General features: G+C 38.0%; 3 protein-coding genes across 16 annotated transcripts in view; 2 read left to right on the top strand and 1 right to left on the bottom strand.

Moving 5' to 3' along the window:
• The window catches only part of LOC106058042 (transforming growth factor beta receptor type 3-like), a 161,537-nt gene extending 120,777 nt beyond the window's left edge, over positions 1-40,760 (top strand). Inside the window, exons 5-17 of the mRNA XM_056040473.1 lie at positions 15,788-15,974; positions 16,257-16,383; positions 17,061-17,265; positions 19,400-19,577; positions 20,150-20,337; positions 20,429-20,581; positions 21,074-21,256; positions 22,457-22,592; positions 23,807-23,903; positions 24,270-24,429; positions 25,080-25,212; positions 26,293-26,478; positions 29,884-40,760. Coding sequence (XP_055896448.1) covers positions 15,788-15,974; positions 16,257-16,383; positions 17,061-17,265; positions 19,400-19,577; positions 20,150-20,337; positions 20,429-20,581; positions 21,074-21,256; positions 22,457-22,592; positions 23,807-23,903; positions 24,270-24,429; positions 25,080-25,212; positions 26,293-26,478; positions 29,884-29,972 — 2,022 coding nt within the window. The 3' untranslated portion in view covers positions 29,973-40,760. The remainder of the gene's footprint in view (positions 1-15,787; positions 15,975-16,256; positions 16,384-17,060; positions 17,266-19,399; positions 19,578-20,149; positions 20,338-20,428; positions 20,582-21,073; positions 21,257-22,456; positions 22,593-23,806; positions 23,904-24,269; positions 24,430-25,079; positions 25,213-26,292; positions 26,479-29,883) is intronic.
• A 4,918-nt stretch (positions 40,761-45,678) lies between these two features.
• LOC106053045 (early estrogen-induced gene 1 protein-like) lies at positions 45,679-122,004 on the top strand. Of its 12 annotated transcripts, none has more exons than XM_056042824.1 (12): positions 45,679-45,867; positions 67,698-67,821; positions 102,358-103,046; positions 104,454-104,560; positions 106,629-106,749; positions 110,399-110,589; positions 110,978-111,138; positions 112,178-112,331; positions 116,738-116,777; positions 117,622-117,669; positions 118,250-118,364; positions 119,652-119,990. In XM_056042824.1, the coding sequence occupies exons 3-12, from the start codon at positions 103,005-103,007 to the stop codon at positions 119,672-119,674; spliced, it is 1,002 nt and encodes a 333-aa protein (XP_055898799.1). In that variant the 5' UTR covers positions 45,679-45,867; positions 67,698-67,821; positions 102,358-103,004; the 3' UTR covers positions 119,675-119,990. The 12 variants fall into 12 exon arrangements, with proteins under 12 accessions (XP_055898799.1, XP_055898801.1, XP_055898793.1 ...); XM_056042826.1 differs by lacking the exon at positions 119,652-119,990 and adding an exon at positions 120,586-122,004 and having other exon boundaries at positions 45,680-45,867; positions 112,178-112,265; XM_056042818.1 differs by lacking the exon at positions 119,652-119,990 and adding an exon at positions 120,586-122,004 and having other exon boundaries at positions 45,680-45,867.
• Positions 122,005-127,453: 5,449 nt separating this feature from the next.
• LOC106053044 (uncharacterized) lies at positions 127,454-136,279 on the bottom strand. Of its 3 annotated transcripts, none has more exons than XM_056042832.1 (4): positions 136,200-136,279; positions 132,810-132,926; positions 131,860-131,990; positions 127,454-130,382 (listed from the first exon to the last, which is right to left on the bottom strand). In XM_056042832.1, exons 2-4 carry the CDS (start codon positions 132,924-132,926, stop codon positions 129,713-129,715), a joined length of 918 nt encoding a protein of 305 aa, XP_055898807.1. In that variant the 5' UTR covers positions 136,200-136,279; the 3' UTR covers positions 127,454-129,712. The 3 variants fall into 3 exon arrangements, with proteins under 3 accessions (XP_055898807.1, XP_055898806.1, XP_055898805.1); XM_056042831.1 differs by lacking the exon at positions 136,200-136,279 and adding an exon at positions 135,855-135,984; XM_056042830.1 differs by lacking the exon at positions 136,200-136,279 and adding an exon at positions 135,845-135,983.
• Between the last annotated feature and the right edge of the window lie 7,900 nt (positions 136,280-144,179).

Genomic DNA, 144,179 nt, shown 5'->3' with positions numbered 1-144,179 from the left:
ACACGTGTCGGCTGAACCAGAATTTGTGGGCGGAGCTTCGTAACGAGATACCGGCATCGCCCAGCTGATGGGGCGTGCTGAGGCTCGCATTTACCGCGGAGTCATTCGAAGACACTACACACACACACAACGTCACACAGTCCTACACGAGCACCACATTCACGCGAGTTTGAGTACATAAAATGAATAAATGTTAAGAAAATGGAGATGGATACATGGATTTTTATCCATAACTACTGAGAATTTCGGTGTATCCGGCGTAAAAGTAATATCCTCGCCCCCCACCCCTTCCGGCATTAGTAAAATCACTAAATTTAGAAAGCCTTCAGGACAGAAGACTCAAAAGTAAAGTAGCAACCATACATAAAACACTGAACCATAATCTTCAAATACAAAAACAAAATTTAATAAAATACTCTGACAGACACAAAGATAAAGGCACATTCCTCGTCCCATATGCTAGGACAAATTTGTACAAATACTCCTTCTTCCCTAGTGCTATTAGAGCATGGAATGGGTTGCCTGAGCTAGCCAGGAAAACCAGTGACTTGGCAGAATTTAGGTCATTGGTTAATATGCATGACTGAATGCATGACGCGTAGGACGTAATCATCTTCTTTTTTGAAGTAACGTCCGTATTATATAAGATAAGATTTAAAAAAAAAAAAAAACAACAAACAACGGGAGCGTAGCTAAGGTGCAGTCGAAGTGAAATAAACCTTGAAGAAAAATAGACACTTTTCAGCACCGTATAATCTAATTCCCAACATTTCTTGTAGCAAGGGAAGTAATTTTATTAATTGGTTGGCAGCAGTGATCTTTTCATTTCGGCGTCCTTGACATTGTTTATCTTAAAATCTCTCTATGACGTAATGGACCTCATTCACCAATCGTAAACAAACAACATTTAGCCACGTGATTCTCTATCTCTTCTTTTAGATCGTAATTTGTATATATAATAAGCAAACATTTTGGAAAACCTGCTGGACTTTCGGGGTGACTTAAAATGTTCGAGGTACAGAACTAAATTACATCTTGATACATTGCGTTTGAAATCCATAGTGTAATAATACTGGCTTCACCTCACACACACACACCCTCACACAGATCGTACGCGCCACTTATCTTTGTGTGGATGGCTGTAAAAGTCCATCTGATACTGCCCTCCCCCCCTTCTCTCTCTCTCTCCCACACACGCAGAGCTGGATTGTTTGGTAACGCCTCCTTAGCCCGCAGTTAGATAAGATAGCACCACCCCGCCACGCGGTGTGTTATTGTGCCGAGATTTGCTCCCAGATAAGACTTGCCTAGTGGGTGGGGCTTAACCTGGATTTCTTTTTTTTTTCCGCCTCAATTTGATTTTTTTGTTTAACTTAAAACACGTTTTCCGTGTAATTAAAACATATATACGCGAGCCCATATCAGAAGTGTGACTTGTTCTGGTTTGCTTAAAATCCCGTATTTTGTACGTATGAAAGATGAACTCAACTAGTTTAATGAATACGAGTGTACAAAGTCTAGGGTGTCGGTTAAATGCATTCCTAGTGTCACGATGGTATGGTGGCGATAATACAACTCCTGTAGATTTCTGTATTTATGTTTAATGACACAAGTACCAAGGATGTTGCTATGATTACTGTTAAGTATCGTGTGGTGGTTTTTTTTGGGGGGTTATAACCATTCTTCGATGTGACCCGGAGTCTCTAGAAATATGGTCTAACTATATGCATGCGTACTGTTGCAAAGTTGGACACTGAACGCTGAGGTAGAATGAAGAATTCAAGCCTTTGAGATTAAATACTACAGAAAAATGCTGGGTGTCAGATACCAGGAAAAGAAAAAAAAGGGGTTTGTACTATTACAAGTCAACACTATGGCTGGCAAACTCCTCAATACTGCCAAAAGATTTCTTCTTCTTCTTCGTTCTCATTGTTATGTTGGAGCGTTCAGACGACTAGACCAATACATGAGATGAACTGCGCAGTGGTTTCCAAATCAGGGAGCTCTCCATATAGTTTTCTTTCTATTGTTTGTGTTTTGGGGCCAAGAGAGGAAAGCTGAGCTGGTTTTGGTCGTATTGTAGGACATGGATCACTGTCAAAAGTCATTCTTCAAGGTACAGTGGTGGGAGCCCAATGAAAATCTGGTGGGACAATGTAAAAGAATGGATCAGCCTCTCTCTGGATATTCTGCTAAGAACAGTCTGCTGCTTGTCACAACACCCCTACGACGAAAGTGAAAGGAAAGATGATGATGATGATGATGATGTCTGTTTGCGATAATACCGAGCTACATGCCGTGTTAATCATTTATGAATAAACGCAATTTAAAACTTAACACTTATAGACACTTGAGTCAAGCATATATTTTTAAAAGATGATCTCAGATATTCATAAAATGATCAGTAATTTGACATCTGAAGACTCGGGTTCGAATCCTAATGACTAATGTTTAGCCTAATTGAAAGCTGCTGTAGAGACTAGTGCTCGAGTACATTTTCAGCACAGTTCCTACTAATTGGTTCTAGCAGTCTAACGATCTCTCTTTAAATACAAAACGGATTGGTCAGTGGACACCCGTCAAGTCCAGAGTTGTGTTGTTTCTCCGTGACCTAAGTCTGGTTTCTGGACATTTAGACACCCGGACATTTAGGCTATATCTACAGTGTTGATAATACAGTTGCATTACTCAAAGTCACTCAGCCATTAACCTTACATGTTCAGCAGGGCGCTAGTGTGCACCGTGAAGAGACCTGCTTATTGTCTGCTGGGTAGGACATTATCTCGATGGGTAGGACATTATCTCGCTGGGTAGGACATTATCTCGCTGGGTAGGACATCTATCCCGTATCCCTTATGCCAGAGGCGAACTTTTTTTTTTGGTGAGCTTAAAGGAAGATGACGTAACATGTGCCCCTCCCTTTCTCCCACGCAATAAAGACCAACTCAAGCGTCAGTACGCACTTAATGGCACAGAGGAAAGCAGCTGACAGCAAATGGGCTCTTTAAAAGAAAAACTCTTACAAAGGTCACACACACACACACACACACACATACATACATACATACATACATTGTCGAAAACATTCGCAGACTGTGAAAAAATAAAAACACGGCTTCGTCTGCATCAGATGTGGCAAAAATATGAAGGTCACAACTAGGTCTATCTCTTCGTAGTACGTGAAATCTAGCACCCTTTAACCGTGGTACTGGAAGACTAGATCCGATTACTTGTGTGTGAATGACAGCAGAGATTCTGTTATGACACATTGTTTGACCCTCGTTCCATGTCAAAGGTCAAAGAGCTGCCGGTGATAGCGGATATTATGTCAACATCTCATATCGTCAGGAGAGATGTCACGTTACCATGGCACCGAGTCACGTGAGTACAATCTCCACAAGACAAGCAGTAAGCATCTATCCTATTGTCATAATAATAATAATAATAAGGCTTGTCTCCGAGTCCGAAGATTAATGAGGGATGCAGTATTTCCCGTGGATACGCAGCCCCAACTGTGACCTACATATTTTGCCACATCCGGGGCAAGCATAAACGTTGTCATAGCGCGAGTTGAAAAGGTTACGAACAAGCGTCTAAAATGAGAAGGCATAGTCTCTGACTAGAACGCAATATATTGCATAGATCTAGATCTAGTTGTGATCTAGTCAAGTGCTTACGTTTTCAGCGCAGAAGATCTTTTTTTGTTGTCTGCTAGATGGCAGGACTGTGGTGGAATAAGTCCGCCGATCGGTTCGTTTGCACTTCCCGATGGGGACGATGGCCTGCGACTCCTAGGGGTAAAGTCTTAGAGCCACAACGTGGTAAATATTGGGTTGATGTTATATAGGCACATAGACAGGCACAAGCAAAACGCAAAGCTTATTGGGTTTGTGGAAGAACAAGTATTTAATAAAGATAAATTGAGAAGAAATACAGTCAGTGAGTGAGGGGAAGGATGTACAGGAAGATTTAGGATTTTATGATAACGTTTAAGATAATATCATCACTGGGATGTTGCTCATAAAGATTCGTGTATGGTTTGCTTATTCGGCTGTCTCTCACTTATCTGTTATGCAAGGTTCTCCTTCGGGGTGGGGTAAGTTGAAGCTCTGTTGTGCTGTAGCCAATTGTTGGTGCCCTGCAGGTAGGCAGGCGCTAGTGCGATGAATATGAGGATGCCACGCGGTGGGCTTACTCCTGCGGTAGTTGCAGACCGGTCCTGGGACGTCAGCCTGGAATGCCTTCGGTTCGGTTCGAGGGTGATGAGTGACTCACCCTCAACGGGAATGTGTGGAGAGCTGCTGAGGTCTGCCTTCAGGCAACAAAACACGCCAGCCCTGGTGTAGGAGGCTATGAAATGAGACATGAGAGGAGCCTGAATTATTAAACCATACGGGCTGGTTGGCGAAGGGCGCATCCTTGATAGGAGCGTCTCCCTCAGGCTAACTAAGATACTTGTCAACAACATTTTACTAGGTCTAGTAATAATTGCTGTACAAATAATACAATAATAATAATACAAATACAAATATAAATGTACAAGGCAGGGGCATAAATGAGGAGGGAAACAGGGGGACCATATTACAGGGTTGTAGCCCCTGTGACCTCATTGACCCACAGGTAAACAAGTCCGCGGTCACTCGTGACCAGAGGACCGTGACAAGAAGAAGGGAGGGGGGGTGCAAAAGGGCACATAACTATGCAGGTCGACAAGCTGAAAATAGTGGGGTAGACACGCGAGACTGATTCTCGGGCCTAAGGATGCGTGGTAACAGCACAGTATGTGCATAACCAAAACAAGCATAATCATAATGTATATATATGTGCACATATACAGGTACATATGCACAGGTAAGAAAATGATCTAGACGCGAGTAGGTCCAGATGAATATGGATATGAATAAATAACAAATGCATAAATAAACATTAGGATTAACTAAATTGTAAGGTGGATGTCCACCGTTGGGAATACAGTCAACATTGACGAGTTATTAAGGAGCACATGTTCATAGAGATTTACAAATATAATATTTGGAAGCAAACAAGTATTAACATGGTAATGATACATGAACCTAAATGTTACAGGCGAAGACACACTAAATAATAATGATAAAGTTTTTCCAACTCACCCGCTTTGCCTTACACAAGTTCCCAAATGAATCGTTGACTTGAGAGTCTTCTGACTTCTCAGTGATTCTGATCTAGAATGGCATTAACCTGAAACTTTCGTCTCCGGCTTTTATAGGTTCCCGAACGGTATGTTAAGAGTAGCGATGATCCAATGGCCAGCGAGTCTTTTGAGTTTAGAATTGTTAAATTGGACCAATCTTTTCATTTGGGGGTCATTCACCTGACTTCTTTAACCCGCGACCCGGGGGGGGGGGGGACGAAGGAGGATGAAAGCGGAACCATACCATAATTATCAGGCTGGACCATCGCTCGATGGTACAGCGGACGGAAACGATTTGAATAGCCCTGGGCGTTAGGAGTGTCGACTCAAAGGGATGTACGTAGACACCAAATTTTAATGTCCCTGGACTTTACGGCTGCGTACGTTTGTTTCGACGTCTGGGTGTAACTTGGGATGTGTGTTTATGGCCTATAATTTGGGGGTTGGATCTAACCTTGGTGTAATAGATTGTTTGTGTTCTACCCTGGTCAGTTTAGTGTAAAAGGGGCTATACAATGCTAACTAATGGTTAAGAGGGGGGGTTAGTTCCGCACTGGTCAGTTCTGTATTGAGAAGGGACGCGTTTCGTCACACACCCCTCCGCCAAAGATAATGCATTGTAAAGGCATTATTAATTTCGAAATTCTGAACTGACCTGTGAGAGGTTGCCTATATGATAGAGGGACATGCGGAGCCTCTACGTAGGAGCGTGCATTCACTGATCACGTCATCAGGTCCAGCGTGAGCTGGGATGCTATGGTGGATATCAAACTCCACTACAGGATCTAGGGCTGATTTATTGGCAAGCACAATTGTGCACCAATCAAGGAAGGCGGGAATTACTCCCTCTTTGTGACTGCCATTACGGGCAGGAGAGTGGCTAAATAGTAGTAGCCGGGACTGGGCATTCAGCTTGTTTTCATTGTGTTGAAACTGCAGAAGGCCCTTCGAGAACTTAGGCGTGGTGAGAAATACCTTACGCCGGCTGCAAAAGTGTGGCCACCGTATTCTAGCAGACAGGTAGCCTAGCAAGAATGTAACGAGCATGAGTGTTACCACCAGTTCTGGTTTGGGAAGCACATGGAGAGTTGAACCATCGTGTGAGGGCCCTTGTGATGCTTTAGGGTTCAAACAGTAGTAATGTGCAAGAAACATCAACGAGACTACTAGACACAGAAACTTTAGAGAGACTTTACGGCCTTCTTGTTTGTTATCCGAGGTAACTTGCAAGTTGGATAGTCGGCTGGGTGGCGGGTCGTTTTCATTCGGAATGACCTCAGCGTAGTTACCGGGTGGATCATCTACGATATTTAAGGGCGGATATGGTTGGGGGCCCTCGGAAATGAGGAGGGGTGCAGAAATGTGTAAAGAGGGGAACAGAGATGCCTTACCAGGCGGCTCGAGGGGGAGACATTGTCTTGTCTCATAACTGTTTGTACAGGCGCTTCCCGTGACGAGTGGCCTGGGGTGGGTTTCGGTGGACCGTGAGTTGAGGGCGGCACCAAGGGGTTTGATGCCTCGCACTATATCAGGTGCAATCATTGTGGCGCTGGATGCGACGTCCGATACGCCGTCGACACCAGTGTCCTGCGGAAGGACGATAGTGGCAGTGCCAGTGCCCTGTGCGTTGACGGCTTCGCTGGCAGAGTGGATGCCTCGCTCGATGGCGATAGCGTTGAGGTTGGCGACCTGCGTAACAACAGGCGCGCCGCTTGAGTCAGCGTTCTTCGTGATAGAACTGCTGATGGGTTTCTCGACCGTTACTCCTCGACTCTGTTTAGAATCCTGGGAGTTGGGTTGGCCAGTTTGCTGGGTTTGAGGGCCGAAGCGCTGGGATCGGGCCGCGTGGCTTCGTGCGCCTCCCTCCCCTGCAAAGTGCTGTGGGAGGCCCGGTTTTCGAGCTATTGGGCGCCTATGGATTCTCGATTTACCCCTTTTCACGGGAACGAAAATCTTTGCAGACGATAGATAGCTTCGTGGGGATTCCTTGTATCCTCTGCGAAGAGAGTTAAGGGTTTCCCTTGCGCCATCCTGTGGAGCCTGGGCTCCAGTATTCACAGGGAATGCGCTGATGTGGTCCGTTTCAGGGACCGAGGGGTTATTTGTATTGGGGTTCACCGGAGTGACCTCTGAGGTAGTGAACCTTGGGCCTGTAGGAGTTCCCAGGAACACGTATTTATCACCAAGCGTTAGATCAAAGCATGGATTGTCCATGACGGCCGCCTCTATCTTACCGTTGACATATCTAGATCTCACCTTTATTCGGGCGATCGGAAGGGTGAATGGGGGAGAGTTCAAGTCTGCGCCTTGTATGGTGACCCATTTGTTGCTAATATAGCGAGGCTTTACCAATGATTTCCTGACGATTGCCGAAAAGGAACACCCGGAATCGTATAGGCAATTAGAGGATATTCCGTTCACTAATACCTTTTCGACTGTAGGGGGATGGTTACTCGGTGATGAGTCTAGGACGGTAGTTGCTTGCGTTATCACCATCAGTGGTTGGGCTGAGTAAGGGCGGCTTCTATTATGACACTCGCTGGAGTCATGGGTAGGAGAGTTATGGAAGCTACACCATTTCTTTTGCTGCCTCGGCGGGTTGGGAGGAATGGGGTGGCGGGGTGCTTGGTTGTTGGGCTGGCGTGTTTGTTTGTTGTTATTGTTATTGCTGCTACTTGGAGGGTCGGGCTGCTTATCTACCTTCGCTATCGATGGGCTTTGGTCTGATGTTTTAGTTTTCTGCTCCCTGTGGGCTGCTAGAAATCTATCAGAGTAACTGACTATTTCTTGTGGTGTAGTGACACCGCTTTCATCTATGAAGATGCGAAGGTCAGGGGTCATACATTCGCGGAGCTGTTCTACCAGAATAAGGTCTTTTAGACCTTCATAATTTTGAGTGAAGGGACTTAAGGATAACCATTTATCCAAGTATTTCTCTAGTCTAGTAAAGAGACTGGAATACATCTCGCGTCTTTCAAGGCGAGAGTTCCTAAATTTCTTGTGGTAGGAGCTGGCGGTCAAATCGAACTGGACTAGCAGTGCGTTCTTGAGCGCTGAGTAGTCGTTTTGACTAGATGAGGGGAGCTTAGCATACACCTCGTAGGCCTTACCCCGAAGAGCTTGTGACACTCTAAATGGCCATTTGCCAATTGGTAGCTGGTTGTTGGTAGCCACGTTTTGAAACCTTTCTAAGAATGTCTCTATACTTTCTTTGGTTTCATCGAAAGGTTCTAAGTTGAAGTAGGGGGTTTGACAGTTAGGGGAGTTTTGATCGGCAGCAATTGTGCGCGATTCGTCGTTAGCTTTTAATTTTTCTAACTCTATCTCCTTTTCTTCCATACGGAACGCCTGAGCTTCCTTTTCCCTCTCTCTATCTAATTTTTCTTTTTCCCTCTCTCTATCTATTTTTTCTTTTTCCCTCTCACGTTTTTCCCACTCCTCGAACTTAGCCAGGACGAACGTTGGTCGATCATCAGGCATGATACCTATGTGGTCTGCTAGCTCGTTGAGCTCGCGAATTTTGATAGATTTAGATGATTCGGCTTTTGATCTAGTGCCTTCAGCCATTTTTGTGGGATAGAAGTGATGGGGAAATATGCTCAGAAGCTGAAGCGGGTGAGAGGCTAACTGAATATTAATTAATTATGTCTTCACCTGTGTTATTATCTAAATATGATACAACAAGTATATAATTAATATAATATACTATACAGCATTGACATAATCAAACCATACTGAGCAATATGTAGTTATGTTATCAATATATATATATATATAGGGTCTAGTGGGTGGAAATTTTTAAACGTTCTGCTTATTGCCTTGTGCCTATACTGAATAAGTTAGGGTTTTGTGATCCCGGACGAGGCGTCACAGTTTACCCCCGTTGTGGTGGAATAAGTCCGCCGATCGGTTCGTTTGCACTTCCCGATGGGGACGATGGCCTGCGACTCCTAGGGGTAAAGTCGAGCCACAACGTGGTAAATATTGGGTTGATGTTATATAGGCACATAGACAGGCACAAGCAAAACGCAAAGCTTATTGGGTTTGTGGAAGAACAATTATGTAATAAAGATAAATTGAAAAGAAATACAGTCAGTGAGTGAGGGGAAGGATGTACAGGAAGATTTAGGACTTTATGATAACGTTTAAGATAATATCATCACTGGGATGTTGCTCATAAAGATTCGTGTATGGTTTGCTTATTCGGCTGTCTCTCACTTATCTGTTATGCAAGGTTCTCCTTCGGGGTGGGGTAAGTTGAAGCTCTGTTGTGCTGTAGCCAATTGTTGGTGCCCTGCAGGTAGGCAGGCGCTAGTGCGATGAATATGAGGATGCCACGCGGTGGGCTTACTCCTGCGGTAGTTGCAGACCGGTCCTGGGACGTCAGCCTGGAATGCCTTCGGTTCGGTTCGAGGGTGATGAGTGACTCACCCTCAACGGGAATGTGTGGAGAGCTGCTGAGGTCTGCCTTCAGGCAACAAAACACGCCAGCCCTGGTGTAGGAGGCTATGAAATGAGACATGAGAGGAGCCTGAATTATTAAACCATACGGGCTGGTTGGCGAAGGGCGCATCCTTGATAGGAGCGTCTCCCTCAGGCTAACTAAGATACTTGTCAACAACATTTTACTAGGTCTAGTAATAATTGCTGTACAAATAATACAATAATAATAATACAAATACAAATATAAATGTACAAGGCAGGGGCATAAATGAGGAGGGAAACAGGGGGACCATATTACAGGGTTGTAGCCCCTGTGACCTCATTGACCCACAGGTAAACAAGTCCGCGGTCACTCGTGACCAGAGGACCGTGACAAGAAGAAGGGAGGGGGGGTGCAAAAGGGCACATAACTATGCAGGTCGACAAGCTGAAAATAGTGGGGTAGACACGCGAGACTGATTCTCGGGCCTAAGGATGCGTGGTAACAGCACAGTATGTGCATAACCAAAACAAGCATAATCATAATGTATATATATGTGCACATATACAGGTACATATGCACAGGTAAGAAAATGATCTAGACGCGAGTAGGTCCAGATGAATATGGATATGAATAAATAACAAATGCATAAATAAACATTAGGATTAACTAAATTGTAAGGTGGATGTCCACCGTTGGGAATACAGTCAACATTGACGAGTTATTAAGGAGCACATGTTCATAGAGATTTACAAATATAATATTTGGAAGCAAACAAGTATTAACATGGTAATGATACATGAACCTAAATGTTACAGGCGAAGACACACTAAATAATAATGATAAAGTTTTTCCAACTCACCCGCTTTGCCTTACACAAGTTCCCAAATGAATCGTTGACTTGAGAGTCTTCTGACTTCTCAGTGATTCTGATCTAGAATGGCATTAACCTGAAACTTTCGTCTCCGGCTTTTATAGGTTCCCGAACGGTATGTTAAGAGTAGTGATGATCCAATGGCCAGCGAGTCTTTTGAGTTTAGAATTGTTAAATTGGACCAATCTTTTCATTTGGGGGTCATTCACCTGACTTCTTTAACCCGCGACCCGGGGGGGGGGGACGAAGGAGGATGAAAGCGGAACCATACCATAATTATCAGGCTGGACCATCGCTCGATGGTACAGCGGACGGAAACGATTTGAATAGCCCTGGGCGTTAGGAGTGTCGACTCAAAGGGATGTACGTGGACACCAAATTTTAATGTCCCTGGACTTTACGGCTGCGTACGTTTGTTTCGACGTCTGGGTGTAACTTGGGATGTGTGTTTATGGCCTATAATTTGGGGGTTGGATCTAACCTTGGTGTAATAGATTGTTTGTGTTCTACCCTGGTCAGTTTAGTGTAAAAGGGGCTATACAATGCTAACTAATGGTTAAGAGGGGGGGGTTAGTTCCGCACTGGTCAGTTCTGTATTGAGAAGGGACGCGTTTCGTCACAAGGACTCATTTATAAGTAGGCCACACATTCGATGTAGATCTAGACTAGGTCTAGACTCAGAGGTCTAAATGTGTTTCATTCGAGCCACACGAAGCTTGTTTAGGTACATGTTATTATTTGTCGTCTTCATTGCTCGGTGCGAGTATCTCCAGCCGTCTGCGCTTATCTTATCTTATAAATTACAGACGTTCTTTCAACACATTGGTTAATGGTGTGGGTCGACTGGTTTTGGGGTCATTGCTGGCATAGATCTACGTCGTCGATGTCATTGGGGATGTAATATCTACGTCTTATCTTATATAATACAGACGTTACTTCAAAAAAGAAGATGATTACGTCCTACGCGTCATGCATTCAGTCATGCATATTAACCTATGATATTAACCAATGACTTAAATTCTGCCAAGTCACTGGTTTTCTTGGCTAGCTCAGGCAACCCATTCCATGCTCTATTAGCACTAGGGAAGAAGGAGCATTTGTACAAATTTGTCCTAGCATATGGGATGAGGAATGTGCCTTTATCTTTGTGTCTTTCTGGGTATTTTATTAAATCTACGTGATTGAGTTTTTACCATCCTTGGCCTTTATACTGTTTGCATGGGTACTCTGTACACACACACACACTAATTGCGTATGTCTAATTTTTTGTTAGTTGTAGTGACTGAAGCAATGATAAATTGTTAGTAACATTGTCTAATACATTTCTTACACGATATAAAAAAGTCCAGTACGGAAACTGAAATTGGAACATGTATGTGATGTGTGTGTGCGCGCGTGTGTGGATCAATATCCATCCCACGTTACTGACGCTCGCCCATCGCGTGCCAGCAATGTGTGTAATGACTCCAGGGTAGATGGACAAACTGAACCAAACGTTGGACAAAAAGAGTGTGTGCGTGTGTTTCTAATAAGTTTCTATGTCGTAACTCAGTGTCAGCTAACTGCGGTGTACAAATCTAGCTAATACTGGGTCAATTTCTCGTGTAATCAGTTTTGTCATGAATATGTACATTGAAGCTTTATTGAGAACTGTCTGCGATTTCCTATTGTTAAATATGAGTACCAGATGATGTGTACATTTTTCCTTTCTTGAATTGTACCTTTTTAAAAAAATGTATAAATGTTTCCTATTTTTAAATAAGATCTAAATCTTTCCGTTCGTACAAGAAATGTACATCTAAGTCTTTCATTTAGTTGAATTCTTTTTAATAATTAAAAAAAATGTTTCGGAATAAATCGGTAGCTAAACATGAGAACTAACTGCAACAAGTACGAACTAAATAGTTATTAAAGCCCTTGTGTTCTGTTACTCTCCTGCGTTGAGAGTTTGCTAAGGTTGACCTACATTCCTTGGCATTGACCCAACTTGACTCGCCCCCCCCCCCCCCCCCCCGTAGTACTAATGTTTTTGTTGGTGTGTTAAAGATCAAAGTGGATGCTGTGTCCTGAAACTAGGACAGTCAATAAACTTTTTTTTTTCACCTTCATATTTTTTACCTTTTTTTCTTCACGTGCAGCATTAGATTGAAACATGTTTACCATTTTGTGGATCAAATATGTTTACCATTTTGTGGATCAAATATGTTTACCATTTTGTGGATCAAATATGTTTACCATTTTGTGGATCTAGTGTTTACTATTATACTGCTATGCCTTTTGTTGGTTGGAGTCCATTTGAACATTATCTACGAATAGGTGTTACCTCTAGACGAGCGCCATTGTCTTGTTTCTAGCTAATTGGATTATTTTAAAGTTCAGTTTGTCTCTAACGGATTATACTCACAACTATGTCACGTGATTTGGGGGGGGGGGGAGAAGCCTTGTTTGTATGTTGACAAACTTGTTCGGCCTACTCCTCAGCCCGTGTTCTTCTTTTACCTCCTCCTTGTTCTCTCTTTCTCTCCTCTCTCTCTCCTTCTCTCTCTCCTCTCTCTCTCCTCTCTCTATTCTCTCTCTCTCTCTCTTTCTCTCTCATAGCTTCTAGTTAACCCAACTTACAGACCAATGAAATTAGGTTTAAAATACCGTAGTGGACCTAGTAACCGTCCTTTCATCTTTCTTGTTGTTTAACATGGCCGCCACCTAGTAGCAAAAGGAAACCCAAAGGCTGCCCACGAGTGTGTGTGAAAGAGAGCTAGTGAGTTTACTACCCCTCCCCCCCAAAAAAAAAAAAAAAACTTTTCCAAACATTGAATGTAGAACGAAAAAAAAAAGTGGGCCAAAAAAAAGAGGTGACCTAATTATCTGACCTAGATCGTCTGAGCAGCTTCCCTCCCTTGTCAATAGCTCTTTCTTCTCTCCGGCTTGTTTAGGCCCCAGCGCCCCGCAGAGATTGGACCAGTCCACTCTGAGCAGGAAGGACAGAGCGGTGGACAATGATGGCCCACACATCAACAGGAATGTGTAGTCTTTGTTAGAGATGGCCTTATTGGTTGCTTTAAAAAAACAAGAGTAGATCCCCCTTTTAAAAAAAAACTCTCTCTAGGGGGTGACATTTTGGTTCCCATGGCAACTGTACTGCTTTGAATGGCTGTCTTATATACGTCTAGTAGATATTCAAGGTTTTTACTTCGGTCTGCAAAAGTGGTTTAATAAATTTACTTTGGGGATCTTTTGTTTTGAAAATCATTAGTCACTCTGTACATACTATCTGTTCATTCAGTCCCTTAAGCTTCACAACAGCTACACTATAGAGCAGTGATGCCCAACCTAATTCAACGAAAAAAAAACGAAAAGAAATTGACATTAAAACAATTTTAAGAAACCGGTTAATCTAGCAGTTACTACTTATTGTACTTACATTAATGGGTCGGATGGAACCTTGTCGCGGGCCGGATCTGGTCCGCGGGCCGTATTTTGGGCATCACTGCTATAGAGAGTATGAGATAAGATAATTTTTATTGATTCCAGTCAAATGGAAATTCAGTTTGACAACCTCAGCGTAACTACTGTACAATAACAATAACTGTATATAACGTCTTTAGTGACACTGGCAGTGGCGTAGCCAAGGAAAGGCACTATCTTCTTATCTTATATATTACAGACGTTACTTCCAAAAAAAAAAAAAAAAAAAAAGATAATTACGTCCTACGCATTTCATGTGTCAATCTAGTCATGCATGTTAATCAGTGACTTAAACGCTGCTAAGTCGTTGGTTTTCCTGGCTGATATGTGAAAATTTGTTTTGTAGTGGAATATTTTTCATTCATCAAATTTAACAAAATAATTACACGCTACATCTGTTGGCTAATAATCTTCAAAAGCACGCTGACATGCTCGTGTCAGCCTCCGTGTTGTGTTTCCTGGTACAAATTGCTTCATCAGGAAGACAAAGGCGGTCCCTGCGGTTCAGCCATTTTTCAGTCTATGTCTCAAACCAATGGAACCATTATCATCTTCCTTGTATAAATGAAATACTTGCGACTTGAGCCTCTAACTTTAGCCTCTAACTTTAGCCTCTAACTTTAGGCTCTAACTTTAGCCTCTAACTTTAGCCTCTAACTTTAGCTTCTAACTTTAGCCTCTAACTTTAGCCTCTAACTTTAGCCTCTAACTTTAGCCTCTAACTTTAGCCTCTAACTTTGGACTGTAGCTTTGAATTTGCATATAGGAAAACTCAAATATTTCAATTAAAATCTCTAAGAAAAAAAAGTGTAAAATAATGAATTCTCCCACAAAGGTCATTGTTAAGTCTCGAGCTAGGGAATGTAGATGTTTTAACTTTGTTGATTTGATTCAAAACTTGACTCAATTTGACTAATTAGAAGATTTGTGTGGACTTTGTCTAGTTGTCTCTGTGAGGTCGTTCTATTCTCACTTTGTCTAGTTGTCTCTGTGAGGGGTCATTCTATCCCCCCCCCCCCTTGGTCTAGTTTTATCTAGTCTTTGAAAGTTAAGATTATACGAACTGATCTTTGTGGCAGCTTGACTTCTGCGAATAATTTTATTTAAATTTTTGTCAAGCAGAGAGTAATGTAAATGATATCTGTAAATTATTGGCATTAATGGTTTTAGAATAAACATCTTTAAATAGGTGCCGCCTTTTTTGAATAAATTCCAAACGTTACATCACAGGTTTCACTATGTAGTGACCTAGTTTAGCTTAGAGAGTATGTTCATCTTTAAATAAATATATTGCGCATTGTTTTTAGTGACGGTAAGAAAGTAGTGACGTAGTCAGACAGGCGAATGACGTTGCAGATTATGGGTACACACGAGACTCGGTACACGATAGGGGAATATGTCTTGGGCTTGAGGCAAGGAGCATGGTGAAGGAATTAGGAAATAACCATCGTTAGGATTCTTCCTAGCTGTTATCGGTGTTCTTATTCTTGTGTCTGCTTCAGTGTGTATCAAGTCGTCGAAGTTAGTCATTAGATCTAGAGATGAAGTCTCTAGATGGCTGCCTGGTCGTGCGGTTTGCGCGCTGGACTGTTGTTCAGGTTTACCGATGGTCAAACCCTGCCCGCTCCCATCCCCCCGTCGTCCTGCGGGAGGTTTGGACTAGGAAGTAATTATCTTCAACTCTGAAGGAACATCCGAAACATGTAAAACATTTGAAAAGTCAAGATCATTGAACAACTATTCAAAAAATGTGGAGTTTTATGTATAGTTAAGTGACAATCAAACTTGTCTCTAGCAGTGAACTGATTAGTTAGTCTTAACTAAGTACAAATTGTCTTTTATTCTTCCTTTTCAGTTGGCTAAAGGTTCCAGCATCAAGTTTTTCAGAAAACGGACTCGCCTGAGCGCCAAGAGTCGAAAGAGGGACTTTAAGTTGGGCATGAGCAGGAGTGACCTTTATCATTGGACCAAGAGTCGTTTTGGGGGAGTGACGTCGTTCAACGTCATAGCTGACGTCAACATCCAGTTTTACGTTGGCAGAGGTAAGAGCGTCACAGTCTAGTTCAAAGGGAAACTGCCGAGTTGATCCTAGAAGACTGTTGTAGGTCGCCTTCTGTCGTAAAACGACTAAAGCTCAACTCGCAGAGTGTTGTATCTTATGAATTATTTATTGAACTTATTCGGGTTTCAATGTCATATGTCAACAAATGTCAATTGTTTGTAAAGTGTAGATTCTCTATGTCATGTATTGCTAGATGTCCATGACTTTTGTGTTTAAATCAACAGATGTCATTGACTTGTGTTTCTGTGTTGTATTTCAACAGATGTCAATGCCAACTCTGTGTGCAATGTCAACTCTCTGAATGACAGTCTGAGGATATTCTACTTCCATGATGTCACCCAGCCAATCAGTGGTTGTGTTTCTAAGCGAAGAAATTACGTCATCGCCAAGTAAGAACTTTAGTACTAAAACACTATCTCCTGTCTCTCTCTCTTTCTTTTTCTCTCTCTCTCTCTTTCTCTCTCTCTTTCCCTTTCTTCCCTCTCATATCTCTTCTCTCTTTCTGTCTGTCTGTTTTTCTCTTTTTGTTTTTCTCGTTCTCTCATTCTTTCTGTCTGTCTCTCTCTAGCTCTCTTTTTCTCTCTCTCTTGTCTCTCTTGCTTCCAATCTCAACATTTAGGCAGGAGCTTAAAGAGTTTTATATAAAACTCACTATTTGAGTTCCTCAATGTTGTGATCAAGAATTGGTGACTTGTCTTATTTGGTCATGCACCACGTGATATATACACACACACACACACACTCTAAGAGACACACACTCTTAAGAAATACACATACGCACTCTTAAGAAACACACACACACTCTTAAGAAACACAGACACTCTCTTAAGAAACACAGACACTCTCTTAAGAAATACACACATGCACTCTTAAGAAACACACATACTCTCTTAAGTAACACACACTCTAAAGACACACACACGCACACTCTCTCTTAAGAAACACACACACACACACACACACTCTTAAGAAACACACACACTTTAAGTAGACTTCTTTGGTTCTAGTTCAAATCACACTTTGCTATTGTCCAACAACAACTGTGAGGATCTCTATCTGTCTCCAGGCCAGTGTATATCATAGAGATGCTGGAGCCCCCTCCTTACTCCCCTGGAGTCACTGGAGTCAGTCTGGAGCTGTTAGTGTACAGGGAGGAAGGGGAAGAGGAGAATCCCAATGAGATCCGAAACTGTCATCTAGTGATCAAGTCTGAGAAGAACATCACCTGGCATGTCCACTCCAAGTACATCAATGGTCAGATAGATATTGTGGTAGGTGGTCAGTACAGCAATGGTCAGATAGATATTGTGGTAGGTGGTCAGTACAGCAATGGTCAGATAGATATTGTGGTAGGTGGTCAGTACAGCAATGGTCAGATAGATATTGTGGTAGGTGGTCAGTACAGCAATGGTCAGATAGATATTGTGGTAGGTGGTCAGTACAGCAATGGTCAGATAGATATTGTGGTTGGTGGTCAGTACAGCAATGGACAGATAGATATTGTGGTTGGTGGTCAGTACAGATGGTCAGATAGATATTGTGGGTGGTGGTCAGTACAGCAATGGTCAGATAGATATTGTGGGTTTGTGGTCAGTACATCAATGGTCAGAACATCAATGGTCAGATAGATATTGTGGTAGGTGGTCAGTATAGCAATGGTCAGATAGATATTGTGGTAGGTGGTCAGTATAGCTATGATCAGATAGATATTGTGGTAGGTGGTCAGTGCAAGAATGATGAGATAGATAATGTGGTAGGTTGTTAGTATATGAATTATCAGATATTGTGATTGGTGGTCAGTACAGAAATGGTCAGATAGATATTGTGGTAGGTGGTCACTACATGAATTGTCAGATAGCTATGTGTTAGCTTGTCAGTATAGGAATTATCAGATTTTGTAGTAGGTTGTCAGTATATGAATACTCAGATAGATATTGTGGTAGGTGGTCAGTATAGCAATGGTCAGATAGATATTGTGGTAGGTGGTCAGTATAGCAATAATCAGATAGATATTGTGGTAGGTGGTCAGTATATCATTGGTCAGATAGATATTGTGGAAGGTGGAACATAGTGAAAATGTTTTTTAAGCTTTGAAGCCGCCTTATAGCAAAGCAGTTGGTGGATTTATAACAGGTCAACAATTTTATTGTTGCATTTACCAGCAACCAGTCATTACTTTGTGCTTCAAATATTGATATAAGATAAGATATTTAGATATTTTTGTTAACTATTGAAATCTTATGTCTGTACACTTTTAAGTCCAGGAGTCAATTTTAAATTTTGACTGGAAATTTTCATGGTGGCAACATTATATCTCTTAATTATTTTTTTCCCTTTTGATTTGTATAAGATCAAATTACTATTTACGGCCCCAAGAGCCTTAATACATATTATCAACCATAGCAGTTGAAACAGACTCTAACGTAAACTTCAGAACATCATTAGTGAAACAACTTTTTGTCACCCATTACAATCCTTGCTTTGAACTAGCGCCTTCAACTTCAAACTTGGGTCCCACAAAAGTTGAGTTTCGATTGTTGATAACAAGATAGTTTAGCCTCTTGTGGTATAAGAAATTCAATCATTTGAAGAAAAGCCCAAGTTCTGACAAATTGAAACCAAACAACAAGTTCAATAGACATTGAAGAAAAACTCAAGTTCTGGTAAATTTAAATCAAACCTAAGTTCAATAGAGATTGAAGAAAAAACTCAAGATCTGACAAATTTTTAAGTTTCAATATCACTGCCTGGTATGGCAATCTGAGCATTAAAAATAAAAATAAACTTAATAGAATCCTAAATGCTGCTGGCAAAATCATTGGCAAAAAACAAACCCCATTTGGTCAGTTGTTTGAGACAAACATCTATAAAAAAGCTAACAAGATCCTCGAAATAAAGAATCACCCTTTGTGTCAGGATTTTGTGATTTTACCATCACAAAAGAGATACAAGACACCGATAGCAAAGACAAACAGACACAAACACTCTTTTGTTCCCCTGGCAATCAAATCATTAAATAAGAACAATCTGGTATAAACTTTGTCACATGTAAATTATGAGTGCGTCTGGTGTGAATGTACACTTTGGTTTCTTATAGTTATAATGTTTTTGTTTGGTGTAATGCACAAATTGTAAGACAAATTTCCTTACGGATAATAAAGATTATTATTATTATTATTATTTAAACCAAACACTAAGTTCAATAGACCGTGAAGAAAAACCTCAATTTTAAATTCTATAGTCTAAAATAAAATCTAAGTTCTATGAAGATAAAAAAAAAGTTTCAGTTTTAAAAACTTTTGAAGCAAAACTCAAGTTTATGTTCTTTGGGTATTGAACAAAACTCCAGAAAGTTCTATAGAGTTCTTAGTAACATTTCTTTATTGACAATTTTGTTATTTTCAGTATGATGCTGATGTCAGGACAACTGGGGTCAGATTCAATACTTTTGGGTCACACTCTGACATCATTTCAGCCACAGGAGGAGCCTTGGTAGAGTGGACCCAGGATCATGTTGCCCCAGTCCAGCTGTATGCTGGGATACGGGGCGCCAATTCCATCAAACTTCTGATTCCTTTACAATGTAAGTGAATTGTTGTTAATTGTGTGTCAATGTGTATGTGTGTCAATGTGTATGTGAGTCAATGCGTATGTGTGTCAATGTGAACTCAATTGACTTGTTCATTTTTGCTGAGAATGTCTTTATCAAAGAAACAACTTTAAAAAAATTAAAAATTTCAAGTATTAGTAGTCGTGGTTTTACTGCTAACAATTTTTTTTGTCAATTGTATACAAAGTTTAACAGCAGTTAAACATGCAGACATGTTTCATTTTAAATTTCATTTCACACCCCCACACACACACACACCCACCCCACACCCCACATGCACACACCTCACACACACCCCATGCACATACACACACCCCACATGCACACACCACACACACACACACACCCCACATGCACACACACACCCCACACCCCCCACACACCTCACACACCACACACACACTCCCCCCCCCCCCCCCACACACACCAATTTAAAACAAAAGAAGAAAAGGAAATACAAATTAGTTCAGAATAAATTCTCTCTCATTTGGTGTCAGAAGTTAAATGTATTCATTCTCAAACTTTTTTTTCACAACCCTCACTAGCAAACTCAAAGGCACCATCCCCAAGAGATAGGACAACTGACCCCAACCACAACAGGAGCCCTTTAGCGGGAGCCCAAGAGCCCAAAATCTCTGACTTTCAGGAGGGTCCTGTTAACCTGAACGATGCCATCAACACGACCTGTCTGGGGGGAGAGATGAGAGTGGCCATCTCCAAGAAATTTATTGAGGTCAGTGAATTTCAACTTTCATTTGTGCCAAATTGGATAATGTCCCTTTCTGTTGACGCGTTCCTAAGTAGTCATATACTCTCAATTACAGGTCACTGGCTTGGATTATTCAAAGATCTCGTTCAAGGATCCCACGTGTGTGCCCGAAGATGAGACTGACGACTTTATCATTCTGCGGACATCTTTTAGCGAGTGTGGCACTCAGTCCATCAACTTTGATAACATGACCAGTTTCACCAATGTGGTCAGTGGTGATCATGACTTAGTCTTATTCTAATTATGACTTAAATTTTGTAGTGTTTATGACTTAATTTGTTGTGGTCATGACTTAGCTTTGTCATGACTTAAATTTGTTGTGGTCATGACTTAGCTTTGTCATGACTTAAATTTGTTGTGGTCATGACTTAGCTTTGTTGTGGTCATGACTTAAATTTGTTGTGGTCATGACTTAGCTTTGTCATGACTTAAATTTGTTGTGGTCATGACTTAGCTTTGTTGTGGCCATGATTTAGCTTTGTTTTGTTTTTTTGGGAAGTATCTTTACAATATCTTGCCGCAGTGAATTATAGGGAGAAAAATCTTAGTTTGTTTATAAAAGACTTGAATGTATTGGGCAGAACTAACATTAAAGAGCAATATAATGCAAGAAAAGAACATAACATCTTTTAAATGATTGGGCGGTGGGGTGTTTTTTTGTTTTCAAAGTGGCCTCAATCTTGGCTTGTGTTCTTACTAGGTACTTATCCAGACACCTCCTGGACTGGTCAGTAGTTTACTAGAAGCAGAACTGGGCAGTGGCTACTTTGAAGGTGAGGCTGGTTCTGGCTCCAACGACCTTGCAGCAGTGACTGATGATGAAGACTTTGGCAGGCAGCCTTTAAATGTTACTGTGGAATGTAAAGTGCCAGCAGTCATAATTGTAAGTCATTTCACCAGCAGTCATAATTGTAAGTCATTTCACCAGCAGTCATAATTGTAAGTCATTTCACCAGCAGTCATAATTGTAAGTCATTTCACCAGCAGTCATAATTGTAAGTCATTTCACCAGCAGTCACAATTGTAAGTCATTTCACCAGCAGTCATAATTATAAGTCATTTTGCCAGCAATCATAATTGTAAGTCATTTCGCCAGCAATCATAATTGTAAGCATTTTTAACCAGCAGTCATAGTTTTATTTCCTCAGTGTTAACTCTTTCTCTCCTAATTGACCATCATTGATTTGACCACATTAAATTATTTTAAAACATTCTTTTGTTCCCCTGGCAATCAAATCATTAAATAGAAACAATGTGATATAAACTTTTCGCATGTAAATTATGAGTGAGTCTGGTGTGAATGTATATTTTGTTTTTTTATATATAGTTATAATGTTTTTTGTTTGGTGTAATGTACAATGTTTAAGACAAATTTCCTTAGGGACAATAAAGATTTTTATTATTATTATTAATTTGTGTTATCAGACAAGAGCATGCATTTCCCTTCATTTCTATACCAAAGTCAAACATTTTCTGATAACAAAGCGATAGAAGTTTGATCTTAACAGGCAAGTGAACTACAAATGAACAAAATAAATAATTCCGTCGGATCATGGACAATAATTACGGAGAGAAAGAGTTCATGACAAAAAAACTTAAATGACAAAGTACATTGTCCCAGTCAAATGTCATAGTAGATTTTTCCAGCCATATGTCGTGGAAGATTTTTCCAGTCATGTGTCATAATAGATTTTTTTTTTCAGTCATATGTCATGGTAGATTTTTCCAGTCATATGTCATAGTAAATTTTTCCAGTCTTGTGTCATGGTAGATTTTTCCTGTCATATGTCATGGTAGATTTTTCCAGTCATGTGTCATGGTAGATTTTCATATCATGTGTCATAGTAGATTTTCCAGTCATGTGTCATAGTAGATTTTTCTTTCCAGTCATGTGTCATAGTAGATTTTTCCAGTCATGTCACACTAAGGTGTCCTGGTAATGTCTAACCAATAGGGCCAAGTAGTAAGTCAAACTAAAGATATTCTAGTCCTACATATCATGTCAAGTTAAACTGTGCAAACCATGTCTAGCTAAAATATAAATATGTTAAAATTGAATATTTTTTATTTGTTTCTGTTCCAGCATCAAGTTGATGTCCAGCCTGACAGTCCGAAGTGTCGTATGACTTTATACAAAGACCACTTTTTCCTGCGTGGTAAAACTGAATACCCAGCACCTATAGGCAAGGACACAACAATCTTTATCAAGTCTGTGACAGGTGAGGAAATGAAACATTCAATGAGTCAAGAACATGAATGTTATAGCTTGATTCTTGAGAGATGTAGCAACCAGGTCAGGTGTACTTCTGGGTGAACAATTAACCATGTTGTGATTCCCTAAGACAAGGGTGTTAACGCCTGGCACCCCGTGTCGACATTTCTTCTGTGTTGATTGCATTAGGTGTTTGTGTTTATTGTGATTAAAGATGTCTTGCTGTTGCTTGAGATGGGACTACTTCTTGTCTCGTATGACTACTGCTGTAACACCACGGTTATTAGTTAACACAGATTGAGAGAGTTGATATTCAGCAGACAATAAGTTTATTACAAGAAAATAGCATAACAATTGACTGGCCAATCCCGCCATCAAGAAATACATGTCAGAAATACATATCGTGTCTAACATAAATCTAATAGATTACTCTTAGGTACACAACTTATATCACTTCTCTGAATCATATTACATTATACGACATTGTACAGCTCCTTACTCTCAGGAGTCCAAAAATCAACTCAGGTTTCACCCCGCGGTCAGTCACCGACCAATAAGTTTTTTCCCGTGAAAAGACAAGAGCTCAATTAGTGACTGTCCATTACTTTCATGTCACAATGGTTCTCAAATGGGGTGTGTGACAAAGGGGCATAACTTTTTTTGCTTTGTTCAGTTGGCACATCGCAATAATGTTTGCATGCAATAACACTTAGAGATTTGACAATCACAATTATTTGCACATTTCATTGTTGAAATATTATGTAGAGACTTCGTATAAAGAGGTTAGGTTATTAGTTGTATGGAAATAATGTGTTCATTAAATGATGGGTGCATTGTAATAATATGTAGGTCATAAAAAAAAATAACCTCAAGTCATAGGTATGAAAGATGGAATACTATTGGCTCCATAATGATTCCTATGGTGCTAGGTTTAAACATAGATTTTATCTGTTCTGATCCACTACTAAGAACTTATGATTATAATAATAAGGCTTCAAGTCCAAAGACTAATGAGGAGCGGAGTATTTGTCTTATTATGGACACAACATTTTTTTTTTTAGAAATTTTATTGTTGTTGTTGTTGTTGTTATTGTTGTTGTGTAGTCTGTCCAGTATGTTAGCATGATCTGAAAAACTTTGAGATTTTGGGTCTGATCAATTGATATTTACGTTTCAAAAAAAATCCTGTCAATAAACTCCTCCATGTTTCTCTGTGTACAGATTCTGAAACTATGATTCAGACAGACTCCTGTTGGTTCTCACCTTCCAGACAGCCTTACCAGCCAGGAGTACAGTCAGAGTACATCATTAAACATGGGTAATAGTATAGACTTGATCAATTACAATACAACATGGGTAATAGTGGACTTTATGTTTTACAATACAACATGGGTAATAGTGGACTTGATCTAAAACATGGGTAATAGTGGACTTGATCTTTTACAATACAACATATGGGTAATAGTGGACTTGATCTAAAACATGGGTAATAGTGGACTTGATCTTTTACAATACAACATATGGGTAATAGTGGACTTTATGTTTTACAATACAACATATTGGTGTACTGGACTTGATCATTTCCAAAATGTACTTGTAAAATATTTTTTTCATCTAAAAATTATAAAATTTTAGTATTTGTATTATTAATCAATTAATTATTTTACAATTTTCTGCTGGTCAGTTGTGAACAAAATTCAGACACAGCATTTTTAGATCCAGTCGGAGCTCTGAGCATAATGGAGGAGACCAGGTTCAAGGTCATTGTCAGAGATAAGTTCAAAGGTCACCATTCAGTCTATCTTCACTGTCAGTTCTACACATGCCAGAAAAATATGCCGAACGTAAGTCAAGAAGTTTGAAAAGCTCTAGAAGGATCAAACATGTCAAATGAAAGTGTAACGATCCTTTTTTTTATTTGAGTGCTAGTTAAGATGTCTTGATGTCTTGAGATTGCATGGATTTCTGATGATATAATTTAGTGTAGATTTCTATTTTTAAACAATTATTGGACACTCAAATAATATCGTTATACCAGAGATTCAAGTGTAAACTATCAATTCAAACAACTAAGTTCCTTCAACAATGCTTTCATTCTGTAACTAGGAATCACTTTGAAAATATACACACTGTACAATACAATTAAACAAGTTAACTCTCTTCGTTCAATCTCTCAAGTACAACTTTCTCTGTCCTTTCAAAAACTTGTAATCGTCTACCTCATACTATAGTTAGAAACAATCAACTTCGCTCCTTTTATGGAATTAACTTGCCCGCTTCTGTTGCAAGGAAAGCACGCTTGCTCCTAGAACCCGTAGACAAATAACCATGACCTCGCTCTCTAGATGCTTGCAGCTGCTTTCTGCTACGTGACGGAAAATAAAAAAAGCTTTAACAAAAAAGAAGTAATGCTGACTTTTTGATGTTTAAAAAATTTTTTTAGAAAAGATAACATATATGTCTCACACGAGATTGTATCGACCCTTTTTTTTAGTGTCAAGTGAACAGACATCAAAGGTGCAGTCAGATGGACCCTAGCGGTCCAGGCAGTCGGCCAAACTGTGGACCCGTGACACTTGGGCCTCTGGAGATCACGGACAAGGAGATTAGTCTGAAGCCTCCACATGGTGAGTTGCTCGAGTATAAACTTGCTGTAGCCTATTGGCGACACATATTCATGTATTGTTTAGTGAAGGGTTAAAGTTGTGTATAGGATTGACTGAGTGTAAAGTCCTTGGCTTCCAAACCGAAGGAGGGGTCCCGGGTTCAAATCCTGGTGAAGAATGGGATTTTTAATTTTGGAATCTTTTGGGCACCTCTGAGTCCACCGAGCTCCAATGGGGAAAAGCAAAGGCAGTTGGTCATTGTGCTGGCCATATGATACCCTTGTTAACATTGGGGCCACAGAAACAGATGATCGCAAGGTCTGAAAGGGGAACTTTACTTTTCTTATATAGTTAAGTGACTGACTTACTTCGATCCTCCCACACTATTTGGCGCATTGAGGGAGGATCTGTTTCCATACAAATTAGTCTTCCTTGCTGGTCTCCTTGTTCCCAGAGTTCCTAGTTAGATGAGGACGTCTCTGTTTGCATTATCCTTGTGTCGGCCTCGATGTTATTGCCGCCCTGGGATGTGCGACTCATTCTGTCAGAGGACATGTCCCGCAAATCTCGTGTGACTGAGGAGTATCTAAATTATTATGAATTAGTAAGGGGTAAAAGTGAACTGTGGGACTGAAGTTTATGAATTAACTCTTTCTCTCCTAACAGACGATACCAGCGTTGATTCCACCAGAATGTGGTAAATAATTACAGAGAGAAAGAGTTAATGTAAGAGACAGGTTGTCAATCAGATTGAATGCAGTGTATCTAGGTCTGTGAGCGGCAGGCTATTACTATTATTCCACTTGGATGAACTTTGACCTAAAAGATTTATTGGATTTCAAATATAATTTTGTTTTGCTGTGCTTGCTGGGAAGTGGGGTTGACCAAGTAACTGAAGTGGATGAAACTGCTGAAGCTGTTTTGAAATCTATTAACGTAGATATAAGATTTTCAATGTTAAAGAAAACACTTACTGTTATATATCGTGAATAGGATTAATACCTTTCTACATATTGCAGTCAGATTTTAACCCAAGAAAACTTATAGCCTTGTGATCTACTGCTCAACTAAACTAATGAACTTCACACATTTTAAACACAGGTTACTACCCTGGCAGCCCCAACACTCTACCAGATTCTACCAAGGAAGACAACATGAACCTCAGTAACCAGCAGAGGGTCATTATTGAAGGTCTCGACTCCGCCACCGTCGTTGGTATCGCCTTTGCAGCTTTCGCCATCGGCATCTTACTAACAGGAGCCTTGTGGTTCATTCACTCCCATACTGGTAAGAGTAAATGGTCTCCCTTGATTTGGTTTGTTACTATATTTGGTTTAAAACAAAGTGTCCTAGGGATGTTGTTGTTGTTGCAATGTCTAAAGAAGGATCTACAACCTGCTACCTGCTGGCAACATACAGCCCCTTTGTTTGGTTCAGTACTGTAGGTAAAGCGAGTGTTAGGGTTTGGAGTATCCAGGCAGAGAAAGAGAAAATTAACCTAAAAAGTTCAAAACATTTCAATAACTTTTGAAAGAACAAAAGTGTAGTACAGATTTGAATGAAGAGTGACTTCATTGTTGAATTTAGGTCACCAGCTTTGCATTTTGGGACACCAGCTTTGAATTTTGGATACCATTTTTTAATTAAGGGCACCAGCTTTACATTTTGGATACCATTTTTCAACTTAGGGCACCAGCTTTACATTTTGGATACCATTTTTCAACTTAGGGCACCATCTTTACATTTTGGATACCATTTTCCAATTTAGGTCACCAGCTTTAAATTTTGGATACCATTTTTTAATTTAGGGCACCAGCTTTGCATTTTTGAACATCTGCTTTGAATTTTTTGGCCCTTAAATCTTTAGGCACCATCAGGATTACTGATTGTAAAGACAATATAATATAATATGAAGCTTCAATCTTATAACAAGTAATGAAGCCTAAGACTTATCACTGCAGATGAATATGAATTCAGCTGATCAACAAGATGTGTCTATTCATTACCTGCTCACTCTCTCCCCCCCCCCCCAAAAAAAAAAAAAAAAAAAAAAGATTTAACCATAGCACACTGAGCCTGTGATAGCATGATGAAAGATGCACTACTTAAAAGTAACTTTGAAAAAAAAAAGATTTAACAAAAACAACCAGTATTGTAATCTTTGATTAGAGCACTAGTTACCAAAGTGATGGTGTTCTACTTGAGGTTATTAATTACCAACAATTAAATAGTGCTACTACATCAAGAGAGCTTTTCTTGTCAACTTACACTCAAGACATTAACAGATGAAGGAAAGTATGATCTTCAAAGAATGATTCTTAAATTTGGATCTTCAAAGTATTATCTTCAAAGTATGATCTTCAAAGTATTATCTTCAAAGTATGATCTTCAAAGTATTATCTTCAAAGTTGATCTTCAAAGTATGATCTTCAAAGTATTATCTTCAAAGTATGATTTTCAAAGTATTATCTTCAAAGTATGATCTTCAAAGTATTTTCTTCAAAGTATTGTCTTCAAAGTATGATCTTCAAAGTATTATTTTCAAAGTATGATCTTCAAAGTATGATCTTCAAAGTATGATCTTCAAAGTATGATCTTCTGAGGCTTCTTAGCATGATAGTTTGGCATATCTTTTATTTCTGAGAAGATTTTTGTGAAGAAGCCAAGGAACTGAACTCTTTTAATAATCAACTGAATCAACAAAGGCTCACACATGGCTCGCAAAAGCTTTTAAGCTAATAAAAAAAGTAAAATAACACACTTGATAACCTCAAAACTGTTATCAAGAGGTCGAACCCACAAAATGTTTTAAAAGAATATTTATTAGCATAAATAAAATGGGGTGGGGTGGCTGAGTGGCTAAGTGCTTGGCTTCTGAACCTGGGGTTCGAATCTCTATGTAGACTAGGATTTTCAATTTGGTGTTTTTGAGGTTGCCCCTGAGTCCACTCAACTCTAATGGGTACATGACTTTAGTCGGGGAAAGTAAAGACAGCTCGTTGTTTTACTGGCCACATGACATCCTGCTCATTAATCATCGGCCAAAGAAACAGATGACCTTAAATTTTATCTGCCCTATTGCTATTGATCACAAAGTCTGAAAGGGGAACTTAACTTAAACATAATTAAAATTGTTTGAGAAATTCTTTGATGTTTTACAGTCTGGAAGCTAAAATACATTTCTAAATATAGAACCCTAAATGACATGTGCTTAGTTTGAAATAAAGAACCCTAAATGAAATATGCTTAGTTCTAAATAAAGGAACCCTAAATGACATGTGCTTAGTTCTAAATAATAATAATAATAATAATAATAATAATCTTTATTATCCGTAAGGAAATTTGTCTTACAATTTGTGCATTACACCAAACAAAAAACATTATAACTATAAGAAACCAAAGTGTACATTCACACCAGACTCACTCATAATTTACATGTGACAAAGTTTATACCAGGTTGTTCTTATTTAATGATTTGATTGCCAGGGGAACAAAAGAGTGTTTGTGTCTGTTTGTCTTTGCTATCGGTGAACTGTTTTCTACATACCAATTACCCTAGCAATCAGTGGATCAGAGTTTACACGGATGGCTCATCCCATAAAGCCACCACAAATGGAGGAGCTGGAATACTTATCGAATGGCCAGATGGAGGAAAACTAGAAAAATCCTTTGCAACTGGAGAGCTCTCTGACAGTCACAGAGCAGAAAGGGAAGCACTAGCACTAGCTGCTACCATGCTAGCAAATCATCCAAGTTCCCCTCACAGTCAGATTGTCTTTCTAACAGATGCAAAAACAACCCTCCAAAGCCTGCAAAACTCTGATTCCCCTTATATTAAAAACCTCAGAACAGCACTCACAAAGCTCAACCACAACAGCAAAAAAACTGTTATTCAATGGATACCAGCTCACATACAACTAGCAGGAAATGAGAAGGCTGACACACTCGCCAAGAGTGGGAGAACAAACTCACAAGTAAACTCTGCACTCTATCCAGAAGAAATGAAGAAATTAATTGTAGATAAAATAAATGAGAAATGGACGAGCTCCCATCCAAATCACAAGAAAGATGATGCTTACTATAAGCTATCCCGACAAGACCAACGTCTAATCTTTCGACTCAGGACCGGACACAACAGAATGCGACAACACATGTTCCGGAAGCTCAAAATTGGAACCAGTGAAATCTGCCCATGTGGAGTATCACCAGAAAATGCCGACCACGTCCTCCAAAACTGCTCTCTCTACCAAGAGGCCCGTATAAGACATTGGCCCCAAATCACCCCAATAGAAAGAAAACTATATGGAGAGCTCCCTGATTTGGAAACCACTGCGCAGTTCATCTCATGTATTGGTTTAGTCATATGAACACTCCAACATAACAATGAGAACGATGAAGAAGAAGAAGAAGGTGTCTTGTATCTCTTTTGTGATGGTAAAATGACACGTGCTTAGTTCTTGCAACCCAAAGCTGAACTCTAATTTCACATTTCACAACAAAAAGTCATCTTCTGAAACGGCAAACTTTAGTATAATTTTCTAGTGTAAAGCCACACAAAAGTGACAATTGACTTCCCAGATAGTCTGGGTTACTTCTAATGTGAGCATGTTTTTCTGGGCTACACATACTATTTATTCTCATGTGAACATATTTTAAAAAGTCCTAACATTTTTTTGTTTTGTCCACCTTCAGGGCCAGTCAAGCGTGGCGTGACGAATCACAGGGAACCCGAAGCAAGTGGGGAGATCACTCCTAACTCCTCCTCCCCAATGACTGCATAAAGAACTAACAAACACGGCAATAACACCCTTGGGACTCTGAAAAACATCGAGCGAGCTACAAGTGTTGTTTGAATGACATCTTAAGACTACATTTTTAATTTGTAGAAATGACAACTTTAAACAATTTCACAAATGTCACAATTTCGAGAACGTCGAAACAGAAGCATATCGGAGGATGGATTATTTTTAAAAGGCACTCCATGATGAGGATGGATTATTTTTAAAAGGCACTCCATGATATTGGAATGTAATTTATGGAAATGTAAAAATAAGTCTTGGGAAAAGATGACAGGGAACTATTGGCCACAAGTACAAAGGAACATGTTTGGGGTACATTTGTTCAAGGTTAATGATTGTGATGCAGGTGTGTGAAACAGGTGTCGCTGGCTTTGTCCAGGTCAAAGTTACGAGTAAAAACTTGCAGAGTTTGGTTCAGAGTTGTGTGGAATTGTGATATACTGTTCAGCTATTGTTTTTTTTTTTATATATCTCTATATATAACCAGGAACGGAATCTGATATTATTTATTTGATATTGACTGAGGGAGAGGTTCATATCACTGTAATATAGTCTGTGAGTCTTCAAGTAAATTATTCATTAATTGTAACTGTCTAAAATCAGAACAAATATTGATTGTTTGAAGAGTATCAAAGGATCTGCAAAGGCTGTGAATGGAGCCAGTGTACTTTTATACACAAGAAAATCTAAACACTAAGTTATTAATGTGCGCCAACTTATAAAAGCTACCACAGGCATTCTTCAAGCTGTAAGCTCAGATTTGTTCACTGTCATGTGATCATTTCCTATCAACGATCAATTCCTTGGATCTTATGACGCTAGGTCGTGGACAGTCTGGGGATAATTCTACGGGTATGAAAATGGACAAAGCTGGTCGCATTATGTGTTTGTTTCATCGGAAGCACAGTGATCAACATCCTAGATCATGTGACCATGTCTTTTCTTCAGACTAGACCAGCGCTTCAATACACAAGTGTCAGTTATAATCTGTTTTAGATTGATTACCTATGGAAGAACTGTGGCTTGTTATAATCTACTCTGCGGTGACATGCTAATTACTTCAACTGTGGATGTATTGAAAATCATTTTTTACAGCTAGTTCACATTATGAAAAGATGGATCATCGGACAAAGTTTCTGATGTTCTAGATATTCTGGTATTTTAAGAATTGAAATGTAATGGCCAGCAAATAATTTGTCCACATTAAACTTACATTAATTATAATTTCTGTAATTAATATAAGAAACTTTTTTTTTTTTAACAGATCATTGTTCTAACTATTTAACACCATCATAAACATTGGCCACAGAAATAAGTTGACATTCGCTTCCACTCCTATAGCCTTAATGTTTCAATCTGCTGGCTGGCAGAAGAATCATGCTTGACTAGATTGACCTAGAAACGAGCATAGGACATAATCATCTTCTTTTTTTGGAAGTAACGTCCGTATTTTATAAGATAAGATAAGACCATTCTCAATTTGCAATTTGTCTCGGGTTGACATAAAACAGCATTATCTAATTGATTACCTCCCTTTGACTGTATTTTTTTTTTTTCCCAGTGAGTACAAATTATATTTTCCTCATTTTGTTGGGTTTTTTTTTTCCTCCCTGTGCTTGATGTTTGCATTATACGGGTCAATGTCAGTTTATTTTTATTTGCCTCTTTACATGTAGAATGTTTTATGTCAGTTTTTTTTTTTGTTGAGTTGAAACACTTGAAATCTATGTTGATTTATTGAAACTTTTGTCAATATTGTATGGCCATTCTGTGTTAGGGTTATAAAGGACTTGGATGCTTTTTGTCTCATTACGTTGTAGAGGTGAGCTCTTTGGTATTCGAAAATTAGTTTCTCAGACTAAAACAAGGTGGTTGAAACACGTGACAAATTGATGAAACGTTTTCCTAAGATTGATCACTAGAGCCCTTTTGGAGTTCAGCCTCCCTTTAATTATTGTTGTGTTTTTTTTTAAAATCATTTCACAAAACTTCTTCTCATGAATATTTGACGAATCTGTCTTGAGGGTAAAACTTGTACAAATATTTAAAGTCAAAAATTTATTTTATTAATCTTATTACACCTTAATTTATTTGACGATGTCTTGTTCTGCTTCAGGTATGGCAAAATATGTAGGACATAGCTGGTTCTGTATGGCCAGGTGAACTAGGGCACTGTTTAGAATTGAAGACAAAGCCTCATTATATATTGATATGTTCATCAAATAAAAATAAAAAAATAAAGGTTCCTAAAAAAAATGACTTCAAAAAAAAAAAAGCTATTAATCATCAATGACATTGTATACGATTAGTGCAATAATGGAATTGTTCTTTAAGTAAGTATTATTAGTCCTACAGTTGGTTTTTGATTATTTCAATGACGACATCCGCTTGAAGTCAAAAGCACATCACTCTTGGCCTGTACCATAGCATAATAATTGAGTTCTTTGTTTAACTGTAAAGTTTGTACAGATTGTTGTTTGATAGATACAGTGAACACTATCACTATTTGTTTGCTTTATCAACTAGTTGTCTAGATGTAGTGAGACCATTAGCCATATAGTGAGATGGTTCGCTACGTGCTAGGTTTGAAAAAAAAACATGGGCCTCAGCTCCAGAAGAAAATCATGACATACGAAAAAATGGCTGGCTCTTCTACCACCAAAGCGAAAGCCACTTGCAGTACATGTGGACGGGATTGTCTTTCCGAAACAGCGGCTCCACAGTCACATGAAAAAAGTATTCGAGATGAGCCGTAGTCATTCTGGGACTGGAAGAGGCCAACTGGAGGCTGGATCACTTCTTGACGATGCAGTCTACTACATAGCGATATGGTTCACTTTTTTTGTGAGATGTTCACTTCATAGTGAGATGATTCACTCTTCTATTCTCAAAAACAGTTTTTACGTTTCATCCAGCAGGTGATTGAGAGAGTAGTTTCCCATGGATTGTAGTTCTTGTGTCTAGTGAAACCTGTTTCTTGGGAACTCACTAACTCACTGGCAGTATCACTTTAAAGGGAGCGAAGAGAGCAGTATTAGTTGCTTCACCTTACGTTTGTTTTATACTCATTATCTCCCCATGTTTTGCATCTCTGTGTCTCATTTGAGAGCTTCGGTCTGCGGCGTTGTCGGCGTGGGAGACCCCTCTCCAATACTTTGGCTCTTTATTCTTGCAGAGTTTTTAGAATAATTGAACTTCGTCCTGGTGACCTAGCCATATTGCAGAATAGATGTTGTTAGTTGAACCTTGGACCATCAGTTAGACATTTCTTCACCTATTCTGCTTCAATCATTAAAAGATTTCTTTTTCCTGTTCTTTTTTCTTTTTTTTTTCTGTAATATTAAATTTGGTTTGAATAATCTTTTACCCTTCAGCATTATCTGCCCTTGGATTCTCTTCTACCTATTAGTTTCTTGAAAACTAAATACATGGTTATGTCCCTTTGACCCAAAGAAAATATATATTTTTTAATTCCAGGAATGTTACAAGGGTTCTCACTATCCCCTCTGTTTGAGTTGCCCCACTAGTTAGATATCTAGCTGCAAACTAGTAGAAAAGAGTACTAGATGAAGTACCACCAGAGAGTACTAGCATAGCACCAGAGTGGAAGAGACAGAGTTACCTTGACGCTAAGAAACTTTTTCAATTCTTCCTCTTGATCAGTTTTCACCTAGAAGTCATCCTGAGGTCATTTGATGAACCGAGTGTCAGCTAATGTGGCCAGAGCTTTCATCAGCTTTCTACTTCATATTTGGATCCTATCATTACTGTGAGATAGTTCTACACAATTTGTTTTCAGTACGGCGAAAATGAATACGGCGTGGTGGCACCGCCGTTCAGTCTTGAATTGAAGCATAATTTTTATTTCTGTTCATATTAAAACATAGTTTTTGTTTTTGTTTTAAAACTTCTAAGAGACACTTTGTCTAATTTGTTCTAAGCAAGAAAACTTTTTTGTTTCTTTCTGTTTTTTTAGATTCCACTTTTTCATTCTTCCTGTCTTCAAAGTGAGCTGTAGGAATATGAGGCTCTAGACATGATATGTAGGGCAGTGGTGTGTACACAATGAGTTGTCTTCCCTTGTTGTTGGTTTGCCCTCTAGTTATTCTTGCGAGAGTTTGTAAATACACTATTCCTCTTTAAAGTCTGTATTTTCTGTTGGTTTTACAAGTCTAGAGACTTTCCCTGCTATGTAAAATTCTCAAACCTAACTAGAGTTTCTTCTCCCGCAAAGTAAAGTTGTTCAAAGCAAATGTATTTGTATTAAGACTTCAAACAATAGGAAATAAGTTCCTCAGACAATAAAATAATCCTTAAATAAGTTAAACCCAAGAATCTATCCTTCACCTCCAAAAGAAATTACTTTAGCTGCTCTATTGTTTAACAGCTTAGCTGTTCATTGGAATACAAAATATCTTAAAATTTCAAATTTGTTAATTTTTTAAAATCAGGAACTGTAAACATTTCAATCCAGCCATTGACTATCCTTCATTTATCTTTTAATGTAATGTTAGTTTTATATATGTCGGTGATGTTGTTTTAACTTTTTTTTTTCCTCTAGATTTCATTCTAGTTTTACATATGTCAGTGATGTTCTGTACCATTAACCTACATAATGTACATACTGAGTGTGAAATATTGACATCTATGTTGCCCCCATTTCCTGCCCCTCCCCTATTGACTTGATCACTGTACATAGGTCATGGTGTGTAAATTAATCTTTTTTTTTTTGTCTCTTTACGGGTATACAGATGTGCGTGACCGTCAGCGATGTGTTAACGCTGCAGTCATTGTCAAGTGTGTGGTTGTAGCCAGTCTTGATGTGTGGTGTAAAGAGTGTTGCCGCATCCAAGCTACTTCTAGCGTTTCTTCGTGTTCTCGGCATAAATATAATGCCGACAAGTCCTATAGACTTTTCTAAAAAGGTTTAACTGTCTACATGTTTGAAAAAAAAATATTTTAGGTTTATATAGAGCTTAATTATTATTTTTCGTTAAAATTTCTTTTGTAACATTTCTAGGTTTAAGTTGGGAGTTGATAAGAAAGTGCTGGGTTGTTTTTTTTCAGTGTATATTAGACCAAAAAAATTTTTTATTCCTGTTAATGCTGTGCAGTAACAGGTTTACTTCTTCTGGCTTCATCTTTTTTTTTTCATCTGGGTTTATTACTTTACTTCACATGGGTTTATCAGTTTACTTTCTTTGGATTACTTGTTTCACTCAAATGTTTGTGCCATATTTGTATTATGACTTTTAATTAACAGGGTTGACTTTATCAGTCATATGACTTCTACCTCCCACAGGATCGACACTTTTCTTCCAGTAGTCAGAAACTTATTTTTGTGTCAAACTTGTTTTTTTTTTTGGTATGAGACAATTCGAATTGCCATGACACTTTACACTCGGACTGCAGTGACTTAGGTCAAGACCAGTCATCATTGTAGACCTGAACGCTGACCTGTGATGTGGCAACCTTTGGTCAGGGGAGACCAATCATTTGTTGCCATATCACAGATAGAAGATACAGACCGGTGACCTGGCAATGAGCTATAGGTCTCCACTACCCACAGGTTGTGATGTCGCAGTGTTGAGGCCTGCTATAAGGACTGGTCTCGCTTGGATACAAGACAGCATAACATTTTTTCTTGATCGTTTAGTTTCTACTAGACATGTTCTGGGTTATTTCAGTTTTTAGATACATATTATTAAATAGTTAAAAATTAATTAAAATTAGCATGTGACTGAGCTAAAGATTAAACATTATTAGCATCAGATTTTATAGACTGACATCCCTTTAGGCTAGCATCAGTTGAAAATATAGACTGACATGAGTTTATGTTTCTCAGGCAGTTTAACGCCAAATAGCAAAAAGAAGGATAGGTCTAGACATCAGATTATTATTACCATAAAGAATTCAATATCTGTGAATTGCACTGTCAACTCATTATTGACTCTAGGTCTGCATCATTCATGTTTCAATAGGCAGTTTAACGCCAAATAGCAAAAAGAAGGATAGGTCTAGACATCAGATTATTATTACCATAAAGAATTCAATATCTGTGAATTGCACTGTCAACTCATTATTGACTCTAGGTCTGCATCATTCATGTTTCAATAGGCAGTTTAACGCCAAATAGCAAAAAGAAGGATAGGTCTAAACATCAGATTATTATTACTATAAAGAATTCAATATCTGTGCATTGCACTGTCAACTCATTATTGACTCTAGGTCTGCATCATTCATGTTTCAATAGAACTTGAGATATTAAAGAATTGTTGCTTGGGCCATGAGATACAATGAAGATAATCGAAGTTTTAGTTTGTTTTTTTATTTCTTATTTAATACAAATCTGTAAGAAGTTTTAAATTTGTCACATAATTTTTGACTGAGTTTTTCAACCTGTTTCACTGATTTGGAAAAGTGAACATTCAGTTCGGTGAAGTTTTAACATCGTAGACTTACAGAAATCATCCAGTCTTGACCTAATTGAGATTTTTTCTAGCCTCGGTCGATATTGTTTGATTCTCTGTTACTAGATTTCTTGTTTGTTGGTATTTAAAACATAAATGGAAAGCAAAAAAACCTGGCCATACTTCTGCTGTCCTGTTTGTCTTGAACATCTTGTTGGTTGTTATCTATTGATTGACATGTCTTGACGCGTTCATCTTATAAGGTCATCACTTTGAATGACTCATCAACTGATTCACTCACTCATGTTCACTAAGGGATCAGTCCGACCTCCCCTACATCTCGTTAGTTCTTTAGTTTAAACTGAACATTCATGCGTTGATCTATTCATAACAAAAACAATATTTAATACTCATTGATTGATCATATGCGGCATCTCAGTTGATTTTTGTTGATTGTCAGATATTTTGTTTTTATTCAAGGTTTAGGCTCACTCTCCTCGAAGACCGATGCCCCCATGGCAAGGATTTTTACTTCTCGATCTAGTTTTGTCTTATGTTAACGGAAGCAAGGGAGATCACCCCCATCAAATTTTTCCTGATGTCACGTTGTCTCTAGCTTTGCATTTCACTAATTTACTTGATGCATTGACCTTGTTATCAGGAGTAGTCTGCCCGTCTTTATTCTCTCCCTGCCAGATTTTGCATTGAGAGTTATCTGACATTATTTTCAAGCCTGTCTATAGAGTTATTTCCTTAAAAACAGCCTGTTACGTTGCTCCCTACTCAGAATGGCAATTAAATGAAGGGCCAAGACTAAAACTAGTGAACAATGTATAACTAAATGTATTACTAAATCTTGAATGCCAGAGAGTTTGTGTTAGCATCTGTAAGGATAGCTTAGAGAAATGTATAACTAGTTTTGAATGCCAGAGATTTTGTTAGCAGCTCTGTTTAGAAATTTTAAACTAGAAATCTCAATTTTATAACTAGGCTACATCTTAAACATATACACAGAGTGCATGTACAGTGTAGCAATGGTTGACTTTAAACTAGCTTCAAAAATACATTTTATTGTATGATCTAGCTGTATCTTCTGAGTGAGCACTGCTGGTCTGTAGCACTAGCCTACATCATACAGTCATTTAGTGACTTTAAGATACAGTAGGTCTTCTAAAATTATGAATGAATTCTTTTGATAAATATTCAATTGAGGGGATCCTTTTGTAATCTTGTCTTCAAATATGAGCCGCCCCCCCCCCCCCCCTTATCAATGGCAGCTCTATGATGTAAGTGTTTGTATGTTTTTCTTGATATTTTACTTTCTCAAGTCGTTCTCTTGTCATCCATTTGAAGAAAGATTTGTTTCATCTCATGCCTCTTTCCACTTTTTGAAGTATTAGAGTTAGTGTTATGTGGGTCAGTGATCAAGCAACAGAATTCTGGGTTCAGTGTAATATGGGTCAGTGATCAACAGAATTCTGGGTTCAGTGTTATATGGGTCAGTGATCAAGCAACAGAATTCTGGGTTCAGCTCATTTGATCCAGTGTAAATACAAGTCTACAGCAACCAGACTTCTCTCTTGTGACAAAGTTTTTTTCAAAATGAAAGCATTTATTTACTTTTGTTTAAAATAATTATTTTGTTAAGTTTTTTTTTTTTTTTTAAAGTTTTTTTATTTGTCAAAATGGTTTGTGATGTCGATGTACATAAAATTTGACAAATTTCTCTAGCAGACAGAAGACAACATCTGACAGATTGGTTTAAAGATGAAAATGACAGACTTTATTTATTGGATAGATCTTTCATTGATTTTTTTCTTGTAATCAATGCCTTCTATAAAACAAAATATGTTTATTCTTTAATCCCATTGACTAGAGTTTAAGCTCAACTCTAGAAGACATTGTTTCATTTCTTTTTTTTTTTTCGCTTCCATATTTTTTTTGGAAAAAAAAATATTTTCATCCCAAAAACTGGACATGCTTTGAAATCCCCGTAGATTTTTTTTTTTCTTCAAGTGCATCTCTAGAGATTTTCTATACAAGTTTTTTTATTTTAATTTTGTTTTTCTGAAATGAAATGTTTGTGTCGAAACTAAATTTCATGCATTTCTGTATTGCGTTTGAAAATGTTTTCATGTTTTATGCATTCAATATCAAGATATGGCCAAAAAAAAAAAACCCATAACGTTGTTCAGATGGCACTAGATTTACACATCCAGTTACACACACTAGAAGTCCCATGAGCACACTATCATATGTCAATGTTGTTGATGAAGCAGTCATCTGGACACAGAAATATTTGTTTGATCAGTTAAGCAGCAGTTTTCTTTTTTGGGTGTGTTAGTGTACAGGCTAGCTTATACCAAGGGCAACTAATTTTGTACAACTGCTGGATCATCGTTTGAGTTGTCTCATCATGTCTTGTTCATACCGTCACAGTTTCTTTTCTTTGATAAGTAACATTCAAGTTAGTTTAAGTTAGAGCCCCAAGATGCTGGTAATATTTAAAGTAATTTAGACCATTAGAGCCTCAAGATGCTGGCAGTATTTAAAGTAATTTAGACCATTAGAGCCTCAAGATGCTGGCACTATTTAAAGTAATTTAGACCATTAGAGCCCTAAGATGCTGGCACAATTTAAAGTAATTTAGACCATTAGAGCCCCAAGATGCTGGCAGTATTTAAAGTAATTTAGACCATTAGAGCCCCAAGATGCTGGCAGTATTTAAAGTAATTTAGACCATTAGAGCCCCAAGATGCTGGCACTATTTAAAGTAATTTAGACCATTAGAGCCCCAAGATGCTGGCACTGTTTAAAGTAATTTAGACCATTAGAGCCCCAAGATGATGGCACTGTTTAAAGTAATTTAGACCATTAGAGCTCCAAGATGCTGGCAGTATTTAAAGTAATTTAGACCAATAGAGCCCCCAAGATGCTGGCACTGTTTAAAGTAATTTAGACCATTAGAGCCCCAAGATGCTGGCACTATTTAAAGTAATTTAGACTATCTTAAGCCCAAGAAAATGATGACATTTAAATTAGTTTTAACTTTCCTTTAGCCCAAAGACCTTGGTCTTCAAGATAATGAGTTTAATTAAAGAATTGTATCCTAAGACCTGGCTTTTAATTACTTTGGTCGCTGTGAATCAGTTTTTAGTCTTCAACAGTGCCACAATTTCATTCAAGTTCCTTTTGTTCCTTTCTAAAATTATCCTAATGTTATATTAATTTGGAATTATAATAATTTTATTTATAAAGCGTTGTTAACAAACAATGAATTAATGTAACAAGTAAGTGTCACCAACCTCAGTGGCTAATTATATGGAGATTTAGTCCAAGGGTTGAAACATTGAAAAAATGTCTTTTGGTTTTCTGAATGTTCAAAGTTTGTCCAATGACTCACCTACTCCAGTTTCTGTTTTCTTTTGGGTTACATTTTCTTGGGCTTACAAGTGAATACAAAACGATTCAATTCAGTGTTTGGTTTGATTCAACTGTGTTGATTCAACTCTTTGTTTCAATTGGGTTACTAAATATTTTATTCTGTGCTATATTTATTTTCTCCAGAGTCTGGTCAATCCTTGGCTTCAATTTATTTATTTTACTTTTTAATCTAATAATACATATGTCAAAGTATAAAACATATTTTTAAATGTATTTTAACTCATAGGGAAAAAAAACTGTATGGCTGTTCATATAGATTAATAATTTTGTATTATAAATTGATCTCCAGCACTTACTAGAAATGAGGCTTTTTCTCTAACTAATTTTTTTTTTTTTACAAACCCAGAAAAACCTAATCCAAACTCAATTTTGTTTCAAATTTTTTTTTTTCAATAGTTGTTTTGTTTTGTTTTATTTATTGGACAATTTATACCACTGATTACCTCATTTTGGTTATTTAATGCATTGACTGTACTCTCTAAACTAGATTTTTAGAATGTACAACACTGCCCCACCCCTAGACAAGGGATTTATATAAGTACCAGAAAATAAAATGCTTATTTAATTATATTGTTATCTTTTTAAAAAAAAATTCTAACTAGTTTTTTTCCCCCCTCATATTTTATTGGATGGCTACTATTGTTAGTTATGTTGTATTATCACTCGTCATGTTGTACTATCATCATGTATGTTGTATTATCATTGGATGACGCAGCATTGATTATTTCGTAGCTGTAGACTCATTCGTTGTTGTTCAGTGTTGTTTCCATGGTAACCACGTTTGTAATGTGCGGTTCTTTTGATTCCCATGTTGCCTGTGCGTGTGGGTGTGTGTGTGTGACACAAGAGAGAAAAAAAAATGACGGATTAATTGGTACATGCCTGAAATGAAATAAATCATCTTTAATTGTTACAACTTTTTCTTCCTTGTTTCTTGTCTTGTTACTACTGGGAAGGGCTGGGAGACCAATGCAGACAAGGAGGAGATAAACAGAACAAGAGGCAAAAACTGCAGGGTGAACATGGATCCACACTAAAGTTTGATAATGGACTAGAGTTTGATGGACATGGACCCAGCTGAGAAGAATTGCCCAGACTAGAGTTTGATGGACATGGACCCAGCTGAGAAGAATTGCCCAGACTAGAGTTTGATGGACATGGACCCAGCTGAGAAGAATTGCCCAGACTAGAGTTTGATGGACATGGACCCAGCTGAGAAGAATTGCCCAGACTAGAGTTTGATGAGTATGGATCCAGACTAGAGTTTGATGGACATGGACCCAGCTGAGAAGAATTGCCCAGACTAGAGTTTGATGGACATGGACCCAGCTGAGAAGAATTGCCCAGACTAGAGTTTGATGGACATGGACCCAGCTGAGAAGAATTGCCCAGACTAGAGTTTGATGAGTATGGATCCAGACTAGAGTTTGATGGACATGGACCCAGACTAGAGTTTGATGGACATGGACCCAGCTGAGAAGAATTGCCCAGACTATAGTTTGATGAGTATGGATCCAGACTAGAGTTTGATGGACATGGACCCAGACTAGAGTTTGATGGACATGGACCCAGACTAGAGTTTGATGGACATGGACCCAGCTGAGAAGAATTGCCCAGACTAGAGTTTGATGGACATGGACCCAGCTGAGAAGAATTGCCCAGACTAGAGTTTGATGAGTATGGATCCAGACTAGAGTTTGATGGACATGGACCCAGACTAGAGTTTGATGGACATGGACCCAAACTAGAGTTTGATGGACATGGACCCAGCTGAGAAGAATTGCCCAGACTAGAGTTTGATGAGTATGAATCCAGACTAGAGTTTGATGGACATGGACCCAGACTAGAGTTTGATGGACATGGACCCAGACTAGAGTTTGATGGACATGGACCCAGCTGAGAAGAATTGCCCAGACTAGAGTTTGATGGACATGGACCCAGCTGAGAAGAATTGCCCAGACTAGAGTTTGATGAGTATGGATCCAGACTAGAGTTTGATGGACATGGATCCAGACTAAAGTTTGATGGACATTGATCCAAACTAAAGTTTGATTGGACATTGATCCAAACTAAAGTTTGATGGACATTGATCCAAACTAAAGTTTGATGGACATTGATCCAAACTAAAGTTTGATTGGACATTGATCCAGACTAAAGTTTGATTGGACATGGACCCAGACTAGAGTTTGATTGGACATTGATCCAAACTAAAGTTTGATTGGACATTGATCCAAACTAAAGTTTGATGGACATTGATCCAAACTAAAGTTTGATGGACATTGATCCAGACTAAAGTTTGATTGGACATGGACCCAGACTAGAGTTTGATGGACATGGATCCAGACTAAAGTTTGATTGGACATGGACCCAGACTAGAGTTTGATGGACATGGACCCAGACTAGAGTTTGATGGACATGGACCCAGACTAAAGTTTGATTGGACATTGATCCAAACTAAAGTTTGATGGACATTGATCCAAACTAAAGTTTGATTGGACATTGATCCAGACTAGAGTTTGATGGACATTGATCCAAACTAAAGTTTGATGGACATTGATCCAAACTAAAGTTTGATTGGACATTGATCCAGACTAGAGTTTGAGTGGATATTGATCCAAACTAAAGTTTGATTGGACATTGATCCAAACTAATTAGATCTTGCTAGATACAAGAGACAAAACTCAGTGAATTAGAGCTTGCTAGATACAAGGGACAAAACTCAGCGAATTAGAGCTTGCTGGATACAAGGGACAAAACTCAGTGAATTAGATCTTGCTGGATACAAGGGACAAAACTCAGTGAATTAGATCTTGCTAGATACAAGGGACAAAACTCAGTGAATTAGATCTTGCTAGATACAAGGGACAAAACTCAGTGAATTAGAGCTTGATGGACACGATAGGAGGAATGTTTTACTATGCCTTAGACCAGTGTTGATAATAAGCTTAAAAATATCAGGACATGTTCTAGTTATACGAGACATGTTCTATTAAAAGCTGGATCATCTGACCGGCAAATACAAGTTACTAAAAGTTGACCGCTGGTAACGTCAATAAAAAAGTCTGATTCTTTGTTTTCCCTTATTTATCATAGTATCGAATTGGTCCATGTGACAGAGGATTAACTATTCGGTAGGTGTCCACCAATACAAGACGGCATCAGGTCGTAATAACCAGAAAGAGGGTTAACCCCTCCCCCCTCTCCAAAAAAAAAATCACCTATTACAAATATTACTTTAAGTCTATACCGGTACATCAATTGAGAGAGTAATTATCATTATTATATTGTAAAACGTGTGACGGGCAGGATTTGGCCTTTCACAGTGCCGTAGCTGGACCGCGGGCCGTGGTTTGCACACCGCTGCTTTAAGACGCGGATGTTGAGACTTTGAATCCCAGTGGAACACTGCGACCTGACACGCATGACGAATGTGATCTACGAGTCTCTCAGGCCCCCCAAAGCTTTTCTGTTCCGGTGTGAAGGAAAACATGACAAAACATGTTATCTTCAATCTCATTCTATTGTTTTTCCTTCTTCAGCTTTGGCTGCCCCTATTGTACCGTCTTACGATAGTGCTGCTGTTTAATTTGGGGGTGGGGGGGGGGGACTTGACGATAGAGCAATGCTAGGTGACCGGATGTTGATAATGAGGAATGATGTTTACATAATCACAACAGACACAAAACAGCGACTGTCAGTCTCAGGTTTGCTTCCGCCACACACAGTCTGGTTCTACCTAGTGGCGTCACTGGGGTTGGTGTCACCTGGTGCGGTAAACTCTAGGTGTCACCATCTCCCCTAAGGAAAATATAAAAACAATAACTTATTTATTGTAGCATACATTGCAGCTATTGATCAATAAAACTGCAAGCTTTTAGTTAATTGATGTTAAACTCGAAAATGGTTTTCGATTGTAATCTAAAATGTTGTTTTTGACATTTTACCAATAGTTATTACAAAGATTAAAAATTAAACATTATTGAGTTAAGAAACATTGAGTTGAACATATTTTTATTACAGATTATTTAAAAGGTCCTAACGGAAACGGGTTTTATATTATACCAGTACTAGTGTTTCTCAGCTGCTTCAGAAAAGGCAAATTAATCAGTGAACAGATTTTCATCCTGCGAAACATTGTCGAGTAAAGCCTGGAACACCAACAAAGGATGTTGATCAGTTTTGTAGATTTTAAAAAAAAAAAAAAAGCTTTTAAAAGCGTCAATTGGAATCATTCTGGAAAACAGCAAAAAAAAAAAAATAAAAAAAAAAATCCTGCAACAATGTGGCCAGATAAAGCGACATCTCTAAAGCAAATCAAGCTGTTGTGTCACAGCAGACGGTGGAGTAACGGAATACTGTAACATCGAGATGGCTGAGATCTGATCCCCATTTCTCTATCTTCTAGCCATCGACGATGTCATAAAAAAAAAAAAAAACACACACACCCCGAGTTGTCCGGGGCGAAGCCCCAGGCGCCAAGCGTTTTCCTGCATTTCTGAGCTTCAGAAACTCTTTCTCCTGGCGCGTACAACGTATTATTTTTCTCATTGTTTTATGCTTTAATGGAGATTTTCACTATAAACTAACCAAGGTCAAGGACGCTAAATTGAATTTCAAATTGCCAACTAAATAAAAGTTGCAAACAGAAGAGCTTTAAAAAAAAATATAGGATTTTGCAGTGCTAAAATATTCACGGAAGTAAAAAAACCCAGCTTATCAACGTTGCATTTATTTTGTACACGGGATACACCCAAATGCTGGCTATTTGTAAGATTTCCGCCATATATATATGGAAAACCCATAGACATAAATAAATATACCCAGGAAAACCTCATTAGAAAATAGATTTAAAAGTTGGAATTTAAATTTTCCGAAAATGTCTCGGAAAACATTTGACACCCCTTCCTCGTCCTGAGTGGCATGACAGAACCCCATTGAATCCCTCTTGCTTTCAAAGTTAACTTTACTTTAAAAATATGTTTATTTGTTTATACCCTTTTTAAGCCCACAGCATGAGAAGAGTGGTCAAACTGTATAGGCCCTGTAGCAGGGGCGGACTGGCTGTATGGGCATTTGAGCAAATGCTCTGTGGGCCGGTACCCAAATTGGTCTGTGGGGCCACCCAAAGGGCCTCATGAATGAACGTATTAAGTTGTTAACGGTTTTGATATTCTCTTGTAAAAGGGGCCCCCTGAGAAAAATCTTTCACAGACTCTACAATGTAATACTGATTTAATCTAAAACATTTTCCAAAATAATGTAATAGCCTATATTCGTAGACAGTGCTACTGGTAGGCTTCATCCTTTTAAGTCCTACACACTTAGCGATTAAAAAGCAACATTAGGCTTATATTTCTTATAAAGATACATAGTTCATTGTATTCGTACTTTCAGTTATCGATACATTTTCAAACTTAACAGAATGATTTTGAGGACAGGTAGACGTAGAAGTGAAAGTTCCTGAAATGATATAAATTTTGATGGCCAGATTTGATAGAAATGCCCGGGCCGATCTTAACCCCCAGTCCGCCTCTGCATTGAAATAAACATGTCATGACGAAGGCTTGATAATATAATACTATTATTGACAGTATTGTAGGACAAATCGAAATTTCCTGCTGGGAATTATCTTGCCATTACCATTACATGTGCGGAAAAAGTAATAGTGATTCTAAACTAGATCTAGATTATTATTAATGAAATAACGAAAAGATTTTGAAATAACATATAATATAGATCTATAATCTATACATCTAGATCTAGTCTAGATCTAGAATTTAGAACTATAGCATAGAGCGGACGCGGAAGCGACTAGCAACACGATGCGCATGCGCCTTTCGTATTGATTGATGTGTTATCGATTGGAATCAAAACACCTACTCTCTGTCTCTAGCTAAGGATTAAATCAGCTTGTGAGTGAGGCTAACCTGTTTTAATCAATTACCTGATCAAGATTCTACTCTGGAATAGTCTAGTGCCTGTAGACAGATCTAGAGTCTATGTCTCAGCGAATTCTTCATTATGTAAATGATAAATCTATAGTAGATCTATCTATTCTTATTCTAGACTAGATAAATACTAGATGTAGATGACTTAGTTTAGTAAGTTAGTTTATAGATCTAGACTCTAGTCTAGTTTAGAGTTTAGACGTCTTAGTAACTCTTAGAATTAGACATCTAGATCTAGATCTATATATTATATAGATCTAGAAAAGTAGAATGTCTGAAGTGAATAGTAGACTTAGAGTGCTTAGACTTAAACTTAAGTAAAATTAAGTACTCTAGTTTAGTTGAGTCAGAGTAGATTAGTCATCATTAGTTAGTAAAGTAGATGATCATGAAGATGATAGATCTAGATTAATCTAGAAATCTAGACTGTCTAGACTCTAGTGATTAGACTCTATTATTATTGTAAGTAATTATAGTCTACACCATCTACTGTCTTAGTGTCTAGTCATCTGGATCAACTCATCTAGAATACTAGATCTAGTAACTAGTTCTAGATTAATCTAGATTTAGATCTATCTATAGATCTATAAATATAATATATTATTTTATATATTATATATAAAATATATTATAATATAGAATCTATCTAGATCTAGAGTATTCTAGTAGAGTAGATGAAGATAATAGATCTAATCTAGTGTCTACTGTAGACTGTAGTAGTACTAGTACTAGACTCTATACTAGATCTATAAGTTAAAATAAATATAAACATATATTCTATAGATCTAGATCTCTATATTTAAGATAATATTAAATATAATATTAATATTAAAATACTAGATCTAGACTCTAGAATCTAGATCTATATAGACAGAGATTAGTCAGTTACATTCACTTCAAGATCAAGAGTCTAGTGCAGGAAACAATGATAAATCAAAATGAGACATTATAAGGAGCTTAGAGAGAACTGACTCTGTTTAGATTTGATATCAAAACACTTGAGACTGTTTCATCCCTGTCAGATATTTTGTACAACATTTAAATCTAAGAAATGAAGAATAATCTGAAATTTTGAATTACAATCTAGAATGGTCACCATTCTAGAATCTAGATTCTAGACCTCAAATGAATCTAGGCATTATAAATCTACTCTTTCGTAACGTTATCTTAATCACTATTAAGTTGATCATCATTTTGTGTAGTCTTACTACATGACTATGTTTAATCTATTACGTATTTAATTACATGACTAATCCAAACTAGATCTAATTGATACAATAACACTTAATATAAGTTGTTTTGTTTTTTTCAAGTATCAATATGCTGTTCTTGGTTTTATTATAATAAACTAAAAAAGACAACAAAATTGTTTATTTACAACACAACATTCTTTTCTATTGATATGATTGATAAAAATATTTACAATACAGCATTCTCTTTTATTGATATGATTGATAAACTATTTAACCAATTTCATTCAGATAAGAAAATCAAAATACATTTTCTTAATTTAAACAAATAGTCCGACACTTCAAATTCTGACTCACTCAGTAATCCGACCAGGTGCTGATGTAAATTTATGTAATTACTGTCTACTATGGTACATTTATAGGCTTAAATTGTAATTAAGTACAGTATGTGAAAGCTGATATGATATATTTTTTATTATTATTTAGACCAGTAAACTGTTCTTTTTCGTCCATTGTTTATTTTATAGCATTGAAGTCTTAAGAGAATATTATTATATTTTTATTGGCACATAGGGAAAAAAAATTCTTTGAAGTACAGCTAACCCAAGGTAACCTGACACCCCTCCACAGCTAACCTATGGTAACCTGACACCCCTCCATCCTGTAGTGGTTGGGCTATCAAGAGTTCACTGTAATTGATCACTTACATGAGCTTTTTTAATATGGTGGAAATTTGCTTTTGAGAATTCTCTCTTCTGAATGGAATTATTTCAACACATTTTTTTCTTCATATTGTTTTTTAAAATTAGCATTAAACCAATGTAGTACATGTTATAGTTCAAATTGTAATGTGGTGGCTGAGTGGTAAATCACAGAAAGAGTTTCAAGTTCAAATCCGGGTGAAATAAAAAAAAATAAAAATTTGAGCTTCAGGTTTATTACAATGTCCCTAAGTCCACCCAACTCTAATGGGTAGCTCATATTTGTAGAAAGTAAAAGCTGATAACCATTGAGATGGAGAGCTTTACTTCATCAGTCCCATGGATTAAAAGTTACCTTACAAATATTGCAAGATGTTCTTGACTGCAATTATAATAAAATTGTGAAAGATAAGTGTGAAGAAGAAGTGCCTCAGTTATAGCACATACCGAAGAGCCTGACCTAGAAATATCTAAAACTTGAGCTACTTTTACTGTTTAGTTTTTTTTTGTTTTTGTTTTTTTTTTAAAGACAAAATCTTGTGTTGTAGTACAGATGAAAGTCATGAAAGAAACTAACAAGCAAAATAAAAAGAAAAATCTTTTTTTTTTTAAAAAAAAGCTTATCTAATTGGAAGAACTCAGCACTAAAAACTTGTATCACTCAGGAATGTAGAAGGTATTTACCTTCTTTGATACTAAACAAAATAATGACTTATAATTAATTGACTAATTGGTTAATTTTTTAATTGATTAATATTTTGTTATGTAAAATAAATAATTGCCTAAAGTTTCATCTTGATCCAAGAAGGGGTATAAATGAATAATGTGTACAATTACTGAAGGGGGCCAAACCCTACATATTTAGCCATAGCTGTGAATACTGAAGGATACACTTCCATTGTTGGTATCAAACAAAATAATTAATTACCAGCAATTAATTGACTAATTGATTATTATTTTAGAAATTGATTATGTCTTGTCTATGCCATTCAACTTGCTCGGAACATGGGTGTGGGAGAAATAATGTGTTCTAACTTTTTACCAGACAGATAGACTGAGTTGATATAAGCTTTTTAACTCTTTCTCTCCATAATTATTTACCACATTCTGGTGGAATCAACATTGGTATCGTCAGTTAGGAGAGAAAGAGTTAAAAAAGACTTTGAATGAATATATTAAGCTGTTGTAGTCTCAGTTTTATTTGCGTAGTAATTATTAATCACAATTAAAAAAATATGTGCTTGGCTTCCTGGCCTTGTTTCGTTACAATGTACACTTCTTGTACTATCTCTTGACTAAATTACCCTTTAGTTTGATGACTGCTGTAGCCAGAATCAATATTGTCCTGGGACCTGCTGTGCAGTCGTATGCCAGTTAACGCAGTTCGAGTTTTATGGGGGGGGGGGGGGGGGGGGGGACGGGGACTTTTCTACTTTCTGTTTGCCCGTGTTAGCAGATGCCAGGATCTAAAAATAGATACAGGCTGTGCAGGGGAGAGCAGAACGTAGAGATTGTACTATCAATATTAAATAGTTTAAAATAAGGTGTTCAATGATACGGTATCCGAACCTCTTTCCATGCAATTACCATTTGTTGTAGCTTTAAAATTAGTGCTACATACTGTACATCTTTTAGGTTTGAAGGAAGAGGTTGCTATTAACTTCAAGTTCATGTATTTAAAAGAGTCTCTCCCAGTCTGCATATTTTCGCATATTTCACACGTTTTGGCCGTGGATACGTGCCAATTCTGATAATCTGCCCCATGGATTGTTGGACTTTGTGTACTCACGCTGTACCAGAATAACAGATTATGGTGTTGCCTATTTTAAAAATTGCAGTGTAATGATTCAGTAACAGTCGGATTGATCTGTAGTCTTGTGTAACTGTTTGGTAGAGTGATAATAACCCCATTCATAAACGGACTTGCATACGGCATTTTTTTTTCCTGCTTTATGTCACAACGACCCAACAACTTGACTCTTCCCCAACGATTGGTCAGTTTGTTCAACGTGAGATTATGAACCAAGTGCTTACCAGTTCTCCCCCCCCCCCTCCCATCCCCCCCCCCGGGACGGACTGGATGTCAAAATCAGCCCAGGTATTTCTTTACGATATGGCCCACAAATAGAAATAATGGCCTTAATTTTCTTGTTTATCGTTTATATATGCTTAGTGTGTATACGGAATAGACTTCTACTAGAAGCACTATATACCGATATGCAATGCTTTAGGTCAGTACCCATTAGACTTACAAGTGTAAAAGTTTGGTTTGTTTTTTAAATCACGATGCTCAAATTTGTCTACTCTTAAAGAGAATATTATAAATCTGCAACAAATTTTCTGGCATTCGTGCGGCCCTTTTGCGGGCATTTGCCCGAATGCCCATATAGCCAGTCCGCCCCTGCTGCCCGCCCCCTTCTCATTAAACTGTGTGTCAGATCTGCGACACTCTCGGCTTGAGTTTGACAGGCTGGCGCTCGGGTCTAGGTTAGATCTGCTCATGAACGTGGGTCAATGGTTTCCCTTTCGGCGGTAAGTCCACTTTGTATTGAACTGAGAAACACCTTTATGCGTCGCGCAGTCTAGTGCAGGGGTTCTCAACCTGTGGGTCGCGACCCCCCCCTTGGGGGTCGATTGACGATTTGCCAGGGGTCGCCAATGACCATCGAAGAAATGGATTGTTTTATTGCTGTGTATGTGAGCAAAAAAGGGGGGGGGGTCGCGGCAGAGTTGGGGATTGTAAAAAGGGTTCGCCGAGCTTAAAAGGTTGAGAACCGCTGGTCTAGTGTTTCCCAAACTGTCTTCTGCGAAACGCTACACACGAACTACTGGAATAATTAACTAGTAGACCCCCACGTGAATTAAATACTCAGAATATGGCAAGTGTTCTGTTTAGGGTAAAAGTTATCGAAACACTGCCTTAGTCTGTTGAATCGTTGGGGCACCACACATGATCTGTCCACCGTCTTGTTCCATTCGTGTCTTTTCCCTTTGTTACAATCTCTTTCTGTGACAGGCCCTCCATTCTTTTATGTTGTCTTCGCTTTTCTCTGTCTGCCTCTTCTTTTACCTGGTTCTGTTCCGTGAAAGAAAAGATCTTTGCGATCCCTGAGGACATTGTCAGTGATATCGAGACCAACCGTTTACAGAAGGCCTCGACACTGACCCGTGACGTCGCATTCTTTGGGCAGTGGAGTCCAACAACCACGTCTCGGGTGTGTACGACGTGGCAACGAGCTATTGGTCTCCACTGCCCACGGGTAGCGACGTTGCAGGCCAGGACTCAGGCCTTCTGTAACGATTTTGTTTCGTTGCTGTGGCCACACATTTTTAGTTTTGCTTTTGATGACGCCATTGAAGCCAAGTCTTTGCATTGCTAATCAAACGAATACATTATTTGTTAGTTCTTGGACATTGGACCTTCAGTTTGTTTTGAAATGACCTCGCTGATGTATCAGGCCATTCTCTGTTATTCCCCGTGTCGCACACACGCTCTCAACTCGTTAGACATTCATCATTTTCCAATTCCAAGTCAGCCCTGTGTTCTCAGTAACGACAGCTTCTCTCTCCTGGCACAATATTGATTATTCCCCTTAGAGTTCCATTCGGTGTTGCTACCTGTAATGTTTGTCTCCCCTTGTCTTGACCTCTCTGTGTGTGTGTGCGCAAACAGGTCATGCCCAGGTCGTGTTGTGTCTGGTCCACACATGTCGAGACTGTGAATGCACATTGGATTGTTTGTATCCAAGACTATTGATTAGTCGGACTTATCAAGGTCTATGTCAGGGGTTCTCAACCTGTGGGTCGCGACCCACTTGCGGGTCGATTGACGATTTGCCAGGGGTCGCCTGAGACCATCAAAAAAATAAGGATTGTTATTGTCTATTCTTCTATTGCTGTGTGTGTCTATGGGGGGGGGGGGGGGGGGGTCGCGTCAGAGTGGTATATTGTAAAAAAGAGGGGTCACCGAGCTTAAAAGGTTGAGAACCGCTGGTCTATGTTTACCCTTTGTCAATATCTCCATTCACAGATCAATTATTTTAAGTTTACTTATTTGTCTGTATGAGACAGGGGGGGGGGTGGGCGAGGCGAGTGGACCCGCGCAGAAATGTAGCCGCGCTTTCAATTTGAATGTAAGCGCTTATTACGCATTGATCGTAACTTACCCACGAGAAGAGGTAGCTAGGATGGGGGGATGTGGGTAATCGATGCTTCAAAACAAAAGACTATATTTATAGCGCTGGCTTCATGTCATTGTGCTAGGATGCGTTCAACTGATAGCGATTGGTTATGTCATATCACGTGACATTGACATCTGCCCCAAGGAAGGCCTATATCAGCGGTTCTCAACCTTTTATGCTCGGCGACCCCTTTTTACAATCCCTCACTTTATGCTCGGCGACCCCTTTTTACAATCCCTCACTCTGCCGCGACATCCCCCCCCCCCGTGCAAACACACACAGCAATAGAAGAATAGACAGAAACAATTAATTTTTTCGATGGTCTTTGGCGACCCCTGGCAAATCGTCAATCGACCCCAAAGGGGGTCGCGACCCACAGGCTGAGAACCCCTGGTCTATATCATGCACACCTCCCTACTTGAATATCTCTTTTAGTCCTGGCTAAAGTTTCTTTTTAGTTCTTTTAGCCGACTAAAGCCATATTTTGAAATCTTTCTCAAGACAGCCCAGGTCACATAAATACTTTGGCTTGAAATATATGTGGCTTTTAGTATCTTGATCTTCACCTGTCATTTAAACCACGACCCATTAGCTTTGCTCAATGTGACATTTTTGTCATAAAAAAATGATTCTGTTCCCTTTGGTAGATCTGTTTTATGTGTCAAGGCGCTAACCTTACCCCTCGCCCTCCCCCCCCCCCTGGCTCGGCTCCATAAAATAGTGTTGCACTTGTCAGGGAAAAGTAATCGATCACCTGCTGGCCCATGTGAACAGTAACACTTGTCTCCCTTGAGTCTTTGTCAACGGGTTCAGGAAATGTGTTGACCTTGCAATATAGACCCGAAACTTCTCTTTCGCCGTGAGTCTTGGCTTCCCAACCTGTCATGTGACTTTGTTCAAGTGCCCGATCGTTAGTTTCAGTTGCCCTTTGAGTCGTCGTTGTTGTTGTAGTTTTTTTTTCTCTTACATAATTGATGGTTTGACTTGTGTTTCTCACAAAGTGTATTGATCTAGTAGCGTCAAGTCAAATTGATCTAACTAGTCGACCTACGGCGTAGCATACGCCGCTATTTGGCCTTAGGCCACTGCAACCTATGCGACCGCAGTGGGCCCTGCAATTTTATAGGTGTAAATTATTAAATTAAACCATTTTAGAACTTATAACAGATTCCCCGCGGCCTCTTAATTTACCAGGAGCTCCTGAAATTGCAAAATCTTCGGAAAGTCCTGGAAATATCCGGAAATTATTAAAATCTTTTGAAAACTCGCGCAAATCTCCTGAAATATATTGACAAAAAATGTCATTTTGGGGTGTCATTCAACATGGAAAAAGCCAATCCTACGCGCGATAAAAAAAAACGACATTATGTAATACCCGTAATTGTGGAATCTAGTGAAAGAAGCTTCTCGCGCCTCAAATTAATGAAGAATTACTTGAGGTCAACAATTCTCGTAGATATATTGAAACTTTTTGGTAATTCTTGCTATTTAGCGTGATCTATGTAGGAAACAATTCTTATGATATACTGTATGACTTCGCTACACGCAAGGCTCGTGTAGTAATTCTGTGCGTAGTAGAATATATTTTCTAATACAAACTCTTAATTTTCACTTATTATCCGTATCCCTACCCAAACTGGGCCCCGCGAAATCCGTTTCGCATTGGGCCCCACAATGGTTATTCCGACCCTGCTATTTAGTGACGAGTGAATACAGAGTAGATTACTTGTTCTCTTTCCATGACTTCTTGGTCACAATGGTTAAGTCCGGCCCTGCTATTTAGTGACGGGTGAATAGTACTTGTTCTCCCCCTCCTCTTTTTTTTTCGCATCTAAAATTACGTGGGGTAACTGTAGTCCGTCTGACTTGCTGAAGTAAAAGAGTGATCTTTCCAATACTTGGTGTTCAAACTCTTGAGCCATGAAGAGAATTATATATAGAGATAGATAGCGTCAAGTCAAATAGATCTAATAGCGTCAAGTGAAATAGATCTAGTATCGTCAAATCAAATAGATAGCGTCAAGTCAAATAGATCTACTAGCGTCAACTAGATCTAGCTCTAGTAGCGTCAACTCCCATTGATCTAAGAGCGTCAGGTCAATTAGATCTAGTACCATGAAATCAAATAGCGTCAATTCAAGCTGTATTTGTTTTTATATTGTTAGCCATATTTTATATCTCCAAACCCGAGGAAATTTTGACAACTAGTCCTCATTTCCTCAACCAATTTTATTTCCAAGATTCTATGTTTATAGGGTAATGTTATTTTCTATCAGGTACAACTGTATACCATGTGTAACCTCTGTTTGGGACTCCCTCAACTCAAGAAAACATCAAGAAACTGGAACAGATACAAAATAGAGCAGTGAGATTCATAACAAACGAATATTCACATTTGACTAGAGTAACACCTTTAGTAAAATCACTAAATTTAGAAAGCCTTCAGGACAGAAGCCTCAAAAGTAAAGTAGCAATTATACATAAAACACTAAACCATAATCTTCAAATACAAAAAAAAAAACAAAATTGAATAAAATACTCAGAAAGACTCAGAGATAAAGGCACATTCCTCGTCCCATATGCTAAGACAAATGTGTACAAATACTCCTTCTTCCCTAGTGCTATTAGAGCATGGAATGGGTTGCCCGAGCTAGCCAGGAAAACCAGTGACTTGGCAGAATTTAAGTCATTGGTTAATATGCATGACTGAATGGATGACGCGTATGACGTAATCATCTTCATTTTTGAAGTAACGTCTGTATAAGATAAGATAAGTACAATGTATAGGCTCGGCGGAGAGAGACTATCCGGTACTTAATGGAAACAATTAATGTAGGTGGTAGTGTCCAACTAACGAAAATGCCCAGGGCAAAAAAAATAAAAAAAATAATAATAGGAAGAAAAACAATTTGAACTGTACAGGATTCCTCCTTCCTGGAACGGACACGCCGACTAGCAGCTGTCCCCGAGTTCCAGGACCGATTTGTCCCTTCCTACCAGTCATCCATCGCTTAGTGCCAATCGGCTACAAAAGTGGATTGCCAGGCCCAATGGGGGCATGAGACAGACCATCACTGTTCATTTCCTCCTTATGAAGTCCACATTGAACCCAGATTAACCCTTTCCGCTTTTATCCAGGATGTTGATGCCATTTGTTCAACATTTCCCCGTGTCCGCTTATAAACTGCGCGCTCTCTGGTCAATTTGTTTTTTAAAGATCAATCCCTTATAAAAACAAATGTTGAGGGCTTCAGTACAAGGTACAGACGCTTCCTCCAAGATGAAGATTATTGCGTCTTATTTCTTTGTCTAAAAATACTCGTCTGTTAAAGAGTGGCTGTTAATGGTACCAGACGTCGTCCTGTCGCCTGAAACACTTGTTGGCAGTCTGGGTGTAGTTCCACTTAAAAGTTACATAATTTCACACCTAGCCCCGTATTTGACACGCTTTCATTTTACCTGTTCGGTCAGGTGGAACAAACGAATTTAGATCCAGTTCGGCCCGCCCCTCCCTGATGGTGTTTCCAATCCTGACCTGTGCCAGCCAAGATTCGCCCCTCCCCCCCTCCCTTCTGAGTTGAGATTTCCTTTCATTCCGTCTTTGCGTTTCCGTGACCTCGTTTTAAAGCGGAGCTCTTAATGCTGTGCAAGGTTTGTGAGGTTTGACAACTTACGGTGCTCCATTTGGGCCACTGCTTATGAAAAGTCTCCCGCGGTGCATTGCGTGTGCTGTGCGTGTAGCTAAACCGAATTTCCGCTCTCTAAGTTTCTCGTCACTTTCGTATTGGCTGACACGGATGTAAACTGGACTTCACCTATTTCATGTTTCGTAAGTTTTGGTCTATCGCTCTGTAGTTGTGATGTCAAAGTTGAACTGTATCAAATTTTATTTACTAGTCTTATGAATGCTAGCGGTGTTCATTTTGATTTGGCCTGACCTAGGTAACAATCTGTAATTTTTTCAGTATGTTCCTGCCTTCATGACTTTTCTTGAGTGAAAACAGCGCTTCCCAGCCATTGCCTATGTTTTATCTCTTATAACCAACTCTTGGATGGCTGCCTGGTCGTGCGGTATGCGCGCTGGGCTGTCGTTCGGCCGTCTCAATGGTCTCGGGTTCATACCTTGCCGCGTCCCGAGACATGACGTTAAACTGCGCTCCTCTTTCCTTAGCACTTTTGGAGCTCAAAAGTGCCCTACTTCTTTTCTATCATTGTGTCTGCCTCCTCTTTTCCTAAGTCTGCCTTCATTGATCATCACACTGTCTCCTTAACTTTAAATTCTCACTACGTCCTAGACCAGTCCGTTTGCCGTGGACTGCGACGGGTAAGGGGGGATAAAGAGATCCTGGTGTTTGAGTGGTGGCTATCTGAGGATAAACCACAACAACACAATACTTTGGCTCCAAGTTCCCCTAGACCTGAGACCCAGATGGCCCGCTCTGGGTCAACCGGCTGGTCATGCCGAGCTACCAGCATAGGTCGTCGACCTATGCTGGAGGGCGGTGACTGGAGGGTCAATCAGGGAGCTGCTGTATCGGACACATGTCCGATGTAGCAGCTGACTGAGTATAGCACCTGTGTAGCCCTGACGGGCTCATTCTGGACATCCGAATGGCCCGTCCCCTTGTTGGACTCGATGGCGGGTGGGGAGCACAGGTGCCGAATTAACCAAAATATATATGGACAAAAAAACACACACAAAACTACTTGCCCCAGACCTATGTCTGGGCAAGAAACGCCGAATCGACGATAAAAAAGAGGAGGTCCCAAAAAGCTGTGCCACCTGGCCATCATTTCTGGTGGTTAGATGCACAGAGGAGGGAAAAAGCCTGACCAAGTTGAGCCCTTTTATTATCTATAAGGGACTCAAGTCAGTAGTGGGAGAGCCCAAGAGTGTGTCTAAGCTACACAAAACAATGGAACTACTTGTAGAAGTAGACAGCAAGACACACTCTGATGGGCTTTTAAGATGCAGAAGACTCTGTGATCTCCAAGTGGAAGTCATGCCACACAAGAGTCTGAACACCAGCAGAGGTGTAATCAGCTCTAGGGACCTACTGGAATGTTCCGAGAAGGAAATAGTGGAGGGCATTGAAGGAGTCACCCATGCCCGGCGCATTACCAGGCGCAGGGAGGGTGAGGAGGTCAAAACCGCCACTATTATCCTCACATTCGGAACTAGGACACCGCCAGAGTATGTGAAGGCAGGATACCTACGAGTTCCAGTGAGGCCCTACATACCTAACCCCATGAGGTGCTTCAAGTGCCAGGGTTATGGACACGGCGCGGCAGTCTGCAAGAGGAACACTGTGTGTGCCAGATGTGCTGGAGAGGGTCATGAGGACAAGGGCTGCACAGCCCAGTTCAAATGCCCAAACTGTCAAGCTGGCCACTCAGCCTACTCCAAGGACTGCCCTGTGTGGAAACAGGAGGTTGCCGTGCAGGAGTACAAGGCAAGAAACGGATGTACCTTTAGCCAGGCGAAATCGGCTGTACTGGCCCTACCCAAGGGCCAATTCGACTTGACAAAGACCTACGCCCAGGCTGTTGCTAAGAAAGGAAGATCCATAGCCACACAGACGGACACATTGACCCCACCACCCCCTCCTCCTCCCCCAACTCAGAAGAAAACACCGCCAAAGAACACACCTCTGAAGAAACAAGAAAGCCCTGTTGTCATGCTAAAGAACAGGTTCTCTGTGCTCGCTGATGAGAGCATGGAGACTGAGCAGCATGTCAAAACCAATACTCCGGGAGAACCCGGAGACATCATGTCTGACACAGGTTCTCCTCAGAGAACCCAGCCAGACACCCAAACCTCTACCGAGTTAGAGGTTGACCAACTCCCTAAGGGGAGAAATCAAAGCGGAGAGGATGCCCGAGGTGAGAGAGGAGGAAATAACTTCCGCTCTAACCAGAGGGATCTCCCCTCTCCAGAGAGAAAGACTTCCCCCAAAAGGGGGTTGTCCTCCTCTCCATCCAAACCCAAGAATAAAAATACCAAGGTCACTGGAATAAAGGGAAACCCCTCCGGAAGCCTCCCAAGGCCAAATAGCTCCAAGTAGGTCATCTAGAATAAGCCATGGATTCCAGAATTGTACAGTGGAATTGTAGAGGCCTCAAGGCCAATTACGAGGAAATGCAGCTACTGATGGACTCTGAGACTCCTGTAGCTGTCTGCTTACAGGAAACATTTCTGAAAGATTGCATCAGCTTCCGAAGCTACCGTGCTTACACCAAGAATGTTGAGGATGCAGAGAGAGCATCAGGTGGAGTCTGTATCCTTGTGAAGGATAGCATCCCCCATGAGAGGGTAGAACTACAGACCACACTACAGGCCGTAGCATCTAGGATAACCCTTCACAAGGTTATCACTTGCTGCAGCCTGTATCTACCACCAGGCGCTCCATTAAACCGAACAGACATGGAGGACCTATTGAAACAACTCCCCCGGCCTTATTTAATCCTTGGGGATTTCAATGCCCATAACACCATGTGGGGATCCAACAATACCGACACAAGAGGTCGTATGCTGGAGGATATCTTCCTCCAACATGATTTATGCATACTTAATGATGCATCACCGACCTACTTGCACCCAGGAACTGGATCATTCACATGCATTGACCTCACCGTATGCGTCCCCGGACTTCTGGACGATTTTAAATGGTCAGTTAGCAATGATCTACGGGGAAGTGATCACTTCCCAATCATCATTACTAACAATCTCCCTTCATTGGGACGACCTCAGCGGTGGAAACTGAATAAGGCCGATTGGGAACAATTCCAAAAAAGATGCTCTGAGGATATCACAGAAAATATCCTCCATGAACAGAACCCAGCTGATACCTTTGCTAGCAAGCTACTAAGTATAGCCAGGAAAGTTGTACCCCTAACCTCTGCAAATCCAAAACGGCCTAGCAAACCATGGTTTGATACAGCTTGCAAAAGTGCTATTGGTGATAGGAAAAAACGACTGGCTGCATTTATAAAGAATCCTTCCCAGGAAAACCTAAAGCTATTCAGGATAGCTAGAGCAAAGGCTAGACAAACCATACGGTCAGCCAAAAGGAATTCCTGGAGAAGTTTTGTCGGCAGTCTGGATGCCAAAACTTCTGCTAGAGCGGTTTGGAAGGCAGTAAGGCGAATCAAAGGGAAAGAATCAAATGCAATAGGGCATTTGAAAAACCAAGGACGAACTGTCACGTCCCCCAGAGAAATAGCTGACTGCCTTGCATCCTCAATAGCAGAAAAATCATCCACTGCACACTACACGCCAGAGTTCCAAAAAGTCAAAACCAGGGAGGAAAGACACCCCATTGATTTCAGGTCAGAGAACAATGAAGACTACAACAAACCGTTCTCGCTTGAGGAACTGAGGGAATCGCTGGACAAGTCACATGACACAGCGCCTGGAGAAGACGAAATCCATTACCAGTTCCTCAAGCACCTTCCCGAACCCTCATTGGCAGTCCTGCTAGGGGTCTATAACTGTGTGTGGCAAACAGGCGCTTTCCCAAACAGCTGGAGGAAAGCCACAGTTATACCGATACCTAAACCGGGAAGAGACGGCTCTGACCCAGCTAACTATCGACCAATAGCACTAACAAGCTGCATCTGCAAAACCATGGAAAGAATGATTAACAGTAGGCTGGTCTGGTACCTGGAAAGGAATAAAGTGATCTCAAACTACCAGTGCGGATTCCGGCAGGGGCGGACAACAACTGACCACCTGGTAAGGCTGGAAGCTTATATTAGAAATGCATTACTCAGAAGAGAACATCTAGTAGCTGTATTCTTCGATATAGAAAAGGCCTATGACACAACCTGGAAAAATGGCATTCTACGTGACCTGGCGCTTATGGGGCTTAAGGGACACCTCCCCCGTTTTGTGGAGGAATTCCTGAAAGATCGAAAATTTCAGGTTCGAGTGGGCAACTCTGCTTCTGACACTCATGACCAGGAAATGGGTGTACCCCAGGGCAGCATTCTGTCAGTCACCCTGTTCAACATTAAAATAAATAGCATCATAAATGCGCTGTCCCCTGGCATAGAGTGCTCTTTGTATGTTGATGACTTTGTCATTCTTACTTATGGGAAAAACATGAACACCTTAGAAAGGAAATTACAGTTATGTTTAAACAAAATTCAGGGTTGGGCAAACTATAATGGTTTCAAATTCTCAGACTCCAAAACAGTTAGTATGCATTTTTGTAATCTAAGGGGACTCCACCCAGACCCTGAACTATTTATACACAAAAAGAAGATCCCTGTCGTGAAAACTACAAAATTTTTAGGCCTCACCTTAGATTCCAAATTTAATTTTCTCCCCCACATTAAGGAACTTAAGAAGAAATGCCAAAAGTCATTAAACATACTAAGAGTACTCAGCCATACGGACTGGGGAGCTGACAGAGATACCTTGCTGCTGCTCTATCGGAGTCTAATTCGATCCAAGCTAGACTACGGATCCATAATATATGGAGCAGCAAGGAAGTCGTACCTAAAAATACTGGAACCAATACAAAATGCTGCCCTGCGTCTCTGTCTCGGCGCGTTTCGTACATCACCTATCCCAAGTCTTCATGTGGAGGCTGGAGAACTCCCCATGGATATAAGAATGAAAAAGCTTGCAATGCAGTATATAGTCAAGCTAAAATCCAACCCCACGAACCCTGCTTTTGACTCCATATTTAACCCCACAGAGGTAGAATTATACAATCGAAGGCCTAACGTCATACAGCCGTTGGGCCTTCGAATGAGAGAACCCATCCAAAATTTAACCCCACCCATTGACCAAATCTCTAAAATAGAAACCCCTCAGAATCCTCCTTGGCTAATGAATAAACCCAAATTAAATTTATCCCTCCTTAATTTCAAAAAAGAAAATACAGACCCAAGCATACTACAAGTCCACTTTAGGGAACTGCAGGAGAGCTACGGAGATTGTGGCACCATCTACACAGACGGATCCAAAATGGAGGGAAAGGTCGCGTGTGCCTGCTCCTTTCGGAACAAAACAATCTCCCGTAGACTCCCCGATGGCTGCTCCATCTTTACGGCCGAATTGCACGCAATATTGCTTGCACTTATGGCCGTAAAAGCATCAGAAAGGAGTAAATTTATAATCTGCTCCGACTCCAAATCTGCATTGCAAGCTTTGGGGCGGATGAAGACTGACATCCCATTGGTACATAAGAGCCTGAAGCTGTTGGACCTAATAACAGCCGACCGTAGGGATGTCACCTTCATCTGGGTCCCCTCCCATGTTGGCATTGAGGGAAACGAAGCCGCAGACAGAGAAGCAAAGAGAGCCCTAAATCATGCGGTGTCAGGAACCCAAATTCCCTACTCGGACCTGAGACAAAGTATTGCCTCTGCCACCTATCGAGAGTGGCAGAACCGATGGGAGGCTGAGACTCACAGTAAACTCAGGCAGATTGTGGCGGATGTCAGGTGGCGGCCCACATCTAAGGGTCTGACAAGGCGTGGTAGCACAACCATGTCCAGACTTAGGATTGGCCACACCTACATCACGCACTCTTTTGTACTGAAGAGAGAGGAGCCCCCATTTTGCGAGTACTGTGACTCTCGCCTCACCGTGGAACATATCCTCGTTGATTGCCCCAGATACCAGGATGTCAGGGCGAAATATTTTAGAGCCACTAATCTAAAAACACTATTTAATAATGTCGACCCTGGGAAGGTACTGGGCTTTATTCGGGAAGTGGGGCTATCTACGAAGATCTGATTTCTGAATTTGTGAACATGCACTATTTACATTAGATTTTTACCAAATATTTAAATTTTTACTACCTTTACTATTTTAACTGTGAATAGACCTTGATTTTAATTATATGACTGTATAGAATCTGGCCCTTGTTGTTTAGAGAGAGAGTGGTCCTTGAGGGACTGCAGGCACGACATGGCCTAAATTGTGCCGATGTGCCTCAAATCAACAAATCAAATCAAATAAATCAAATCATACCTTGCCCGCTGCCATTCCCCGTCGTCCCGCGGAAGATTGGGGCCGGAAGATTGGGGCTAGCGTGTAGATTATCTGTAGGTAACGATGTCTAAATGGACATTGAAAAGTTTTTGATTTCTTGAATGTCAAAGTTGTAACAATAAACAAATGACATTGGACATTTTGTTTCAGTCTAGTTGTTATGGGCGGTCTTTGACTTGTAGCACCAAACTTCTGGTACACAACTAAACCGACGTGGGCGTATTACACCCTGAACTAATAAAACTTCAAATAACCTGATGAGCTTCCTTGTGAACAATTCTAAATATAGCCTTAATTCTAATATAGACAAAAACAAGTTGATACCAGATAAAATAAATGTGCTAGACTTTGTCATATTATTTGTTAACAAAATCTAGCTCACAATGACACAACCTTTCAGTCTCACGTTCTTGATTCGTCTGTCCTAACTAGACCAATGACATCTGTATTACATCATCCAGAACCAATCGCTAACGTCTTGTCACCGTCACCATAGAAACACACACACACACACACACTCCATAACGCTAGTCTTTGTTTTTATGCTTGAAGTTGTCATTGCCACATAGGATCTTCCAAATGCTTGTCCTTTTAAACTTGAGAATGTAAATATGCACATATGTATAAACCATTTTTAAAACAAGTAGAAAGGCAGTTCGGTTTATTTAAAAAAAATACTAGATTGACATGAGCCATGAGGCCAGAAAGATAAAAGTTGATTCACAGTCTCGCCAACCCCCCACAGAGTCTGATAATAGTATTTATGATCTCTGGTGAAATTGTGGTTTTGATAACCTTATGTGTCCTGGGCGCTGAGTGTCCTTAGATGTCTTAGGCTATCTCAGGGGATATTGTAATAAACCTTTCTAATAGCCGTTCTTAGACATTCTCAGATCGCAACAGCTTGTTAGTGGAATAGCGCGGCGTGCTTAAGTCTTGGAAACATTAAAGTGTTACATAGGTCGGGTTATGTTGTAAGTACATGCCAACAAACACTCACGTCGACCCGACACATCCACCCGACACATCTACCTTCCACATCCACCATCTATATTCACCCGACACATCCACCATCTATATACACTCAACACGTCCACCCGACACATCCACCATCTACATCCTCCCGACACATCTACCTTCCACATCCACCATCTACATTCACCGGACACATCCACCCGACACATCTACCTTCCACATCCACCATCTATATTCACCCGACACATCCACCCGACACATCTAACTTCCACATCCATCATATACATTCACCCGACACATCCACCCGACACATCTACCTTCCACATCCATCATCTACAATTACCCGAAACATCTACCTTCCACATCCATCATCTACATTTACCCGACACATCTACCTTCCACATCCATCCTCTACATTCACCCGAAACATCTACCTTCCACATCCACCATATACATTCACCCGACACATCTACCTTCCACATCCACCCGACACATCTACCTTCCACATCCACCATCTATATTCACCCGACACATCTACCTTCCACATCCACCCGACACATCTACCTTCCACATCCACCCGACACATCTACCTTCCACATCCACCCGACACATCTACCTTCCACATCCACCCGACACATCTACCTTCCACATCCACCCGACACATCTACCTTCCACATCCACCATCTATATTCACCCGACACATCTACCTTCCACATCCACCCGACACATCTACCTTCCACATCCACCCGACACATCTACCTTCCACATCCACCCGACACATCTACCTTCCACATCCACCCGACACATCTACCTTCCACATCCACCCGACACATCCAACATCTACATCCACCATCTACATCCACCCGACACATCTACCTTCCACATCCACTCGACACATCTACCTTCCACATCCAACATCTACATCCACCATCTACATCCACCCGACACATCCACTCATCCAGAGCAATTGTTTTATTGTCACTAGTTTTTGTTTTTTCTATTTAAATTGCCTTGTCTAAACTGTAGACCTTTTGGAAACGGATTTCTTGATGACGTCATTATTGTCTTAGAAATGCGGCGGTTTATAAATAGATGTAGGTGTTTTCCTCAGAGTACCATCCCCTTGGTTTTTATTGCTATAGTCATGTAATATTTAAAGTAACAACTCATGTCATAAGAGAACTTAGTTTGTGTTTCGCCATGCTGCCCCCCGCCCCCCCAACTCCCCAATGACTAACTACAGGTTGTGGTACCAGGCTGCTGTTGGAAGTCATCGATCGCGTGACTAGTCTCTGGTTACGTCTTGGGTTCAGCTGACGTGATGTCTTGACTATCGAAGATGCCATTCATGTACCCTATTTGGACTGTGTGGTATAACTACTACCTGCGGGCTGAAATTAACTGATACATATCATTAATTAATAAATATTGATTATTATTTAAATGATGAAATTTTTGTGTTGTACTTGCATCGTGGTCCTCTTCTTTGTTATCTATTTGTATTGTTGTCCTCTACTTTGTTATCTAATTCTTCTTCTATGTCTCGTCTAGCATAACCGTCTTCTCTGTATTGCCTCTGTTGTTTTTTTCTGTCATCATTTTGTCTTCTTGTAATGATGGTTGTAATTTAGTTGCCAGTACACTTGCCTGTTTGGCTGTCTTGTAATTTAGTTGCCAGTACACTTGCCTGTTTGGCTGTCTTGTAATTTAGTTGCCAGTACACTTGCCTGTTTGGCTGTCTTGTAATTTAGTTGCCAGTACACTTGGCTGTCTTGTAATTTAGTTGCCATTACACTTGCCTGTTTGGCTGTCTTGTAATTTAGCTGCCAGTACACTTGCCTGTTTGGCTGTCTTGTAATTTAGTTACCAGTACACTTGCCTGTTTGGCTGTCTTGTAATTTAGTTGCCAGTACACTTACCTATTTGGCTGTCTTGTAATTTAGCTGCCAGTACACTTGCCTGTTTGGCTGTCTTGTAATTTAGTTGCCAGTACACTTACCTATTTGGCTGTCTTGTAATTTAGCTGCCAGTACACTTGCCTGTTTGGCTGTCTTGTATTTTAGCTGCCAGTACACTTGCCTGTTTGGCTGTCTTGTACTTTAGTTGCTAGATAGCAGACGCCTTCCATAACGTTACTTTGACTCTTCCTCTCTTTTCAGTTGTAGCCACACTGCTACCTGCTCTTTCCCCCCAGCCCTCAACATGACACAATGAAAAGAGAATGTGAGTTTGGTTGAATTAAAGAGTTGAGCTCCTGTTAGCTCTGATTTAGTCTTTTAGATCGGATCCACCGTTGATGAGGACTCATTGCCATCAAAGTCTTTCACCTATTGGTGTGCTAGTAGAGCAGTATCACACGTGTCCACATCTCTTTGTCTCTCTCTGTGTCTGTCTCTCTTTCTCTCTCTTCCCCCCCCCTCCCTCTCTCTCTCTCTCCCTCGCAGTCAAGACTTGAAGAGAGTAATTGTTCTGTTCCACTGTGTATTATGGAAAGTCTAAGTCATTTCTTCTCTATTCCAACTACCGATAGATGTAGAAGCCTCAGACAGTATCCTCAGGTCTAAATCTCAATAGTTTGTGCAACTCTGTATTCTGTGCGTTTATTTCATAAAGTTTTACTTTCAAAAAATAGGAAAAAAACAGATTTTCTTTCAACCAAAATCTCTCTTAAAAGCAGAAAGTATTTAGCGTGTAGACCTGTATTGTGCATGCCCTTTATTAAAAAAAAAATATGTTTGTTTTTTTTTTCATTTTATCTTGCGTCATGATTTTTTTTTTTTTTTGGTTCGATATTTGGACTGACATCTTATATTTGTCTTTGTTCCAATGTTTCGGTGTTTAGACTTAACATTTGTCAGTCTTTCCAAATTTTGGTTCTCTAATTTGCTTTGAAGTCTTCACGCTTGCGACCTAGTCACTTAGTAATTGCTCTAGACTCTAGACACGACACAGTGCCTCCATTTCTTTCTACTGTGTACCAATGACCTTGTGTGTTTAGGACACCGAGTCCCCCCCTTGACTAATGACCAAATACCACCAACTGGCCCATGGGACAGAGAGGACTAGTGAGAAAGCAATGTGTCGACTATACAATGATTTGAAATCTTCCCTTAGGGTTAATTGAAGAATAGTTAGTTACCTTAGAATAATAATGTTTGAGACAAGCATCTATAAAAAAAGCTAACAAGATCCTAGAAATAAAGAATCACCCTCTGTGTCAGGATTTTGTGATTTTACCATCACAAAAGAGATACAAGACACCGTTAGTAAAGACAAACAGACACAAACACTCTTTTGTTCCCCTGGCAATTAAATCATTAAATAAGAACAATCTGATATAAACCTTGTCACATGTAAATTATGAGTGCGTCTGATGTGAATGTAGACTTTGGTTTCTTATAGTTATAATGTTTTTTTGTTTGGTGTAATGCACAAATTGTAAGACAAATTTCCATACGGACAATAAAGATTATTATTATTATTATTGTTATTATTTAGTTACCTTAGGATTAATTGAAGAGTAATTAGTTACTTTAGAATTACGCATAAGTAGTTATGTACCTTAGAATTACTTGAAGAATATTTAATAACTTAAGAATGAGAATGTCAGAATACAAGAAAACCGCTTGGGGGTCATGCCAGGGCGATCAGATACCAATCATTTTCGAGCTGTTTCTAGGAGTTAGCACTAGGCCTTAAGATCACTCGAGCTTATCAGTTTGGCGCATTCCCCACTCTATCTCCATCTCCATCTCTCTCTCACTAGTATTAAGTGTTTTTTGGTTTTATTATTACCTAAAATGTATCATCAAAGTCATTGTACCAGCTAAACATCAGGTTCCGGACACTTTGGGATGAGATCTCCTCATTCAAGTCAAAGAGTGCATGTTTCAGGAGGAGGGGAGATGGCCACTTGTCCCTCCTGGATTGAAAGTTTGATAAGTTGTAAAAAAGGGGGGCGGATAGATCTTTGGATTGATAAGTTGTAGGGGGAAGTTTATCTTTGGATTATAAGATGTTTCGTTTGAATTCAGATTCAGTTGGACTTGAGATTTGATCGTTTACGCTTGGGTAGGAATAGTGATTGGGATGAACTTTTGTGCAGATTTTCTTTGGGAATCTAAGCCTCGGGTATGTACACCAGTCAGTTTATTCAACTCCTGGATAGTGTTCACCCAACCTGTAGGATAGAGATCTATGGACCTCGTGAGATTTACATTTTTTTTAGCGTTTTCCGCTTCGTGTATTCATTAGACCAAGCTTGACAAAACAAGAATCAGTTAAACAATGTTACGAATTAATTAATTAACTATTGGTCATTAATTTTTCTGTTTGGTATCAAACCAGGGAAAGATCTTAATTGACATGTGTGATTGAATTAATCCCTTAGAGGAGGCTTGAGCCCTGAGTTCCAATTCAAGTCGCATTACAACTTTGTTTTTTAAATGCTTTTAAAATGCGATTACGGTAACATTAACGCGGATGCTCCATTCTTTTTCCCCTCCGCCTTCTCAACTGGTTCAGACGAGTGATAGGGTCATAGAGCACTGAGAAAGCCAAAAGTATGAAATTTCGCTAATAAAAAAACAATTGGTAAAAATATTTCAAATCGCACAGATTTATTGTTGTTAGTCTAAATCTAGTACAAATTGAATTAATTAAATGACTGGTGAACAAACTAATTGATACAGTTACACCTAGTAAAAGCTTTCTTTTAAAGTAGTGTTTATGTTTTGCTTGTTAATTGAAAGACTTTTTCTCTTTGTTCGCTAGTCTCTCGATATATATTTGTGTCTATTCGGAACCTAATTCCATTCTAATGACCAACAATTTTGATGCTCATCCGCAGGAGACTTGAAAGTATCGGAAATTTCCGTGTCTCTCGGCTGTAAACACCAGGAGTGGCGCGGCTTCTCTCATCGGCTGCCAAGTCTCAAGGATTGATTCCGGATCGTTGGACTATATTCTCTATGGTGAGTGGACAACTCTTACACTGTGCCAAGACTCACTTAGCTCCCTTGATTTCACACACTTGCTATTCACACCCATGTGGTTAACTTTCAATTTACAACAAGGTCTTATGGTGTCTGTAGCACTAGAGGTCATATCTTAGCAAGCAACGTTACGCAATGGTACGTGGCATTTCAGTGAAATATGTCTGCCTCTAGATTCTTATTTTTATTTCATACTTTTTTTTTATTCCCAAGAAAACTCGAATATTTAATGTTCAGTCACGGTTGGCTGGTTTTATGTCGTCTGTTAAAAATATGATCCCCAAAGTAAACTTTCTGTTATAAGAGCTTCCAATGTTACATAAGCTCTTAAGTAAAAAACAAATAATCAGGGACCTATCTCTTGGGACAGTCAACTAAAGAATTAGCTGTACACTCATAAATAAGCACCTTTATGGTCCCGCTTAGCACTTTGACAAAAAATATTTTATTGTCTTATATTAGCTGAGATAATTTGTTGGGCCCTAAGGAACAACACGTTTTTTTTCATTCTAATTAATAGATTTCAAGGTGAGACATGCTAAATATAAACAACAAAATAACGCAGGGCTTGTCTAAAAAAAAAAAGGGAAGAACCACACAATTTAAATGACTTCCATTTTCAATAATTGCATGTGTTCGGTAAAATAAATACTTGCCTAATATTACAACTTTTAATGATTTAGAATGGGTGTGGGAGAAGAGTGTTCAAAATTTATACCAGACAGACAGAATGAGTTAATATAAGCTTTGTAATAATTGATTTATTTTTAATTATGATATTTTTTTGGTAACATTTGAAGAGCAAAGCGATTTTTCTCTCTTTTAAAACTAATTTCTGAAATGACTTTAAACTTGGCTCTGTGTAAAACGCTGTACTCTTGTGATATTTAGAAAAAAGAATAAGTCGCAGTTTTTCCTTTATAATGTGTGCGAGTGTTCTCCCTTTGATTTCCATCTCCTAGCAAAGAGTTAACATTCCACGGCTAGGACAACACACATCAGCGACAAACATTTGAATTCGTAAACAAAACTTTGCACCAACTTTCACGCGATGAAGGATGTGTGTGTGTGTGTGTGTGTGATTGTTTATTTGGTGTGAGTAGAGAGGGGTCTCTGATGTCATTGTCCACTTGACATTGCCTCCTCTTGATCTAGTGGTCGACCAGAAATGGACCTTCTGATGTCCATAAGTCAAAAGTGAGTTACAGTCCTACTTGTTACACTTAGTGACAAGATTTACGGAAAGAGGGAAATGCAGGGGAAGTCACTAGGTTTTAATAGAATTAAAAAAAAAAAGATTGTATAATAACATTTTCTGCGTGGGTTATCTCGATCTAGAGCACACTGTTTTTGATTTCTTTGAATGTATGCTTTGCTGTGTTTTTATAAGTCAACCGTTCAGAATTGGACCTCATTCACCAATCGTACACAAACAACAGTTAGCCACGTGATAATATTGATAAAACAATGAAAAAAAAAACGTATCACGTGTCAGCCTTTATGGGTTGCGTAATTTGTATAGAAGAGAGATAGAGAATCACGTGGCTAAATGTTGTTTGTTAACGATTGGTGAATGAGCAACTTTGGACTCTAAAGTAATGTAAAACAATTAAACTTCTAGAGTTGAAAGGGTTTATTTTTTTTTCAAACAATTTACCCAGATTTTGACTCCATTCATTCAATGCTATCTACAACAGTACGACCTCTGACCTCTGATGTAGACCAGGGTCTTCTATTTTATTTTGTGGGTATCACAAGAATGGGGGGCACCAGGCGTTTAATTTGGGGGAAAAGGGGGGGGGGCTTTAAATACACTTTGAAATGTGTTCATACTTTGATGAATCGAGACCAATCGTTATATTAGGCCTCAGCACTGTCCTGTGACGTGGCAACACGTGGGCAGTGGAGCAGTAGCTCGTTGAACAGGCATGTGACGTGGCAACACGTGGGCAGTGGAGCAGTAGCTCGTTGAACTGTCCTGTGACGTGGCAACACGTGGGCAGTGGAGCAGTAGCTCGTTGAACAGACCTGTGACGTGGCAACACGTGGGCTGTGGAGCAGTAGCTCGTTGAACAGACCTGTGACGTGGCAACACGTGGGCAGTGGAGCAGTAGCTCGTTGAACAGACCTGTGACGTGGCAACACGTGGGCAGTGGAGCAGTAGCTCGTTGAACAGACCTGTGACGTGGCAACACGTGGGCTGTGGAGCAGTAGCTCGTTGAACAGACCTGTGACGTGGCAACACGTGGGCTGTGGAGCAGTAGCTCGTTGAACAGACCTGTGACGTGGCAACACGTGGGCAGTGGAGCAGTAGCTCGTTGAACAGACCTGTGACGTGGCAACACGTGGGCTGTGGAGCAGTAGCTCGTTGAACAGACCTGTGACGTGGCAACACGTGGGCTGTGGAGCAGTAGCTCGTTGAACAGACCTGTGACGTGGCAACACGTGGGCAGTGGAGCAGTAGCTCGTTGAACAGACCTGTGACGTGGCAACACGTGGGCTGTGGAGCAGTAGCTCGTTGAACAGACCTGTGACGTGGCAACACGTGGGCTGTGGAGCAGTAGCTCGTTGAACAGACCTGTGACGTGGCAACACGTGGGCAGTGGAGCAGTAGCTCGTTGAACAGACCTGTGACGTGGCAACACGTGGGCAGTGGAGCAGTAGCTCGTTGAACAGACCTGTGACGTGTCAACACGTGGGCAGTGGAGCAGTAGCTCGTTGAACAGACCTGTGACGTGGCAACACGTGGGCAGTGGAGCAGTAGCTCGTTGCCACGTTGAACACGCCTGTGAGGTGGCAGCACGCTATTAGTTTCTACTCCCTGCCATGTTTTGACGTCACAGGTCAGTGTCAAGGCCTTTTATGACGATTGGTCTCGGATAGATCCCAGTCAGCTGTATTTTAGACACAAAGTCAAAAGTAGTGCCCCCACTCGTTGCGGGAGATGCGGAAGGGGGGAGGGTGTCCTTGACTTGTAGCACCAAACTGCTGGCAGACAACTAAACCGCTGTAGGCGTAGTAGATCTTAACTTGTAAAACTTGAAAATAAATTCTTTGTGACCCCCCCCCTAAATATTACTTAATAATAATAATAATAATAATAATTGATCGGTAAGGACACTCCCCCTTATTATAAATACTCTCCGCAAGAGGTTCTCGAGTCTACTGAACATGTACTGGGATAGGCCTATTCTGACCGACAAAACGGTAGATTTCAATCGCCCGGATCTGCTGTTCATCGATAAAAAAGAAAAAACCGCTACCATTATCGATATCGCCGTACCACTGTCTCATAATTTAAGAAAAACTGAGATAGAAAAACAAAGAAAATATGGGAACCTAGGCTTGGAGATTAAGCGTCCATGGAAATTGTCCAAAATAACAATATACCCCATTGTTATATCAACCGAGGGGATAATAACAACTGACCTCACAAGACACCTTCAAGGCCCTTAACATTCCTAGGAACATCTTCGTTGCCTGTCAGAGGGCGGTACTGCTGCAGACCTGCCACATCACCAGAAAATTCCTCAGTGGAAACTGTTAAAGGGACTACGATGAATTTTGTTTCTCTTTAGCGAAACTCGACCCTGGCAGCGCCAGAGAATGACTACTCGTTCATTTCTAACAAATAATAATAATGTTTATTAATATAAACAAATTTAACTTGAGATGAAATGAAATAATGTAGTAGACTTAAGTAATAATATTAAATGGTATTTTGAACAAAATCTCTCTGAAAAAAAAAAAACACGTCTTTTCACTCTGGCATTCTGGACTCGTCTGCCCTACCAGCTTACCACAGTTTCGCTTATCTTGTATCATTCACCCTGCATAGCCACCAGCCAATCGCTAACTTCTTCTCGCCGTCACCATAGGAACACACACACACACACACACGCGCGCTCTATAACAGGGGGTGTTACTCTGGAGGTTAAGAAATAGACGCTTTCTCTGGGAAACGTGGTAGATTTATTTTTTGTGTTTGAAATCTCGCGAGAACAAAGAGATGTACACACCAGAGCGCAGGTCCATAAAGAACCACGTCATAAGACCTACGTACAACGTCAGCATTAAGTGTGCCGGGCAGAAGAGCTGACCTGGCCCAGACCTTGACAGCGCCGCTAATTAAAACGTCACCCGGACCAGGGGGCTGGCTATCGGGAATGACTCCGGGGACCCGAGGGTGTGACACCTGGTAACACCAAGTGACCTCCCTTGGATGACACATCCGCGCCCGCCAGCTGCGACCACACTCTGTTACCCGACTCAGCCGACACCCAGCTATCGTCAGCCTCCACCCCCCACCCCCCATTTTCTTTCCCTCAGTGCTCGCAAGATGTCGGTTACTCCTGCCCACCCCCAACCTACGTTGAATTCCACATGTTGACTATGATGACTGTGTCTTTCTGTTGAATTCTGCAGGTGTATCGATGAAGACTTGAGGCTTTGTACGCTGAATTCAATATATGTTTAATTATTATGCCCTTAAATCTGATTAAACATGTTCATGTCTCTATTCATGCCAAACTTTTCCCCCATTATATGTAAGAATTATATTAACTTGTTAGCAGTGGACTTGTTTATGAATCTGTTATACGAGAACAGACATAATCATCTGGATATTTACTTGATAACGTCATAATTCGAATCGATCCAGTTTATGTCGCTTCATATAAATCTAGTTTATGTCGCTACATATAGATATAGTTTATGTCGCTACATATAGATTTAGTTTATGTCGCTTTATATAGATCTAGTTTATGTCGCTTTGTTTAGATCTAGTTTATATCGCTTTGTATAGATCTCTATTATGTCGTTTCATATAGTGTGTAGTTTATGTCGGTTCATAATAGATCTCTATTATGTCGCTTTGTATAGATCTCGTTTATATCGCTTCATATAGATGTAGTTTATGTCGCTATGTATAGATTCAGTGTATGTCATTATATATAGATCTAGTTTATGTCGCTATATATAGATCTAGTTTATGTCGCTATATATAGATCTAGTTTATGTAATTGATTATAGTTTCCTTTGTTGAGAATTCGCCTGTCTAGATGTATTATAATTGGTACAAAGGACATTAACTGTGTGAAGGTTGAATGGTCTTCGTACTAGACGCCTGACTTAATGGTTGACTGAAATAACTAAATGACCTTCACATTGCTTTAGCGTTCTCTACATAAATTAGGCCGAAGCTTGTGCTGTCTTGTTTGGACCTTGTCATATATTGTGTGTGTGTGTTTACATAACTTACAGTATTTGTTCGCCGTACGAATTCATGCTTGATGCAGGCGTTGGCCCGTGATGACGTCATTGTTTACATCTTACCGTGAGCCGGTTACTCGAACTTGTCTGACTCTTCTTTGAAAAAAAAAAAAAGTAGGCCATCAGATCTATTTAAAGATTTGTCTCAGAGAGTAAAGGCTGTGTGCGAGACACTGATGTGACGTTCCGTATTGCGTCATCGCCATCTGCGTACTACCTATCTCGCATTCATCAGCCTGCTCGGTTGATTACACCGTGATCCGTGATAGCGCGTTTCTCTGCGCTGGGTTTTTTTTATATCAGCCTGTCGTCTGCTGTCAGTGTAACTGTTCTTCTAAACGGATATAGTCGTTGCGCACAATTTCAATTGCTAGAAGCTCGTGTTCAGCTGAAAGGAGCACAATTTAAAATACAGGTAGGGTTAGTTTTCATGTAAGCATCTTTGTCAGTACCCACCGGATACGCCCGTTGCTTTGATTCTGATAAACAGGGCCAGCCACTAGTAATAAGGTTGTAAGATTGTTTTCACCGAGTGCCAAAATCAGTTGTTGTTTTTTTCTACCCTCTAGAGTCTCTCTAATTATCCAAACCAAATCTGGATACGATTTAGACTTTTAGAATGATTCTAGATCTGTATACCACAATCTATTTTGCACTATCTAGATTTACATGTTACCTTTTTTAAAAAAAAAAAAATATGAAAGTCACTAGGTTTAATACCCATCTCGATTCGCGTTTTTACAAAGCTTATATCAACTCACTCTCTCTGTCTGGCAAAACGTCTGTACACGTTATTTCTCCCACACCCAATCTCGGATCAAGCTAAAATTTCGCACAATTATATTATTTTACCCGACAACACAAGAATCAATGACAAAAAAAAAAATTAACCCATTGTTTAATTAATTATTGGTAATTAATTGTACTTGACTGAAGTGGGGGTGTAAGCTGACCCTAACCCTAGTCCCCGTTGTAGATCGTCGTCTGAGTCTTAGTGAACACAAAATGGGCCGAGACGATAGAAACAAAGGATAACTCTACAATTATGAGCTCTTCACTAGCAGAGTGGTTTCCCCTAACCCCTCCTTACTGTCTACCTAGGGACTTAGGGAAGTAGCTGTCCGATGATAATCCAACCTAGATATTGATGGCTGTAGGTAGGCGTTGTAGAAAACGGGTTAGGTTTGTAGTCTCACGGTCGTTTGGTTTGTAGCTCCAAACATCCAGTACAACTAACCGATATAGGCGTCTATCGAGCGACTTACGAAAGTATATAGCTGTCTAATGATAGTCTAAACAAGATATTGTTAGATTCTGTTCTAGGTCAGCGTTGTAAAAACAACAGTTAGTTGGTCTGTTGCTCCAGGGAATGTAGGCGTATTGAATTCTGAAAGGAATAAACTTGAACAGACTTAAAACAAACATCAATAACTTTTATTTAAGGTATACAAACCTTCAACAAAACGATAATTTAAACAAATTATTAACTCACTACGAATACACGTCTTTACTGCCTCATGTCTTGACTGCCTCACGTCTTGACACTGCCTGACGTCTCTATTGCCTCACGTCTGCTGCTTATCTCCCCTTTAACTCTCACACCAGCTCACTTGGGTGACGCCAGACCAGCTCGTGGTTTCATCTTCGGCCTACACAACCAAAACCATCCGCTCTAATTTCTTCATGGTTGCATCAGAAACACGCGCATAGACCCTTCAACAACGTTGAATAGGAATAGACTGTTCACATGTCATATTCAATGTCATCCTGTTGGACATATCGCTAGATGTCATTTCTCAGTATCTGGTGGAAAACGTGGTTGAGAGACTTCTTTTTGTCAATGTACTATCAATGTACTATCAAACTATATTTTAGAAAATGGTCCTGAACATTCTTTAGGCAGATGTGTGTGTCCAAGTGTGTTTGTACGTCTGTGTGTGTGTGTCCAAGTGTGTTTGTACGTCTGTGTGTGTGTGTCCAAGTGTGTTTGTACGTATATGTGTGTGTCCAAGTGTGTTTGTACGTCTGTGTGTGTGTCCAAGTGTGTTTGTACGTCTGTGTGTGTCCAAGTGTGTTTGTACGTCTGTGTGTGTCCAAGTGTGTTTGTACGTCTGTGTGTGTGTGTCCAAGTGTGTTTGTACGTATGTGTGTGTCCGTCCAAGTGTGTTTGTACGTCTGTGTGTGTGTGTCCAAGTGTGTTTGTACGTCTCTGTGTGTCCAAGTGTGTTTGTACGTCTGTGTGTGTGTGTCCAAGTGTGTTTGTACGTCTGTGTGTGTGTCCAAGTGTGTTTGTACGTCTGTGTGTGTCCAAGTGTGTTTGTACGTCTGTGTGTGTCCAAGTGTGTTTGTACGTCTGTGTGTGTTGATTGAAGTCGCACAGAAAAAGCCACTATGCTAATGTCTCTCCCGTGTGTCCCCTTTAAACCCTTTCCCCACTTGAGCGTGATCGAATGTTAATAGGCCCCTTAGATGACGCCGTTACAGCCAATGGCCGACGCTTCTCATGTAGGCAACACATTCTATGCAATAGAGACGGTAATAGAAGCTCAGGACGTCTAACTTCTCATTTACCCTGCTTCTGGTAGACTCGATGTATACAGCAGAGAGCATTTAATGAGGCAGAGCCCGGTAGTTCAACTTGCCGTCTAAACGTCCATACTTTCTAATGTCAGTGAACAACGCGCGACAGTGGCGGCGTGAAGGGCTCAATGTGTGTCCAGGCAGGAGGGCTGGGTGGATGGGGCGTGGGCCGTTACGATGTCATCAATAACTCATTAAGCACATTTCTTTCCAGACATGTAGGTCTGGGGTCTATGGCTAGAATAATGTTGAGTGTGTATGTTGTGGTCTGATCTGTTCAATCATACGATTGTGGACTACGTTGCTGTGATGTGTCTGCTTGCTGACTACGTTGTTGTGATGTGTCTGCTTGTGGACTACGTTGCTGTGATGTGTCTACTTGTGGACTACGTTGCTGTGATGTGTCTACTTGTGGACTACGTTGCTGTGACGTGTCTGCTTGTGGACTACGTTGCTGTGACGTGTCTGCTTGTGGACTACGTTGCTGTGACGTGTCTGCTTGGGGACTACGTTGCTGTGACGTGTCTGCTGGAAGTGTAGACTTCTCTGTCTCTATACGTGAACTATTTGCTTGTCAAGGTTGTCTTAGGATGGAGTCTCGTGACAGTCTATTGTGTGGTCAACAGATCCGATTCTTATTCACAATGTATCATACATATTACAACGCCTGTTAATCTAGTTAGTCTTTTAGTCCTACAATATTGAGATACCCAAACACGCTAACCCTTCATTATCTTATACTTAGTTTCACAGAAATCATAGCGTCTTCCCAAGTAACAGTACAACACATTTTTATATTCACCTTAATCACACACACATTACATGTGCATGAACAAAGTGGTGACATTACGAAACAGACGATTGACACATTTCTAACATGCATTCTGAGGCATCTTGGGAAACTGGTTCGTCTCCAACAGAATGTTTAGAAAAAAATTCTTAACCGTGGAAATGCCTTGGGTCAAAGGTTTGACATGTTAATATTCTGTACGTTAGAGAATGTCTGCACATTCTACTTTTTTTTTTTTTTTGTAGATTGTCTGGAAAATAGTTTCAAATAATATTTGGTCACCTAAACCCAAACTGATGAGAATTTGAATCTTGTGGGCAACTGTGTGGCTGAGTTTATGCACCCACGCAAAGTGAACGGAGAGTATGTATCGAGATTGGACTTGTCTGGTCAAGCTATTTGATCCCTTTATCGCCTGAAATACTGACCAACATCAAACATTGGACTTTGTTCCCAAACTTTTTTCTTGATTTTATTTTTCTGACCCTTTTTTTTATTCCTGGCGTCATTTTAAAACTTATTTTTTGATTTACGCAATATTTATACATTTCAAACTGGGATACAAATTGTTTGTTTAAACATTGCGTTTATTTTTTTTTTCTCTGTCTTGATGGTTGCCCTTAGGATAGTAAAGTTAAGATGTCTGTCTGATAATTCAATCAGCCCCGTGACGGAAATGGATTGAAAATCCCTTTTGACATTTACTGGTTAGTTTTGACTTCAATCTTGTTTTGACTTGTGACAGTTTGAATGCTACATTTCTAGTTTAAGCTCGTAGTCATCTTTTAAAGTGTGTCCTAAATATCAAGCAGTTCCTCCTCTTGAAATACTGACTCTTTGGTTATAGTTACGAAATGAAGTTACAGTCTAGCATTTTATACGTTGTTTTAAAGTTTTAATTACTAAATAATCTGGGGTTTTAATTGAGTATATAATCTGGGGTTTAAAATTTGTAAATAATCTTGGGTTTAAAGGGAGTAGATAATCTGGGGTTTAAAGTTTGTAAATAATCTGGGGTTTAAATTGAGTATATAATCTGTGTATAAAGTTTGTAAATAATCTAGGGTTTAAATTGAGTATATAATCTGTGGTATAAAGTTTGTAAACCTATGGTTTAAAAGACGAGCCAACAGATGGACTTGACACATTTGATAAAGTTCCTTACATCCTACGAGACCTTGTCTGGCGATGGGGACATTTTCTTAGTGTTTTGCGAGTATGATGCGTTCTCCCAAATACAGGAAGAGTACCTTTATATATATTTATATATTTCTTTTCGTCTTATTTTAAATTAAAGAAACAGAAATTATTATCATCATTCACACACACACACACACACTGAAACACATTCTCATACATACGCACTGGTGTCAAACTATTTGACACACTTTGTCTGTCTGTCTGTCTGTTTGTTTGTGTTGCCACCTTGCTCCCAGCCCTCTCCCCTGTGTGCTCCACTTTATGCTGCTACCTGACGGTGATGCGAGGTGGGGGTAGAGCAGGTTTGACCTCCAGGGAAACATGTACATCTACAGGCGGGTCTTACCTAGCTACCAGCATTAGCAGCGTGACCTACTTGTTTGACTTGAAACTTAGTTTTTACCTCGCTTAACATTCTTTGTACCGAGGAGAAACTACATCTGGTTGTCTACAGTGTCCTATAGAGGACAAATACAATCTATTAATAGAGGACATAGTCTATAATAGAGTAGCACAATCTATTAATAGAGGACATAGTCTATAATAGAGTAGCACAATCTATTAATAGAGGACAAATACTGTATTTTGGAAATCTTTTGTGTATGTCAAAACAGCTTGTGATCAAATTACATTTTTGTTTCAATAGATACTAGACTATAATCATGCTACTGGCAACATGTTAACAGTTCTGTTGACTTGACTGGTCGCTCTGACCTTTCACTGATTTACTTTCATAAGATCTTTGTTGACTGTACCATCAGGTCTTGATGTCTGCGTGCATATCCTGCTCTAACAGTGCACTGGTCTGAACCATTCTGTCACGTGATCTCTGATCATAAACTATGGTGTACATCCTGCCAGTACACTAAACCGACTACCAACAGTACAATTCTTTTGTGCCATTGTCGGTATGTCCGCTTCATTCTTTGACCTGGTGTAATGTCAGCGTAAACAACAAGTCTCTTCCCCAGTTTATCATTCTGTTGGAGAACTATATGGTCACTCAAACAAAGAATGACCTGACCACACAGCGCCTGTCTTGTCTGGTCAAATAGTTGAGTGAACCAATGCAAGGAAACAATCTGTTTACCCACAATGCATTTTTTACCCATAATGCACTTTTTACCCATAATGCACTTTTTACCCATAATGCACTTTTTTTTTTACCCATAATGCATGGTTCGCACTATGTGTATTACCATTACTATTTTTTGTTTTTGATTTACAATGCACATCGCCTTTGTCAGTTGGAAAGTATACAAGAAAATACAGAGACCAGGCCAATGCTTGTCACTAAAGTATGTACACTATAAAGGTAATTAACTCATAGCGTCACTCAATGGAAATATTTTAATTTGTATACATCTGTTACCAAACACAATGTTGGCTCAAGCAACTGTGAGAACATACGAGACACGAACGCCAGAGTTCAAATGACAAACTTATTTTTCAAAAGTTTGAAACAGACACAGGTCTTAATGTTTTTCTTGAATGTACTGAAGCATGTTCTCTGAGATCAATGGGGGTCGAGTTCTAAACTTTGAGTCCATGTACTGAAAAAAAAAAAACAACAACATCAAACCATAACTTTTAAGTGGAAAACGCGGCACCGATAGATGCGTTGAGTAGGGCACAGGGACTGTTGGAGTGGTTGTATTTCAGTCTGGGGTGGGGGGGGGAGGGACATAAAACTGTTTTATACGGATGGCTCTTGCTTTTTTACATTCATGATGACCCGCGTGTCTCCATTCAGTGTGCCAACACTTCTAATCGCCACGCCTCTGATTACTGACCTCTGACCTCAGCTAAACTCTTGATCGTCGTCGATAACGCATGCCATTTTGACCCGTGGATTTCTAGACCTTTGTTTTGACATCTGACTTAAAACGTTTCCTGGTGCTTGGAGGAAGTGTTCTGGGCACGATGATACAAGATAGAATCACAGGAAGAAATAGATGAAGATATAGACTAAAGTAGAGGGAGAGATGGATTGAAATAGATGGACAGATGGATTGAATTAGATGGACTGAAATAGATGGACAGATGGATTGAATTAGATGGACTGAAATAGATATAGAGATGGATTGAATTAGATGGACGGAAGCAATGGTCACGTGAACAAAAAAGAAACGGCAAGAAGATTGTTGACTAGCAGAGTGTAGGTGGGGCGTTGGATCAATACTATCGACTAGGCTTGCCTGGAAGCTGGAGTTAGATTTCTACAAAAAGAGAGAGAGAGGGGTGTGGGAGGGCTAATTGGATGCAGATGTTTCATTGGACGATGTGGAGGTTTAAAATGTTAGTACAACTTCTCCACGACTTTGTGTGTGGATGTAGGTCTGTCTCCCTTACTTCAACTCTTAACCAAATCTATTTCTATAGCTGTGCGTGGCATCAGTTCGTATGTACCGTAGTATTGTTGTTTTCAAAGGCTCAACCTGCTATCCTTGTTTTATTCAACTTCAAGATATCAACAATAGATTCTATTTTTTATTTAATTCATTATACAGCTGGCGCTAGACCGGTTGGTTTCATGTTATGTAAATGATATTCATGTCTTTGAATTCCTTCCCCCTTTTCCAATTGTTTCAGTAATCAAGTTTTATATTATATGACAGTGATGAAGTTCTATCCTTTCTTTTGTTCTTCCTTTTCTCTATTTCTCTTTCTTTTTTTACTATTTATTTCTCACTTTCTCTTTCTCTCTCTTATGCTGTTCGTCCCTATTTTTCTCTCTCTTTCTCTCTTTTTGCCCCTGCTGATGGAGTTACAAACCTTTCATAAAGGAATTTATTTGAAAATTTTACTGCGCGCTTCTCGCTGGAATGTTTTAAGTCACGTTAGACGTGATTTGAACGAGACTGAGAAAGTAGTCACTTTTATAACGTAGTTGTTTTTGTTTTTCTTTCCGGTGTCGAGTGTTTTTGTTGCACATTACAATCTACCTCCATTTCATTGACCATCATCACACTACAAGTTTCTAGACTCACCCTACACGACGAGTTTTGATTGCAAAGTCTCATTCAACTACTTGGCGCGTCTGCTCTTTGACCTTTGTCCCACTTCCTGTCAAACTCTCGTCTGCTGTCTCGTACTTTCACTTGCTTTGTTTTACTGGAAATCTGAATACTTTCGGCTTGTCTTGTTGTTTGGTGGAAGCAGCTTGAACAGAGGTGTATGTCCTTTGATTGCTTGACCTACTCTATTAAAAAACAAGAGTACCGGTAACATAGTTGTATCATTTTCATAGAGAAATACTATAAGGTCACCATTAAAAAAACAACATCATTAATAATTAATAATGATTGTTTGTTAATAAACTCTGCACTCTATCCAGAAGAATTGAAGAAATTAATAATTCTAAGTAAAATAAATGAAAAATGGACGAGCTCTCACCCAAATCACAAGAAAGATGACGCTTACTATAAGCTATCCCGACAAGACCAACGTCTAATCTTTCGACTCAGGACCGGACACAACAGAATGCGACAACACATGTACCGGAAGCTCAAAATTGGAACCAGTGAAATCTGCCCATGTGGAGTATCACCAGAGAATGCGGACCTCGTCCTCCAAAACTGCCCTCTTTAACAAGAGGCCCGTATAAGACATTCGCCCCAAAACACCCCACTAGAAAGAAAACTATATGGAGATCTCCCTGATTTGGAAACCACTGTGCAGTGCATCTCATGTATTGGTCTAGTCATCTGAACGCTCCAACATAACAATGAGAACGATGAAGAAAAAGAAGAATTGTTTGTTAATTTATTGAATGCAAATTACAAATAAATAAAAACGACAATCTCCAGTGAAAAAAAACGACAATCTCCAGTAAAAAAAACGACAATCTCCAGTAAAAAAACCGACAATCTCCAGTGAAAAAAAACGTCCTTTATTATTGCATTGTCTTTATTCAAGTCAGAACTTCACGGAACCTTCAGGAACCTGGACGCGTACCGCGGATCTCAAAAACGGCTTTACCGATTTTCCTAGAAATTTAACAGGTGATGTCTATTGCTGAGAAATTAATTACTAGCTCGTTGGTCACACGTGGGAAAACTCTAGTTTGACAGTTATAATTTTTTAAAGTAAAAAAAAAAAGTAAATGTAACTTTGGCTTCAGAACTAGACTTAGAATAGAGCCAACATCGGTTTTGAAAGGACTATCGCGGCCGGGAGGTTCCGAATATAAGGCATTGTTGATTTTTTTTAAATTAATTTTCTATTATATTTAATAATATGATAATATTTTTTATTATATTTTAAGTTGTATAATGAAGGTATTGTCTTTTTTTTTTTTAAGTTGACTTTAATTTGATCAACCACGTGATAGATCATATAATAATTGAAAAAAAAATACGGTAGTGTTGAGTCATGCGTTTCCTCCTTGAACCAATTGACCGTGTTGGTGAGGGAGGGATGAACTTTTGTCACTTTTATCTCATGAACAAATCTGTTGATGACTCGAGGCCAAAGTACTGACACTGCGGCTACGTATCTGGCACAACAGACTTCAGTAGACTACATTGGACACTCGTTAATAAAACAGTGACTGTATTTTCTATTTCAAATCAGACCCAAGTCCCCTTGTCCATTTGTTTGTTACCAGAGCAGCAGTGAAACAGTAGAAGCGGGACTTTTTCTTTTGTTCCCTTACAAATTTGAAGTCACGTGGAAGAGAACTTTCTGATATAAGAACAAGAGACGATGGTCTTTTAAATCGCTTTCAGAAAGGTGGACGAAAGAAGGCGGGCAGTAGAGGATGAAGTCACGTGATTAAGAAGCTCGGTTCTTCTCAGAAGCGACCAAAAGGTTAAGATAAGATAGAACGGCGATCCTCACTTGGGGCTAATTAACAGGTCTCCCCCGACCTTCCTGCTGCTGAAACATCTCAGCTCGTCTTGACCCACTTAACCTGACCTTTGACCCGGCCCTAAGTATCGGTACTACTGAAGAAACTCACGCAGATGGGCGCGTTCCACCCCAGCGCCCTCTTCCTTTCAACTCTGCCGTACCAAGTGTGTACTCAAACTGATTGGACTGGCCTATGCTGTGTGTGTTGGTATACTTCACAAGTAGAATTTAGTCAATGGACTTGGTCAGTTGGTCTCGGCTGACTTAAAGACCAACTGAAGAGGTTTTGGGGTCAGACGCGGAAACCGGTGTTATACTTTTTTTTAGATTCATAATGCTTAAAAAAACATACATACGAAATTTTAGACATATATTCTTTGTAATTATTTAGATATAAGCAATTTAATGTGAGTTTTAGGGACTATTAAATTTCACAATCTCGAAGCCATTCGAGATCAGTATTTCCCAGACAACCAAGGTCGATGACGTAGTTTAAGGGAAATTAGGTCAAATTTTTCAGTTTATGGCTTAACGTATTTCCCTATTCCTTTTTACAGGAATGCTAGTTTCTAAAAACAAAGGCGACTAAAACACGCAAATTTATAAAAAGTGGATGTTAGAGTTGGGGAAATTAGGTCAAATCACGCAATTTATGGCTTTGCATGTTATTAGATCTACTGTTTGTCGGCTTATTCTTGATCTAGTCAAGCGAACAGCGTTTCACCCCACGCAGTACCGCGAGCCTCAGTTCACATGTTTCGTTTTAGTCAAGTTACGCAATTTATTGCTTATGTTACTGCTTTAGGCTTATTCTTACTTAGACTTACTTAGACTTAGGTCCTCCCGCGCCGTTCGGCGCATTGGGCGGCAAGCTGTCTCCATAATGATCTGTCACTGGCAATGTCTGAAGCCTCCTCCCATCTGGTGTCCACTGTTCTGAGGTCCTCCATGAAGGTGTGTCACCAGGTAATACGAGGACGTCCCTGTTTGCGCTTTCCTCGTTTTGGCTTCCAGGTTATCGCAACTCTTGGTGTGCGTAATTCATTTTGACGTAGAACATGTCCCGCAAACCTCATGCGACGCTCAGTCACAACCTCACTAAGTGTTCGACTGCCAGTTCGGCATAGGATTTCCTTGTTTGAGATCCGGTCTGTGTAACTGACTCCCAAAATCCGTCTCAGCCATCTCTGTTGAGCCACATTTAGTCTTTTCTCAATTTTGACAGATGACTTCCACGTCTCACATGCATATGTAGCAGTTGGAATGACGATTGTGTTGAGAAGGTGTATTTTTGTCTCGAGTCCAATGGCTTGGCTAGTCCAAATAGGCTGCAGCCTTTGGAAAATGCTCCCTGCCTTTCCTATTCGACATGCTACATCATGGTAAGCATCTCCATCATTTGTTATGATGCTGCCAAGGTACGTGAACTTGTCCAGCTCTTCAAGCTTTGACTCGCCAAGTCTGATGGGGACACCCTTTGCCTTATATCCCACTCGCATAATTTTAGTCTTATCCAAGTTTATGCGGAGGCCAATTTTGGGTGCCTCTCTGTCTAGGCTCTCCGTCATTTCTTGAATGCATTTATTTGTAGCCCCGAGTAGTGCAACATCATCAGCAAAGTCCAAGTCCATCAATCGGAGTTGTTCATGCCATGGAATACCAAAGGCAGTCTGGTTCATTGCTCTCCTCATTATGTAGTCGATGGCTAGGAGGAAAAGGAAGGGAGATAAGATGCACCCCTGTCTCACACCTGTCTCGATTGTAAAAAACTCTGTTGTTCCCTCTTCTGTTTTAATGCAGCAACTAGACTGACTGTAAAGGCGTCGTAGGATCTGGACGAATTTTTCTGGGATACCGTATTCTCTAACTATTTTCCATAGTGATTCTCGGTGGACACTATCAAACGCTTTTTTGAAGTCCACAAAACTGATCATTAGCCGTTGTTGGTACTCAAGACTTTGTTCTATGATATTTCGTAAAACGAAAATCTGCTCTGTACATGATCTACCTCTTCGGAAACCTGCTTGTTCTTCTCTGAGCCTTTCATCTACAGACTGTTGAAGCCGTCTCAACAAAACAGTGCTGAAAACTTTGCCTGGGACAGAGAGGAGAGTAATGCCCCTCCAGTTGTTGCAATCTGCCAAGTTGCCCTTTTTTGGAAGCTTTACAATCACTCCCTTTTGCCAGTCCTCTGGGACTTTTGAAGTTCGCCAACAGAGATTTAAGAGATCAGTCATTCTGTTAACAATGCACTGTCCCCCATATTTTAGCATTTCTGCTGATATCATGTCTAGTCCTGGTGCTTTGTTATTCTTTAGCACTGCTATGGCCATGGTAACCTCCTCAGCAGTTATTGGGTCTGTCTTGACCTTGAGATCATTGTCTGGAGAGGGGTCCTTGAATATGTAAGTTAGGTCTGGCGACAGTTGGTTAAGGGTCTCTTTAAAGTGCTCTACCCATCTTGCATCCTGTTCTTCTTTGGTTAACAAAGTTTTGCCTTGCTTGTCTTTTATTGGTGCCCCATGTCCACTCTTTGCTCCAGTGAGATCTCGGACAATACGATGGAGGGTTTTTGTGTCATTTCTGCTTGCAGCTGCTTGTGCCTCTTGTCCCTTCTGCTCAATCCAGTCCCGTTTATCTTGCCGACAGCTTCTCTTTACTTTCAGATCTGCTTCCCTATAAGCTTCTTCCGCTAGGCTACGATCCTGTGTTTCATTTTTCTGATCTCGTCTACGTTTGGCCTCTTTCCTCTCATCTATCAATTTCCATGTTCTGTTCTGCGGTGTAGGAATCATCATGTCTAAAATAGCAGCTTCAGCGCTAATTGCTTGGAAGCCGGTCAGTGACCGCATCATTACAGCTCGACTCCAAACAAAGCAAATTAAAGTCACTACCATCCAAGCTTATGCCCCTACAGAGGATGCAGAAGATACCATCAAAGATCATTTCTATAATCAACTACAAACCACTCTTGATGAAACACCTACTCACGACCTAATTCTACTGATGGGAGACTTTAACGCCAAAATCAATCCCAACCGAACTGGCTTTGAATATGTAATGGGACCATATGGCTCTGCAGAAAACATCAGTGATAATGGCGAGCGCTTGATTTCTCTCTGCGCATCCAACAGCCTTTCAATTGGAAACACATATTTTAAGCACAAACAAATACACAAAAAAACATGGCGATCACCAAATGGAGAAACCTTCAACGAGATAGATTACATTTGCATCTCCAAACGATGGAGGTCATCTCTGTTAGACGTGCGGACCCGCAGAGGAGCTGATATCGGCTCAGACCACTACCTTGTCAGTGGCAAATGTAAGCTCCGATTGAAACGCCAACCAAAACAAACCACACGACCCCGCCCATTTAATGTAGAGAAGCTTAAAGACGGCAATACTGCAGCACAGTTCCAATTGAAACTAACGAACCGCTTTGAGGCTCTTGCAGATATATTGACCCTTGAAGAAGAGTGGGCCAACTTCAAAGATACCACTATTGGGTGCGCGGAAGAAGTTATCGGAAGGAGGCGAGGTTCATACAAGGAACGGTGGATACAAGACAGACAGAAGGCTTATTCTAGTTCTAGATCTACTGCTTTTGATCAAGAGCAGAGTTCTTTTCTCAGATCATTAATGATGTACGAAGTAGACCTAAATTTAGATCTAAATCCAATTAGATGAAGTCTAGATCTAGTAGTAGTATTGGATATTTAGAGATAAGACCTATCTATTTAGACTGATCCGATCGAGGTGCTGGGCCTAGATCTAGAAAAACAAAGTTTAAAATTATATACTCTATCTATACACTTAGTGATTATTAACCTATAGTCGTCCCTAAATAGGCCCAATATGGGAAAACAATTATTACAATGTGAATGTTGAGCTCATTCAATGTAGTCATTGTAGTATACGATTATATTTAGTTTGAATCTAGAGTCACAACCCCGTACAACACTAGGCAAATAGCTTTAACTTAAACCTTAACTTAGACTTAAAAGTAGTCTGATTTAGATCTACTAGTAAAAAAAGTACTAGATCTAAATTTCTAAAAACTAATCTATAAGGCAAAAATTAGACCTAGATCTACCAATTCTATAATATTATTAATATACGAAATATGGATTTTATTACACTCTTATTTAAATATATTCGTACCGTATATTCGGGCCTATATACTTACATAGTTCTATAAATATATATCTAAAAATTTAAGTTTTCATTTATCTCACGCTTGACTCATTTGTTGATTGGAATAGAATCATTAGATTATTAGATAGTTAAGTTAGCAAGTTAATCTGTAACTGTAGGTAACAAAGTTTTAAATTGTGTTTAGACTATAAATGAAAGAGATTATCCTACTGGAGAAGGAGTTGTCGTTTTTTTCTTTTCTCTGGGAAGTCAGGGAAGTGGAAAATAAATTATAGTATCAATATAATGTTAAGTAATGCATATAGGCTACTGTTGATGTAATTATGCAACTCATTTTATTAAATTTTAGTAACCCAATTATTGCCAGTTAATCACTGAATATATATTTTTTTTAATTGTTATTAAAAAATGCAGAGCTATTCATAATTTAAAGTGTTTAATAAATAAGGCTGGCAGTCGAGCCGAAAGATTAATGAGAAATGCAGTATTTTCCATGGCTACGCAGCCCCAGCTGCTAACTAGATATTTTGCCGCGTCCAGCGAAGACATAACCATATTCAGCTGGTGGTCAATTTAAATGTTCTTTACGACGTCTACGTCTTCCCTCATCAGTGGATTTTCTTTTGGCCTCTAATATGTATTCCACGTTGCAATTTCTAATAAATAGCATCATTCGAAGAATGAGATCCAATTTATTTTAAAAAAATGTAACCCCTTTACAGATCAAGTCATCATTGCAATGGACATTCAGATCTGCATTAACATAAAAATGATCAAAATTTGAATAGGTTTCGAAACGCAGAAAGTTGTGTGGTTTGCATTCCGAACTGTCTTCTCTGTGGTCTCAGGTTCAAACATTGACCACTGCCATTAACTAACATCCTGCTGGAGTTTTGGGCTATGACTTAATAATATTAAATCCTGATTCGAAACTTTGTCTAAACCTAGCAAGTGAAAAGGAACATACTAAAATAATGTTGTGTGTATAATGAAGAACTCTATTAAAATGTGATTTTGTATTTACATTTATTGGTATTTATTATATACAATAAAATTGTAGAATGTTTCTGTGATTTGTTTCACAGGGAATATTGTATTTCCAAAATGATGAAAGATCCATCTAGTAAACTTGTCTGTATGCCACATGTCATATATGTTTTCTGTAAAATAGATTTTAAAAAATTTATTTATTAACATTTATACTTAATTATGTATACATATATAGAACTAGTGGTTATATATATATATATATATTATATATGTTATACTGATTATCTGATCTAACATCAACATCTAACTCTTATTGTTCTTAATAATAATAAATTACTCTACTCTAGGTCTAGGCAATCTAATATATATAAGACCAGGGCCGGTCTTAAGCCACTGCAACCTATGCGGTCGCAGTGGGCCCTGCACTTTCATAGGCTTCGTGCTAATTCTAGGTGTAATAGTTAAATTGCAATATATATATATATATATCGGTATATATAAAACCTGGAAATCTCATAAAAATCTCCTGAAAAATAGACAAAATTGTGGGTGTCATTCATTCCGAAAACGCTAATCCTACGCGCGATAATATAAACGAAATAAGACATTGTCAGCTTTCATGTACTAAAATGTAATAATCAGGCAAATTTTCACTTTAATCAGAAGTTTCCATACTTTATTTACTTTAATAGAGTGACTGGCATTTTAATATGCCATAGGTTACAAAGTTCGTAAAGTAAAGTTAATTTGATCGTAATCTTGTACTTAGTAAAGATTTAATAAAATTTAAAGTCGATTTTTTTTTAAATACGAAATCTTAATTTTCACTTATTATCCTTATTCCCACTCAGACTAGGCCCCGCGCAATCAGTTTCACATAGGGCCCCGCAATCGTTAGGACCGGCCCTGTTTAAGTTTAAGACTTAAAGAAATGTCACATGTGTTTAGTAAAAATCTGTATTTTATATTACCAATATAAATGATGACTTATTATTTTTTTAGATCTAAAGTTTAGCCTTATTAATAAGTATAGTAAGGGCTAGTAAAGAGTATAAATATATTCTATGTATAGATTTAGCTTAGGCTTTAGGTTTTGTCCTTGACTATTATAATATTATATTTATATCTATGAATAATCTTTATGCTATTGCTAGGACACTACTCACTAGGTCTTACTATTACAAACTATTACCAAAAAATGTTGGCGACTGGGCTTAGGCTTAACATAGAGGCTAGTCTAGATTACTCTAGATCTACTTAATTAGTTAAATCTACTAGTTTATAAACTATTAGTATTACTAGTACTACTAGTAAGTAGTATTACTACAATTAGTACAATAATACAAGTCAAGTATTTATAAACTCTAGATCTAGTGAGTGACTAGTAAAAGTGTTAGAAGGCCTAGCTAGAATTAGAGATATTGAAAATAATATAGATAGATCTAACCATTTAGTTTTGTTATAACTATTAGACTTAGTATAGTCTAAGTATAGTATACCTAGACCTAGTCCTTATAGATGATCTACTAGTACTTGATGATACTAGAGACTACTACTAGAGTAGACTAGGTCTAGAGTCACTCTAGAGTCTAGATCTGAGTAGTAGTCAAGTAGATCTAGTGCTAGTGATCTAGATAATCTAGTGACTAGTCCTATTATTATAATCTATCTATAATTATATTAATTCAATAGTCTGCTCTAGAATATATTTTGAAAAAGTAGAAGAGTTCTCTTCATGGCATTTTGGTGCATCCCATGATAAGTATCATTTAAAATTGTTGGACAGCTAGATTTAGATAAATTTATTATCTGAATCGCTATCAATAACGTATCCAGCCATGTCTATTTTTATTTACATTTTCTCAGTCCATTACAATACGTCACTTCCGGTTTCGGCCATTGAAGCTGATTTTCAAATCCCGTTATTTTTTACACTTTCAAATTACTTTTTCTAATATAAATACGCTTTTCTAAAATCTCAAATTTTTAGGAACTAACTTTGATGCTATCTACTATCTAAATCAATCGCTATCTCAATTTCGAAAAAAACCTCTTCAGTTGGTCTTTAAGTAGCCTATACATGAATTAGAAGGCGTTTGTTCTGACCAAGTCACAGCAAACTTTACATAGGTACGTGTTGCATGGTTCTCCTTACATTAGTGCGTGTGTGTGTGTGTGTGTTGGTATTATTCACAAGTAGAATTTAATCAATGGACTTGGTCAGTTGGTCTCGGCTATACATGTATTAGAAGACGTTTGTTCTGACCAAGTCACAGCAAACTTTACATAGGTACGTGTTGCATGGTTCTCCTTACATTAGTGTGTGTGTGTAATCTTCTCACTGTGTGTGTGCCTGTAATGTGGAGTAATAAGTTATGGCTCTATATTTACTTTTGTTCTAAGCAGACGACATTGTCTTTTCCGTGGACAAGTTTTTGGTGACATTTCCAATGGAACAAAACTGTTGGGGAAAAAATGGAAACACATCAGAGTAGTTAGGACAATGGTGTTTGAAATCAATGTTACACAAACTTTTGTAATAAGTTGTTACTTGTAGATTGGGTGTCTATTGGACGGTAGTTTGCTGGGTTTTTTTTTAAATGGACCTCATTCACCAATCTTAAACAAACAACATTTAGTCACGTGATCATATTGAGAAAGCAACGGTAAAAAAAAATGTCACGTGATAGCCATTGTGTATTACAAATGAGATCGTAATAGAAGAGATAGAGAATCACGTGGCTAAATGTTGTTTTGTTTTAAATAATAAAATTAAGATTCGGTTTCAGGAATATTTCATCGATTGTTTCCCTCATTTTGTCTTTTATTGAAAGTCTTGTTTTGATTTTCTCTAAGCTCTAGAACTGCATTTATTGGCAGCTAGGAGTGAACAAACTTCACTCTCGATTTCTTGTCTTTATGATGTTACAAAGGGGCGTCGCAAGGGTCGTGGCCGCCTGCGTGCGAAATTTTAAAATGCTGCCACTCCCCTTTCTTTTTCTAGAAAAAACAAAAAAATCATTAAGACTGAACTGGACGCTGTACCGAAAGAGCCCTTTGATTTGAAACCATTTTTTTATAGACAGACCATTAGTTTTTGGGGTTTTTGTTTCCTATTCCCACCGTTGTCGTATCCCTTATGTCGTCTTAGATGTTTTATTTCCTTTTTTAAAACTTTGTATATGTGTTTATTACGTGTACAAATCCTTTGTTCTTGTAGTAAGATTGCCAAAAAGGCCACAATATAGATGGGGTGTTTTTCAGAACGCACTATTCATATCAGTATTAAAAAAAAAATCAAGGGTCATATTAGGTCTAATAATAAAGAGGCAGCGCTGGTCAGTAGTATCATGCGAGGGACATTCAAGGTACATATAGCGCGCAGACGTCTGTAATGGGCGTGATCTTTTTAAAGATCATCTTCTTGTTAAGAACATCTCTGTCGTGGACCTTAGTTTTCCCACACAAAATTCGTCAGCGTAATGAAGTGCAATAGTCCTTAATAGAACAAGAAAATCCGAAAGAATCGCACTAGCGGAGACGTTTTGAAATGTAATCTTCAAAAAGTTTTGACCCATATTGTTGCATACGCCTATCGCAAATAAAGGTCTGCTTTTGAAGATGAAACGACGTATCTAAATTAAGATATTTTAATTTAATTTTTTTAAACATTGGTAATTATGTAATTTTAATAATATTCAGACATGGAATAATGACTACAATGAAAATAAACTTTTGTTTTCACCGCCCTCCCCCCCACCCCCCCCCCCCCTCGTTGTTGGTCATTGGTCAGTAGTTGGTTTGTGGCTCCTAACAGCTAGTACAACCGAACCGATGTAGGCGTTCTATATTGTTAATAAATACACTTTAAAAAAAGTTGAACAAACATCTGCCGTGAACTGTAAAACTGTTATTACAATAAACACAGATTTTAACTTGCAATAATCCACAGCCTTTTAAAATGAATCTTAAAAATGCTTCGAACATTGATTTTTTTTTATTACTAGTTCTACTTACAGGGCGAGCTTTTCCACTAAACAATACTAGTTCGAAGTAGTAAGTAGATACTTATGAGAAAAAAATGTGTTGACTGATCTGCTTCTGTGATTGTTATTTAGAACAAATAGGCCTGCTACAAACAACCGTAAAAGTTCCAGAAATGAGTAGGAGCCTATGAAAAAAGCCCGGGGAATCTATTTTTTTTGTATAATAAGGTTTCTAAAATGACTTCCTATGTACGAATGCCGTTTTTTTTTTTTTTAAGTTTTAAAATGAATATGGAATAATTAGAATTCATATAAAATATTTAAAATATTTAAATTTTTTAAAATTAAAGTAATTTTTTTTTTAAAGTTAACCTTGGAATAATGATTTGGCCGCCCCCTTACATTCGGCCGCCTGCGTGCATTGCACAATAGGTAGCGGCGGCCCTGATGTCACATGTAGACATTCAAGTGGCTTGGGTTTGTGTCCAGACCTAACAAGGGAAAGAAATGCTACGAGAAATACATTTTTGTTTTGTTTTTCTTTCCACCATAAGAACGGAGCTGGTTGACCAACATCGTAGGACTCTTTTTGTCTTTTATGTCAAGGTACATGGATTGTAAAGTAACCAGCTGACCACAGTGGACAATAACGCTGTCAGGTGGGCACCCAATCCGCTGATCTGACATTGCTCTGCACGACTGACCTCGGGTCGAACATGGACTTGCTGCTGTGCCGACATCTACAGGACACCTGGTCTATTTGCTTACCAGAGCTAGATACTTTCGAACTCTTGGTTTAGTTGTCTTTTGATCTAAAACAGTTTGTTAACTAGTATGTTTATTAATTGGAGGCGCGGTGGCTGAGCGGTAAAGCGCTTGGCTTCCAAACCGGGGACAGGGGTTCGAATCCTGGTGAAGACTGGGATTTTTAATTTCAGGATCTTCGGGCGCCCCTGAGTCCACCCAGCTCCAATGGGTACCTGACATTAGTTAGGGAAAAGTAAAGGCGTTTGGTCGTTGTGCTGGCCACATGACACCCTCGTTAACCGTAGGTCACAGAAACAGAAGACCTTTACATCATCTGCCTATAGACCACAAGGTCTGAAAGGGAAACTTTACTTTACTTTTATGCTTATTATTTAGAGGTTTTAATGTTTTCAAGTTACATAGACCTTACGCGAACTATCACTTACAAACCTATGGCAAAAACAAATGTATTTATAAATAGTGAGATTTTGGTTTAAGCTTGTGGCTTTTTTTAATGGGTCTTGGGTTTTTAAAAAGTTTTCCCTTCGATACGGAGCAATGGGGTGAGATTCTAGTGTATCAGTGACCATCCATTGACTATGCGGTCACTATAGAAACCAACTCCTTTCATTGGACTACATCACCAGGGTCTCGAAGTCTCTTGGTTGAAAAGTTTGATAGTTGGACCATCACAATGGCTAAGCTCAAAATTACCAAACACGGCTCTACCCTCCTCCTATTGTTTTCCCCATTGTCTCTGCAGACGTGATTTAGACTCAACACTTGACATGTCAGAGGAGTGGGGGGGGGGGGCAAAGAAACTGTTTCGTATTAGATTCTACCGTGTGGTGGACGTGCCAGGCTGTTGTAACAATGGGGGGGGGGGGGGGACTATTGTTTGGCCAGTGACAGACCACGGTCACAAGACTGGACACGGTCCAACAGTTTGGGTTTCAGTTTATGTCGCTGACTAAACAGTGTATAGAAAATACGAAAAACATGCTTATATCTAATCCTGCCGGACCAAGTAAAAAAAAAGGACGTTTGGGCCACGAGGCCTTCATCAGCTACAAAACAAACAAAAAAAATAATTAAAAAAAAAAACAATGAACACAAAATAGTCTTAAGTGAACTTATCTGTCCGATGTTGTTCTCTATCGAAACTAAACAAGTGACACCAAAAGTTTGATAACTTTTGAAATAGTCTTATAACTAGCTATATAGCGTTATGTTCATAGCTCATCATGTCTGACTGTCTCTGTCTCTGTATCTATCTATCTATCTATCTATCTATCTATCTATCTATCTATCTATCTATCTATCTATCTCTCATATACATACAGGATGTTAATGTGTAAGTAAGAGTCAGTTTTTGTTTAGCGTCTGTAGATCTCCATGACCCAGTGTATTTGGCACGTCATGTCCACATGCAGAACTGAAGTCACGCTGTACACAAGTGAGTATATCGGTCACCTTATCTAGTTGATTGATCGGCCACTTGTGATATCACCAGTTCACCTGGGTTCCAACACTCCGGTGGCGGCTTATTTAATTTCCATGCATAATTTAGCCAGGCTCGGGGATCTCGTGGCACAGATCTCAGGCCATCAAGGGTTGACATTCACTGGCTGTGATCTTGGTGTCTTGTTCTCCCCTTTTGTTGCTTCTGTTTAATTTTGGGTCTGTTATTGACAACTGGGATATTGATTAGTCCCCTACCGTAGGTACACTGTAATGTAGGTCCTTATCGGTGGCGTATCTAGAGTGGGAGTCCAAATGTGGAAATGTCCTCCCCCCTCTTTTAAATGGGGGCCCAAAAGAGTGGCCGAAATTTGTTTTTACATTAAACATTACGCCATTATCTCATGTCATGATGTCAAATGCAGGGTCTCCTAAAGAGGTAAAGCCCCCCCCCACCGGGCCCCCCAAATCCTTAGCTTCGCCACTGGTCCTTATCTAATAGAGACATTTCTAAGTCCTGTTTCAGTTTGCGGGTAAACGTGTTACATTGTTAGTTTTTCGTATTGATTTGTTAGAGTCGGTGACCTTTGAACCCTACAGTTTTGAATATTTTGTTGACTCCCTGGACTAAGATGTTATGTATATCGAAGGCAACATTTTGGAGCAAGGGATGTGTTCGTATTCAAGACCGCATGCCAGAAAAGAGATTAGAGACAGGGTTCCTGCAGCCATGGGATCCCATGATGCTAACTAGTGGGAACAAAATATAGGAAACTAAAACTCTATGGTATATTACAAGTGTTCGGGGCTTGCTAAGACCTCCTTCAGGGAACAGTACCAGGAAAAAGAAAAAGAGGCAGAGAAAGCTATGGGAGGAGAACATAAAAGAATGGTCGGGCCTGCCATTGAAAGAGGTTCTATCCAAGGCAAAAGACAGGAATGGAGAAAGACGGTTGACGACTCTTGCAAGGTGCGGTCCAACAGACTAACGGATAGGTGAGGGTCATATTGTTGTAAATTAACGACAAAACGTTCATGCGTTTTTTGTCTTCTGAAAACAATTTCATTATCTCCTCCTTATCTCCTCACCTCCTCCTTGCCTCCTCCCTACCTCATTACCTTCTTCCTACCTCCGCCTAAACTGTCCAAGTAGACTTGGGATGAAGCAATCATTTGTTGATGTTATTCAAGTCTGCGATAAGTTGTCCCAGCGGCGTGACGTCAAGCAAGATGTCAGGGAGTGACGGGTGATAAGCTGCTGTGGTTATCTCGCTCAGTTTTTATCCAACGGCTCAGCCAGGCCGTGGTTGTCTCTCTTGGCCCGTGTTAAAAACACCAGCATAAATCCGTGGTAGCCAGAATTGGCAGAGTTTAAAGAACGTAGACATAAGATTATCCAGAAACTCAAGAATTATCTTTTAGGATTGGTGACATACTAAAACCTGTCATTCTATGAGATACTCAAACTAAACCATAACTTGTTGGGTTTCTTTTGTGTCCTCTTTTATTCAAAATTTTTTGACACCATTTTTGTTACATTCTACTTTGTCTCAATATTTCTTCACTACTCGCTACACTTTTTTTTGTAGGAACATAGATCGGGATTGAATTTCGACAAGCAAGTGAATGACTTTTTGACTGATCATATTTTTGTTTGTGCAATTGTTTTGTACAAGTGTTTTGTACAAGTGTTGTGTACTAGTGTTGTGTACAGGTTAAGTGTTGTGTACAAGTTGAGTGTTGTGTACAAGTAAAGTGTTGACACCTACACTCTCTTTTAAGTTTCACTCTTTTCTTTTTTTGTTGCTCATATTTTAAAAACAATTTTTGTTGTTATAGCCAATAAAGTCAAGTGAATGTCTCATAGTAACGGTTGCTATGGAGATAACTATACAAAACAAATCTCTCCGAAGCGAGAATTGGAGTTAAGCCTATGATGACGCAGACACTGGGGAAATGTTTCCTCCCATGTGTTAGGGAGTGTGTGTGTTTGTTTGTTTGTGTGTGTGTGTCTAGGTGAGGATGACGAAAGGGAGCATTCATTGTAGGTCTTGGAGAATGATGACATCACAACAGGGTCCCATCAATATATATGTAAAGAATGACAGACGATCTAGAGACATGACAGGGTGAAGACGTGTTTTTGTGGTGAGTTAGATTTGGTTAAATATCAGTTTGTTTCATTATTATTAGATCTAGATCTCATCTCAATTGAAATCTGTGACTATTGTCATAAAAGGTTATGTAGTTCAGAAGAGACGTAACTTCAAGTTATTTAAAGTTGATCTATTACACAAATAATATACTAACGCCTGCATCGGTTCATCTGTACCAGGAAGTTGTGGCTACAATCCAACGACCTGCTTACTACAGCATGTTAACGATAGGGCTTGGTCCAATCTCACCTTGACATTAGCATGTTTTTGAAAAAAAATAATTAAATGCTGACGACTAGATTAGGCCCTCACCGACTAGATTAGGCCCTCATCGACTAGAATAAGCCATCACCGTGCAGTGAAATGCTTTATAGTTGCGCTCGGACCCGTGGAGTGACCTCGAGTCTCCATGTGACTTATATTCTAGAATTGTTCATCCTTAATATTTGGGTCACGACAAATGGTGTCCATAGGCGATTTAAAAAGAGTGTCCATGTTTGTGTGTCTATGTGTTTGTGCTGTGTCTAAGACCTTTTATAACAACAACGGCAGGACTTTCACAGACCTAAGGTTTTAAAACTTGAAGCTTAGTGCCAACGTTCTCTGAACTAGATAAGTCTGTGTGGCGAACTCTCGGTCTGACGTTCAACATACAGAGATACTAGTCTTGGGGTTTCGCTGGGTAAGCGATAAATAAGATAGACCGACGATAAGCCGCCTTTATTGCTCCACAATGTTTCGATTCCGAGTATTTCATTGGGACTCTCTTAGTTGGGTTTTAAAACTTAGATCTAGTTGGTTTGAACTTTGTTGCTTGACTGTGTCTCTGATTCAGGAAAACTTTACAATTTGGCGGGGAAAGAAAAGTAAAAAAGTACAGCGTGTTCCAAGTAAGAACTAAAACGACGTCTGCTCATTGTTTCTACTTCCGGAACTTGTGGCACGTCGGTGCGGTGCGGGAGAAATATCGGCGCTGTCAATGAAGTATTGTGTATGTAGTGTGTGTGTGTGTATTTGGTGTATGTGATGTGTGTGTATATGACGTGGGTGTTGTGTGTGTATGTGATGTGTGTGTGTGTGTGTTTGTCCCCCTGGTGGATGACGTTGGTGCTGAACTACCAACCAATGGCTGGAGTCACGGACATCGCCTTGGAGTTCAACTGGACCAGCGGGTTTTGAACTCCTCACCCAACAGGAACTCACTCAAGTGGTTGGCTGAACTCAGTGGCGTAGCTAGGAAATTTGTCATCGTTTGGGGGCCCGGGGGGCCGCTCTTACATTTTGACATTCGACATCATGACATGAGAAAAAAATCGTAATATTTAATATTTTATGTAAAAATAAAATTTTAGCCATCCATTTGTGGGACCCCCCTCAAGTGGGGACAGGGGGGAATTTCAAATTCTCCCCCCCCCCATCATAGCTACGCCAGTGGGTGAACAAAAAAAGTCAAGGCTGCATGCATTAAGGTTGTCAAGTCATAAGTTACATGCATTAAGGTTGTCAAGTCATAAGTTACATGCATTAAGATTGTCAAGTCATAAGTTACATGCATTAAGATTGTCAAGTCATAAGTTACATGCATTAAGATTGTCAAGTCTAAGTTACATGCATTAAGATTGTCAAGTCATAAGTTACATGCATTAAGATTGTCAAGTCATAAGTTACATGCATTAAGATTGTCAAGTCATAAGTTACATGCATTAAGGTTGTCAAGTCATAAGTTACATGCATTAAGGTTGTCAAGTCATAAGTTACATGCATTAAGATTGTCAAGTCTAAGTTACATGCATTAAGATTGTCAAGTCATAAGTTACATGCATTAAGGTTGTCAAGTCTAAGTTACATGCATTAAGATTGTCAAGTCTAAGTTACATGCATTAAGATTGTCAAGTCATAAGTTACATGCATTAAGATTGTCAAGTCTAAGTTACATGCATTAAGGTTGTCAAGTCTAAGTTACATGCATTAAGATTGTCAAGTCATAAGTTACATGCATTAAGATTGTCAAGTCATAAGTTACATGCATTAAGATTGTCAAGTCATAAGTTACATGCATTAAGATTGTCAAGTCTAAGTTACATGCATTAAGATTGTCAAGTCATAAGTTACATGCATTAAGATTGTCAAGTCTAAGTTACATGCATTAAGGTTGTCAAGTCTAAGTTACATGCATTAAGATTGTCAAGTCTAAGTTACATGCATTAAGATTGTCAAGTCATAAGTTACATGCATTAAGGTTGTCAAGTCTAAGTTACATGCATTAAGATTGTCAAGTCTAAGTTACATGCATTAAGGTTGTCAAGTCTAAGTTACATGCATTAAGATTGTCAAGTCTAAGTTACATGCATTAAGATTGTCAAGTCATAAGTTACATGCATTAAGATTGTCAAGTCATAAGTTACATGCATTAAGATTGTCAAGTCATAAGTTACATGCATTAAGATTGTCAAGTCTAAGTTACATGCATTAAGATTGTCAAGTCATAAGTTACATGCATTAAGATTGTCAAGTCTAAGTTACATGCATTAAGGTTGTCAAGTCTAAGTTACATGCATTAAGGTTGTCAAGTCTACGTTACATGCATTAAGGTTGTCAAGTCTAAGTTACATGCATTAAGGTTGTCAAGTCATAAGTTACATGCATTAAGGTTGTCAAGTCTAAGTTACATGCATTAAGGTTGTCAAGTCTAAGTTACATGCATTAAGGTTGTCAAGTCTAAGTTACATGCATTAAGGTTGTCAAGTCTAAGTTATCAAGTAATGGTTGTCAAGTCTAAGTTATCAAGTAATGGTTGTCAAGTCTAAGTTATCAAGTAATGGTTGTCAAGTCTAAGTTATCAAGTAATGGTTGTCAAGTCTAAGTTATCAAGTAATGGTTGTCAAGTCAACGTTAGGAACTAGTTGAGATGTGCTTTAAAAACCTACACAAACACCTTGCTAAGTAAGAGTTAGGTTGTCTATGTCCAGGCAGAATGTCAAGGTTTCAAACGTGCTTCTGTATGTCTAAATGAAATGTACATCAGGACGTTCTTACTTCAGCTTTATACGTCTGTCACGTTGGATTCTTATGTCCTACGAGTGTTCACCTCGTCGTGGGTGTTAGAGATTGAAACCTCCACCAAGTCTTTGGCTTTCTTGGCTGTTTCTGTTGAAACAATCCGTGGGCTTGCGATTCAAAAAAAAAAATATTTAAATCTTACGTAAAGAGATTGATACTTTCGTTTTGGCACTTTGCTTGAAAGAATCATTAAAAAAATATTTATGATAAAAAAGAGGTTCCTAGTCAAATATGAAATACATTATCGACGCTCCATAGTTCCATAGGGGCTGAACCTCAGGCCTTGATTTCTCTGGTGAGTTAATCCTCTACTTAGAAGATGGACGCGTACAGTGACTGACCTAGTAGTGGTATTGAGCGGTGTGGCTGGGGAAGGGAGAGTAGGGTGGTCACAGTGCAGGTCAACTCCGCTGGACAAGTGCTCATGACGTTTGATAACGGCACTACAATCATGGTAGTGGATTCTACAATCATGGTAGTGGAGTCTTCAATCATGTTAGTGGACGGTCGTTGACTTGTGGCACCAAACTACAGGTAGTCAACTAAACCTCTGTAGGCGTATTGTATATTAACTTGTAAAACTTGAACAAACTTGAAGTAACTTCTTTGTGAACAAACTACTAAATTGAACTTTTATTACAATATAGACAAATCTTAACTTTAGATGACATGAAATAAAATGTAGTAGACTTTAGTAATAATATAAAAATGGTATTTTGAACAAAATCTAACTCACTACAAAAAAACACGTCTTTTCACTCTGGCAATCTGGACTCGTCTGTTCTACCTAAGACAGCTGACGTCAATGCCGCTTACCTTGCGTCATTCACACTGCATAGCTAGCCTCTTCCCACCGTCTCCATAGAAACACCCACAAACTCCATAACATTCTAGAATCATGTTAGTTGACTCTACAATCATGGCAGACAACTCTACAATCATGCATATTTCAGTGTACAATCATGCTGGTTTAGTCTACAATCGTGTTAGTGGACTCTACAATCATGTATTTAGATCTTTGTTGTTATTAAAATTCTCTGTTATGACGGCAAGCACTTCCAGCATAAGACATAGTGCAGCTTACAACGAGCTGGCTTTGTTTACTCTTTGATTGTAAAATAGCCTCTGTCTCCCAATCACCGCTAAAAATGTTGTCTTCGACTGCTAAGATTTAGATATATCTTTTTTTTTATGCGCCTGAACATAGATTTAAACTAAAAGACGCTTTCAGCCGATAGAAGCCGCCATTGTCTTCAGTTCATGTAACCGGATCTACTTTGTATCAAGGCCTTGGTATCAATCCGCTTTATCATTCAGTTCGATTACATTATTCCCTTCATTGACAGTGTGGGTAACTCGGGTTAAGGCTATATAATGTCAAGGTCGGTAGATTACTAGATGGTGGAGTGTCACACATCACGTGATAACATTCACAACGACAAAAAGCATATCAATAAATACACTGTACAGTACGATTATTTTGACTTGTAAAAAAAAAAAAGACTTAAAAGTATCAACTAACCAAGGCGAGTGTGTCTCGTTAGCGTGGTTTTGGTCTCACAATCGTAGCAGGAAGTTGACTGTCAAACCGCAGTTCTTGTCCTGAAGGGGGAAATGGAGGACTTTCATTATTAATAAATGTCCTTACGTAGGCAGTAAGCTCACAATAGAGGATGTTTCTGGAGTCACTTTCTAGGGACTTGTTAAGAATTACAAAACTTTGAGATACTTAACAGAGGTGGAATGATACCAAATTTACAGTAGCACATCTAGAGGAACCAAACAGTACAGGAACTTATCTTTAGTTTCAGCTTGATCTGGACATCAGTTTTGAGTTGTGTATACATGCGTTCCATTCTGTGTACAATGTTTGTGTGTACATATCACGCAATCAAAGTTTGATCACTCTCGTACGATGTCAGGTTTTGTTTTTTTCTAAATCCTTCTTGTTATCAGCAGATCGATTTATTTTTTTCTTTGTCCTAGTGATAACTTTCCTTGTGATCACGCCATAGGGTAACCCAAACCAGCAAACTGTTGAATAACTGGATATATTATGTATTACTTCCTCTAAGGAACGGTGAATAGCTCTCACAAGGGCCGACAACCAAAAGTTGATCAGGTCTCTTTCTGCGATGCTATGAATTATCTTTCTTTGGTGACAAGTACGGGCCTACTTGGATTACTTGCTTGGCCTAGTTAACTGTTAGGTCTATATGACGTCATTTGCCATTGTGAAAGTGTGGATCACGTGACTAATGTAGGGTTAGTTATGAATACAGAGTTTTGTGTGAGTAAAATGTCTAAGATGTGTTTGCGTGAGTAGACTATTTGAGTTGCATGTTAGTGGGAGTAGACCGAGGTGTGTTTTTTTTTTTGAGGGGTGGGGGGAGGATATCTATCTCATTAAGTGTAAGTGCCAAGTTAAATTCAATTATTCTTGTTTTTTAAAGATTTTTAGACATGTTTCTGTGTTGAATGTAGTTTAATCATTGAGCTATTATGTTCTTCCAGCTATTCAATTGTCGTTCTTATTTCATCCATTAGAATAGAGTTATTCTCATGATGCGATCCTTAAGTGGTTAGCTTCCTTCCTGATCTAAGATTTTATTGAAAAGAAACAGATTTGTCTTGGTTTATGTACGTTTGTAAAGGGAGCTAATTGATACAAGTGAGCAGAAGTCTGAGACTCCTACGCACTGCCATGTTTCAGTCATAGTTACAAAAAGAAAATGAACATTTAGTGTCATTACTAGCCAGCACACTACAGAGACTTGTCACTGGCATATAAAAGTAAGGGGTCTCTAAACTCGTGCATCTGTCTGTGTAGGTAACGTAAGCTAATAATCTGGAGAGGTCAGAACTCGCCAGCACATCAACCACATAGTCTTTTGAGTTGTTTCAATCAGTTCATTGCTGAGTGCAATCTGTCAGTGGTCATCATTTGGATTGTTTATTGACCAGGTCAATTAAGTGACCAAAGGGAGATAGAGAAGAAACAGAACTATTTCAAACATCCTCTTATAGGAGCTAATTCTAAACAATGAATGTTGTCTGTCCACGTACCTCCCTCCCTCCTGTACACAGTTTTATGTTAACAAATCTTACAACACACTTTTTTGTTTTCCACAGCATTCTGTTATGACCATGAATTATGTGAATAGAATGAGATGTAATTCTAGTCACTGCATAAGCTTGATTTATGATTCATTTTTGTCTTCTGACATGGCTTGAAATACAGGTTTTATTGTTTTTGTTGCAGGAGTCACAGCAATGAGACCACAACCGACTCTGAAGTGAATGTTCTTGTGGATGACTTCATAACTTATTTTAACTTGAGCCAAGAACAAGCCTGGCATCAACAAATCTTCCAGGAAACAGTTTTTTTGCTTGGATTTAATTAAATATCTTCTCGTCGTTTCTATCAAACAGCTTGAACTTTGGATATTGGATCATTCTGTTTCTTTCTGTGATTGATTCTGTGTGGATATTTAATATACAAGTTAATTTCAAAGAGCTTGGATTACTTTATTTCCTGTGTATAAAGCAAGATGTGAGACAGTATTGAGTTTGATTTGTAAACATTTGACTGAGCTAGTTCGTCAGCCTTGAAAGACAATCCCCAGAACATAGTATATGGACACGCCTTGTCCTAAGTGACCTCTCAAGACTTGGACAGCACTGGCTGACACTCTTGGACATATTGAAAGCAGTATTTGATTCCCCTGAGAATTCACTGCCAGACGTCTGGTTTAGGGGGAACAAATCAAGGGAGACCAGCGTTGGCCAAGACCAACTCATTGTAGATTCTCCGTATCTGCTAGTAGTTTTTGTGAAGCCTTCCAGTTAAAGATTGACGGGGACGGGTCTGCAGAAGACGATGTCCAGAAAGGTCAAGGGGTTACAGCTATGATACCCTTCATGTCCAAAAAGAAGAAATTCAAGTTCCAGGTTGGTCTAAATGTTATCTTATCTTATCTAATGCAGACGTTATTTAAAAAAAAGAAGATGATTACGTCCTAGGCGTCATTCATTTAGTCATGCATATTAACCAAATGACCTAAATTCTGCCAAGTCACTGGTTATCCTGGCTGGACTTGTTGTTTTAGCCCTCTGACTTAGTAGTGGACGAAAGGGAGAGTTGGAATGAGACCGATCGTCATAGCAGGCCTGAACACTGACCTGTGGTCAGTGGAAACTGACCTGTGGTCAGTGGAAACCAACAGCTCATTGCCACGACACTGGTCAGTGTTCAGGCCTGCTATGACCATTGGTCTTGGTTTGAGCATGATGGTTTGTAGGCAGTAAAGTTTCCTTTATGTCAGGTTCAGTACTGATCTCAAGAAAATTTGGTGGGATGGGGGGTGGGGAGAGGTAGTGTGGATAAATTGAAATAATTATTTAAAAAAATAAAAAAAGAAATAAGTTAATTAGTACCAAGACTATTTCATTGAAGGGTTTATGATGACATTTCTTTTCTCAGCAATAATTTGTCTCTAAACTGATTTGTTTTGTCAATTGTTGCTTCTGATTTGTTTTGTCAATTGTTGCTTCTGATTTGTTTTTCAATTGTTGCTTCTGATTTGTTTTGTCAATTGTTGCTTCTGATTTGTTTTGTCAATTGTTGCTTCTGATTTGTTTTGTCAATTGTTGCTTCTGATTTGTTTTGTCAATTGCTGCTTCTGATTTGTTTTTCAATTGTTGCTTCTGATTTGTTTTGTCAATTGTTGCTTCTGATTTGTTTTGTCAATTGTTGCTTCTGATTTGTTTTGTCAATTGTTGCTTCTGATTTGTTTTTTCAATTGCTGCTTCTGATTTGTTTTTCAATTGTTGCTTCTGATTTGTTTTGTCAATTGTTGCTTCTGATTTGTTTTGTCAATTGCTGCTTCTGATTTGTTTTTCAATTGTTGCTTCTGATTTGTTTTGTCAATTGTTGCTTCTGATTTGTTTTGTCAATTGCTGCTTCTGATTTGTTTTTCAATTGTTGCTTCTGATTTGTTTTGTCAATTGTTGCTTCTGATTTGTTTTGTCAATTGTTGCTTCTGATTTGTTTTGTCAATTGTTGCTTCTGATTTGTTTTGTCAATTGTTGCTTCTGATTTGTTTTGTCAATTGTTGCTTCTGATTTGTTTTTTCAATTGCTGCTTCTGATTTGTTTTTCAATTGTTGCTTCTGATTTGTTTTGTCAATTGTTGCTTCTGATTTGTTTTGTCAATTGCTGCTTCTGATTTGTTTTTCAATTGTTGCTTCTGATTTGTTTTGTCAATTGTTGCTTCTGATTTGTTTTGTCAATTGCTGCTTCTGATTTGTTTTTCAATTGTTGCTTCTGATTTAAGATACAATCTTGTTGTTTTCTCAGGTACAGCTTGGACTAGAAGAGCTCGCGTCTGTTCCATTTGTTACTGGTGTCCTGTTTGCTAAAGTCAGGCTTCAAGAGGGCGGCAGCTTCACAGATGTATCTTCAAGGTAATGTTAGTCTTGAGTGGAGACACAGACACCCACACCCAGGAAACACCTTCACCAACACAATATTACCGTCCATCCTTTCATAACACTAAGACACCTTGACTTTGGTACACTCACAGAGTCATTATTCCTGTCAGTAGCATGTATGGTGACACTGACTGCCTTGTTTGTTTTGTGTTATATATGCATGGGAGAGAGTTATGTCCCTGTGTTGGTGTGTTCCCTGGCTAGGAATGTAAACATTTTACAGTTTATGTAATCACAATGTTTTGGTAATGAGGAGAGTTTTGTAAATGGTTAGGATTAGTTGGTGTAATTAAAATACTGCTTGTAGAATCTGATAAAACAAAATGCAGGATGATATATTTTGTAGGCAGGTCATTCATGCACAGTATTACTGTACTAACAACTTGACTAGCAACAATAACTATCATGATGATATTAGATGAATATTCTAACTTTCTAGCTTCCACTTATAATGCGTTAGTTAGTAGGTCCAATACTTGACTTCACATCAACTTGTTTCATTAATATAACTACTTGCTATAACTTCTCAAATTCAAATTATTACAACTTGCTAGAATAAAACTAACAATCTCAACTGGACTACTTCACTCTTCTAATGATTTCAACTGACTTCTTCAACTAACTACTGTTGACTTACTTCTTCTACTGACTTAGATCCACTTACTAAGCTCAGCTCCACTCACTAAGCTCTCAATCTTTCATATGAATAATGCTTTCAGTCATACCTAACCTTGTTGATGTCCAAGGGCTGAGCCGAAGGCTCTTCGAGCCCTAAGTTTGAAAAAAAACCTGTTTGGATGCCAAACAGTAAGTGTGAACACAGTTCTGTTTGAGAGAGACCCGAGTCAATGCCTATGTAAAGCATTGCTGTTTCCAATGCCTTTGGCCCCCGACGCATGCTTGGCTGCACATGGCCGAAGGCCGAGGACACCGGGAGCCTCCGCCATTTTCCTTCGTTATACCAAGCTAACCGTAACGGTCCCTTTGAGGATGTGTGACAGGTTTGTGGGGACTTTTTTACAACCTCGCCCGTGTAAGAGGTGGACTCTCGTCTACCCGTGGGCATCCACACGGGAGTTATGTTTCGCCATTCATTTAGCCTAGCTACCCCCTCAAGTAGCCGTTTCCACCCAGGTGCCACGATGAAGCAGAACAGCGTACCCAGGGTCATACCTAACCCGTGTGTTCACTAGTTACATTTTCACGCTCTGTATTCACCAAATTCACTAAAGTACAATTAATATTATACCTTTGTCACCACCTCAAAATAGGATGTCCTACTGTATGGCACCAGCTTTGAGGTGGTGACAGAGGTACAACATGTTAACTATTTCGTCTGTGACAGTTGGTTTCATAGAGGGAATGAGGACGAGTGCCATTCTTGTCATTGTTATAGCTTCATTAGTGGTTTGTTGTTTGTTTGTTTTTTATTACTCTGGACCATTAACAATATTTGGTCATTATTATATGGTTGTTAAAGCTTTTATGTTTATGCAGATTTTATTTATTATTTATTTATTTTGAATTGAATTAACTGTTGTCTACATTTGTCTAAATCATAATGTTATCTGAACAGCACTGTCAGGCTGACCTAACTTCCTTCTCTGAGACACAGTGCTGTGTGGAGACTGATAAATAGCTAATTTGTTTTTTGTTAGGGGGGGGGGGCGGTGTGATCAGCATAAAACTGTTTGACTGCCTATCTAGAGGGCTTAAGTCGGAATCCAGACTTGGTCTGACCTGTGTTTGCTGAGCCCCCTAAAGGGGGGAACAGAATTCTTCCCTAATACTCTTCCCCCCCCCCCCTCTACCCACATGTCTACTAAAGAGATTGGACCAGAGCATGAGAAAGCATGAAAGAAGAGCAATCAACAGTCACGGAGTGTTCAGATAAAGATTTTGTGTGTGTGTATAATTTGTAACTTTTGTTGCCTTATGTTTCACATCTAAATTTTAAATACAATTCATGTTTCTACATCTGTATGGTGTGTGGTCTAAAAGGATCTAGATGTTTACACAATTTTTGTTGTCATATCCACAGGGAAGAAGTACACAACAATTGTGTCCAATGGAAAAGTAAATTTGAATTTCCCTGCAAGATGACAGCAAGCTTAACAAATGGTGTCCTTGACCCTTGTATAGTTAGAATCTCAGTTAGAAAGGTGGGTCACTCTAGAAACTAATACATTTTTATAGAGTTATATATATATATATATATGTGTGTGCCTATAGTGTATTGATGGATGTCTGTGAATAGTGCACGTCCAAGGGTAGAACTTAATCACTGCTGAATTGACTGCAGTCTGACTAGTACAATGACTTTGGTCTGTGATGTCCTACCAAATCTTTTCTGTGATACAATCTGGACCCTGGTCTGCTTACACTGCAGCATGAAGGCCATTAGAATTGGTCTCATCTGAGATTATTCAGAAATGGATATGGACCCTAGGTGGAGAAGGTTGAGCATCCTTGATTTCACTGAAAGTTCTTGCTGACTTAGTTAAACCTATTAGTTTGGAGAAGACTTGAACTTTGTACCTCAAGAGCTTCTGATAGTCACAAAACGTCAGAACTATTTTTTACTTTATTTATTTGTTGAAATATTTTAATTGTGTACCGTCATAGTAACAACTTTTGATTGTGTACAGATAGTCAGTCATAGTATCAACCTTTGATTGTGTACAGATAGTCAGTCATAGTATCAACTTTTGATTGTGTATAGATAGTCAGTCATAGTATCAACTTTTGATTGTGTATAGATAGTCAGTCATAGTATCAACTTTTGATTGTGTATAGATAGTCAGTCATAGTATCAACTTTTGATTGTGTATAGATAGTCAGTCATAGTATCAACTTTTGATTGTGTATAGATAGTCAGTCATAGTATCAACTTTTGATAGTGTACAGAAAGTCAGTCATAGTATCAACTTTTGATTGTGTACAGATAGTCAGTCATAGTATCAACCTTTGATTGTGTACAGATAGTCAGTCATAGTATCAACCTTTGATTGTGTACAGATAGTCAGTCATAGTATCAACTTTTGATTGTGTACAGATAGTCAGTCATAGTATCAACCTTTGATTGTGTACAGATAGTCAGTCATAGTATCAACCTTTGATTGTGTACAGATAGTCAGTCATAGTATCAACCTTTGATTGTGTACAGATAGTCAATCATAGTATCAACTTTTGATTGTGTACAGAAAGTCAATCATAGTATCAACTTTTGATTGTGTACAGATAGTCAGTCATAGTATCAACCTTTGATTGTGTACAGATAGTCAGTCATAGTATCAACCTTTGATTGTGTACAGATAGTCAGTCATAGTATCAACCTTTGATTGTGTACAGATAGTCAGTCATAGTATCAACCTTTGATTGTGTACAGATAGTCAATCATAGTATCAACTTTTGATTGTGTACAGAAAGTCAGTCATAGTATCAACTTTTGATTGTGTACAGATAGTCAGTCATAGTATCAACATTTGCTTGTGTACAGATAGTCAGTCATAGTATCATCATGTTTTTGTTTGTGATATATACATTATCTAAGTCTCTCTCTGAAGTCTTCTTTGCCTGAAAACAAAATGAATCCCATTCACTGGTTTATAGTTTCTCTTTCTTCTGTTCTGTTGTCAGTTTTATTTCTTTGGATTCTTTCCAATTGTCTCAAAGATTTGTTTCTTATCTTTAATTTTAGATTTTTGATTGCTTTAAAAAAAACTAAATCCTTTATTTTTAAATTGCTGATAACATATTTAACACAAGTACTTTTTTTTTTTCTTGAAATTTTATGATTGTTTTGAAAAAGACAAATGTTTGTGCAAGTTATTATTATGGCTGATTGAATCCTTGACAAATTGAATGAACACAACTGAACTTCACACTTGAACATTTCATCTAGAAACAAATGTCAAGCTTGATTTTTGTATTGGCCAATGGCAACTTGGTAGAAACAAAATGATGGATGAAGCAAGCATAAAAAGTTATGGACTCTGAATTATGTGACAAGGATCATTCCCAAACACTACAGCGATGGCCGGCTGCCTGGTCGTGCGGTTTGCGCGCTCGTCTGTTATTCTGACTTGTCGACAGTCCTGGGTTCAAATCCAGCCCGCTCCCATCCCCCTGCTGTACTGCGGGAGGTTTGGACAAGGAAGTCAATTATCTTCAACTCTGAAGGAACATCCAAAACATGAACAACATTTTACAAACAAAAAGAATTTTCTTCAAAGTTGATTCCTGCATAAACACATTCAAATTGACATACTCTCACACATAAATGTACACATACACACACATTGAACTAAAATAAGAATTAATTCTCTGGAGAGTTGTAATGTCATGATTTTATTTCACACTTCAACGAACTGGACATGGCGTGTGTTTCTCTTGACTTTCTTCTCTCGTGGTTTTGCTTTTAAACTAAAACTTTTTTTCCCCCAAATTTAAAGATTGTTTCAGTACATCACCTTATTACTACTAACGCTCTAGCTTTGTGCTGAGTACACTGCTCTAGGGCAGAAAACCACCAACTCTTGGGAGGACAAGAAACTCAACACCTCTTCATCTCCGATGCTTTAAGGCAAATTCTGAAAATAAGGTGACAAGATCAGATCTTTCAAACAGCAGGGAGCCAGGACCTCTGCAGTTACCAGCGGTAGAGATGTACACCAAAAGCCACTGGGTGGAATTCCGCAGGATAAATTGTTTTTATATGGCTCCTTTTGTCTCGAAAGGCAATAGATGAGCCCAGATAAGTCACTGGTTTTGGTTTAATCAGCAGCACCAGAGTTTCCTCTCCGGGGCACATTCCCGGGCCTGGGTGGTCCATGCGTCATGATCCCTCTCTCGACCTTGCTGATGTGGTCCAAAGGAACGCATCGCGTTACATTTGGCACCAACTCAGTTGCTGAAGCTGCTGGAGGGAATTTCATAGCTGATACTCCCAACGCCTAATGGGCTTCACTCCTGATTTCTCCTTGAGGTTGTCTCCTGAAGCCTCAGTACCGCTAGGCAGCGGGGGTTTGAAGTCAGAGTACCCCTCTCCTAGATGAACTGCTTTACTAGGCTCCATCTGCCCGAAGCTCCCAGTTATGTGTCGCCAGGTATCCGACTGTTAGTAAGAGCAGTTTCGCCGGGATTAATATCTAAGCCACACGAGCAGGCCAGGTGCTGGACTTAGTTGTCAGAGGCTATTTGAGAAGCATGCCATTAGGAGTATTTTATAGACAATGGGAGCTTATCCCCATTGACACCCCTGGCCATGACAACCGTTGTATATTGTATAGTGATCCATAAGTGGGCAGGGGAGATGCAGGTTGTCCACTCTTTAAGTTTCACTCATGTCTGTGAAACATGAAACTTTTTAAGTTGGACACCAACAGTTGGGAGAACAAACAAAAAGGTAGAGGATGGACCTAGGTGGAGGACAAGCATGATGGAGTGGGCCTAGGTGGAGGACAAGCATGATGGAGTGGGCCTAGGTGGAGGACAAGCATGATGGAGTGGGCCTAGGTGGAGGACAAGCATGATGGAGTGGGCCTAGGTGGAGGACAAGCATGATGGAGGGGGCCTAGATTAAAAATAGTGATAGCACCAGAAAAGGGAAAAAAAGATTGAAATTTCAGCAGTGTCTGTTGATTGTAAAAACCTTACTTTTGACCAGGCATAGATATTAAAGCCACTTGAGTCACATTCTGGAGACATAAAATCCCATAGAAAAGTGTCACATTCAAAGATGTTTAGAACAAACTTTGTTTAGTGTTTATATCAAACCTTGAAACTTTATTCCTACAAATGTTGTTTCAGGAGCTCAAAGGAGGCAGGTCCCATCAAAAACTGGGCTACGTCGACCTCAACCTTGCCCACTTTGCTGGAGGAGGCAAGCTATCAAAGCGCTACCTACTAGAAGGCTATGACACCAAGCACAGGCAAGACAACTCCAACATTAAGATCAGCGTAGAGTTGTCTCTCATCTCTGGGGACCCGGTTTTCAAAGTGTATGTCTTGTAACATTATTGTTTTATGGATAATTAATTTTAATTTGTTTCATGATTTTTTAAAATCTTTAGAGTTTTTGAAATTTTCACTTTAAATCTTATTTGAAAAAGAAACTTGTATAAAGATTTATTCAAAATGATTCACAGATGATTATTTATAATGATTAAACTTTTAAAATATTGATCTTCACATCTCTAAGACACAAGTCATCTTCTTGCAACTTAAGATAGGTCTGTGGAGACTTACAGACACTATAAAAAATCAATGATTTGTAATTTATATTTTTAAACTTCATATACAAAATTCAACAGACTGAAGTAAACTTTCTTTATTATAGAAGAATTATCGACTGACTTTCAGTTTGTTTTTATACATCTCTATCTTCAGGCCTTCCAACCATTCAGTGTCTCAGAGTTCATCCGTGACAGGTCACACTGACCCCATTGACCTGAGACCGTGTGACAATCACAGCGAGGATAGCCTGGCGTCTAGTAGTAGTGGATTTAGTAGTTTGACCCGCAGGGGGAAAATGGGATCTCAGATGTCAGGTTTGTTTTCTCTTTGTTTTCTACACAATCTCTTTGTTTTCTACACAATCTCTTTGTTTTCTACACAATCTCTTTGTTTGCAGTTCAACTTTGTCAGTTATCACCAGCAATGTGCTTCTATTTTAAAATTATTGCAGAAAGAACTTACAACTAAAAGCATTTTGAACATTGATATGAACATAATAAAATAAAGTTAGTCTTCATTCCTTGTCCAGTACCAGCATATGTTAGGTTCTCCTCACAAAAAACTAATGTAATATATAAAGTGAAATGTAAGGAGTATGTATGTCCTGCATAGGAATCAACACCGTTTGACCAATCCTGATAAAATTTGGCATAAATGTTCCTTTGATCATGGCGAAGATCGTAGTATATGTTTAATGTCCCTCCTATGACCAGAAAGCCCTAAAATAGTAATATAGAAAAAAAAAGTATCTTGATTAAAGAATGAAACTTTTTAACAATCAAGTCAACCTGATTTCATAGTATTTTATATTAGATATGAATATGTTGGCTAAACTTGTAAACCCATTTTAACACTCAACTTTCATTTAAGTGGCAAAATATTTTTAAAAATGTTATTGGCCATGCTTGACATAGATCTAAATCAAATCCACTAGATCAGTAATGCGCCAACTAAGGCCTGCAGGCTGGGGTCATATTTAGCTAGTATAGACTAAAGTTTAAAAAAAAGGACAGTGATGTTAATCCCAAGTAGAAAACTGGCACAAAAAATGCAAAGAAAACAGAGCTGGCAGAAGAAAAATGCTATAGTAAAAAATCAGGGCAACTGACAAAAGCTCCAGCTGGAATAACCTACCTGCCCAGTGTGCAGGCAAACATTCTGGGCTCACATAGGTCTCACCAGCAGGAAGCACAAAACTGCAGTGCAAAGCCCTCAGCCACCTGGATGATAGAAGAATTTAAATTGGAATATTTAAAAGAGAGTCTTGTTTTCTTTTTGTAGTATTTACTGAGAATGTTATAATCATTATGCATTAGAGTTATGTTTCCTTATGCTGTATTGATTTGATTTCAGATGGAGTTGATCTAGAAGTAAACCCAGTTGATGGTCTGGGTCACTCCCGCAGTGCTAGCTACGCTTCCCAGCATTCCAGAGGCTCAGGGTATGGTTCATTCAGTCACAGCCGTCAGTCCAGCACTGGCAGTGAATTTTCTCTTGGTCACACTAGGTGATTGTTTGCTTGCTTTGCTTGAACACTCTTAGTTTAACATTAACTCCCTTTTGTTTTGTTTTTATTGCCCCTGACAAATTTAAATTGATTTTTTGAATCACTTTATTTTGACCATGTTTTCCTACACACTGTCATGATAATTAAAGAAAATGAATTACAAGCTTTTTGGACAGTTGAACTGTAGAACATTTTGTTGTTACTGTTCATTAACCCATTTATGCCGAGTGACCTGTTATTGTAACACAAACCCCCATGGTAATTAATTATATCCTACTGTTAAAGGCCACCGCGGAAATGTGATTTTTGTACTCATGTAAGCTTTCTGGGGATAGGCTACTCCTTATCATCACAAAGCACACAGTTAATCAAAGCATTGGAGAGATTGGTGACTGCAGCCTCCTCCAATAGTCATGTAGTAAATTTTCTGCAGCATTTTTGAAGATCCTTCTGAAGGCATAGGAATATGTAGGAATAGAACTTTCCTGAACTGTGTCATGCACTAACAATTTTTCTACTATTACGTCTGTAAGAGTCATGCTATCCTGATGTGGAAGAGAAACTATCATTGTCCCATTAGTAATACACTTCTAATTTTGCATGTTCCAGTTTTGAAACACTAGGCAAATCCAGCACCACTAATAATAGCTTTTACTTTTAAAATCTGTAGAATCTCTCTGAAAATGCTCTGGTGCAGAGAACAGATTCACTTGATGCTCTTGTTAGTGCTGTCATGAGACTTGATCGCTTTGAAAACCATATTTTGAAACTTGCACGTCACTGACAATGCAAATTTAGGCTGCAAACAATGCAATTTTGATCCAATGGATAAGCTTTCCTAGCTGAGACCTCCCAGAAAATAACTCAATGATAGATGCATAATTTGTATTTCAAATAAAACAAATTTCAGCCTTGATCAATCAATCCTTATTTCCGTATTTTAGTCGTCATTGGTGCAAGCAATTTTTTTGCAGCAAGGCCATTCGTTTCGGCTTTAAGTTATCACTTGTCTTTTGCTGGCCATTTTCAACCATATCTTGGCCAAGCCAAGCTAATAATTATGAGGATTACAGTGTCTGAGCATTTTTTATCTTGCAGTTTAGTGAGACACTCGTACAGGCACTCCCTGGACAATAACTGTTTGTGTTTACTTTTTTTTTTTATTTAGCATTGCACTTTTGGTTACGCCCAGTTTAATGGGACAACAGGTACAGTGAGATAGATCACAAATGAAGTCTTCAAGAAAATAGATGGAGGCACATTCCATTCTCTAATTGATGACCAAAAGCAGTATTGTTTGCAGATAACAGTATTGTCCTTGTCGCTTCATCTGGTGGCCGTGTTTGTTCCCATGAGTCCTGTCTCTCATTATTTGAAAACAAAAATCCAAGTAGTGCAGCCAAACATAATCAGAGTCTACAACCATTTCAGTGGGAGCTGTAGACAGAGCGGATGAAAACACTTGATATGTTGCAGGCATCAATCCCTGGAAAGAAATGGTATTCCTCTGTTCTTCTGTTTGGAAATGGATTTTAAAAAAATGCATGGTAACTGCATAAAATACATTTTCAGAAGCCAATGATGAGATGACCGGGGGATGAAATGAATGTGATAGTCAAACAGGAAAACCAAACATTGTGTGTTCAATGTCATAAGAATACATTTACATATTGAAAACTGTTGTCTGAGAAGCAGGTGATACTATGACTGGTTGTACTACTGAATTTGCCTAGTGTTCCAATTTAGCAACTCCTCATTACTCAGCAATGGGATGTAATACTTTGCCTAGTGTTCCAATTTAGGAACTCCTTATTACTCAGCAATGGGATGTAATACTTTTTTATTTCTCTTCAAATTCCTGTTTCTTATATTTTTCTACGTGCAAAAAGTTAAAAAAATCCCAACCCTCAGCATAAATGGGTTAAAATCTATTTTTGAAGTGTACCTTCACCAAGGGGCATAATGCTGAATAATATGACTGTTTTTTCAACACTTAATTGTCTACCTTGAAAGTTCTTCATGTTTTAAAGATTTACAACTTGACTTTCATTTAAAATAAAATGAACTTTTGAAGATGAAGACTTCAAGTAACCTCAGGTAGATTTTGCTTTCCCAAGAATTATTTTGTCACGCTTGCCAATATTTTAACAATATACTTGTAGAGTTGTGTACCTTCAATGTATGCATCTGACATGTACTATTTATTGGCGTAGTCTAATACAAAATATCTAGTCATAAGAAGTAGGGGTAACGTCCTCTTCAAATAAGAAGTGGGGGTAACGTCCTCTTCAAATAAGAAGTAGGGGTAACGGCCTCTTTAAATAAGAAGTAGGGGTAACGGCCTCTTCAAATAAGAAGTAGGGGTAACGTCCTCTTCAAATAAGAAGTAGGGGTAACGCCCTCTTCAAATAAGAAGTAGGGGTAACGCCCTCTTCAAATAAGAAGTAGGGGTAACGCCCTCTTCAAATAAGTAGTAGGGGTAACGCCCTCTTCAAATAAGAAGTAGGGGTAACGCCCTCTTCAATTTTTGATTTTGGCTTTTATATTATAGCAACCTTTGTATATTTCAATTTCATAACAATAAAAATGGAATAAAAAGGGAGAATACTGAAGATATTTTAGGTATGGGATGACATCCTTTAGAATGATACAAAACTTGGATGTAAACTTTCTTCATCTTTTAATTGAGTGAAGACAAAACTAAAAATTGCACATTAATCTGGAAGTTTTTATTGAGGTCAAGGTTAGGTTTGAGACTTCTGCTCAGCAGAAAAAAATTAAAGACGAGAAGAAAACTATTTGGCCGTAACCAATGGTTTTGAAACAAAAAAAAAGAAATGGTAATTAAAAAAGAAAAGTTGTTGTAATGTTGAATTATAAAAAGAAATTGTGTAGCAGTATAATTGGTGGTGGTGTTTTTTTTTGTATTCGTAAAACATACAACCAAAAAAGAAACATATTTTCACCTCATTTTTCTAATAGGTAGAAACTCCTTCACCTATGTAACAATGGATTGATCACCATTCTTAATTAGATCATACATTAGGTTCTCTTTCATGACTACTATAGCACTACATTAATTGGTTAGCAGGTAATTAGTACGTCTAGTAGATCATACTTACAGTCCAACAGTTCTCAACAGTTTACTGAATAGTATATGTCAGTGCTTAGCTGCTGCTAGAGTGTTGTCTCACCACATAATCTTAGAGTATCATTTGTTACCTAACTCTCAACCTGATACATAAACTTTTATTTCAGTATTTTTATTTTTATTTTAGATGTGAAAAACTTATTGTTACCTAGTCCAGAATATTTTCTTTTCTTTAATGTGTACATTTCTTAATATACCCAGGAGATATTCAAATTACTTCTTTATTATCTCCCTTACATTTATTAAGTTAACAATTGGAAAGAAAAACTATTGTTATGAACTAACAATAACAATAACAGTTTATTTCTAACAAGTGTCACACATAATAAAGTCAACCATCACTTACACTGCACTGCTGAAATAATGTCCTAATATCTTGAAGCCACTGAAGTTTTAAAAATTTAATTTAATGAAAAGTAAATGAATAACTCTTGTGTAGATCTTGTAGAGAAAAAAAAATGTAATGTGAAATTGTTGCTTTGTAGTAATCAGGAAGTCTATCCTTCAGCCACCATTAGCCTCTTAGATCCACTCAGTAATTCTTTATGTTCATATTCTAGTGTTGTCTTTATAGATCGATGTGTGCTAGCAGTTAGTGTAGAGGTCTTACATCAGTGTAGATGCCCTACATTGGGGTAGAGGTCTTACATCAGTGTAAATGTTCTACATTGGTGTAGAGGTCTTACATCATTGTAGAGGTCTTACATCAGTGTAGATGCCCTACATCGGTGTATAGGTCCTACATCATTGTAGATGCCCTACATCGGTGTAGAGGTCTTACTTCAGTGTAGATGCCCTACATTGGTGTATAGATCCTACATCAGTGTAGATGCCCTACATTGGTGTATAGGTCCTACATCAGTGTAGATGTCCTACATTGGTGTATAGGTCCTACATCAGTGTAGAGGTCCTACTTCAGTGTATCTGTCTTACATCAGTGTAGATGTCCTACACTGATGTAGAGATTCATTATTACCCTTGCAGCTGTTATATGGAGTTGTTTTTTTTTTCTGCTAATTTGAAAAGTAAACTGAGCTTTAAAAAACAAAAGATTTTTTTTTTCATTCACTTAAACATTGGAATGTTTCATGTTTTATTAGCAAACTAAAATTTAACCAAAAAAAAAAATGTATTGCTCTCTATGCATGACATTAAATGTGTAACTTCAATGAGATTCTATTCTATGTGGATTCATGCCATGAAGCAACAGTTGTGTAGATGTTGTTTTTATCATGTATAACATTTCTCTCTTCAGAACTCCTAGCAGTGTTGGATCAACATTGGAGAGGAGACGTGTAAGTGAATTAATCTTTTTAAAATTCAGAAGTTTTCCCTTTTCCTGAGACCTTTTAGCTCAGCATCTTCAGTGAAGTGCAGTAGGGAATCGGCGCCTACGTTGGTCATTAGAAAGGCTTTTATCAAACAACCAGGCCTGGACAAGGGATTCCCCATCCCAAGTCCTGTCTGAGGACTCCCAGCGATAGACAGCCATGTTGGTTGAATGGGCTAAAACCGGGCCATGCCGCATACACAGCGCACCATCCACGTTCCTGGGCCCCACTCTCTACAAGTGGAGTTTGTCTCATATTCCTATAATGTAACCGCCACTGTTCCGTGCAGGGACCACCACTCCAGTTAATGGGATACTGATGACGGCCCTCTTTGTGGAACGGCATGGCAGACTTTTTGGACTGGAGTGCTGGCTACTTGTTCCATCCCTACCCTGAGTGAGAAAAAAAAACAAAAGCTCACCCAGGGGGTCCTGCAAGGGCCTGGTTCGCTACTCGTACTTAGCCTATCTAGTTCCACTACTAGACGTTTCCACCGGAGGCGCCATGATGAGGCGACGGGTAGCTGGAATCCTCCGGCTCAGCATCTTCAGGTTTCTATCTCTTCTCAGACTTGTGAAATCATCTCCCATTATTTTTCGATAACATTTTCCTTTTAACTTGCATATCCTCTAGGTGAGATTATCTTTGTGAATCTTGTTCTTGTCAGACATCCAAGGTTTTATACAAGACCTACATATTTCACTATCATCAAATTCAGTCAAAGTAATTTTTATTTGCTACGTGTCAGCATGAAACTATTTTAGAGTTACTCCTTCATCAGGCCGCAATCTTTTGTTCCACCTTTCAGGTCTATTGTCCAGCAGTTCCGCCTCATACTGTCCCAGTGGAGGATCTAGTATTTAGTATTTACTGTTCACTTTATTTCTCATCTTTTTTTGGCTGTTTGCTATGTTTTATTTTTTTTTAATTCTGGGTTTCAATTTCAGTGAACTGTTAGAGACCTGTTCTTTCTCAAACATTTTTAAAATGTGAACATTTTTGAGTTTGTGGATTACCTTTTGGATTTTTGCTAAGGATATTTAAAATTCTTTTTTTTTTTATGTTTATTTATTGTTGTTTTGTTTTCATTATTATTTAGTGCAGTTTAACATTATTAAATGTTTACATTGTAATAGCTTTTAATAAGCATTAATCATTTCTGAAGGAAACTATTGTACCAGTAGTGTTGATACTAACTTCAAAAAAAAATACTTTTTTTTTTATGTTAGGCCATGATGTTTATAAGAAGATAAATAGACGGCCTTGTAGAAAATATTACTTTCAATGTAAACCTTTTATAAACTTTCTAAGCCTAAGATTCGAAAGGGTTTTATACGTTGATACAATTACATGAATTGACAATTAGAAACATATTCATAGATTGTTACAATAAATTATGCAAATTTTCATACTAATTTCATAACATCTTGTTTCAGAAAATTGAAGAATCGGGTAAAGAGGTTGTGGTCGGGGCCACGAGAGTGGATGCTGAAGCTTTAGTACAGGAGTTGATAGAAAGTACAGACTTGAACCCTACCAGCGTAGAAGAAGGTAACTTCTATTTTTTTGTTTATGAGTTGACTCCCCTGGAACTATTAGCTGTGTCATAGTCAGTCATTGGATTATAGCACCAGAAAGCTAATACAACTATACGAATGTAGTGGGTGTGTGTGGGTGGATGTGTGTGCAGAAGATGAAACCATGAGCTGATCTGTCATCATTGATGGTAATACGTCCTGTGAGTAGAGAATAAGGAAGTGTTTTTGTTGTGACTTTGTTTCAATATTATTTACATTTATTTCGACTAGATTCTATCTCCAGTTGAATCTGTGCATGTAGTAATAAAAAGTTTAAAGTTATATGTTTTGTTTGAAGGTTCAAGTCATTTCAAGCTCTACAATCAATACTATAATATGCCTACATTGGTTCAGTTGTATTAGTTATCTAGTGCTATAATCTAACGACTATCACAAGGTGTCTCATCAAAATATTTAATAACAAAGGAAACCATTAAAAATGTTTCTCATACTTATCTACATTTCAAGCAACCTGATTCCATTCACTGTACAGAAGTTTCCATTTCATTTTTATCTGTAATGGAGAACAAATTAACCAGGCTGGGCCCACATCAGCAATATAAATCTTTACATAGTGAAAGGTAATCTTGGATTTGATATGGTCAACAATAATATAACGTTATGACCTAGATTCTTTGTTATTGAGAATATTGTTTGAAATCAAGAAATGTCGAACATGGAAACTTCTATTTTTTTATCATTGTAGATGTTCTTAAGTCAAAGTACTCAGGAGAAAAAATCTTATCACAGAAGGGAAGATAATTACGTCCTACTCATATTCCTGTGTTAATCTAGACATGTATGTTAATTAAAGACTCAATAAAGTCATTGGTTTTCCTGGCTTATTGAGGCATACCTATTCCATAGTCTTATGGCACAAGAGAAGAATGAGCACTTTGATGAATTTATCCCTGCATGAGGAATAAGTAATGTGCCTCTTGATTTTGGCAAAACCATTTATTCTCTTCTTCTGTTATCTCTACATAGTTTCATTTCACTAAACAAACTCCACGGCTCTATGCTTTCATTTTTCAAAATGGTTTATTTTAAAATTTTCAATAATAATAATAATTTTTTATGTATATCTTTGTATCATTAGACTTTGTCCCTCACTGTTTGAATAGTGTCCAAAGTTCCATGCTGTTAAAACATCTCAGAAACTTTGATGTCACCATGTTTTCCCCATTCATGAGTTCTCCATCCCACAATCCTACATCTATGTAACTCTCCATGACACTCTATCACTTTGTGTCTCTTGCAGGAAGTGAGGTTTCTGTAAGCTAAGGGAAGACAACTCCTTCGCATTTTGTCCTGTCCAAAGCAACATTCCTTCCCCTAGCTAGCATGTTCTTTGGTGTAGAGAGTATAATATTGTTTGACCAGTTTAGAGAGTAGATTTGAAGTTTGGAGAATCTTATTTGTGAAAGTTGATATCAAATTTATGTTGGACTGACGGATGTTAAGATTATACAATTCTGTGACCTGACCTTGAACTCAATAAAAAAATATATATACACATCTGCTCGACATCCATTAATTTGTTTTCTTATTTGAGCACTTTTTCTTTGTTTTTCTGTTGTTTTTTTTTTATTGCACACAAAACAAAAAGACAAGAATCTTTGTCATGTTATATATTTAATTTTTTTTTTTAGTTTGTATGAGTTACTAAACCAGCAGGACAATAAAAAAAAAACATATCCAATGGGAGGGGGACTTCTAATTTTTTTTGACTGAAGACATTTGTCTTGTTACACAGTAAGAAACCTTCCCTTATCAAACATTTTGATTCAAATACATTTTTTTTTTAAACACCAACAACGTCTTTTGATAGTCACAATTTTTTAATATACAATTTATATGTTATAATATTTGTATGGGCTTGGGTAATGTCACGTTAATCAGCAAATGGTAGAACTTAAGAAGGATGAACAAAAACAAACGAACGAGGAAGTTTTTGAATAGAAAATAGATTTGATGAAGAATAGGTTTCATGGAAAACATAATTCAGACTTTTTTATATATATATATATATATATATGTTTGTCCATTTAAAAACAAAATTTTTTTAAGTTAAGTTTCCTGTCAAGTTTGGTAACTCTACAATATTTTGGTTTTGAGTTACCTTTTCTTCATTTGTTTTCTTTCTATTTTTAGTTTACACTTTTTTTTGTTTATTCCAATTTTTTTTTCTTTAGCATCAGGGCTGCAGCTTTTAGTTCAAAAAGATGGCACAATGGCACTTAGGTAGTGGTCACATGAGTGCACTGACCTAAAGACATTTTGTATTACACAAGCAGAGGTTTATTTATAGTTCTTGGCGTTGGGAAGGTCAGCTGGACACAAGGTCATGTTTGGACAAGTTGTCAATCAATGTCCAGTAGACAAAGTGTGCATATAGAGAGTAATGTGTGGAAGAAGATTGGTCTCTGTAAATGTGTCTTAGCCCCCACACTGACCATGTCATCTGTTGAATAGCATGATTCTGTGTGACATCTATTGTGTGTGTGTGTGAAACAAGTAGAATTGTCCTAAACATCGCCATGAGGTTGAATGTCAGTCTGGTCACCCCTAAATTTGTTACTTTGAGGAAACATTGAATTAAAACATAAAGTAGAATAAGATACCAAGCAGAAAACTAATTAAAAATAATTTTTTTTTTGGCTAATGTTTATCTTTAAAACAACCTGCTTTGAACATTAAAAACAAGCATGTTCTCATTTATTTGTCAAAGTATTGGCCAACAGATCAGAAGAAAGCATATATGCATCATAACACTACTACTAGGATCTGTACTTGTTACTAGCTGCACTTACCTATATACTAAAGAAATCAGACATAAAGATCCAGTTGTTTTAAATATTTTATACATGAACTCATGCAAATGTTATTTGTCAAAATATACTTTTACTTAAATAGAAATTACAATTTTTAACCTAAATCTTTTTCATTAATTATTAAAGAATCAGCAAAAGTATTCATTTTAGCTTGACTTGTTTAAAAACTTTAAGCCAAAAAAAGTACATGAAACAAAGTATTTGTATAAGTAGAGAGCAGGGCTATGGAGATATTCAAAACTATCTCATGTGAAAGTAAGCATTTTTTAAAAAGCTTTTTTATTTAGTTCATTGTTCACATTTCCAGTAGAGTCTGTTCAAAGATCAGTTTTCAGTACTACTTTCTCAGTATTATTTTAGATGAGTTCTATAAGAATTAAAGTATTCAATTTGACTTCAATAATGTTTCTGAGAGCTTTGGTTTAAAATCTTGACATCTATCAATACATTTAAAAGTTTTTGTGTTTTTATTCAAGCTTGATAACCCCCCCCCCTCCCCTATTCATAGTAATGATAAAAAGAATTAAATCAAACATGAGCTTATTTCAAGTGTACATACAATTAGAATGCACATATGACAGAAATTGTGAAGAACTAGATTCAAAGCATGTTCATTAAAAAAAAAATAGATTTACGAGTTAAGCCTATTTAGTTTCCCATGTCTATAAAATAAATTAACTCCTTCCCTTTGAGTGTATGTCATGGTTAAAACAATGTCTAGTAATTACCAACCAAGTGTTTCTTCTGAACATCAAATGGATTTATCAAAAAAAACAACAACATTCCGTTGTATAAATCACTTAAAAGAACAAAACCACATCTTTTTCAGTTCTTTGCGTCTGCTTTACTTTCATTAGGCCATCATCAAAGATGTGTTTTTGTTGAATGTGTAGCCTGGCTGAATTGAGTTTGCCTGGTGAAAGTCATCAGAAATGAAGAGATGGCCTTAACCTTGACACATGTTCTTAAAAACCACACAAAGTGTATGTGGTGGGAATGCTTAAGTTTTGTCCCACTAATTGGTATGAAGAACAAGTTTTGTCCAAACTTTCTGATGACATTGTTGTATGTTGTTTTATAGGATGTCAGGAAGGAGCTGTTTTGTTCTTCGTGAAGATTAAAATTGTGTCATTATGTACATACAAAATAGAACAAAAAGAAATTTTATAGCATTTTAGAAAGATTTGATTTGTTAATCTTTTAGTGTTTTTACTGTACAAACTATCATGAAACACTCTGTTTGATTGGTCAATTTTGCTCTGTCATTGTTTTACATACCATATTTTACTGGTTTGAATGTAAATATTGTTTTTTTAACTTTTTGTTAAATATTAAGTTTTAATAAAAAATTATATTCAACATTCTGAGTGACATGTTACATTTTAATTGACCATGGACTGACAGTGGACATCCCCGACAGTGAGGATACAAACACTTGGCATTATCTTATTAAGTCAATCAATCAGCCAATCAAAAATGAAATTAATTAATTGATGAAGTAGATAACTGTTTTAATACAAAATTCATAATACTTGATTTAAAGTCTTGCTATCCATTTGGCTTTTATTCAATGTGAGTCTTGCTTGACAAAAGCCTGCACCTTTGTCCATAGACTCGTGCTTCACTTTAGGTCATAGGTCAACAAATGATTCCAGTCTTATCTTTATTGTTTGTGTTCCATGACGACATTTTGTGCTGTACATACAAAGAATAGGTTGTGAACAAAGAGGAATTCATAGAGTCTGTACTTGACTTGATACTTGGCTTTTGAGGACTTGACTTAGTCTGTACTTGACTTTATGGGACTTGATTTAGTCTGTATTTAACTTGCTACTTGACTTAGTTCCATATATTGTCTTGATATTTATTGCTGTGCAACTGACAACTGGAAATGTCGAGAGTTCACTCATTTCTCTGTTTTTTCACATGCTATTTTTACAGAATATCTAATAGAAAGAATTTAAATGAGGTTTTCCTTTATCTCAGTTACTCTCATTGGATAATTAAGGTCATATATTTAGTATCACTGATTTTGAGTTGAACAAGACAGTTTTAAACTACAGACCAGAAACTAATATTGCCTCCTCAAAATTTTTCTGTTCTCTCTTTATAGAAAAAACTTTCTTTTTGACATTGTGCCTTATTTAATTTGGTCCATTAGTCAGACACTCACAATGCAATTCAAACCTTGATGGCAGGAATCTTTTAAAAAATCATATTACACCTGGGGGAGAAATCTGGCTAATGGCTTAATGATTAAGAGATTGGTGTCAGAAAATACAGTATTGTATAGATTTTCTAAATCATGCTGGTGTGTATAGGTTAGTTTATATTTTGCATGGTTTTAAATGGCTATTGCTCTATGTTTTTGAAAGAAGTTTCCTTGTACAGCAGTTTAAAGTTTAGGAAGGATACTTGAAGTTCAGCAGGCTTAGATTGTAGCAGTTTCTTGTATCCACTTACAAATATTACTCTATGAAAAAAAATCAATGCATTGTGATCATGATAAGTCACGTTCATCCTGATAAGTCATTGTTGACTTTCATCCTGATAAGTCATTGTTGATTTTCGCAGTCCAATGTTTTTCTCAAATGAGGTCACCATAATCATTCGAAACGATACATGCGTAATTTAACGATTTAATTTAAACTATCCAATTTTATGTACAAGCAATTACATCCTATGCTCTTCCTTGTTATATAGTTCAGTAGCTCAATAACTTAAGCCAGTTGGACAGTTTCTGACATACAATAAGACTTCAAGGTTTCAATGAATAAAAGACAAGACTTAAATAGGTAGAGCTCCTTGTCAACTTCTAGTTGTCAATAGTTGACTTCTCTGGTTGACAGTTGACTCTGAGAGATGTCTCGTATATTAAATAACATGTAAACTTCATGCAAAAAGCTCAGAAATCATAAAACTCTGCCTAAGTGGGTTAAACCTAAGGGGCGTAATCCTTTTTAATGTGACTGTGAAAGTTCTTTAAAGATCTACAACTTGACTTTTGGTTAAAAATAAGATGAACTTTTGAAGATGGAGAGTTCTAGTAACCTCAGGTAGATTAATAAAAGCTGTCAGGAGAAGATCAAGCTAGACAAATAAAATCTTGCTAGAAGAGGATTAAATGTTGAAACCAATGTTCCTATTCATTGGATGCTCTGCCACTTACAAACTTGCTTCTTGTGATTTTGTACAGGCTGACGACAAAGAAAAACTTAACGCTAAGGGCATATTTTGATTTCTTTTTATTTTCTATGCAAAAGTAAAGTGTATATGTGTGTCTGCCAGTGTGTGTGTGTATTGGCAGTACAGAGCAAATGTTTGAGTGGAAGCGATTGCATGTATCAAGATGTGCAAGTGTTGGACAGATGTTTATGTTATTGGTCTCATGTGACTAGTGGCTATTACTTGGTTGTCATCATAGCAATGTTACAAAGTCTTGAGCTCAAAGAATTTTTAATATTTTTTTTTAAAGTTTAATAAGTGAGGAAAGAAAATATAAAATTGAGAACTTCAGAATGAATTTTTTTATAAAAGAATAAAAGTCTCTCGTTTCTTTCTGGCGGTAATCTAAAAAAATTATTTTTTTTGGTTGTTTTCCAAAGGTATTAGCGAGCTCAGAAGTGTTGGAATTGTGTGATGCTTTAAATAAAACTATTGACCTTTTAGTTGAATCAATATGATGTCTGTGTGTGTGTGTAAGTGGACACCATTCTTACATTAATTAAAAATGTTTATATTTTTTTGTTCATTTCTACTAAATGTCATCTGTTTGTTGTCAATAGTGAACATATTTTTTACTGTAAAAAAAAATAAACAAAAAACAAGTTTCACTATTCTCCATTTTGTTAATATGTTGTTTTATTCATTGTTCTAAAATATCTAATGTAACATACCAGTAAAACAAAAGGACTCAAATTCATTTGGCCAGATTTTTTCTTTTCTTGGACTCGAGGACAATATCTAATCATTAGAGGATTATTTCAGAACAAAAAGTGAACAAAACCCGCTACTGTAAAGCAAAGAATATCCTTGACTATATGTTGTATGCAGTTGAGGAAACATATTGTATGATGAAAAAAAAAAAGAATTAGCCAATCAGAATAATAAACCAAATTGTTTGTTAAATATAAGCCTTAAGAACATCACTTACAAAGGCTGCGGACACACATTTGAGACCAAAAGAAAATCAGCTGTGTAGACGCCGAAAAGAAAATCTAAATCAACAATAGTTATACTTGCGCTGGATGTGGCTAAATATGTAGGTTGCAGCTGGGGAAATACTGCATTCCTCTTTAACCTTTCAACTCAAAGACAAGCCGTAGTATTATTATTTAATACACTTTAATATTTATGTTTAAGTCCTCTGACATTCGTTTGTACACCATTCAGAAGGAGCTTATTGGAGTTAAAAAATAGCCTGAGTCAATGTAATCAAACAAGTGTCTTTAATATAACAAGGCTGTCATGCTCAGTCTATCGTAGTATGCATACCTCAATAAGTTCCATCCATAATAAGTCAACCTAAATTACCAGTAATCTGACTGGTGATTACCACTGTTGGGGAACACAAAGTAATTTATTTTTAGTACATCAAGATATTACTCAAGCCATCTTGATATGCTGTGAGCAAAAATGATCATACAGGTTTTGTATTAAGTCCAAAAATCTAACTTCTTGAACAAAGCTGGATGGCTGCCTGGTCGTGCGGCTTGCTCGCTGGACTGTCGTTCGGATTTATCGATGGTGGAGGGTTCAAACCCTGCCCGCTCCCATCCCCCGTCGTCCTGCGGGAGGTTTGGACTAGGAAATAAACTATCTTCAACTCTGAAGGAACATCCGAAAACATGTCAAACATTTTTACAAAACATTTCAGACCAATGCACAGGAGGATGCTTTTCCTGAAGCAATACCCAAAGGTCATTGTACTGGCCACTCATATGTAAAGCACCATCATATCATTGGCCTCGCAATTTATTTCAAAATAAATGGTGAATTCTTTATTTTTTAGAGTATCTTTTCATCCTATTCTGCAGACTTCTGGTTCTCACAAAAATGAAAATATTGGCAATGTCAGAAAAGTTAAGGATAAGTACTGTGTTTCACATGACCATGCAAACCAGGTTGCCACAGATGTCAGAAGTGATTTGGAGATTTGGCTACAATGTTAAAAAAAAAATTGCCTAATTTTCTTTTCGCCAATAAAGAAAAATTTAGTTCAATTTTTTAACAATATTTTTTTTTGCTATGTAGTAATAGTACTAGTAGTTTAAATTTAAAATATGTTTGGAAATTTAGCTAAATTTTGTTTTTTTAAAGCAAATAAAGTTCATATTCAGACCTTGCGCTCTATCGGACATATAATGTACAGGTCCTCTGTTTCTATGGCGGATGTTAACAAGGCTGTCATGGAATGTCATGTGACACATCTCCAACCTTTACTCTCCCCAACTAATGTCAGGTAACCAATAGAGTTGAGTGGACTCAGGGCTAACCAAAAAATTCCAAAATTGAAAATCCCACAGACCTTCCTATGAAAGAGAAACTATATGGAGGACTGCCTGATCTGGAAACCACTGCGCAGTTCATCTCAGATATAGAATTACTGATCTGAACCCTGTGACATGAAAAAAATGGGAATGATGAAAAAGAAGAAAATCTCAAATTTTCCATTGGGATTAGTACCCCCTCAGCTCAGAAGCTAGGTGTTTTATTACTCAGCCATCTTGCCCTATGGGTTTACAAATGAATCTGCTAATAAATTTGATAATATTTAATTTTACCATTGTTAATGTTGACTATTATGGTTATGGGTGATCACTGCAATGCAATTAATATTCAGAAAGACAAGATCTACCTTAGGCATGGCAAAATAAGTAGGTCAAGGATGGTTCTGCATAAAACACAGCAATCATTCTTTATCTTCTGGCTTTGATAATGCCTTTCGGCCTCATTAGGTTTTAAATTTTATGGCACATTGGCACAATTCAGGCCATGTCATGCCCTCTTTTTAGATGTAACCCTGAAAGAAAACTTTAATACACTGCTGACAATGGCTTTGTCTGCTTGAGATGCTGGAAAATTTGCAGGTCACAACTGGATTTGGGTAGTTATGTGAAACACTGCACTCATCCTTGATCATGAAAATCGATGACATTAGCATATTACAAGTAACCCTAACTTGTCATTTAAAATGTGTCATCATTAAAGTATGTAATAAACAAAGAGATATTTATTAAAATGTTTAATTCTGATTAAAAATTTTATAAACCCACTACGTACACACACAGACCTAATAATATAATGCAACCAAAACTATTTCACAAATTTCTTATTTATAATAAACACAACAGAATTAAGTGTATCATAGCACCATCAATAATACAAAACAAAGCACACACAAACATGTCTCCAAGCATTCATCATATCATTTGGCATTACATTAGCTTGTACTTTGATCTTGACATCAACTCTTTCCAAGTGTGAATGAAAAACCAATAGACTACACAAGCAGATCTGGGACCACAACAGAAAAGTGGAAGTAAGTGAGACCAGAAAGAAGAATGAAAATTTCTAGACAGTTTTATTGTATTTTTAGTTTTTAAATTGCTTTTGTATTTTGCTCAGAGCGCTATGGTCCAATCTCTGTTGAATAGCACAACTTTCATGCTTCTCAGAGCGCTATTGTCCCGAGTGGTTTCAATGCCGCCTTTAGGTGCTCAGCAAACACAGATGGCTGCCTGGTCGTGCGATTTGCACGCTGGACTGTCGTTCGGACTTATCAATGGTACCGGGTTCAAACTCTGCCTGCTCCCATCCACCGTTGTCCTGGGGGAGGTTTGGACTAGGAAGTAATTATCTTCAACTCTGACGGAACATCCGAAACATCCCTAACCCAAACAACTCTGCTCAAGTCAGGATTCAAACTCAAGCCCCTTTTGATAAGAAGCCAAGTGGTTTATGCCACTTGATTACACACCCCAGTATTAGTTTGAATTACAGAATCACTTCATCCTGTGGATTATATTTTCTGCAACCTAGAATTACTAAACTATAATCTACCACCTAAAATTACTAAACTATAGCCTACCCCCTAGAATTACTAAACTATAGTCTACCAACTAGGATTACTAAACTATAGTCTACCACCTAAAATTACTAAACTATAGCCTACCATTTAGAATTACTAAACTATAGCCTACCACCTTCAATTACTAAACTATAGCCTACCACCTAGAATTACTAAACTGAATTTTTTTTTAACAGGTTCAAAGAAACTAAAAATTGAAATTTAATAAATCAAATGTAAATTAATATTCATGTTTCGGTTCCCCAATTATGAGTAGAACACTAGAAAACATTAATCATTGTTTTATTTTGATTGATAGATTGTCTACGAGTCTTCAGAACACAAGATCATTATATTTTATCTTATCTTATAAAATACAGACGTTACTTCAATTCAAAAAAGCAGATGATTACGTCCTAGGCATACACTTAGCTCAAGCCTCCTGCAGTACACCAGGGAATGGAAGAGGGCAGGTTTGAACTCTGAACTATCCTGGTGACAGTCCAAAGCGTATACCACATACCATCTAAAATCATGAGATGAACCTGCCAAGCATTATAATTAACTAATGATTTTTTTTTCTGAATTTATTTCAACCTTTGATATGATATCAGGATCAAATTGCTGTACACGGCTAGTCGCAATAAGACTAGTATCCAACAGAGCATTAGTTCCAAAGACATTATGAATAGCTAAAGAAATAAGACACCACAATTGAATAATTAAATACCGGTACTAAAAATATTTACATCAAATTTTGGCCAAAATTTAACAGCAAAGAATTTTTAGCATGACTTATTGCTGATTAATGTCTTAATCATTGATTGATTAATGCATCTCTGGTTGATTAATGCATTTCTGGTTGATAAATGAAACTGAGCTTTTATTGCTGTTAAATGAAAACACCTAATAAAAAAAAGTTACCAAGCTAGTTTTTTTTTTTTAAAAACATTTCACACAATTTTCAAATAGTCTGTACCGTTACTTAGTATATTTAGTACATTTATTATCAGGGTCTTTGTGTTCCAAGAGAGTTTCATATCTTGGAGATGTTTATTTTATCAAGAATTGTTTTTTTTTATTATGACAAGTGGACACTCTTAATAAATTTATTTTGCAAGGATCAAAGTGGCTAAAGAATTCGTCATTTTAATAAATTATCACAAGAATGAAGAAAATTTTTAAAAATAGCTGTTTTAAGCGTGGCATATTTTTGAAAAATGATTGTACTTCGTTGTATGTATTAGACAAAGTTATTCAGTTACAATCAACAAGATTGTATTTTTTTAATCTTTAAGGCATGTTCACACTACATAAGCCACATTATAAATATTTTCACTTTCACACATGCTGGAAATGAATTTGTGAACTAACATTTAGAATTATGTGTCACTTTAAAGAATAGACTAACTTCATTGTTCATAATTTTTGATGGTATCGAATATAAATGTCTTTAAACTTATCAAAGCCTACTAGAACCCCTGCTCCGGCAATGTTGCGGAGAATGTTAGCTCCAGCGCCTTTCATTAGTGACAGGGCTCCTTCGTTTCTTATAATCTGGAGAGCACAATCCACCGAGCCTTTGTATTGAACTTTCTCAGCGGAGCGCAGCATCATCCTCCTGCGAATAGTGTCCAGGGGGTAAGCAATGAGGTTGGAGCTGACAGTCACACCGTAACTTAGAACAAAGGATGAGAAGAACCCTGGGTTTTCTCTGAGCAAGATGGGTTTGAGGCTATCGTAAAATCCAAAGTAACAGCCCCTATACACCATAATGGATATCACAGACACAACAAAACCTCTATAAAGTCCTTGAATCCCGTCTGCAGCCCATGTCTTCTTATAGACATCTATGACTCCAGTAAACTGTCTATTTGCTAAGGGATTGTCAGCATTTTTGGCATCCATAGCCAGCCTGGTCCTGGCATAGTCCAGTGAATACACAAAACAATTGGACAAAGCGCCAGCTATGCTGCCACTAAAAATATTTTTGGCTAACTTTCTTCCATGGGATTCACCGGGAACAGTTTTAAAAGCTGCTTTGATGTGATCTTTGAAGGCAAAGTTCATTGCCTGTGTTGGGAAATACCTAGAAATAAATGAATACAAATGAAATAAAAGTGAATCAATTAGGAATATTTGATCTTTAAAGTTAGTGAATGTCTATTTTTATAGACAGCTAGATGCAAGGAATGAGACAAATATACCAGGACATCAGAATACTGTATAAGTTTGCAGCCTAGATCCACTCCTGTATAAGATATTTTACAAAGAGAATTAGATGAATTACAGAAATGGGAATCAAATTAGAGCATGTCTTTCCACCCAGAAAAATGTCAGTTGTTAAGAGTAACAAAAAAACTAAAACAAATTAATTCCACTTATCTTATTCATGGCAAACCAGTAACACAGACTAAAAACGCAAAATACCTAGGTGTTATAATAAATGAAAAACTATCATGGAATCCACATATTGATGAAACTACAAAAAAATCAAACAAAGCATTAGGATTTATTAAAAGAAATTTCTATAAATCAAATAAGAACATAAAACTAAAATGTTATTTAACCTTGGTTAGGCCAATAATAGAATATGCATCCTCCGTTTGGGACCCCTCAACTCAAGAAAACATTAAGAAACTGGAACAGACACAAAATAGAGCAGTGAGATTCATAACAAACGAATATTCACATTTGACTAGAGTAACACCTTTAGTAAAATCACTAAATTTAGAAAGCCTTCAGGACAGAAGGCTCAAAAGTCTGTAGCAATCATACATAAAACACTGAACCATAATCTTCAAATACAAAAACAAAATTTAATAAAATACTCTGAAAGACACAAAGATAAAGGCACATTCCTCGTCCCATATGCTAGGACAAATTTGTACAAATACTCCTTCTTCCCTAGTGCTATTAGAGCATGGAATGGGTTGCCTGAGCTAGCCAGGAAAACCAGTGACTTGGCAGAATTTAAGTCATTGGTTAATATGCATGACGCGTAGGACGTAATCATCTTTTTTGAAGTAACGTCTGTATTATATAAGATAAGATAAAGATAAGTATATCTAGATCTAGATCCAGCTATATTAATATGTTTTGAATCGATAGCGCGTCAATATTTTTTTATTAAAATGAATGCAGGAATCTGGGATTCTTTTTTTGAATTCGACTTTTTTTAAGCTCCAAAATAATGAACTTCGAGCCGCTACTCACGCGTTCTTCATTTCTAGACTAGATTTAATTGCTATCAAGAACAAATCAACGTATAGATCTGGGTGCAATGTGTTCACCCCAACATTTGTTTTTTTTCCCCATTGGACGGCTTAGTGTGACCTCCGTGACCACTCATAAGCTAATTTAGAGGGGAAAAAAATGATAAGAAATGCGTAACCTGATGGGTTAAATTAGTATTTGCATACTGTCATTTTTTTAGAGATTTTGCGTAACGAATACGCACTTTGCATAACAATAGGCAGGTCTGCTATAAGTTGTTAGTTGAAACAGTTCTTACCAACATACAGTCTTTAGCTGACTGAGTTGATTACAAACACTTTCATCCTTACCTGACACAGTTCACAAAATTACTTCTCCAAAATGCCAAAAGTCCTTCTGACTGAAACGTTTTGACAGCACAGTCAAGGATTCCTCTGTAAGGTTTATTCAGTCTCCCACATTTAATGAGTTCGTCTTGATTCTTAAATGTCAAGGGAAAAAACAATATTGAAAAATAATACACACAAAAAAATTATTTCTTAAAACAAAAAAATTTATAAATTTAAAGTTATTTCTTTTTTTATATCTCTATGAGAATGATCCATGCCAAGTCAAGATAAATAAATCTAGAAGTAATTTCAGTTAACTATTAGACATCTTAAGTAATTTATTGAAATCAGATGATTGACATGCCTTTCCTTCTAGTTGGGATGGCTGCCTGGTCATGCGGTTTGCGCGCTGGACTGTCATTCAGATTTATCGACGGTCGAGGGTTCAAACCCTGCCCGCTCCCATCCCCCGTTGTCCTGCGGGAGGTTTGGACTAGGAAGTACACTATCTTCAACTCTGAAGGAACATCCGAAACATGTAAAACAAACAGTTAAGCCATACAAAAGTTGAAGTAAAACAAATCTCCAGGACCTGATACAATAACAAAAGAAATTCTCTGAGGACTGGGATCACAAGCCAAGAATTTCACACTTAACTTTATCAAATGTATTTGGAGAACTGGAGCCCTACCGTTACCAAAAGAATGGAGAACCCTATTTAAAGATAAATAAACTACCAGAGGACCCCAATGTGGAACAGCAGAAAAAAAGACTCACACTACTTTAGTACTTATCCATGACACAAGACTGCAAAAAAGCCTACAGCTCGGCAGCAAAAAGCTAGCTAGAAGGAAAAAAAAAGGGCTTCATAGTACAACTGAACATCAAGCCTACATTTAGTCGTTTGAATTTGCTTTTTATTTTAATTGTTCCTGTTGTCGTATATCTAAAAATCTCTGTATTGTGTTTACCTGTATCAGTAATTTGATTCTCTCTAGGGGAGCTATAGATGTCTTTGAAATGACAGCAGCTGAACCAGATAGAAGAAAGTTCTCTAAGAATCCTAATGTCATCTTTTTGTCTGTCATCTGCCATAAATAAAAAAAATAAATATATATAACAAAAAAAAATCCGTTTAAGATCATATTTTTTAAATTTACTTATCAATTTTCAACAATTCCATTCTATTCAAATGTGAAATAAATAATTTGATCTAATGTCTCTGGTAGCATTTTAGGATTTTATTTGTACCAGTATGTTTAATGCCTCTGATATGAAGAAGCAATATCTCCAGTAACGTTTATAGTCATGTCTTCTCCCATGCCCACATAGTATACTGGTATATAGATGTTATGTCTGTGGTAGGATTTATATTTAAGTGTAGTGTATACTGTAACTATTTATATCAAAAGATTTTAAGATTCTAGCTTATAGTAGATCTAGTACCTTGTAGTTACTTCGATAAACTGACCTAGATCCATTTTTTTTTCTCCCGAAAAATGGCTGAAAAGTGTGTCAGCACATTTTACCCTTTTTTTAGGGGTGGTCATTTCCATCAAAGTTTTAGCATATTGTATTTGAGTTGAGGACTAATTATGATTACTTTTTGTAAACATAAGATATCAGAGATAATTTTTATTTGCTTTTGAAGCCAATCTGGTAAATTTTTCTTAACAAAAGTTTATGTGAAAGTTGACATTTTTACAACTTTTTTCCTATAAAAGTTACAACAATGCTGTTTGCTACAATAATTTATCATATTATGAAATGTGTATATTTTAAATTTCATTAGATTCTCTTGGCGCACTTTAAAGATATTTGATATTAAAATTAACAAAGACAAAGAAGGGTAAAATTTAATTTTTAAATAAAATAAAAGTCTTTATAGTTACAACAATCTCACTAATTCTATTGAATTTAGCATGTTAATATATATCTGTGTGCTAAGTTTGAACGTTGTAGCTTGGCGCACTCTTTAGATATTAATTTTCAAAGTTGATGGTTAAAATCTATTTTTAGTAACAACCAACACAGTGATTTACTGGAAATGGTCAATTTCTGTCTATCACGAGCTATTTTTAGAAGCACACATACTGTCACATAGGAATTTTTCATTTAGATTAACTTTTATAATGTTTAAATGCTAGATTATGGAGAGGGAATGTATCTTTATTATAATGACTTTGTAATGTGCAAATTTTAAAGTAAAAATAAATATTTTAAAATAATAATTAATATTAAATAATTTTTTTTCATATTTTTAGCTCAGCGAACTATTAATTAATTATTTTTTTCCGTGTGTTGTTTTTCTCTATAAGTATACATGTAAATTAATAGTTAATAAATGAGTACATTATATTTTTAAAATGATGAGCTATTACTGCACAAAATTTTAAGTAAAAAATCTTATAATAGCTTCTAAATAAATCGCAAGGTTTCTTTTTTATTTTATTGTCCGATGCAAGAAATTTTTCATTTACGATCTAATTTTTAAAGCATTAAAATTCAGGCATTTTAAAATGATTAATTGCCAGTGCACTACAAAAAGGTTTAAACTGTTTTTATGAAATTTATTAAACTTATAGTGATTAAATTTTAGCAAATATTTTTCTGCGCAGCGCTGTTTTCATTTATAATTTATAAAAATTATCTATATGATGCATATAAATAGCTATTTAAATACAGTAGAATTATAATTAAACAAAATAAAACACACTACAGATCTCTGATTTGTTTTATTAGTGAATTTTGGGCTCATATGATGACGAAATCACATTTTTTTTTTTATATATTAATTCACTTTTTTTCAAAGATTTTATTGCTTGGTCTTATTTTTTAAATTTGTTTTAACAGAATAAAGGTTAATGAAAAAGAGTGTTAAGTTTCAAACCCATATCTTTAAGACTTTTTATAATACAGTTAATTTAAGTTCAACTGTCAGTTGTTTCGGTCACAGATTTTTTTTTTGCTTTACAAAGGCTAAAGAAGGCTAATTTTTGGCCACTAAAAATTTAATAACTTCCCTCATAATTAACTCAGCAATATAAAATTGGTATCATTGGAAAGCATTTCTCAAGTTTTATCTAAACAAATAGGTTCCACTGCATTGTGATCATTTTGAAATTTTTATCGAAGTACCTATACCTTGTAATATAAATAGGGCCTAATATTTAATCAATTAGTGCAAGTAGTGGACTGGTTTAATAGTCTAGATTTTAGATCTATCTACTAGATCTAGAATCTAGATCTTCTAAATCTAGTCTACAATATCTCTATGTCTACTAGATCTAGATTATAGATTTTATTTACTAGTTACTAGACCTAGATCTACTAAATAATATAGATCTTCTATAATATTATATTTTATTATTATATCTATCTATATCTGTAGATTAGATTTAGCTAAGATTTTAATTCTAAATTTATTGTACTATTACTAGAAATTAACTAGAATTTAGAGTCTAGAAACTACTGTGTCATTGTGTGTCTCAAACACTTCAAACAGTCTTACATTACATGATAGATCTAGCTAGTATTTAAATTTAAGCATACTATATATATATATATATCATACTCTTAGATCTAACTTCTAGATCTAGTCCTAGATCAAATCTAGACTCTATAGATCTTCCCTAGTGGCATGGTGCCATTTAATGATTAGAGTTAGACTAGTTAGAGCATGCCAGCAAGGAATGGGTTGCCTGAATCAGCAAGGAAAACCAATGACTTACTACTTAGTCTTAGCAGAGTTTAAAGTTTAAGTCATTGATTAACATGTAGACTCTATGACTAGACAGTAAATTGATGCTTAGGATGAAATTTTTTTTTTCTAATCTTCTCATTTAGTCTAAGTTATATGGACTATTGACTATAATAATTATAATACTAACTAATTTAACTAATACCGGTATATCTGTCTAGACTCTAGTGTCTCTAGACTAAATTCTAGATTCAGTAGTTTTTTTAAGTTCAAAATTACTTAGAAGTACTGTATGGCAAATATTACATTTTCATACTTTATTTGTAGTTGTTGAAGAATAACAATCTATCTGAGGTAGAACACATCAAAGATGATGACATTGATAGAGCAAGAGATCATATCTTGTTAGGCACCATGTGCATTCCGTTCCTTTGCGCTGAGTTTTTAATAAATTAATAAGTCTAAAAGTTTGCAGGAGAAGTGTACGAATAAATAAATGTAGTGATCTAGTGATTCTAGTATTTCAAAGATTTCTATTTCTAGTATTAACAAAGATGGAAAACCTGTGATGTCGAAGTTTTAGATTGAAGTCTGTGATTAAATAAAAAATTACATAATTCTACATCTAGACTTTAATTATACACACAGTTTTACATCTAACCTTGCCCGACTTTATGTTTTGAAATAATAACTATGAGGTTCGCTTCAGTTAAATGATTGGTTTAAGTTGAAAATGCAATTGCTCATAATGTTACATCATTGTAAAAAACAAGGACTACAATTTTTAAAAGGTCTATGTTTAATCTCATGCGTTTGGTTAAAATTTAATCATTAAGAGTTAGTTCTCTTGCTTTCTTTGACGCACCCGGAAGGAATGGGGGAGTTTTATTTTTTAAATAATAATAATAAGGTTTGTCTTTGAGTCCGAAGATTAATGAGGAATGCAGTATTTCCCGTGGCTACACATCCTTAGCTATGACCTACATATTTTGCCATTCCAGCGCAGACATAACCATTGTCTGCTGGTGGTCGATTTAGATTTTCTTTTCGCCGTCTGCTTGTGTCATCGGAGGCGGATTTTCTTTTGGCCTCAACAAGTTGAGTATACAGCATTACGTAACTTTATAATGACCGTCAACCACATCACAATGATCATAACCACAGGCCAACCACGCCACAGACCAAATCTTCATGTCAACCACATCACAAACTCCGTAAACATGAACAAGTCATGGTGTCGAAATGTCTCCCTTTAGCTCTGCCTTTCTTCCTGACTTGCTCTTAGCAGAACTGAAATAAAAGTGATAATTGAATTAATATAAATACTGATGCTTGTCATAGCATCGAAGCTTAGATAAATAGATGAGGATGAAGGGGCGATGCCGATCTGGAATAGCCTACACTAAAAGAATTAACATTTCGTAGAACTGATTAGGATTTAAAACATAAATATAAATACTAGTATGAGTGGCTCATGTCATATATTCACAAACACGCAATCAAGTCAAAGAAAAAGAGTGAAATTAAAAGCAACACAGAAAATATTTTGGCCAGTAGCGTAGCTAGGGTATAGGATGCCCGGTGCGGCTGATTTTCAATTAATGAAACAAAACTTCCTAAAGTTTTTCTTTTTAAATTACACAATAATGTGTTTCCATTGTTAAAGTATTTGCTAATTTAAAAAAAAAATCTATTGTACAAAAAGATAGCAAATAAATCTGTAAGAGCTTAGACAAAACTTTCAATAATTTTGTCGAACTTTTACCTGCTTTAGTTCAATTTAAAAAAATTACCAACTTAGTGAATACTAAATTTGTCATCGTCGATCGCAAGTATTTCTTGATCAACTTTACGTTGGAAAAACATCGCATGTTGGCAGCATCATTACCGCAATTAGTGTTAGAGATATGCCAGTCTAGATGTTGATAACTGGGAGTTATCTAGGTTTTTTTTTACTAGCCCCTATGTTTTTATTTCATAATATACAAGATCTCAACTGGTCCTTGTTTAGTTTGGATGCTTCTAAAGAACCTGCAACCAACGGTTGAATCCTTTTTCGCACGGTTGAATCCTTTTTCACACGGTTGAATCCTTTTTCGCACGGTTGAATCCTTTTTCGCTCCAGGTGAAATTCGTTTTCGTCAGTGTCGTTAGTAAAATCACTAAACTTAGAGACTCTCCAGGACAGAAGAATCAAAAGTAAAGTAGCTATCATACATACAACACTGAACCATATATTTACAAATAAAAAAAACAACAACAACAAACTAATGAAATACCCAGAAAGACGCAAAGCTAGAGGCACATTTCTTATTCCGTATGCTAGAACAAATTCGTACAAGTGCTCCTTCTTCACAAAAGTCATTAGAAAATGGAAAGGGTTGCCTGAATCAGCCAGGAAAACCAACGACTTAGCAGAATTTAAGTCATTGTAACATGCATGACTAGATTGACACATGAAATGCGTAGGACGTAATTATCTTTTTTTTAAAGTAAAGTCTGTAATATATAAAATAAGATAAGGGGCACTATCGAGGTTGATTTAGATCTGAAAATTCAATAGTTTGGAAGGTGACTAAAATTCATATGGTAATTTCACTAACTCAAAACGTTACATTGATTTTATCCTTTACATTCTTCTTCATCCCGTTCTCGAGGTTCACACCAGTGTGGATCATTCTTTGAATGATGTTCAAGATTCTCTTCATAAATTCCTTCCACCTTTTCCCCTTCCCCTGTCAATACAGTTCCATACTCGCAGGCAAACTTCAAGCTCTATGCAAGCTAGCCATGACTGAATGTGAGCTCTGCTGGTCTTATGGTTTTTATTCATGATAGCCTCCACCACTCATGAGTCAATCTTTAGATGTAAAAGCGAAAGTAGTACTTGATCTTTTTGAGGAGAGATTACATTAAAACAGTACCATGAGTCTGTTCATGTATGTACAATGTGTAGTGTTTACTGAAAAGTTCAGTAGAATAGTAACTTCACGCATAATAACGAAAGTTTGATGCCCCTCACCTCTTGATGTCCTCCACCTCTTGATGCCCCTCACCTCTTGATGTCCCCCACCTCTTGATGCCCCTCACCTCTTGATGTCCCCCACCTCTTGATGCCCCTGGCGGCCCGCTTCATCCACACATTGCTAGCTACGCCACTGAGTTTGGTCCCTTTTCCATTAAAAATCTAAAACATTCTTTTTATTATCTTTTAAAACCTCAGATTGCATGTTTCTTAGAACATTTCTTCACTGATTACAACGTCCGGAACGCGTACACTCGTACGCAATCGGTGAAAAACTTATTTTACCAGTTGCGAATGAGTTAATACGTATCTTGTTGCACAAAATAGATTTCGGCATTATAAAAAAAATTATTCCGAACACTAATTCACTAATACAGTACAAATAAAGATTGACGCAATGTCTCCGTGCGTAAACAATTCTTTATGCGTCTACTTTTAAAACATCGAAATTTTTTATTCAGCTTGATCAGCTCAATTCTTCTTCTTAATCTTATATAATTCAGACGTTACATCATAAAAGAAGATGATTACGTCCTACGCGTCATGCATTCAGTCATGCATATAAACCAATGACTTAAATTCTGCCAAGTCACTGGTTTTCCTGGCTAGCTTAGGCAGCTCATTCTATGCTCTAATAGCACTAGGGAAGAAGGAGTATTTGTACAAATTTGTCCTATCATATGGGACGAGGAATGTGCCTTTATCTTTGTGTCTTTCAGAGTATTTTATTAAATTTTGTTTTTGTACAGGAAAATTAAGCATTAGGGGACTACTATTAACCTATGTAAGATTCTCTAAAGAAGAAAAATTGTACCAAAAATGTTTCATTTACAAATCTTTTTTTTGAAACCGACATGAAATATGAAAAGTCATTTACTGAATTGATGCTTCGATGTAAAAGCTTGACTAACTTCCTCCCTGTCGCTACTAGTAATGCTCTAGCAATGGTAGGAGGACATAAAGGCATCATGGGATACTTCAAACAAGCTGCACCAAAAGTAAAAGGAAAGTTTCCCTTGCAATCTAAAGGTCATCTGCTTCTATGGCTCACGGTTAACGAGGGTGTCATGTGGCCACCTCAACGACCAACCACCTTTACTTTTCCTCAACTAATATTAGGAACCCTTTAGAGTTGGGGGGACTCAGGGTCGCCCTAAAAATCCAGAAATTCAAAATCCCAGTTTTCATCGATATTCGAACCCGGGATTCCGGCTCGGAAGGCAAGCACTTTACCACTCAGCCATCGCGCCTCCCAGTATTTTTTAGTACATTGTGTCATTCGTCCTAATAAATTAGTCACAAAAATTCTTAGTTTGTACGGATCAATAGTTTATGTCATTAGAACAGTTAATAAAATCAGAAGGAATGCCTTCAATGAGAGATTATTTGCTTTGGAAAATGATTAAGACTTTCATCGTCTACTGCTTCAAAGAGAAGTATGTTGGTGGTTTAAAAGTGCATATTGAAATCGATTTTATACTCTCTTTGATTCAGTATTACAATTTCTTTAAGAAAAAAAGACAAAACCTTGTAATTTTCATTTAACAATCGATCTAATTTAATTTGAAAGTACAAGGTGCCCCTTTTAAGTTAAACTTTTTCAGATAAACAATCAAACCCTTGAACAAGTCCAAGAATATAAATATCTAGGAACAACCATCAACAACAAACTGAAATGGAGTGAACATTGTCAAAACCTTTACACAAAAATTCACCAGTGACTCTTCTATCTCAGAAAGCTAAGAAAATTCAACATAGATAAAACAATAATCAAACTTTTCTACACAGCAACCATCAGCAGTCTAACTTTGCCATCACCTGCTGGTATGGTAATACTTCACTGGCACAAAGACTTAGACTAAATAGACTAATTAAAAAAGCATCGTATATAACTCGAACACAGCTACCATCTCTTGAAGAGCTTTTTCATATGCCTTTCCAAAACACTCACTATTCTTAAAGACAACATGCACCTATTAAACCACTGTTACATAAGATCTGAACGAAGTGGTTGTCTCCTTTCCATTAGGACTAAAACAGAAAGATTTAAAAATTCCTTTATCCCACTATCGGTCAGAGTGTTACAGGATCAGCTGTCGTCAACGAGAAGTACATAAAAGTCAAACTCATAAAACGCTGGTTGTGTGTCGTGTGTGAATGTTGTTCGAATTTTTCATCTATACTGTTATTGTACAGTAGTTACGCTGATGTTGTCAATTGTAGTCAAACTGAATTTCCATTTGATTGGATCAATAAAAATTATCTTATCTTATCTTAAACTAGAAATACAAAACTTTATGTTTGTAAAAAATTTCTGCCCAAACAAAGCCTGGGAAGAGGAAAATGTTTTAAGTTTCGAAATGGCCATAAACTAGCTGAAGATTTGTTAGCTGTCAACACTTAGTGGCTCTTCTTGCAGACCTCAACCAAAGATTTCAAAACATTCTTCACTTGGGTATATCAGACTGGGTGTTAGGACAAACTCTGATCTACAGTCCACATCAACACAGTAGCAGCTTATTGAAATACTCACAAGTGAGAAACTAAGGGACCACAAATTCTGGTTACATCATAGGCTAAGTATAGAACTTGTTGACGACATTTCCGTTTCCTGTTTGGTAGAAAGTGGTTATAAACCTCTTAAAAAAAAAAGAGTAAAAACGAGTGCTTATGGGATTGCTAGTTGCTACTCACAAACTTCGAACCGGACATAAATTAGACTCATAAAATCTCATCACGTTTATTCAGGACGTTATTTTTTTTAAATTTTATTTCATTGGAAACAAAATTAGAATGTCCCTAATTACTTCCTAACCTGCATGTTTAAGTTGTTGCTTTTTTTTTAGATTAGTAATTTTTTAAACTACGCTTTTATGTAGCATTTTTACTTGGGGGACTGTAAAGTTGGTCCACTGGTCCATGGATCATGGATTAAAATATTTTTAGAACCACTTATCTAGATGTTAATGTCGATTTATTTAAATGCAGACCTTTCTTGGTCTATTTGTATAATTTATTATATGGTTGATCAAATTATTTGGTTTCCTTTCAGACATTGAGATCTAAAGGGCAGATGAGGTACAGGTCAACTATTTGTGTGGCCAACGGTTTAACAAGGGTGTCATGTTTGCACAAGACCAACCGCCTTTATTTTTGTCAGGTACCCATTAGACCTGGGTGGACTCAGAGGCACCTCAAAGATTCCTAAATTCAAAATCCCAGTCTGAGATTTGAACCCAGGACCTCCGGTTCGGAAGCCATGCGCTTTACCACTCAGCCACCGTGCGTCATCAAACCATTTTATAACAGCTAAAATAGCTCGATCTATAGCGGAAGTTAGACGATCAACAAGAAAAGAAGTTTACGTCTGCAAGCTTGTTGCCTCGTTTTGGCTTCTCCCGCCTTTTTGTCGTTACCTAAAGCAAGTCCTACATTTATCTAGTGTTATTATAAAGTAAAGGCTTATTATTAATTTTGTTTATTGTCTTGCAGTTTTTATTTTCTTTCTAAATAAATTGTATTTCTTGGGAAAATATGGCTGACGTTAAAACTAAAATAAATAGATAACTCTTTAAGGCCTTACAGCCAGGGTCGACAACCTAGTACCGCACTTACCTATTGAGTACTCGCCCTTTAGTAAATTCCCAAAGCACGTAAACTTTAGCATAGGCGTGTGTGTGTTTAGGGATGGGGCGGACATGGTGGGTGTACTAAACAAAGAAAAAGTTGCTACTCACTGGTATTTACTATCGGAGAGTGTGTGAGTCGAGAGAGAAAGAGATTGAGACGGACTGACAACAGGAGATGACCTATTTACTAAATAGCTAGTGAGAGTACAACCAGATGGTCAAGATACTGGTTCCAGAGTCTCTGCGTGTTATACGTATGTCTGAATGTATGACTGTATTGGTAGTTAAGAAACATCACATTTTTTTTTTTTTTTTTTTAATATTTTAAAATGTTAATAAAACGGTGGAGGGGTATTCACATATATAGAGTCAAGGTTGTAAATATATGCATTTTTATGTGTTTCCCTTCCACATTATATATGATCTTACGCGTGCTATGTATGTAATAAGAAAAAAAAAATTTAAAAAGACAATACTTCCTTTATATAGGTTATAGAGCGATTGAATATTAGATTTTAAAATATGTACAATTTTTACTTCCCCGAGAAAGAATGAATAGATATGATTAGATATACTACACTTTATAATTTTAATTTAATAAACTCTTGAATCAATAATGTCTTACATTGAAAAACTCCGTACTCGATAGATAAATGAAAAAAAAATAAATGAAAAACTGTCATGGAATCCACATATTGATGAAACTACAAAAAAAAATCAAACAAAGCATTAGGATTTATTAAAAGAAATTTCTATAAATCAAATAAGAACATAAAACTAAAATGTTATTTAACCTTGGTTAGGCCAGTAATAGAATATACATCCTCCGTTTGGGACCCCTCAACTCAAGAAACTGGAACAGACACAAAACAGAGCAGTGAGATTCATAACAAACGAATATTCACATTTGACTAGAGTAACACCTTTAGTAAAATCACTAAATTTAGAAAGCCTTCAGGACTGAAGACTCAAAAGTAAAGTAGCAATCATACATAAAACACTGAACCATAATCTTCAAATACGAAAACAAAATTTAATAAAATACTCAGAAAGACACAAAGATAAAGGCACATTCCTCGTCCCATATGCTAGGACAAATTCTTCCTTCTTCCCTAGTGCTATTAAAGCATGGAATGGGTTGCCTGAGCTAGCCAGGAAAACCAGTGACTTGGCAGAATTTAAGTCATTGGTTAATATGCATGACTAAATGCATGACGCGTAGGACGTAATCATCTTCTTTTTTGAAGTAACGTCTGTATAATATAAGATAAGATAAGAAGAAGAAATGTTCGATCTAGATCTAGGTCAAGTTCTCTAGCCAATTTAAAATTTATTTATTTTTTTTTACTTTGAAAAATTATAACGGTCAAACTAGAGTTTTCCTAGTGTGGCCAACGAGATAGTAATTTTTTTCCCCAGCGATATACACCAACTGTTAAATTAATAGGAAAATCGTTAGAGCCGTTTTTGAGATCCGTCTCCAAGGTTCCACTCTCCACCCTTCCTCCACGAAGTTCTGACTTGAATAGAGGTATTGTAAAAAAGCCTATAAGAATATCTGAGTAGTGTTTAGCATTGCGGAACTTAAACTTATCAACGTCTCCGCTTATAACACACAGTCATTTTTTTATATTATAGTTGGCAACAGTTCTACTTCCTTTAAAAATATTTATTTTATCTAATAATTTAGAAAATTTCTGCCAATCTTCCTTTTTTTTAAAAAAAGTTTCTTCCATTATATCGCCAGCACATTACCCATATCTCTTTTTCTTCTTGTTCTAGCTGTTATGGCACGATGAGGAATTAATTATTTGTTTCGGAAATAGGGAAAGCTTTGACTTAGTGACAATGACGTGACTAGGATAAGTTTTTATTCAGACTGAACGAAATAGAGCACATCAGAATACAGACGGTCTTCATTCATTATAGGAATAAGTAGAATTTTATAAACGTAGCTGACATTCGATAGTTCCCTTCATTGTTTTTA

Source organism: Biomphalaria glabrata, chromosome 9 (assembly GCF_947242115.1).
Source record: "Biomphalaria glabrata chromosome 9, xgBioGlab47.1, whole genome shotgun sequence".
Lineage (NCBI taxonomy): Eukaryota > Metazoa > Mollusca > Gastropoda > Planorbidae > Biomphalaria > Biomphalaria glabrata.
The sequence above is the reverse complement of the archived record's forward strand: the minus strand, read 5'-3'. Positions and strand labels throughout refer to the sequence as shown.

What these genes read in the sequence shown, in the direction of transcription:
- LOC106053045 (XM_056042818.1), top strand. Translation starts at nt 103,005, where the DNA reads ATGATACCCTTCATGTCCAAAAAGAAGAAATTCAAGTTCCAG. An exon ending in AGAAGAAATTCAAGTTCCAG is followed by an intron (nt 103,047 to 104,453) that starts GTTGGTCTAAAT and finishes TTGTTTTCTCAG; the next exon opens with GTACAGCTTGGACTAGAAGA. An exon ending in CAACATTGGAGAGGAGACGT is followed by an intron (nt 116,778 to 117,621) that starts GTAAGTGAATTA and finishes TCCACCTTTCAG; the next exon opens with GTCTATTGTCCAGCAGTTCC.
- LOC106053044 (XM_056042832.1), bottom strand. Translation starts at nt 132,926, where the DNA reads ATGACAGACAAAAAGATGACATTAGGATTCTTAGAGAACTTTCTTCTA. An exon ending in GAATCAAATTACTGATACAG is followed by an intron (nt 131,991 to 132,809) that starts GTAAACACAATA and finishes TTGACATTTAAG; the next exon opens with AATCAAGACGAACTCATTAA. An exon ending in AATTTTGTGAACTGTGTCAG is followed by an intron (nt 130,383 to 131,859) that starts GTAAGGATGAAA and finishes ATTTATTTCTAG; the next exon opens with GTATTTCCCAACACAGGCAA.